The following is a 144,179-nucleotide window of genomic DNA, read 5'->3' as shown; positions in this document are numbered from 1 at the left end:
TGGGTTACCATTTCCTTCTTGAGGGGATCTTCCTGACCCAGGGATTGAACCTGCTTCTCCTGCTTTGCAGTTGAATTCTTTACTGCTGAGCCAACAGGGAAGCCTTTTTAGCAATGTACCAATAGCTTAATTTTTTTTATAGATGTTTTAAAGAACAGTTTTAGGTTCAGAGCTGTATTTAGCAGGAGGTAGAGAGATTTTCCATTCACCCCCGGCTCACACAGCAGAGTACTAATATTATCATGGGTTCTTAAAACTACTTGCTATAATTTTTGGACATGATGGATACTCTTTAAGGCATAGTGATGGCTTTTCTCCCAATGATACAGATTCCCAAGTTAGCGAGAACAAATAGTTTCCAATTTCAAGCTAATTGTGAATCCCAAATTCATTGCTTCTGGCAGGATGATATTAGTGCTTTCCTTTGAACCCATCCATTACAGTGCAGTGATGCTGACCAATAATCTTGACAGTTTTGACTTAGGGAATGGGATTAGGGCTTTATTCTGGGAGGATGTTGAAATGCAAAGTGCTGGGAAGAGGCCTTGCTACCTATGCTGCAGCAACGTTGCCTGCTTTTACATTCTGGCAATTTACTTGAAATTTGGAACTGTGATCCCACGCTTTTTTTTTCCATGGAATGATTTTCCCCACACTGGTTCTTTGTCATTTTTAGGCCTGGCTGACATGTTAATATTCCCTTAGAAAGCATTCTGTCCAGTCAGATTTCTTCTTGTCTCTTTTATTTTTCCACGCATACAATTACTTGCTTATCCTGTACATAATGTTACATATATATACATATACACAAAATTATATATGCTATATAAATACATGTTTTTCTATATATATTCATAGGCTTAGGTTATTTCCTTGTTTGATGCCTATCTTCTTCACTAAGTGTAAGCATCGTATATGCAACAATGATTTAATTTTGCATGGGTATATAGTCCCATGTCTCACAGTTATAGTTTATATCCATCTGGGATTAGTAAACAGTTTAATGAGCTGATATTTCTTCTCATTGTACAAACATTTAAGGTGAATTAAGTGAACTGTTAATTCCATGGGTCCACTATGTCTTATTTAATGACAGAGCCTGTGTCTCTGTCCCCCAATATTTATGTCAAATTGCAGCTCTGGAGGTTGAATTAGTGCAATATCAGAAAGAATTGAGGACAGGAGGAGAAGGGGGTGACAGAGGATGAGATGGTTGGATGGCATCACCAACTCAATGGACATGAGTTTGAGCAAACTCCGGAAAGCCATGGGGTCATAAAGTGTCAGACACGGCTTTGCAACTGATAAACAACAGCAAAGAGAATTACTGCAAATAGTGAACATACACTCACTATCTCCCTCAACAGACAGAGCTGGATCCCCTTAGACAGGTCAATCACGTGTTCCCTAGTTAGGTGAGATAACAAGATTTATAGCCCTCATAGGGTATTTGTCCTCTGAGAATTCCATGTCTACATAACTCCCTCCTGGTTCCCACATGACTCTAATTGTCCTCGTATTAGAATGTGCAGCCCAAGAATCTGAGTTACTTTGGCCATTTATTTTTCTTTTGATGTGTTAATAGTTGTCCAGTAGCAACAATGACGTAGCAACAATGACCTTCCCCCAAATTGTGATATTGCTAAGAGCAGTAACAATGTCCAGGGAAGAAAAGTCCTAAATAACACTGATAATGACTATGATTGTGATGACCACCCCTTACCAAGTATGAAGTATTGTAGGGATTTTCTTATCATAGCAGTAGTCCTCAGGCAAGATGTTGTTGGGACTGCCTTTTTATTATTTCTATTTTATAGATAAAGATACTGAAGCTCAAAGAGGTTAAGTGACTTATTTAGGAAGAGTGAGGACCAGACCCAGGAGTAGAACTCTTGTTCACTGCTTCCAAGGCTAAAACCGCTTTTTTCCCTCCAGTTTCTTTCTGCAGCTAGGGAACTTTAAACCTTTTGGTCAAACACTAAAGAAAAGCATCACAACAGAATGTTTACTTGCTTTAATTAGCTGAGTTTTTGATTTGAGGTCAACTCACGTATGAAGGTACTGGATTTGCATGTTGCATTGTTCAGGCAGTCAGGTAAGCCTACAAATCAACTGGATGAAAGTGCATAAATTTGCATAAATAGACATAGTCAAGAAAATGTATCAAGGAAGCCATTTATCCCTTGATTTATTCAGAGCTGGGGCTTAAGTTCTCTGAATATTTCTTTTATCTGTTTTATACAATTGAAAGTTTTTTGCCTAAACACTATACAGGTCCTATTAGAACTTCTATATATTTATGTTGTATGTTTTATATATTTATATCTATATATTTACAAAGTATATTTATCATGGGACACTGAGAAAAGCACAGGAAGACCTTGAGTCTCTGCTTGGCTAAGTATAAGCTTGCTTGACTTTGAACAAGTTATTTAAACTATTCCAATCTCAGTTTTCCCTTTTAGGGAACATGATCATAGTAGTCATCTTGACTAACAAGCTTTATCTTTATTTTTCCTCCAGGAGAATTGTACTAAAACCTAAGACTTCTCATGTGCAGGAGAAAGTGGGTGGGGAGTTTTATATTGATTCCTAGAACAAATTTTGTTTCCAGGATTTGAGAAATTTGTATCTACACTATTACTCAAGTGAGCAGTATTTAAGGAATCAACAGGATATCCTAGTCACCCTGCTCTGTATAAATGACTCTCATACCACTAACCTCAGGAGTGACCTTTGCCCAGAAATCTTCATGCTTCGGTCATGACCCTCGCCTGTTTAATTACCTTCCAACCGCTATTTTCACCTTGAGACCAGAGGACTCACCTTATTGTTACATTCATTGCTGTCACTCAGCACGAAGCTCAGGGTTGTCATATCAGCCCTCAACTCCTACGAAATCATGCCCACACATCTCTGTATCTCTCCTTTACTGATCCCAGCTCCACTCCTGCTCAACTTCTGATATCATTCCACTCTGGAATTTACAGTCAACTACCAGCATAACCCAATACACACTTAACTTTTCCTTCAAAGGTTCTCTACCTCCCTTGTGTAACCAAAAATCTCTCTGTGTCCTGGGACAGGTCAGCTATCTCAGGAGGCAGTAACCTCCTCTCCCATATTCCCTTTGCTACTAAATCTCTTTATTTTTTAGACCTTATGAGCAATCTAGTATTAGTCTGTCCAAACACTTTCTTTGATACTTTTAAGAACTTTTATTTATTTATTTATCTTTGGCTGTGCTGGGTCTTCGTTGCTGTGTGGGCTTTCTCCAGTTGTGGTGAGCAGGGGCTACTCCAGTTGCAGTTCAAGGGCTTCTCATTGAGGTGGTGTCTCTTGCTGCAGAGCATGTGCTCTAGGGGGCTCTGGCTTCAGTACTGTGGCATGTGGGCTCAGTATCGTGGCTCCTAGGTTCTAGAGCACAGGCTCAGCAGTTGGGGTACATGGGCTTAGTTGCTCAGCAACATGTGGGCTCTTTCTGGGTCAGGGATTAAACTCATGTCTCCTGCATTGACAGGCAGGTTTTTTTTTTTTTTTTTTTTTACCACTGACTCACCAGGGAAGCGCCTTTGGTGTTTTAATGTGTTGGATTTAATATTACATATGTATGCTGAGCCATCAGAAATTTCCAAGAGGTTTCATGGTGGTGGTTTAGCTGCTAAGTTGTGTCCGACTCTTGTGACACAATGGTTTGTAGCCCACCAGGTTCCTCTGTCCAAGGGATTTTCCAGGCAAGAATACAGGAGTTGGGTTGCCATTTCCTTCTCCAGGGAATTTTCCTAACCCAGAGATCAAACCCAAGTCTTTGGCATTGCAGGAGATCTCCTATATTGCAGGTGGATTCTTTACCAACTGAGCCACTAGAGAAGCCTGCTGCTGCTAAGTTGCTTCAGTTGTGTCTGACTCTGTGCGACCCCATAGATGGCAGCCCACCAGGCTCCGCCGTCCCTGGGATTCTCCAGTCAAGAACACTGAAGTGGGTTGCCATTTCCTTCTCCAATGCATGAAAGTGAAAAGTGAAAGGGAAGTCACTCAGTCGTGTCTGACTCTTTGCGACCCCATGGATTGCAGCCTACCAGGCTCCTCCATCCATGGGATTTTCCAGGCAAGAGTACTGGAGTGGGTTGCCATTGCCTTCTCCAGGGAAGCCTAAGAAAGTTAAAATTAATCTAATTTGAGACTTTTTCTCTCTAGGAGGAGAAGGGGATGACAGAGGATGAAATGGTTGGATGGCATCACCGACTCAATGGACATGAGCTTGAGCAAACTCTGGGAGTTGGTGGTGGACAGGGAAGCCTGGCGTGCTGCAGACCATGGGGTCACAAAGAGTCAGACACAACTGAGTGACTGAACTGAACTAAACTGAGGTATCTGGCCATCTCTTCTGAGCTCCAGACTGCTGTATCAGAGCTGTTGATGCAATACTTTTACTCGGATGGCCAAAAGGAATCTCAGACTTAGTGATGATTTCTTTTTCTCTTTGTCCCAAAGAGAAAAATCTGCTCCTTTCCCACCATTCTTTGTATCACTATTCAAAAACAGGAGTCAGGGCTGACCCCTCTCTCTACCATCAATATGCAGTGTATCAGTAAATCCAGTCAGCTCTATTTTTGAAATATATCCAAAATTGAACAGCTTTTTATTATCTCTCTCACTACGAGCTTGGTCTAAACAATCATCTTCTCTTACCTGGAATAATATAATAACCTATAATTTCTTTTGCAACTTTCATCTTTATCTTGCTAAATACAAGTACCTACAGACCTACCAGAGTGATTCTATTCAAAGAATTCAGATGAGGTCCCTTTGGGTTCAAATCCTATGATGCTTTCCAATCTCTTTCAGAATAAAAGTTAACTTAAATTAACTTAAAGAAGTGTGTGAAGTCTTCTTTGCTTCACACTGCTGTACTTCTCTCACCTTCCAACTGCAGCCTTATTGGTTTTCTTGCTGTTCCTGGAACAATCTTGGCATGTTTAAATCCCAGTGCCACGTATTTGCTGTTTCCTCTGCTTGGGTTATGGGCTTCCTTTGTGGCTCAGAGGGTAAAGAATCTGCCTGCAATGCAGGAGACCCGGTTTGATCCCTGGGTTGGGAAGATCCCTTGGAGAACGTCCCCACTCCAGGACTCTTGCCTGGAGAATTCCATGGACAGAGGAGCCTGACAGACTGCAGTCCTTGGGGTTGCAAAGAGAGGGACAGAACTGAGTGACTAACATTTTCATTTTCAGTGCCTGGGCTGTGCTCTTCCCCCACGTATACTCAAGGCCTGCTCCCCTACTCCGTTCAGGCATTTGCTAAAAACTCTCATTTTGGTGAATGAGTCTATCCCAGACCACCATATTTAAAATCATTTAGTAGAAGGAATTTGCAGGGAAAACGACATGAATGATGCTATCCGTCCCTTGATTTCACCCTTATTGGCAAGTCATATCTTAGGCCATCCACCTCTCCAGTACAGATAGATCAAACCCGCTGTTTGAATTATAATATCTAGCAACTGACAGAGTTTGAATTTGCGTTACCAACCTAGTTGGCTGCTGGGAAAAATTGATGGGATAATTGACAGCCAAGTGATGTTGCATGCCACCAGAAAAGAAGTTCATCAGTTCTGTACATGGTGATGCTGGAAGTTGCATCTTTTAATATGGCTATAACATGAATCCAGATCAGGAACATTTGAATGCAGAAGTTAAAAGCTGCATGAATTTAGTAAAAGTTAAAAACTGTTATTTTATAGATGTCTTTATTCCCTGGGCACGAATTTCTACTGTTTTCTACTATGGGGTAAATTATATACCCTATTTATTGTACAGTATAGTGAGAACATTTTAGGCTATATACAACACTGTTCTTGACACAATGGAAAGCCAAAAAAAGTAAGCTGAAGTAAAATTAATCCAATTTCATATGTATTTTACTAAGTTTAGTTTAGTTTAAAGAATAATTTTTGTTTTTGTTTTGGAAACTTTGAATTGGGAGCCAGAGCTGTTCTAGTTAGTAACCAATCTGATGAAATAGCATAAATTCTTTCTTTTCTTGCCTTTAACTTAATTCAGTCTTCTATAAAGTTAAGATGGAGAAGGAAATGGCAACCCACTCCAGTATTCTTGCCTGGAGAATCCCATGGACAGAGGAGCCTGGTCGGCTAATGTTCATGGGGTCACAGAGTTGGACACAGCTGAGTGACAAATGAAGTTAGGAGGTTGGGATGCATTACCTCCAAATCCTTTTAACTGGGATACTCTATGACCTTTAAATAACATAATTTAGCTGTTGTGGTCAGGCTTTAAATCTAAACACTCCTGGAAGCAAGTTATTTTAATACTGAAATAAAGCACAGAGTGATCATGATAATTGACTTCAATGGAGCCTTCCTTTCATTTATTATTTTCATTCTATTTTCCCATTGCTACAGAGCAGGCACACAATTCCCAGTTGATCTCCATGGAAAACACTACAGAGGTGACTGAGTTCCTCCTTGTGGGGTTATCCGATGACCCGCAAGTGCAGATCCTGCTCTTCATCACTTTCTCTCTCATCTACCTCCTCACCCTGGTTGGGAACCTGGGGATGACCGAGCTGATCCTGCTGGACTCTCGTCTCCACACGCCCATGTACTTCTTTCTCAGCCAACTCTCGCTGGTGGACTTTGGTTACTCCTCAGCTGTCACTCCCAAAGTGATGGCTGGATTCCTCACAGGAGACAAAACCATTTCCTACGAGGCTTGTGTCACCCAGTTCTTCTTCTTCGTAGCCTTTATCACCGTAGAAAGTTTCCTCTTGGCCGCAATGGCTTATGACCGCTATGCCGCCGTGTGCAAACCCCTGCACTACACCACGGCCATGACGACCAAAGCGTGCGCACGTCTGCTCATAGGCTGCTACTGCTGTGGCTTCCTGAATGCCTCCGTCCACACTGGGAACGTTTTCAGGCTCTCCTTCTGTAGGGCCAACGTGGTCAATCACTTCTTTTGTGACGCTCCTCCTCTGCTGGCTCTCTCATGCTCAGACAACTACGTCAGTGAGATGGTTATTTTCTTTGTGGTGGGTTTCAACGCTCTTTTTTCTGTCCTTGTCATCTTCATCTCCTACCTGTTTATATTTATCACCATTCTGAGGATGCGCTCTTCTGAAGGACGCCAGAAGGCCTTTTCCACCTGTGCTTCCCACCTCACTGCTGTCTCCATCTTCTACGGGACTGTCATCTTCATGTACTTACAGCCCAGCTCCAGCCACTCCATGAGCGCAGACAAAATGGCGTCCGTGTTCTATGCCATGGTCATCCCCATGCTGAATCCACTGGTCTACAGCCTGAGGAACAAGGAGGTCAAGAGTGCCTTTAAGACGGCTGTGGGGAAGGCAAAGTCTTCTATAGGATTCATACTTTAAAAACCTTGAATTTACAGTAAGGCACTGTCCATCCACTTTGGATTCATCTGAGAAAAATATGTAACTGTTTATTTCCAATTTTCTAATTTCTTATAGTAGTTTCGCCAACTGTTGATTAAGTCTACAAACCCAAAATCGTAAAAATAAAATCAGACCTAGGAGTAATAAGTTAAGAAAAATCACTCATGAACATGGAGTTCATGTTACAAAAATTCTTCTTAATAAGCATGTTCACCTACACTCTCACAAGAACATGTATATTCACATGCATATGTTAGCATATGCACACATGCATGTCATTCATGAGAAACTCATGAAACCCAAACAACTACAGATGGAAAAACTTAAGACAGACATGAGACAGATCTACCATTATAGTATGTGGAACTATATTTTGGTGTCTGAGAATATAGTGTTAATATAAATATTTTGACTTATGGAAATAGACTATGTTAGTATATATAATGTATATAAATATTACCTATTTAGTTTTTTAAAATTATATTTCACCTTGTCCTTTCACATATGAAAATGCAGCAGGTTTTATATTTGTTTTGTTGTTGTTGTTGTTGTTTTTCCCTAAATTCTATTTTATTTATTTATTTTTTTTCTTTCTTTCTTTTTTTTTTTTTTTTACTTTACAATATTGTACTGGTTTTGCCATACATTGACATGAATCTGCCACGGGTGTACATGTGTTCCCCATCCTGAATCCCCCTCCCACCTTCGTCCCTATACCATCCCTCTGGGTCATCCCAGTGCACCAGCCCCGAGCATCCTGTATCATGCATTGAACCTAGACTGGTGACATTTCACATAGGATAATACACATATTTCAATGCCATTCTCCCAAATCATCCCACCCTCGCCCTCTCCCACAGAGTCCAAAAGACTGTTCTATACATCTGTGTCTCTTTTGCTGTCTCGCATACAGGGTTATCATTACCATCTTTCTAAATTCCATATATATGCGTTAGTATACTGTACTGGTGTTTTTCTTTCTGGCTTACTTCACTCTGTATAACAGGCTCCAGTTTCATCCACCTTGTTAGAATTGATTCAAATGTATTCTTTTTAATGGCTGAGTAATACTCCATTGTGTATATGTACCACAGCGTTCTTATCCATTCATCTGCTGATGGACATCTAGGTTGCTTCCATGTCCTGGCTATTGTAAACAGAGCAGCGATGAACATTGGGGTACACGTGTCTCTTTCAATTCTGGTTTTCTCAGTGTGAAAGCCCAGAAGTGGGATTGCTGGGTTTTATGGCAGTTCTGTTTCCAATTTTTTAAGGAATCTCCACACTGTTCTCCATAGTGGCTGTACTAGTTTGCATTCTTACCAACAGTGTAAGAGGGTCCCCTTTTCTCCACACCCTCTCCAGCATTTATTGCTTATAGACTTTTGGATAGCAGCCATTCTGACTGGCGTGAAATGGTACCTCATTGTGGTTTTATATTTTAAAAAATTAACCTTTATGAAAATAGTTCCAAAGATCTGAGTATTGCTTTCTTATTGCCTTTTTGTTCTTGTTTTTAATAAAATTTCTTTTCTTTTTAATTTATATTTTTATTGAAGGATAATTGCTGTACAGAATTTTGTTGTTTTCTGTCAAACTCAACATGAATCAGCCATAGGTACACATATATCCCCTCCCTTTTGAACCTCCCTCCTATCTCCCTCCCCATTCCACCCCTCTAGGTTAATACAGAGCCCCTGTTTGAGTTTCCTGAGCCATACAGCAAATTCCCGTTGGCTATCTATTTTACATACGGTAATATAAGATTCCATGTTGCTCTTTCCATACATCTCACTCTCTCCTCCCCTCTCCCCATGTCCGTAAGTCTATTCTCTATGTCTGTTTCTCCATTGCTGCCCTGTAAATAAATTCCTCAGAACCATTTTCCTAGATTCCATATATGTGCATTGTAATGTGATGTTTACCTTTCTCTTTCTGACTCAATTCACTCTGTATAATAGGTTCTAGGTTCATCCACCTCATCAGAACTGACTCACGTGTGTTCCTTTTTATGGCTGAGTAATATTCCATTGTGTATATGTACCACAACATCTTTATCAATTCATGTATCGATGGACATCTAGGCTGCTTCCATATTCTAGCTGTTGTTAATAGTGCTGCAATGAACAATGGAATACATGTGTCGTTTTCAATCCTGGTTTCCTCAGGGTATATGCCTAGGAGTAGGATTGCTGGGTCATATGGTGGTGTTATTCCTAGTTTTTAAAGGAATCTCCATATCGTCTTCCATAATGGCGGTATCAGTTTACATTCCCACTAACAGTGCAAGAGTGTTCCCTTTTCTCCACACTTTCTCCAGCATTTATTGTTTGTAGACTTTTTGATGATGGCCATTCTGACTGATGTGAGGTGATATCTCTTTGTGGTTTTGATTTGCATTTCTCTAAAATGAGTGACGTTGAGCATTTTTTTCAAGTGTTTGTGAATCATCTGTATGTCTTCTTTGGAGAAATGTCTGTTTAGGTCTTTTCCCCACTTTTTGATTGGATTGTTTGTTTTTCTGGTATTGAGTTATATGAAGTGCTTGTATATTTTGGAAATAAATCCTTTGTTAGTTGTTTCATTAGCTGTCATTTTCTCCCATTCTGAGGGTTGTCTTTTCACCTTGCTTGTAGTTTCCTTTGCTGTGCAAGAGTTTTTAAATTTAATCACGTCCCACTTGTTTACTTTTGTTTTTATTTCCATTACTTTAAGAGGTGGGTCATAGAGGATCTTGCTTTGATTTATGTCATTGAGAGTTCTGCTTATGGTTTCCTCTAAGGATTTTATAGTTTCTGGTCTTTCACTTAAGTCTTTAATCCATTTTGAGTTTATCTTTGTGTATGTTGTTAGGAAGTGTTCTAATTTCATTCTTTTACATGTAGCTGTCCAGTTTTCCAGCACCATTTATTGAAGAGGCTATCTTTGCCCCATTGTATATTCCTGCCTCCTTTGTGAAAAATAAGGTACCCGTAGGTTGCATGGATTTATTTATGGACTTTCTATCTTGTTCCCTTGGTCTGTATTTCCGTTTTTGTGCCAGTACCATGTGGTCTTGATGACTGTAGCTTTGTAGTGTAATCTGAAGTCAGGAAGTTGATTCCTTCAGTTCCATTCTTCTTTCTCAAGACTGCTTTGGCTATTTGGTGTCTTTTATGTTTTCATATAAAATGTGACATTTTTTGTTCTAGTTCTGTGAAAGATGCCATTGGTAATTTGATAGGGATCACATTGAATCGGTAGGTTGCATTTGGTAGTATAGTCATTTTCACAATATTGATTCTTCCTACCCAGGAACATGGAATATCTCTCCATCTGTTTATGTCATCTTTGATTTCTTTCATCAGTGTCTTATAATTTTCTGTGTACAGTTCTTTTGTCTCCTTAGGTGAGTTTATTCCAAGATATTTAATTCTTTTTGTTACAATGGTGAATGGGATTGATTCCTTAATTTCTCTTTCTGATTTTTCATTGTTAGTATATAGAAATGCAGGTGATTTCTGTGCATTGATTCTGTATCCTGCAAGTTTGCTAAATTCACTGATTAGCTCTAGTAGTTTTCTGATACTATCTTTAGGGATTTCTATGTACAGTATCATGTCATCTGCAAACAGTGAGAGCTTTACTTCTTTTCCAATCTGGATTCCTTTTATTTATTTTTCTTCTCTGATTGCTGTAGCTAGAACTTTCAGAACTATGTTGAATAATAGTAGTGAAAGTGGACGCTCTTGTCTTGTTCCTGATCTTAGAGGGAATGCTTTCAGTTTTTCACCGTTAAGAATAATGTTTGCTGTAGGCTTATCATATATGGCGTTTACTATGTTGAGGTAGGTTCCTTCTATGCCCATTTTGGGGAAAGTTTTAGTCATAAATGGGTGCTGAATTTTGTCAAAGGCTTTTTCTGCATCTATTGAGATGATCACATGGTTTTTGTCTTTCAATTTGTTGATATGGTGTATCACATTGATTGATTTCTGTATATTGAAGAATCCTTGTATTCCTGGAATAAACCCAACTTGATCATGGTGTATGAGCTTTTTGATGTGTTGCTGAATTCTGTTTGCTAAAATTTTGTTGAGGATTTTTGCATCTATGTTCATAAATGATATTGGCCTGTAGTTTTCTTTTTTAGTGTTGTGTTTGTCTGGTTTTGGTATCAGGGTGGCCTCGTAGAATGCATTTGGAAGTGTTCCTTCCTCTGCAATTTTTTGAAAGAGTTTTAGAAGGATAGGCACTAGCTCTTCTATATATGTTTGATAGAATTCTCCTGTGAAGCCATCTGGTTCTGGGCTTCTGTTTTTTGGGGAGATTTTTGATCACAGCTTCAATTTCAGTGCTTGTAATTGGGTTGTTCATAATTTCTATTTCTTCCTGGTTCAGTCTTGGAAGATTTAACTTTTCTAAAAATCTGTCCATTTCTTCCAGGTTATCCATTTTATTGCCATAGAATTGTTCATAATAGTTTCACATAATCCTTTGTATTTCTGCATTGTCTGTTGTAACCACTCCTTTTTCATTTTTAATTTTGTTGATTTGATTCTTCTTTTTCTCTTGATGAGTCTAGCTAAAGGTTTGCCAATTTTGTTTACCTTCTCAAAGAACCAGCTTTTAGTTTATTAATCTTTACTATTATTTCTTTCATTTCTTTTTCACTTACTTCTGCTCTGACCTTTATGGTTTCTTTCCTTATATTAATTTTTTTTTTTTTGTTCTTGTTTTTCCAGTTGTTTTAGGTGTAATATTAGGCTGTCTATTCAATGTTTTTCTTGTTTCTTGAGGTCGGATTGTATTGCTATAAACTTCCCTCGTAGGACTGCTTTTGCTGCATCCCATAAATTTTGAGTTGTCATGTTTTCATTGTCATTTGTTTCTAGATATTTTTTTATTTCCCTTTTGATTTCTTCAGTAACCTGTTGGTTATTTAGAAGTGTGTTGCTTAATCTACATGTGTTTGTGTTTCTTACAGTTTTTTTTTTCCTTGTAATTGATATCTAGTCTCATAGCATTGTGGTTGGAGAAGATGCTTGATATGATTTCAATTTTCTTAAATTTACTGAGGCTTGATTTGTGACCCAAGATGTGGTCTATCCTGGAGAATGTTCCATGTGCACTTGAGAAGAAGGTATATTCTTCTGCATTTGGATGGAATGCCCTGAAGATATCAATGAGATCCATCTCATCTAATGTATTATTTAGGACTTGGGTTTCCTTATTAATTTCCTGTTTTGATGATCTGTCCATGGTGTGATTGGGGTGTTAAAGTCTCCTACTATTATTGTGCTACTGTTAATTTCTCCTTTTATGTCTGTTAGTGTTTGTCTTATGTATTGAAGTATTTCTGTGTTGGGTGCATAGATATTTACAATTGTTATATCTTCCTCTTGGATTGATCCCTTGATCATTATGCAATGTCCTTCCTTATCTCTAATAGTCTTTATTTTAAGGTCTATTTTGTCTGATATGAGGATTGCTACTCCAGTTTTCTTTTGCTTCCCATTTGCATGGAGTATATTTTTCCATGCTCTCACTTTCAGTCTATATGTGTCTTGAGGTCTGAAGCGGGTTTCTTGTAGACAGCATATATATGGGTCTTATTTTTGTATCCATCAACCAGTCTGTGACTTTTGGTTGGGGCATTTAATCCATTTGCATTTAAAGTAATTATTGATATATATATTCTTATTGCCATTTTTTTAATTGTTTGGGATTAATTTTGTAGATATTTTTTCTTCTCTTGTATTTCTTGACTATATAGGTCCTTTTAACATTTGTTGTGAAGCTGGTTTGGTGGTACTGAATTCTCTTAACTTTTGCTTGTCTGAAAATCTTTTTATTTCTCCATCAATTTTGAATGAGATCCTTGCCAGGTACAGTAATCTTGGTTGTAAATTTTTCCTTTTCAGTACTTTAAATATATACTGCCATTCCCTTTTGGCCTGCAGAGCTTCTGCTGAAAGATCAGCTGTTAAGCATATGGGGCTTCCCTTGTATGTTACTTGTTGCTTCTCCCTTGCTGCTTTCAATATTCTTTGTGTTTAGTCTTTGTTAGTTTGATTATGTGTGTGTCTTGGTGTGTTTCTCCTTGGATTTATCCTGCATGGGACTCTTTGTGCCTCTTGGACTTGATTGACTATTTCCTTTTCCATGTTGGGGAAATTTTCAACTATAATCTCTTCAAAAATTTTCTCATATCCTTTCTTTTTCTCTTCTACTTCTGGGACCCCTATAATTCGAACCTTGGTGTGTTTGATATTGTCCCAGATGTCTCTGAGACCATCCTCAGTTCTTTTCATTCTTTTTACTTTATTCTGCTCTTCAGAAGTTATTTCCACCATTTTATCTTCCAGCTCACTGATTCACTCTGCTTCAGATATTTTACTGTTGATTCCTTCTAGAGGACTTTTTAATGTCAGTAATTGTGTTGTTTGTCTCTGAATGTTTATTCTTTAATTCTTCTAGGTCTTTGTTAGTTGATTGTTGCATTTTCTCCATTTTGCTTTCAAGGTTTTTGACCATCTTTACTATCATTATTCTGAATTCTTTTTCAGGTAGTCTGCCTATTTCCTCTTCATTTATTTGGACTTCCGTGTTTCTAGTTTGTTCCTTCATTTGTGTAGCATTTCTCTGCCTTTTCTTATTTTTTTAACTTATTGTATTTGAGGTCTCCTTTTCCCATGCTTCAAGGCTGAATTCTGTCTTCCTTTTGGTTTCTGCCCTCTAAGGTTGGTCCACTGGTTTGTGTAAGCTTCTTATAGGGTGAGATTTGTGCTGAGTCCACGGGGTGGCAAAGAATCGGACACGACTGAGTGACTTCACTTTCACTTTGTTTATTTGTTTGTTTTTCCTCTGATGGGCAAGGCTCAGTGAGGTAGTACTCCTGCCTGCTGATGACTGGGTTTGTATTTTTGTTTTGTTTGTTGTTTAGATGAAGTGTCCTGCGCAGGCTGTTATTGGTGGTTGGGTGATGCTGGGTCTTGTATTCCAGTGGTTTCCTTTGTGTGAGTTCTCACTATTTGATACACCCTAGGGTTAGTTCTCTGGTAGTCTAGGGTCTTGGAGTCAGTGCTCCTACTCCGAAGGCTCAGGGCTTGATCTCGAGTTTTGCGTGGGTCTATATATTCTTTTCTGCTGGTCAGTTACTCCTGTCTGCTCTCAGCTGGCGTTCTGCATGCACTTCTGTGTCTGAAGGTGTATTCCTGATGTGTCTGTGGAGAGATGTATTCCACATCCACCTACTCCTCCGCCATCTTGTTCCTCTTAGAGCAGTTTTATTTTTGATAGAAATAAAACCTAAGAAATAAACAAATAAAGAAATAAAACCTAAGAAATAAACAAAAGCCTAGTCCATGTCACTGCAGGTCTCCCTATCAGCCAAGGCCTGGCTGCTGCAATACAGCCAGACTGTGTGTGCCTGCTCCCACAGCGCTGCGTGGGCAGGCCTAAAATTATATTTCTTTCCATGCTTTACATGTTTCCTCAATTAAAATTATCATGTAAAATATATTACTTTTAGATAATTTATTAAGATGGAAATTTAGTTAGGAAAATAAATGCCTGTGTAAAGCAATGTAATCTTGTAAGAAGAAAAAAAAGAATGATTAATATGATCAGATCAGATCAGATAGGAAGAGTTGAAGGCATACTTTAATGGACTTAAATATATAATGTTTGATTTAAAACTTTTAAGCACCAAGAATTACAAGGTGATGTGCTATGCGTAGTGGCTCAGTCATGTCCAACTCTTTGCAACCCCCTGGACTGCAGCCTGCCAGGTCCCTCTGTCCATGGGGATTCTCCAAGCAAGAATACTGGAATGCATTGCCATACCCTCCTCCAGGGAATCTTCCCAACCCAGGGATCAAACCCATGTCTCTCGCATTGCAGGTGGATTTTTAATCAACTGAGCCACCAGGGAAGCCCAAGAGTACTGCAGTGGGTAGCCTATCCCTTCTCCAGGGGATCTTCCCAACCCAGAAAATGAACTGGGGTCTCCTGCATTGTAGGTGGATTCTTGAAGCAATAACAGATTATATGTAATGTTATAAATATGTTAATAATTTTGTCATTAATATTTTAAGTCTCACTTGGCTAAAATATCTGAATCTATATATATTTCATTCTTTCCTCAGACTTGGGAACATTTTGGGCATCACTTCTTCAAATATTCTGTTTGCAGTTTCTCTCTTCTTTTAAGATCCCCCATTATACATATATTGGTACTCTTGATAGCATCCTGTTTGTCTCGGAGACTGTTTAATTTTCTTCATTACTTTTGAATTTTTGTTCCTCAGACTGGCTATCTTAAAACTCTTTAATTTTTTATTCTGTCAGCTTAAATTTGTTACTAATCAACTTTGGTAAATTTTATATTTCATTTATTTTCAACTTAAAATTTCTATTTGGTTTTTGAAATAATTTGTATATTTATATTGATGTTCTCTGTTTGGTGAGACATTGTTCTCACATTTTCCTTTGAATTTTCAGACTTCGTATCCTTTAGTTCTTTGACCAGATTTGTGTTATCTAATTTAAATTTTTTCTTGTTAGAGTAACATCTGGTTTTCCTCAGGGATAGCTTCTACTGTTAGGTTTTCTATCTCTTTATTGAGATTTCCATTTTGTTCACATGTTGTTTTCTTGACTTTTTGCACATCTTCCTTCAGTTCTTTGAGCATTTTAAAGACAGCTGTTTTAATGTTTTTGTTTAGTAATCTAAAATCAGGTCTTTTTCAGAGACAGTTTCTGTTTATTTTTTTCCCTTTGAATCAGACAGACTTTCTTGTTTGTTTGTTTGCCTAGTGATTTGTTGTTACTGTTTAAAACTAAGCAATTTAATCTACAATTCTGGACATAAGATTCTCTTCTTTCCCTAGGGTTTGATGCTTTCTGTTATTGCTTTTGTTACTTGTTTTTGCTTTTTTATTGTTGTAGGATGCCAACAATCAGCCTGGAATGTAAACTTAAAGTCTTTTCAGATCTTTTCTGAACTTTTCCTGGGTAATTGTGGTCACTTTCCAATGTCTCCATATATGTAGTCATTTTTGAATGTCCTAGATTTTAATTTAGGGCTCACAAAGAGGGGAAAAAGAGAAAAATAATGTGATCAAATGAAAAGAGCACTGTATTTTTAAATACAGCTCTTTGGTGGCTCAGATGGTAAAGAGTCCACCTGCAATGCAGAAGACCCAAGTTCAATCCCTAGAGTGAGAAGATCCCCAAGAGAAGAGAATGGCAACTCACTCCAGTATTCTTGCCTGGAGAATCCCATGGACAGAGGATCCTGGTGGGCTACAGTCCATGAGGTCACATAGAGTCGAACATGACTGAGTGACTAACACACACACATCTTTTTTAAATTTCCTGGAAATCACTTAAGCTGAAGGGGGTTGTCACTCAGTCGTGTCTGACTTTTTGCAACCCCGTGGACTACAGCATGCCAGTCTTCTCTGTTCTTCACCATCTCCTGGAGTTTACTCAAACTCATGTCCATCAAGTCAGTGATGTCATTCTACCATCTCATTTTCTGCCTTCCCTCTCCTCCTACCTTCAATCTTTCCCCATTGGCATCTTTTCCAATGAGTCAGTTCTTTGCATCAGGTGGCCAAAGTATTGGAGTTTCAGCTTCAGCATCAGTTCTTCCAATGAATATTCAGGGTTGATTTCCATTAAGATTGACTGGTTGGATCTCCTTGCAGTCCAAGGGACTCTCAAGAGTCTTCTCCAACACCACAGTTCAAAAGCATCAGTTCTTCAGTGCTCAGCCTTCTTTATGGTTCAGTTCTCACATCCATACATGACCACTGGAAGAACCATAGCCTTGACTAGATAGCTCTGTGTTAGCAAAGTGATGTCTCCACTTTTTAATATAATTTCTAGGTTGGTCATAACTTTTCTTCCAAGCAAGCATCTTTTAATTTCATGGCTGCAGTCACCATCTGCAGTGATTTTGGATCCCAAGAAAATAAAGTCTGTCATTGTTTCCATTGTTTCCCCATCTGTTTGCCTTGAAGTGATGGAACCGCATGCCATGATCTTAGTTTTTTGAATGTTGAGTTTTAAGCCAACTTTTTCACTCTTCTGTTTTAACTTCATCAAGAGGCTCTTTAGTTTCTCTTCTTTTTCTGCCATAAAGGTGGTGTTATCTGCATATGTGAGGTTACTGATATTTCTCCCAGCGATCTTTATTCCAGCTTGTGCTTAATCCAGCCAAGCATTTCTCGTGATGTACTCTGCACATAAGTTAAATAAGCACGGTAACAATATACAGCCTTGACGTACTCCTTTCCCAATTTGGAACCAGTCCATTGTTCTAATTGTTGCTTCTTGACCTGCATATAGATTTCTCAGAAGGCTGGTATGGTGGTCTGGAATTCCCATCTCTTGAAAAATTTTCGTTAGTTTGTTAGGATTCACAGAGTCAAAAGCTTTAGCATAGTCAATGAAGAAGAAGTAGATGTTTTTCTGGAATCCTCTTGCTTTTTCTGTGATCCAATGGATGTTGGCAATTTGATCTCTGGTTTGTCTGCTTTTTCTAAATCCATCTTGAACATCTGGGAGTTATCGGATCATGTACTGTTGAAGCCTAGCTTGGAGAATTTTGAGAATTGCTTTGCTAGTGTGTGAAATGAGTGCAATTGTGTGGTAGTTTGAACATTCTTTGGCATTGCCTTTCTTTGGGACTGAAATGAAAACTGACCTTTTCCAGTTCTGTGGCCACTGCTAAGTTTTCCAGATTTGCTGGCATACTGAGTGTAGCACTTTCACAGCATCATCTTTTAGGATTTTTAATAGCCCAGCTGGAATTCCATCACCTCCACTAGCCTTGTTCATAGTGATGCTTCCTAAGGCACACTTGGCTTTGCACTCGAAGATGTCTGGCTCTAGGTTACTGATCACACCATCATGGTTATCTGGGTCATTGAAATCTTTTCTGTATAGTTCTGTGTATTCTGGGCTTCACTGGTAGCTCAACTGGTAAAGAATCCACCTGCAATGCAGGAGTCCCTGGTTCAATTCCTGGGTCAGGAAGAGCTGCTGGAGAAGGGATAGGCTACCCACTCCAGTATTCTTGGATTTCCCTTGTGGCTCAGACAGTAAAGAATCTGCCTGCAATGAGGGAGACGTGGGTCCTATCCCTAGGTTGGAAAGATCCCCTGGGGAAGGGAACAGCTACTCACTCCAGTATTCTGGCCTGGAGAGTTCCATGGACTGTATAGTCATGGAGTCACAAAGAGTTGGACATGACTGAGCGACTTTCATTTCATTTCAGTTCCGTGTATTCTTGCTACCTCTTAATCTCTTTTGCTTCTGTTAGAGCCATACTATTTCTGTCCTTTATAGTGCTATCTTTGCATGAAATGTTCCCTTGGTATCTCTAATTTTCTTGAGGAGATCTCTATTGCAGCAAAAATGGCTGCCTATCTCTTTGCAACTTTGTGATTAGAAGCAACGATCAGAAAGCAGGGCACAAGTTCCCCATATTGGGAAGATGAGAGTCCTTTTTGCCACTCTGGCTGCTGAAAGCTGCTCTAGGAACACAAACACAGCTGTCTATAACACCACGAGGGGTGGGGAATGGGTTTCTAAGAGCTGAAATCAAGCAAAATTTATCATCGAAATCTTCCTCTGAAGGTTGCAAGTCTTCAGAGTCCAGAGTTCCCAAATGTTTACATTAGACAGATTCTGCCTGTGCAGTTGTTATTTAGATAAGCACCCATATCCCCGGTCTTTCTGCATTCTCTTCCTGCATTTTCCCAGAATCCTATCCTCTCTAACTCCTTCCTATAATAATACATGGGATTTCCTTAGGGTTTAGGATACAAAGAGATAATTCAGGATAACCTCTCAAATTAAAATTCTTAATAGTCATTCTACATAGTCATTTTTCTTGCCATATAAATTAGTATTCACAGATTCCAGTAATTAAGCCTTGGATCTTTAGGCAGGCTATTTTCAGCCTGCCACAATATTACATAGAAGCATTTGGTTCTATTTTTGATAATTTTATGTAATCTAAAATAGTTCTTAAATTAAAGGACCATTTAAAATAATAATTAGAAATGGTTCCAAGATGAGAAACATGCTGACAGATATGTCATGTTTATATTTATATGAACATTCAGAATAATTTCAGTCAATTATAACTTATATGCAGTGATTTTCTAATTAAAAATGTTTTTATTTTTTCTCTCCATTCTTATTGGACTCTGGCTCTTCTATTCTTTTGGAAAATTTAATGTGAACGTGTTGATTGTATAAAATGACTCAGTCAACTCATAAAAATTAAGTTAATGTGCTATACTTATGAATCTACACATAAAAGTGCTGGTGAAAAAGGCAATACTTTTATTTAAAATTTATCATTTTATTTTCAATTTTAGGACACATAACATTTATAAGTGCTATAACACTTATGAAATTCAACAAAAAATAAGTAGCATTAAAGTTAAATTGATGTTTTAATACTGCAATTAATTACTTGAATTATTTAAAGAAACCAGACACATTCCATCATATATGGCAAATTTCACATGCCCATATGCATGCATCCATGTGAGACACATACATGGACCTCGGTTCACGGGCTCACCTGTGCCTCTGTTCCACACGTATCTTTAGAGTGGCGTGTGGTAGAGGACATGCATATAGAATGAGTTATTTAGTCAAAAATCTCCTTGACAAAGCTTTTGACAAGTGGGACACAGATATGTTGTGCTTCATCTTAGCCATTTGCATTCAGGTTTTATTATTCTGGACATAAATTTTCCTTGAGAAGGATATCCCTTCAGGAATTTAATTCAGTGTGGCCTTTAAATGTGATTGCGTACATGGAGAAGACCTGAGAAAAATAAAACAAGGTTGACATGAATCCTATGACATAAAAAATCACAAACCTAGAGACAGTTTTGCCTCTAAAGAACCTTCTTGAAGGCACTCTTGACTTCCTTGTTCCTCAGGCTAGAGACCACAGAATTGATCTTGGGGATGACCCTACTGTAGAACACAGATGCCATTTGTCAGTGTCCATCGAATGGCTGGAGCTGGGCTCTAAGTACATGAAAATGAATGCCCCATAGAAGATGGAGACTGCAGTGAGGTGGGAGGCACAGGTGGATAAAGCCTTCTGGTACCTTGCAGAGGAGTGCATCTTTAGGATGGTGATAAATATGAATATGTAGGCTATGAAGATAACCAAGAGAACAAAAAAGATGTTGAAGCTGGCTACATAAACAGGAACCCTCTCCCTTACATGCCTGTCAGAACAAGACAGAGCCATGATGGCTGGAATAGCCCAGAAAGTGATGGACCACATTGGGTCTACAGATAGAGAGACAGAATGTATTCCCAACATGGATGGAGGCTTTCAGGAAGCCACAAACATAGCCCATGATCAGACGTGCACACACACGTGGTGTCATGGTGGTGGTATAATTTAGGGGCTTACACACTGCTGTGTAGTGAACACAGGCTACTGGGGTCAAAAAGTAATTCACCAGAGTGGCAAAGGCTGCAAAAAAGAACATCTGAGCAGCACAAGCATTATAGGAGATGACCTTGTAAACTGCAAAGAGGGCTTCCTTGATGGCTCAGACAGTAAAGAATCTGCCTGCAATGCAGGAGACCTGGGTCAAAACCTGGACTAGAAAGATCCTCTGGAGAAGGGAATGGCGACCCACTCCAGTATTCTTGCCTGGAGACTCCCATGGACAGAGGAGCCTGGCGGGCGACAGTCCCTGTGGTTGCAGAGCTGGACATGAGGACACATTGGGTCACTTCCATCCTGTTGTCCATTGATGTTCTTTGGGAATTGTGAGATGTCCTGTAGCAAGTGAAAGTAAGGACAAGAGTGTTAAGTGGAATAAAAATGCAGTGAAACTGAAATGTTTATATAAGTTCAGCTCAGTTCAGTCGCTCAGTCATGTATGACTCTTTGCAACCCCATGGACTGCAGCACGCCAGGCCTTCCTGTCCATCACCAACTCCCAGAGTTTACTCAAACTCATGTCCATTGAGTCAGTGATGCCATCCAGCCATCTCATCCTCTGTCATATATACCACATGCTTATTTCATTATAGCTAATACATATTTCATGCAGATGACACCACTCTTATGGCAGAAAGTGAAGAGGAACTAAAAAGCCTCTTGATGAAAGTGAAAGTGGAGAGTGAAAAAGTTGGGTTAAAGCTCAACATTCAGAAAACTAAGATCATGGCATCTGGTCCCATCACTTCATGGCAAGTAGATGGGGAAACAGTGGAAATAGTGTCAGACTTTATTTTTGGGGGCTCCAAAATCACTGCAGATGGTGACTGCAGCCATGAAATTCAAAGACGCTTACTCCTTGGAAGGAAAGTTATGACCAACCTAGATAGCATATTGAAAAGCAGAGATATTACTTTGCCAACAAAGGTCTGTCTAGTCAGGCTATGGTTTTTCCAGTGATCATGTACGGATGTGAGAGTTGGACTGTGAAGAAAGCTGAGCACCAAAGAATTGATGCTTTTGAACTGTGGTGTTGGAGAAAACTCTTGCAAGTCTCTTGGACTGCAAGGAGATCCAACTAGTCCATCCTAAAGGAGACCAGTCCTGGGTGTTCATTGCAAGGACTGATGCTGAAGCTGAAACTCCAATACTTTGGCCACCTCATGCGAAGGGTTGACTCATCGGAAAAGGCTCTGATGCTGAGAGGGATTAGGGGGAAGGAGCAGAAGGGGAAGACAGAGGATGAGATGGCTGGATGGCATTATCGACTCGATGAACATGAGTTTGGGTGAACTCTGGGAGTTAGTGATGGACAGGGAGGCCTGGTATCCTGCAATTCATGGGATCGCAAAGAGTTAGACACGACTGAGTGACTGAACTGAACTGAATACATATTTCAAGATTGTTGATATCAAATTACAAAATTTAATACATTAATTATCTAGATTTAAAAAATTATTAAATTGTAAACTTTCCCAAACCAACAGAGACCCTATCTCTCTAGTTTTAAAATTTTGTATATTTGCAAACTGAGATTTGGAAATTTTAATGATTTGTCCAAGATAACATATCTGGGATACTCTGTCTCTGCTAATTCAGTTTGTTCTATCTTAGTAAAAGCTTACACTATTACATTACTCAACTGCCACAATAGCTCTAGACACTTTGCATATATATCCATTCATGATTCATCTCAGCAATTTCTAGAGGTTGGTTAGTTTTTATTTTCATTTAAATAGTGAGGAACAAGATGGTGAGTAATTTATTCATATTTTGTTGTTGTCATTGTTGTTCAATTTTGCTAAGTTGTGTCCAACTCCTTGTGACCCCATGGACCACAGCATGCCAGGCTCCCCTGTCCTTCACTATCTCCTGGAATTTGTTCAGATTCATGCCCATTGAATCTGTGATATTATATAACATTCTCATCCTTTCCCACCCCCTTTTCCTTTTGCCTTCAATCTTTCCCAGAGTTAGTCTTTTCCAGTTAGTCAAATCTTCACACCAGGTAGTCAAAGTATTGGAGCTTCAACTTCAGCATCAGCCCTTCCAATGAATATTCGGGGTTGATTTCCTTTAGGACTGACTGATTTGATTCATATTTATGTAAGTATTGATGGCAAGCCAAGTTTCTGGTCCAAATAGAGTGATTGCTAAGCAAAATGGTCTTAATTGAATTTAAATCAAGTTGTTGTTCAGTCGTGTCCGACTCTTTGCAACCCCATGGACCACAGCTCACCCGGTTTCCCTGCCCTTCATCATCTTTCTGAGTTCACTCAGACTCATGTCCGTCAACTCGGTGATGTCATCCAACCATCTCATCCTCTGTCGTCCCCTTCTCCTCCTGCCTTCTGTCTTTCCCAGCGTCAAGGTCCTTTCCAATGAGTCAGCTCTTCACATCAGGTGGCCAAAGTATTAACTGTAAATAAGTAAATTTAACTGTAATTAAATTGAATTTAAATCAAATTAAATTTAACTTAGTTTAAAATTGCTCATTAGTTCCATTGGTTCAAATCCTGTGTTTGGAGTTCCCCAGTGTAGTTACTGAGACTTATATACATAGTGTAAGTGGTGGGACAACCCGAGCAGTAGGGACTTATACAGCTAGTGATTCTGTAGGGAAAGCATAACATCACATGTAGAGCTTGGACTCTGGGATGAGGTGCAGATCAGCCCTACTGTTTGCTGTCCAGAAATCATGAATCCTAACATAAGTCCCCTGAACCTAAAGTTTTCCATTTACAAAATAAAAATAGTAATGAGATCTAACTCAAGATGTTATCGAATAATTAAATGAGATATTGCGTTAAAAACCAATGAGTAAGCCTGTTATCATGGCCTGCTTAGTGTCAGCTATAATATTGTTAGGAGAGAATGATGGTTTCTGCATTGATTTGGCAGGGTGGGTGCAATATGTGGTGCTTTATGTGTGAGCTGTGAAATCTTGAAGCTTCTTCTTCAATTTGCCTTTTGTCGCACCATAAAGTCACTGTAAGTTTCACTCTGTTCCTGCTCCACTCATACAATTGCTTGGTTTGGTACTTTCATGTGGCTAGTTTTCTTAAAAAAAAAATATTTCTTGAAATACATATTTTAACTTGTGTTTAAAGAGTCTCCTTTTGCTGCTGCTGCTGCTGCTAAGTCGCTTCAGTTGTGTCTGACTCTGTGCAACCCCAGAGACAGCAGCCCACCAGGCTCCCCTGTCCCTGGGATTCTCCAGGCAAGAACACTGGAGTGGGTTGCCATTTCCTCCTCCAATGCAGGAAAGTGAAATCGATCAGTCGTGTCTGACTCTTAGTGACCTTATGGACTGCAGCCTACCAGGCTCCTCTGTCCATGGGATTTTCCAGGCAAGAGTACTGGAGTGGGTTGCCATTGCGTTCTCTGCTCCTTTCCTTAAACTCATTCTTTATTCAGTACAATAATCCCATATTTGCACCACAGATGGAAGGTGAATAATTATTTGTGGCTTGCCTTTACCCTGCAGGTCTGTTTTAGCGGCAAACCCCAAGTTGTTAAATATTTTATGTGAATCTGTTCTTGTGTAGGAACAATATTTTAATTCCTTTTATTTGAATCAGAACCCTCTGGACAGACAGCCATCCGATGCTGTCTCCTATTCTCTATCAGTTTCCACCTAAACCTTTGGCAACTGCACTTTACAAGCCTAGCCTGTGAAGGCTTTATGCTTGCCAAACTTAACGTACACATCATGTTATTATGTACTATGTTCTGAAACAAATGCTAAGAGCGTAAGACATAAAAGTGTGTTTGTGTGCAAGGTAGGTAGCATTCTTATTCTTATTTTACTGTTGGAGAATTGAGGATTTCTGAAGGAATGTGGTGCTCTACAAGTACACAGCTGATATGAGGATGATTCAAGATTTAAACCCATTTAAAACCTAATCAAAAGCCTATACTTTTATCCACATCACTGCCAACATGGATAGCTATGCTAGAAATATTAAAAATAAAATTCTGGGAAAATATTAAAACGAAATTTGGATCTTACTAACTTGCTTTGGTCTCTTCTGTAATTTAAAGAAGGGTCATATAACTCTCTTTTTTTTTTCTTTGCCTCTAATAAAAGACTCACATATAGTGAACAAGATGAAATTAGTACCTAATCAGAGCATCACCTAGACTATTTTTTTCAATAATGTTTTTAGAGGAACATCATGATAATGTTTCTAAGTATCACCTAACTTCCTACTGATATTTAATATTTAATATGCTGCTTCTTAAAAGAAAACTCCTCCGTGTTTAAAATTTTTTTTGAAATATCTGTTAACGTATCTGTGCTTAGTAAATCACTGGGTGTAGCTGCCACACTGCTTTTGCATGAATTACGGTTTTCCCTGAAAGTGTGTAATGCAGTAAAGAATCTGCCTGACAGTGCAGGAGATATGAGTTCAATCCCTGGGTTGGGAAGGTTCCCGGAGAAGGGAATGGCAGCCCACTCCAGTATTCTTGCCTGGAAAATCCCATGGACAGAGGAGCCTGGTGGGCTACAGTCTGTGAGGTTGCAAAGAATTGGATGCAATTAGTTACTAAACAATAGCAATTGAGTATAGAAGCTTATTTGGCTGCTTAAGCAGCAGCCAATCCTGAAGAGTTGTTTGGAATAAATAATTCAGCCATGGAATAATGCATAAATACTGTTCGAGAAGCTCTCTCAAGTGCTGTTCAAAGATTTCAAGGTCTCTAAGTCAGGGAATAATAGTGGAAACTATGTTAATATGGGTTCAAGTTCAGATTTCTCCATGCATTCTTTATGTGCTCTTGGAGAAATCATTTACCTCTTTATTTGTAAAATAAATGTAATAGAATTACTTTTCCCCCAAATCCACAGAATTGTGTTTATAAACAGCAAATAAAGAAATGTCTATAAAATAACTTGAGAGGAGGGTTTATAGTTTTAATATAATTAAATTATACAAAATATAAGTAAAGCTTATTATATTTACTCAATGTCATTTTTACCTTGGAGTATTTCCTCGGCTATGGCTGCAGAGTCATAGGAAATCCTAACAGCCAGAAGAGGACCTGTAGGTACAAACAACTATTGACATTTAGATGAACACAGAGTGATCACAGAGCCTAGGACCACAGTCTGGTCCCTCTAAAGGGAGGCCATCAAGAGTCGTGTTGGATTTCAGAAGCTAGTGCATGGGAACCAGGAGTGACTTACAGAGACGTGATGCCCGCAAGGGCTGTCTCCATGAGAACGTCCACAGTATTTCTTCCTACTTTTCTAGGAAGAAGTAATTAGACTATCTGTGGGGACCACATTGGATATTTTGAGTGTGTACATGTTTTTTTTGTTACTTTATATTATTTTCATTTTTAATTGGCACATAATTTTCAAACAGTAAGATGCATACTTTTTACTGTATAACTCTAAGAATCTGATCAAATGCAGAGTCAGGTAACCACTACCACAGTCACCCACTGTAAATTTCCCTGAGTTTCTTTGCAGTTAACCCAGTCACCAACCCATTGCCCCTCGTAGCCCATAATTTTTCCATATAATTTTGCCTTTGCGAATGTGTCCTTAACTAGAATCATGGAATAGGCAGTCCTTGTGATGTCTTCTGCTTAGAATAATTCAGTTTGAGGTGCACCTATATTGTTACTTGGTATCTATAGTAGAATATTTAAATTGCAGAGTACCATTCTGTAACGTACATTTTATGCAGTGGTTTTCTCGTCGTTGCTGTGGTTGTTGTTCCTTTCCTCATGTGAGGACCTTTGTGCTGTTTCTGATGCTTGGTGATTATAAAGAAAGCTGACCTAAAGATTGGCTAAATTTTTGTATGTGTGAACAAAGGCTTTGTTTTGGTGAATTCCCTCACTCATGGCTCACACTGTGGCGGAGCTAGGGGAAAGTTCTGGGTTCCCCAGGAAACCATCTAGACCTGCCACAGGATGAGCCCTGAGCGAGGGCATCTACTGAGTGATGGTGGAGGGAGGGAGACCATTGGTGGAGGGAGGGAGTGCCAGCTACAGACAGGAGGACAGCAGTATTTTCTGATGACATTTTTGAGTTAATTTTGCAGGAGATCAAGACTTGCCACTGCCCTGGGAGGGTCTCAACAAGGATGATATTCACCCTCAAGAGGGTAAAAGTCCTTCGGGGGTGAAAACATCAGACATTTTCATTGTTTGTGCCTTTCCAAACCTCAACCCTGTCTGACAAAATCTTATGTCATCGTGTTTGATTTCATGGGAGATTGTGAGAAGTGAGACTAAAGGATCTATAAAGGCTCCTTAAGGACGTGCCTGGGCAACAATGGGTAAAAGAACGAGAAGCCTTGCTCTAGACTAAATGGGCTTGAGCTTCCCTTCTCAGAGTATGTTCATTGTTTGGCAAAAATTATACCAGAGAGCTAGAGATAATGAGAGGATGTGAATAGATATGAGTAGCACAAGAGATGGATGGTCTTGGACACAAGGCTTATATTGCCTTCGTCTTTCTTGGCATAGTTCCCCTGTGGAACTCTGCCATCTTTTTCCAAGCTCTCTCACTGGCTGACACCCACATTAAGCCTATATGCTTATGCAGAGCTTCCCTCAGCTTCTGGACTCCAATAGCCTTCTCGTGGAATTTGATTCCTGACTTCCTGTGTGGCCACCAGGGGGACAGGTGAGGCAACTTGCAAGTTCGAGATTGTCAGGCCCCCATGGGATGGACGTTGGCTGATGGGAAGCAAGAGACGAAAAGGAACAGGGCACATAAGTATCCATTTCCTCTCTCCCTGGACTGATCCCAGCTAGGATTTCTCCTTCCAAGGAGTATGTTGATTGAATATATCTAAGGAGACCACTCTCCTGGTGAACAATCACCCTCGCAACAGTGTCTTTCATTGCACTGTGTTGCATCTAGCCTAGCCTCTGCATCCTCTACTGTCCTCCTCCTTAAACCCCTGGGATTTCATCTGCCCAATAAAATATCAGGATTTAAATTCTTCCTTCAGGCTTTAGAAATGAGAAGACCTGTGATGAGATAGAAGTTATCATAGTCCCTCTGGGCTGCTATAACAAAATAAATTGGGTGGCTTATAAACAACAGAAATTTATTGCTTACAGTCCTGGAGGCTAGAAGTCCAAGACCAAGACTCTAGCAATTCAGTGTCTGGTGAGAGTCTGCCTCCTGGTTTATGGACTGCCATTTTTTGATTATATCATCACAAAGTGGAAGGGCAAAGGGAGCTTTTTCAGACCTCATTTATAAGGATGCTAATCCCATTCCTGAGGGCTCTGTCCCCATGACCTAAATCAACTTCCAAGACTATACCTCCTAATGCCATCAGCTGGGGTCATGTTTCAGCATATTAATTTTCAGATCAGATCAGATCAGTCGCTCAGTCGTGTCCGACTCTTTGCGACCCCATGAATTACAGCACACCAGGCCTCCCTGTCCATCACCAACTCCCGGAGTTCACTCAGACTCATGTCCATCGAGTCAGTGATGCCATCCAGCCATCTCATCCTCTGTCGTCCCCTTCTCCTCTTGCCCTCAATCCCTCCCAGCATCAGAGTCTTTTCCAATGAGTCAACTCTTTGCATGAGGTGGCCAAAGTACTGGAGTTTCAGCTTTAGCATCATTCCTTCCAAAGAAATCCCAGGGCTGATCTCCTTTAGAATGAACTGGTTGGATCTCCTTGCAGTCCAAGGGACTCTCAAGAGTCTTCTCCAACACCACAGTTCAAAAGCATCAATTCTTCGGCACTCAGCCTTCTTCACAGTCCAACTCTCACATTCATACATGACCACTGGAAAAACCATAGCCTTGACTAGATGGACCTTTGTTGGCAAAGTAATGTCTCTACTTTTGAATATGCTATCTAGGTTGGTCATAACTTTCCTTCCAAGGAGTAAGCGTCTTTTAATTTCATGGCTGCAGTCACCATCTGCAGTGATTTTGGAGCCCAGAAAAATAAAGTCTGACACTGTTTCCACTGTTTCCCCATCTATTTCCCATGAAGTGATGGGACCGGATGCCATGATCTTTGTTTTCTGAATGTTGAGCTTTAAGTCAACTCTTTCACTCTCCACTTTCACCTTCATCAAGAGGCTTTTTAGTTCCTCTTCACTTTCTGCCATAAGGGTGGTGTCATCTGCATATCTGAGGTTATTGATATTTCTCCCGGCAATCTTGATTCCAGCTTGTGTTTCTTCCAGTCCAGCGTTTCTCATGATGTACTCTGCATATAAGTTAAATAAACAGGGTGACAATATACAGCCTTGACGTACTCCTTTTCCTATTTGGAACCAGTATGTCGTTCCATGTCCAAGGGGACACAAATATTCAGACCATAGCAGTAGTAGGAGAAGGAACTCAAAAATATGCCTCATGGTCAAGTTATAGAAATAAGGATTCTGGCTCCACACACATTTTTTTCCTAGTCATGACCAGGCAGATAGAATAATTTGCCTTTTTTTCTCCATTACTCAGTTATTTTAAATATTAGTCACAAATATCTATACAGTTAGTCCATAGGTTACACTGATTTCTGTTGAGGAGGAGATGACTGTTCTTGGTTTGGGTGAGAAGTAACCAAACTAGATTATGAAGCACGTGCAGTGATTAGAAGTAGTTGTCTTTCTAGCTATATGAGCTCCCCTGGTGGCTCAGATGGTAAAGAATCTGCCTGCAATGCAGGACACCCAGGTTCAATCCCTGGGTCAGGAAGATGTCCTGGAGAAGGGAATGGTAGTTCCCTACTCACGTACTCCAGTATTCTTGCCTGGAGAATTCCATGGATGGAGTAGCCTGGTGGGCTACAGTCCATGGGGTTGCAAAAAGTCGGACACAACTGAGCAATTTTCACTTTCACTGTATATGCAGCCTTCCGTTTTCCTGTCTATTTCAGGTCTATCTTTCCAGCCTTCCCAGTGTATCTGTGAACAACCGAATATCATTGCAATATGTTTCCTTTCAACATTAAAAACCCAGAGTTTATTTCTTTAGTTTGCAACTACGAGCCCCAAGGGCCAAATCACTGGGTCCCTAGATTCCCTTCCAACACTGACATTCATTCAAGTGGGAAGGAGACTGTAGCCTACCTGCTTCCACGAGACATGGCGTCTCTTTGGAGTCATAATCCCTAGTGCAGGAATTACAGTTGGCTCTTGAGGTGTTTACTGTTTTCCCTCTACTTGGCACTAGTGAGAAAGCAGAGAAGGAACTCTCAAAATTCTTACCATCTATCTCACTAGGAACATAAGACATGCAGCAAACAATTCACTTGCTACCAAAGGTAATAAGCGACTAAGTTACAAACCTGGAATCACAGGTGGGAAGAGGCATCTGAAGGCAAACAAACAAAAAAACCGAGCAGCCCGTCTATTCCCTGTATACCTCACTGAGCCTGGGGTGTGAAAACAACCATCTGTCCTGAGGAAAGCCTTCAGGGACACTGTCCCCAGGGATTTACAAGTAGCTGACTGTCCCATGTGAGCCCGGCACCGTGACTTTATCAGTTCTGTGCTTGGGGAAAGAGCCTGGTTCTGAGAAGTACATGAGACCTGCTCTCTGTCTCCCCACTGCAGCCCTGTCATCAACAAGCTATGCTGCTGGGTCTAGAGCCCAGCGACTTCCTGAGGTCCTAGCGTCTTTCAGAGGTGAGCCCGTTTAGACTGTAGCACCGCGGCTCTCAGCTAGTTAGGCAGGGGCCCCAGGGACTCGGGCGAGTTTTGCAGGACTTCTGGTGGCAGGACAGGAAAGGCAGGAAGGTGAGACTGTCACTCAAAATACACACTTGCTCATGCTAGTCGATCCCGAACCAGTCCAGGGCTTAACCCTCACAGGACCCTCGAAGGCTGCTCCGTGTCTGGCCCTGAGGTTAGATGTCTGGTCTGTGTCTGGCCTGCTTGTTTCTTTGTCTCTCTTTATTTTTGCCTTGGCACCTCCACTCTAAGCTTCTCTCTCTGTCTCTCTCTGAGTCTGTAAGCCATGCTTCATGGGGGCAAAGAGACCCCAGACCTCCTACTCCAGTCTTCACTGCCTTCAGTTTTCCAGAATCCTGGGGTTGAGAATTGATTTTCTTCTGACTCCTTCATGGAAAGAAAACCTACATGAAGACTTGGCTCTCTCTTTAATCTTTGAGGGATGAAGATTTTGGAGATAATAGAAGAGAGAGAAAAAATGAGAGGGAGACAATACTATGAGAGCAGAGGATGAGACCCGAACCTCTTGGCTCTCAAGCCAGTGTTCTTCCCAAGGAAAACCATACTCAGTCCAATACCCCTGCCCCGGGTAACACCTTGGGAGGTTCTCATCATTTTCTGATCACTTTTACTATTTAAAAATAAGTTTTACCTTAGAACTAAAGGCTCACTTCCAGGTGGCCGAAAGCCTGGCCCAATTAGAAACTTCAGTTTCACATCCTTCGCAGTCTGTGTCCTCCCTTCTGAGCTGAGTCTGCTCTGCAGTGTGGGGGTGTATCGAGCTGAGTCTGCTCTGCAGTGTGGGGGTGTATCGCAGGGAGCCGCAAGGAGAAGGCTGGCAGTGGAAAGGGACATCTTCTGTCTGCTGCCATGGGATACTAGGGGGCAGTGAGTTGCAGGTGGCAGGACTGCTCCACCGTAAGAACACTTGGGATTCTTCAGAGGCCTTTCAGGGACTGGTCCATGAAGCATTTCCTTGACAAAGGCGATGAGCTTTCTCCCTGATCTCTCTATGACTGCCCGTTTCCTAAGACAGCCCCTCCCTGATCCCTTATTCTATAACTTCCTCTTCCCCAAAAGGCTTCTTCCTGGTTGGAGTCCCAACAAGGAAGCTTGAGCTCAACGACCTCCTGCAGCCACCACTTGGCCTGTGGGCAACTCGAGCTGTGTCCCCTGTGAGGATGCAGGACGGTCCTGCCGTATCAGTAGTGAGCTGATGCACTGTGCCTCCCATCTTCCGACAGAGAGGAAAACACAAGACTTTAGGCTCTTACGTGTCCCCTAAACTTTCTCCATTCACCTAACATCTAACCATAAATGAAGTAATTGTCTGGTCTCCCTTTCTTGTACACCTTCTCCGAGAACAGTTCTTTTGGGATTGTCCCTTGAATTTGAGTGGGAAGAAGAACCCACATATAGTGTATTCTCACGAGCACACCTAACACTCAGTTGGCTACTCCCAAACTCTTCACTTTAATGACTCTTCAAAAGGATGCAGGTGAGTGGTGGGGAAGGTCTTGGGACCGGTTAGTTCATTTTTAAGTAATTCCTTCAGAGCTATCTCACATCTTTAGAGAATGGAACATACCTCATATATTGTCCTCAGTTCAGGGCTTGTCACTAATTTGGAGCCAACTGTAAAAATCACATTCAGAACCATGTTAGAGCTTAAAACATACTCATCGAGAAGTATCTATCATGTCCCTGTCTTTTCTTTCTAAGGCATTTCCTGAGTCTCTGCACAGCTGAAATAGTTCCCTTATTAAGTAACCTTTTTCCACCCTTCATTCCCCTTCAGGCTTCCCCGTGACCCCAGTTGAATAGTACCACATTGGGTTTCCTTGTGGGGGTGAAGACTTTGCGGTCCTTTCTCCAGATCAGCAGAAATATGCATCTAGGAAACCAAACGAGCGTCTCCGAATTCCTCCTCCTGGGACTCTCCACCCAACCTGAGCAGCAGGAGCTCCTCTTTGCGCTTTTCCTGGCTATGTACCTGGCCACCGTGGTGGGGAACGGGCTCATCATTCTGGCCATCGGCTTGGACTCTTACCTTCACACCCCCATGTACCTCTTCCTCGCCAACCTAGCCTTTGCTGATATTTCCTCCATTTCCACCTCAGTCCCCAAAATGCTGATGAATATTCAGACCAAGAGTCCATCCATCTCCTATGAGAGCTGCGTCACACAGATGTATTTTTCTATTGTCTTTGTTGTCATTGACAACTTCCTCTTGGGGGTCATGGCCTGTGACCGCTTTGTGGCTATCTGCCACCCTCTGAACTACACGGCCATCATGGGACCCAGGCTCTGCCTTTGGCTGACCGCCATCCCCTGGGTCCTCAGTAATGCTATCGCCCTGACACACACCCTTCTGCTCCTTCGACTGGTCTTCTGTGATGGCAATGCTCTCCCGCACTTCTTCTGTGACCTGGCCCCGCTGCTCAGGCTGTCCTGCTCAGACACGACGGCCAATGAGCTCGTGCTCTTTGTCGTGGGCTCGTGGGTCGTCACCCTGCCCTTCGCCCTCACCCTCATCTCCTATGTCTGCGTCGTCAGGGCTGTCCTGAGACTCTCACCCAAAGAGGGGCGGTGGAAAGCCTTCTCCACCTGTGGCTCTCACCTGACAGTCGTGTTCCTCTTCTACGGGACCATCGCAGGGGTCTACTTCTTCCCTTCATCCTCTGACCCTGACAACAGAGACAAGATTGGGGCGGTGCTGTTCACTGTGGTGATCCCCATGATGAACCCCTTCATCTACAGCCTGAGGAACAAGGACATGAAAGGGGCCCTGAGGAGACTCCTCCATGGGAGAAGGGCTCTCTCTGTGATGCCCTGAGCATCTGAATTCCTTTGTCCCCATTGCAGAATGGATGATTCTGCTCAGAGTTCATGGCATAGATGCGATGGTTTAACTTTTAGTGGACTTTCAGAAATCTGCTTCCTATTCCAGTCACTGCGGGGCTGGGGCTTTTCCACACAGCACTGGTCTTGGAAACAAAGTGCCTGATGCCCATGGTGACTCACAACAGTAACATACATACTGATTATAATCTATGCAACTAGAGAATTCTGTGAAAATTGTTCATGACTTAGACAGTAAGACGTGCATGTAGTACCTATAGTTTAGCTAGTGCATTTTTGAGGACAGTTGTTACCAATTCCTTCAAACTACATTACTAAAAAGCAGGTGTAAAATCCACCTGCTTTTCTATAGGTTACCAAACATCCTCTTAACATCCTTCCTCGAGTACCTCAATATCCACCTTATCCCATAGCTCCAACAGGAACTGTCACTTGACCTCTGCTTTCTTTATTCCACGTGGATCAACATGAGACCTAGATTTTTCCTCAAGGGGCTTCGGATCTGGCCCAAGTCTGCTGCTAACTCTGTGTGACGAGACATATTACTAACCTGCAATGTAACTGCTGCTGCTGCTAAGTCGCTTCAGTCGTGTCCAACTCTGTGTGACCCCATAGACGGCAGCCCACCAGGCTCCCCCGTCCCTGGGATTCTCCGGGCAAGAACACTGGAGTGGGTTGCCATTTCCTTCTCCAGTGCATGAAAGTGAAAAGTGAAAGTGAAAGTGAATTAACTCAGTTGTGTCCGACTCTTAGCCCACCAGGCTCCTCCATCCATGGGATTTTCCAGGCAAGAGTACTGGAGTTGCAATGTAACAAGGGATCTAATAACAGCAAATAAGGTTTTATAATGGTGTGCATCATTAAAATCCACTTATGTAAAACAGAATATGCAGAAGGAGATGCTTGGGAGGAGTCAGCAAAATATTAACAGTGGCCATGGCAGGTTATGTTTTCCAAGAATGGACGCAGCAACATTTCCGTCCCACATGCTTTTGAAGGACTTGCCACTTCCTCATCAAGAGGTGGAGTCTGAGGCCCTTCCCCTGAACCTGGAGGACTGTGGGGGTGGCTTTGACCAACAGAGGATCCCAGAGTGGTGCTGCATGATCCCTGAGGCTCTTAGAAAACCCTGTACACTTTCCTGTAGCACTGTCTCAAGAATGCACTCTGGGGCCTGAATTAGCATGGAAGTAGTCCCTCTACTCTGAGGTCGCCCTGCTGGAGAGACCACAGAGAGTCAGAGAGAGACGCACAAGGTATCCCGGGTGTTTCAGCCAACAAGCCTCTGAGTCTCCTGCCAGGCACCCGCCACAGGAGGGAGTGAGACTGTGGCTGATATCCTAGCCTCAACACTGATGGCAAAAATGTCACGTTTCACAGCTCTAAGTGAAAATTGCCTGGTTGTCTTCAGTCAATTCCTAGAACTCTGAGACACAACAATCAAATGACTACTATTATTTTAAGCCCCTTACATTTGGGGTTTGTTATACAGCAGCATGTAACCAAAATGGTGGTTTTGTTTCATGGGTAAAGTGATTAATACTATATCTATTAATACTATGATATTAATAATATCATTTTAACATTTTACAGTGACTATCACTCTAGGAAGAAATAGAGCACTTTTTAAATTTAATTTTAAGGAATAAAGGCTGTCTTGCGTACTAAACCATCATGCCAGAATCTTCTAGGTTGCATAAACATCAGTTAGGCAGAGATATAAGTTTCTCTCTTTATTGTGATTCCATTAAGCCCATATTTGATGGAATAAGAACAGTGATGATCAGATCTTGCTCATTTGGTTTGAATTGTGCCTCATCCCTGTGGACCTGTCCTGGACCTCTGTTACTTCTGTCTTATAGATCCTACAGAAGGTGTATTCATTCTAAGATATCGCTCCATCTGCAGTGAGTAATGGGGAAGTTGGCTGGTTAGAAATAGATTTAAGTGCAGGTTGGGAGTTTTTTGAGAAATTAAATTAAGATCAAGTTTAGGACACAAAAGACAACTAATTAAGAAGATAAGGAATCACAAACTTTTATGAAAACCTTGACAATTTTTACAGAAGAAAGACATAAATCTGTACTTAAATTCTTATATTTCCCTGAATCATTCCTCTGTCATTTTCAGGGAACATCTATTATAAACCTTCTATTCACCAGGCTCTAAGTCTGGCCCTGGGACTAAAAGAATGAATAATTCACAGTCTCTGTCTTTAATGCACTCACAAACTAAAGAGAGAAACTGAAAAAAAAATTAAGGATTTTTAAGACTTGAGAAGCAAAGATGGCATTTAATCAATAATTCATCTCATTAGATTTAGAAAACATAAATATTTTGTGCAAGAGACAGACAACCAAATTTTATAACATTCTTGTTCTTTTGTGTTCACTATCCCTGAGAAAACCAAATTTAATCTTTCTGAATAAATTAATAGAAAACCTTGCCATCTAAGTGTAAGTAACACAATTGCAAGAGAAATATCTGGGGGAAAAAAATCGATACATTGAGTAGAAATGATTTGTAAAACTTAATGCATAAAGTGTCAGGAAATATTTGTTATTTCTTCACCAAACAAATGTTTTTTGAGTACATAGTGAGTCAAAGGGAAATGGCAGCAGCGTTGCTTTCCTGGCTGTTGCTTCGTTGTACATGAGCTAGATGATGGGCTCACAGTGCTGGCTTTCATACGCAGGGACAGGAAGGCCTGTGACAGGAAAAGTGAGGTCAGGCGACAGACAGTGTCACAGGTGGAAACAGCTATTTTAAGTAAGGAAGTTCAGGGGTTGAGGAAGGCTTGTTTCAGGTATTTGAGCTGAGAATTGAATAAAATTAGGGAGTGGCCATGACAAGATCTGGAAAAACACATTCCAAGAAAAGGGAAGAGCAGATCCTTTAATAAATAAATAAAGATCCTGATATGAGACCACGTCTGATATATTGAAGGGATTGTGAGTGCGTAGGACTAGGGGGAAGGGGAGGTAAGTATAGTCCTGGAGGCAGTTGGTGCCCAACCTGGTTGAATTTTGGAGGTCATGACAAAGAGTCTGAATTTTATTCAGATACCTCAAGCACTTAAAGCCATGAGATGAGATGAAACTACCCAAGGAGTGGCCTCAGAGGGAGAGTAGGGCCTATGACTAAGTCCTGGATGCCTCTGATATTCAGAAATAAGGAGCCAGCAAAGGAGGCTGAGGACAGCAGCCCAGGAGGCAGGAGACAGAACAGAGTCGGGAAGATGGAGGAAGGAAGTGAGAGCTCTTCCAAAGAAAGGGGGGATCAACTGTTTCAAATACCACAGGGGCCACTATCACTCCCGAAACCACACATCCTCATCTGCCCTCTTCAGTCCATGCTGCCCTCATCCTTAGCCATCTCCCCACCACATCTACATCCTCAGGGTTGAATTCAGATTGGGAACGCCCCTTCAGAACATATTTCTCAGAAGATGGAAACATCTCAGATTTCTCATTTGCCTCTGTCTTCCTTCCATGGCTTATGTCTCTCTCTGTAGTCTCTTTTTAACAGACGAATTTAGATGACTCAGAACGACAAATCCCATTTAAAACTGGCCTATGGCTCTAGGCAATACCCTTGGTGACCATTTTTAACCAGCCAAGAATACTCAGGAACATCCTCTGCTTTCTTTGACAATAAAAGTATTAGTACACTGCAATAAGTATGGTTTCTCTCAGAGAAAATTAACACTATTTACATTTCAAAAGCAATCCATTTGATTTACCACATTAATAAGCAAAAAATTAAACTGTTTGATCATTCTAGTGGATGCAGAAATTGATTTTGGACAAAACCTAGTATTCATCCCTGATTTCAGGGGGAAAAAAACAACAACTCTTAACGAACTAAGAATCAGAAGGAACTCCCTTAACCTGGTAAAAAGTCATCTGTGCATAATGAAAGCCGAGAGACTGAAGATTTCCCTAAGGTCAAGAACAGGAAAGGGATTTTCATTCTCATCACTTCTCTTCGATACTTTATTAGAAGTGAATAAGTCAGCCAGAGAAAGACAAATATTATCTGATCTCACTTATAAGTAGAATCTAAAAAACTCAAACTCACGGAAATAGATATTTGTGGCTTCCAGAGGCAAGGGATAGAGGGTGGGGGCACTGGAGGTGAGGATGAAGGGTGGGGGAACTGGGGTGGGGGTGGTCAAAAGGCACAGGCTTCCAGTTGTAAGACAAATAAGTCCTGGGATGTAATGCGCAACATGTTGACTACAGTTAGCGATACTGTTCTGTATATTTGAAAGTTGCTAGTAGACTACATCTTACACATTCTCATCACAAGGAAAAACTTTTGTAACTATGTCAGGTGATGGATGTTAAGTAATTGTAGCAATCATTTCACTATATACACACATATCAAATCATTTTGTACACTTTAAATTGTTGTCATGTGTCAGTTACATCTCGATAAAACTATAAAAATTAAGTAAATAAATAAAAATATTAACTAAGACATGTAAGACAAAATAATATCCCAGAGGCTCAGAAAGAAGTACCCAAGGAGAACTCATGGTAGCAAACTTGGATTAAGTTCAGTTCAGTCACTGAGTCATTTATGACTCTTTCGACCCCCATGGACTACAGCATGTGAGGCTTCCCTGTCCATCACCAACTCCTGGAGCTTGCTCAAACTCATGTCCATCGAGTCTGTGATGCCATCCAATCATCTCATCCTCTGTCATCCCCTTCTCCTCCTTCTTTCATTCTTTCCCAGCATCAGGGTCTTTTCCAAGGAGTCAATTCTTCACATCAGGTGGGCAAATTTGGAATAAAAAACAAATAAACCTGGTATTGATGGTTCAAGCCAGTACAATAAGGCAAGAAAAAGAAAACAAAGGCTGATTTGTGAATCCCAATCTCTTGGCCACCAGTGTGATTTTTCTCAACATTTTTTCTTAGACACATCCAAGCAACACTTTTCTAAAATTTTTATGTCCTCAAAATGAAAGTTTCTAGAGTTCAAAAGATACTATCCATTTAATCTAGGAGCTTCATTTTCTCACATACAACTACGAATATGTGAGTTGCATGTGCTGCACACGTTACAAAGTGCCAGCACATCAGGGCTGCAAAATACGTGGTGTTGACGGCTTCCTGTCTCTACAGATTGAACTTTTATCTTTTCTTTACTACGTAAAAGGAAAAAGAAAAATGGAATAGCAGTAAATGTCAGATTGAGTGATTATATAGGTTAGGTAGGAGATCATAGCAAGAGATTGTGTTTATGACAATGAAGCACTCAGGCATGGAGCCCCACTCTAACATGTCCTTGCCAACCTTGGGACAATCACTCAACTACTGTTTACAGGTAGATGAGGCACTCAAGTCCCAGGTGCCTCATCTGCCTGTAAACAGGGATAATAGTAGAACATGCCTCACAGAGTTCTGGAGAGTGTCAAATGAGATAAGTCCTATAGCAAATACCAAGCATGAGCTTCCGTGGTGGCTCAGTGGTAAAGAATCTGCCTGTGAGTGCAGGAGATGTGGGTTCAATCCCTGGGTCAGGAGGACCCCTTGGAGAAGAAAGTGGCAACCCACTCTAGTATTCTTGCCTGGAAAGCCCCATAGACAGAGGAACCTGGGGGCTAAACAGTCCCTGGGGAGCAAAAGGTCAGACGTGACCTAGCGACCAAACAGCAACAACGAGAAACGGCAAATGTCACAATTCCTGGAAGGCAAAGACTGCCTAACGAATACGCTGTCTATCTAAATCTATCCATCTATCTGCCTGTGTCTCTACCTAATCCTCATCATCATTAATATTATTCTTATTATTCAAAATCCACAGACACATGGCAAAACCAATACAATATTGTAAAGTTAAAAAATAAAATAAAATTTAAAAAAATCCACAGACACAATAAGAAAAATGATGACAACATAAATGATAAACTTTGGAAAATTTCTTTGGATCAAGACAGTAGTTGTATCTGTAGATAGATGTTTGGTTTTCCAGATATTTTTGCTTCATGTGTCAAATATTTGTTGTGACAGGCAATGCCAATTTATTACAAAATTTGAAGTCATTATCAAGTGATTTTAGGGTGCCTTCTCTCTCTTGAAGTTTATAGAGTTTTTATGGCTTACTTCCACCAACACAACTTGAAATTTAATGAATTGTTAATGCTAAACAAAATGACTTTTAATTTAAGATTCAAAGTTTTATTTCCAGTTACATTACTAGATTAAGCTAGAGCTCACAGGGAGCTTCCGTTCAAGTTGAGGGATATAGATGAACAGGTGAACAAATAAAAAAACTGAGTGTTGATGGCAACTATGAAGAATGAAGCAGGCTGAGGAAGAAGCCTTGGAGTGAGGCGACTATTTTATAAAGTAGTCCAGGGAAGGCCTACATGACTTCCCTAAACAGATACCATCTAACACGCGATCTGAAATGACTTGAGAAGTATTCCAGGCAGAGAAAAGGGCAAATACAAAGCTTCTGAGCCAGGGGCATGCATGGCACTGTCAAGGAAAGCAAGAAATCAGTGTGAGTAAAGGGGGTGAGTGGGTAGGAGGGTGATAAGACAAGGTAACAGCTCAACTTAGGTATTATGGTGAAATCAGCCACTTCAAAGCATTTCTGAAAAAAAGAAAAGATGGAAGAAAATAGCCTTAATAATATCACTGCACTATTTTTTAACATAATGTAGAGAGATGGTAGTCTTAAAATTAATGTAAAAAAAGTCTTAATATTCTTTCCAATTTTAGTCTAACGTGACTATTTATCTTTTGGAAATTGTCATTTCTCTTACCAAAACCCTCAGTAACAACTCAAACTTTAACTTCTAAGATGATGTTATTATTTAATCTTATTAAAATGTGTCAAAACCCACATTTACTTCATTAAAATATTTTATTCAAAATGATTATCATATTTCTGCATTTTGAACGCTTGGACCTGTTCCAAAACTAAAGAAATAAACAAAATTTGACAAAATTTTATGTTCAAGTCCCTACATGGCTGTGAACATTGAGTTATGACATAGAGTAGGTCTAAGAGAGATGAAATAACTTCTGTGCATTTCACACCATTAAAAGGTTAAACCTAGAGAACACTTTGCCTTCTCAATAACCTTCTTGAAAGCATTCTTGACTTCTCTGTTCCTTAGGCTGTAGACCACAGGGTTCAGCATGGGGATGAGTATTGTATAGAACACAGATGCAATTTTGTCTCTGTCCATGGAGTGGCTGGAGCTGGGCTGTAAGTACATGAAGATGACGGTCCCATAAAATATGGAGACTGCAACAAGGTGGGAAGCACAGGTGGATAAAGCCTTCTGGTATCCTTCCCTGACTGCAACTTCAAAATGGTGATAAATATGAGCAAGTAGGAAATCAGAATAACAAGAAGTGCGAAAAAGATATTAAAGCTCGAAATAAGAAAAAGAATCAGCTCATTAATGCCTTTATCTGAACAAGTCAGGGACATGACTGCTGGAATATCACAGAAAAAGTGATGGATGACATTGGACGTACAAAAAGAGAGGCAGAATGTGTCCCCAGCATCGAGAGCAGCAGTCAGAAGACCAAAGATATGAGAGCCTATGGCCAGACGTGCACACACACTTGTGGTCATGGTGGTGGTATAATGCAGGGGTTTGCACACTGCTGCGTAGCGGTCATAAGCCATTGAGGCCAACAGGTAATTTTCCACAGTGGCAAAGGCTACAAAAAAGAACATCTGAGCAGCACATGCACGGTAGGACATGGTCTTGTCTCCTATAAGGAGCCCAGCCATCACCTTTGGGGTGATGGTGGTGGAGTAACAAAAGTCCACCAGAGACAGGTTACTGAGGAAAAAGTACATAGGGATGTGGAGACGAGAGTCGAGCAGGATCAACGTGGTCATCCCCAGGTTCCCAATCAGAGTGAGGAGGTAAACGAAGGTGAAGGCTATGAAGAGAGGGACCTGCAGCTGCGGGTCATCTGTGAGTCCGAGCAGGATGAAATCAGCTCTCTCTGTATTATTTTCCATGAATGTGATTTGAGAGTCACAAGATGCTCTGTGGCAAAGAGAAATAATGGGACACATGGATGAACAAATAGCAGTTGCACGGAAGCTGAAATGCACAGTATTATTTTATTAGAACAATCAGGTTTTCATCAGTATTTACCATTTTTGTAACATGGGCATGACAGCGCAGTGTAGTGATATCTTATTTGTACAGTAGCAGACATTTGAAGAGGAAGGGTCTTTATGGATCGCCTTCTCAAGTTCTTGTTTTTGTATGTGAGTAAACTGGGTTGCAGCTAGAACTAAAGTTTTCTAAGTTCATATGCCGACAGTGAATCCATCTCCTAAATCAGTTATTTTGAGTCTTCTAATAGTTTACACTTCTCTAGTGCTCACTTATTTGATGCTTTATGTGTACATATTCATTTAATTCTCTTATCAGTTCTATGATTGATTATTTATTTTTCTCATTGGTGCATGTGGCAAGTTGACAACAAAGAGACGGAATAATTTACTCAAGGTTATCCAGATATTACACTATTAATGAATGAAGCCAAGCTTTAGACCCTGAGTGGTTCTCAACCTAAATGCCATTAAAAAATTTGAATTGCCATTTTGTCTTTGAAATTTTTGTTGCCAAGAAAGGCAAGACTACATTTTTTTTCCTTCCAGATTGAGTTGTTGTAGTGTATTCTTGGTTATCAAAATACACATAGCTTTGGGACTTTGAAATGGTAAATATTCATGATGTGTGAAACAGCATGATACATAACTGTATGGTCTTAATTACATAAAAATGGATGCTTAGTTGTGAAGATACACAAATGAGACCTAGAAGGACACGTCACGGTAAACTGCTTGTGATTATGAATGACTTCGTTTTTTGCTTCTTGTGCTTTTTGGTTTCCTATTATGCACATGTTAACTTTTAAGAAATAAATGTTATTTTAAAAACCTTAAAAAAAATTTGAATTGATTTTCCCTTCATTCAGTTTACATTTAGTTATCTTTATTGTCCTGAATTTAATGCATAGAGTCGTATGGTTGATTTACACACAAATAAATGCACAGTAGATAAGCCCATTTAGATGTGGGCTAAATGCAGCATTAGAGGTATCTGCAACAAACAAAGCCAGGTCTGAAGAGAAGATACAGCATTGGGCAGGGAAGCTTTACTCTGAGAAAACATGTGTTAGACAGAGCAGACCTACCATTTACTGCCTAGGAGACACTGGTCCTAACTTATCCCTGCATCTCATTTTATCTGTCAGAAAATGAAGGTGGTGTTGAGACCTACCTTAATGGATTATTGTAAAAGTGAAAAGAACTCATGCATGAAAACAGCACCATGTGGGTCTGAAACACTTCTGATGAGTGCTAGCTATAATATTATGGATTAGCGTAGATCAGTGGGTCTCTAGGTTGGTTTAGGAAATTCAGGTGACAGACGCAGATGGGTGGGCTTTGAACTCCGATAACCTTCATCTCGGAGAAGGCAATGGCACCCCACTCCAGCACTCTTGCCTGGAAAATCCCATGGACGGAGGAGCCTGGTAGGCTGCAGTCCATGGGGTCACTAAGAGTCGGACAGGACCGAGCGACTTCACTTTCACTTTTCCCTTTCATGCATTGGAGAAGGAAATGGCAACCCACTCCAGTGTTCTTGCCTGGAGACTCCCAGGGACTGGGGAGCCTGGTGGGCAGCCGTCTACGGGGTCACACAGAGTCGGACACGACTGAAGTGACTTAGCAGCAGCAGCAGCAGCAACCTTAATCTTTAATATGCCTTTTCCTACATACTGTCCACTCGGATACTTTGCTTCACCCTGTATTTCTCAGTCTGTCCTCTTGGCTGGGTCAATCATTTTGGGTGAGAACTCAGGCATCTTCAGAGCCTCTTTTTGTTCATGTCTTTCTTGAGATCCACAGTTTGGCTTGTGTTGAAAGTGCCCTCCTAGCTTAGACTCAGTCTTGCTGTCATTCCTAACAACAGTTAGCTGGAAAACAGGTACTGAGGTGTGGAGGGTTGAAAAGTCATAGTGTGGAGGGTGATACTAACCTGCGTATCTATTTGTGAGCAAGCATAAATCTTTGCATTCTAAAAGGAGATTGGAGAAAGGAACACATTCTTGGTAACCACCATTCTCTACCATTTTCCTTTCAGCCCTGAAAAACATTACTTTACTTGTCTGCCCCTTAAATTATTTGTGTTTGTCAAAACCTCACCCACACAGTAAGATAAGATGTATAGATATAGACGTAGATCTCCATATCTACACACACATATAAACCGCTGTGTTCTGTGATGGCCAACAGGTCTCCTGAAGTTAGCGAACAGCTTAAATTTACTACTTACTTGTAGTTTGTCTCATAGATGGAGAGATAGATATACAGATAACAGATGGTACTGATAATAGATGATAGATAAATAAATAGAAATTAGCAGAGAGATGCAGACTACATGCACACACACACACACTCACACACACACACAATCTAATTGCAGTTAAAATGTGGCTTCTTGAAATTTTACAAATAGTATGAGCTATCCAAGATACAAACTCAAGTCAACTGATCCCAATGCCTGTACACTTAATCACTGCATTGACAGATTTTTTTCTACATAAGCAAGTAGTGAAAGGATGAGATTGTGGGGAAATGATACTGAAAATGCAGTAAGAATCTTGGTACTTTCATGACGTACCAAAAACTTTCTGGTTTTTAAAGAAGTGCCATCGCACCCTGTTTGGCTATCTGTCCCTTCAGTGACAAGTTAACATGTGATAAACAAAAAGAATTTGCAACCCACTCAGTCAGCTGATCATCTACTGTAGGTCTTTGCATGAGTGCTTGCTCAGTGGCTTCAGTTGTGTCTGACTCTTTGAGAGCCTATGGACTGTAGCCCGTCAGGCTCCTCTGTCCATGGGATTTTCCAGGCAAGTATACTGCAGTGGGTTGTCATGACCTTCTCCAGGGGATCTTCCCCAGTCAGGGGTGGAAACCACATCTCCTGAGTCTCCTGTATAGCAGGAGGCTTATTTATGGCACAGCCACTCGTAGGTCTGTCCACTTAAGGAAAGCAGCCTGGAGGAGGGCATGGCAACCTCTGCCAATATTCTTGCCTGGAGAATCCCCACGGACAGAGGTACCTGGTGGGCTACAATCCATGAGGTCGCAAAGAGTCGGATACAACTGAGTGACTAAGCCCAGTACAGCACAAGGAAAGCAGCATGGAATTTAATAAATATTAATATTCTCTGCTGGTTAAAATGCTATGCATTTAAATTCTACACTTTTACCAGTGTTTCAGAAAAGGTGCTCAAACAACCAGATACGAGGTCAAAGACTCAGAACATGTAGGTTTTCCACTGCTTCTGCATCAGTTGCATTTTTCATTAGAAGCATATATTGAATATAGACCCTTACCTTGCTGTTGAAAAGAAGGAAAAGACAATACTGAAATGTAGATCTGAAATCAGAAATTCAACCTTAGAAGAATGTATAAATAATACAGGAGAAAGTCTTTTTTATGTAATGGTCAAAAAATTCCAAGTTCCTTGAAGCTGAAGAGATGAAGGAAAGATCATTATCCCTGAGCTAGAAGCCTGGATTTAAGGATTACATCTACTGCGGATTTTTCTGGGTACTCAAAAGTATTTACTGTCTGTGGATCTTAATTTTATTTGTGATATAGAGATAATAAAATTCTCTCCCCTATACACTTTGGAACTTTTTTTTCCTGTAACAGATGAAAGTAAATTTTATAAAATATCTTAAGAAGGGTTTAACTTTTTCAACATGAATAAATTTAACTTTTATCTTACAGTGTTTTCCTTGCCTGTGGTTTCAGACTCACTGCAAATATTCAGTTTGGGAAGAAGCTGGTATATACTAAAAGTATAAACATTCATTTCAATCAGTGATGACCAAGTGGGATCTGCCTACAGTCTGGTCCTTTTAAGACAATGTCAAGTGGAGTCAAGATGGGATTTCAGAGACTAATGAATGAGAAAAAGAAGAAAACTGTACAGGCACGCGTCTCTCAGGAGAATAGGGCACCTGTGAGGGCCCAGCTGTGTGCAATCCCTTCTCCTCACCCCACTTGATATAAAGAAGAAACAATTAAACTTTGTGCAGGGACATAATTTGATATGTTGAATAGCACATGCATGTATTTGCAATCTTGGTATCTTTTCTTCTCCCACTTAAAAAATTAAGATCAAGAGTACAAAAATTACATTTAGTTTGATTTTTGATACTTGAAATATATTTCTAAAAATTAATTTCTTTCTTATCTGTCACATTTTTATTATGTTTGTGTCCTTTCCATTCTTTTATGTGCTACAACTAAATGTTAGGCTACTAGAAATGTTAAGAAGTTGATAAATATTATCTGTGTTTTCCCAAGTTTACCAAGGGCAGACAAATAGGATGCGTGTCAGAGAGAGAATATATTGTGCCTTAATTCTGATAAGTCAATGGGAAAGTTAGATCTGTAGTCAGATGGACTTCTTTTCTCCTCCAAATCACCCTCCTGGAGGTTCTCTGATGGTACTCCTCTTGGCTCCCATTGTTGCTGTACAGACCAGTGCACTGGATTGAAAATGTTTCAAAGGAAATTCTAGAAGTTTCCAAACAGCTAAATGAATTTGTCAGATGACAGCAACTATTTACATTGCATTTGCATTGTATTAGATATTTTAAATAATCTAAATATGATTTAAAGTAAATGAAAGAATGTACACGTGCAAATGCTACACTGTTTTACATAAGGGACTTGAGTCTCTGTGTATTTTGGTATCTGAGTGATCCTTAGAACCAATCCCCTGTTGAGATGTAAGGATGATTGTGTTTCATTTTTGGGGTGCTAATATAAAAAATCTTGCACTTTAAATTTAAAATTCCACTTGCTCATTGCCAGTACGTAGAAAAGTGATAACATTTTGCATCTCAACCTTGCATCTTATAGCCTTGCTAATCATTTATTAGTCCCGAGAGCTTTTTGTCTATTCTTTCTGATTTTCTACATAAATGATCACATTATCTGTGAACAAAGACAGTTTCTATTTCTTCCTTCCCAATCTCTCTCCCTTTTATATCACTTTCTTACCATATTACATTAGCTAGGACTTCCAGTACAGTGCTAAAAGAAATGGTATAAAAGGGCATTCCTGATCCTAGTGAGAAATCTATTTTCTCACCATTAGGTACAATGCTAGCTACAGACATTTTGTAGGTAGTCTTTATCAAGTTGAGTTGGCTAAACTTTTTTATTTTGTTGTTGTTAAGTTGCTCTGTCATGTCCGACTTTATGTGCGTGGACTGCAGTACACCAGGCCTCCCTGTTCTTCACTATCTCCTGGAGTTTGCTCAAACTCAAGTCTATTAGGTCGATGATGCCATCCAACCATCTCATCCTCTGTCACCCCCTTCTCCTCCTGCCTTTAATCTTTCCCAGCATCAGGGGCTTCTCCAATGAGTCGACTCTTCCTATCAGGTGGCCAAAGTATTCTGTTCTTATTTACTGAGACTTTTTCATCATGAGCGGATATTGGATTTTGTCAAAAGCTTTTTATCTATTGATATGATAATGCACTTTAAGCTTCTTTATTTGATGGATTACATTAATTGATTTTCAAATGATAGACAATCTTGCATGCCTGTGATAAATCCCAGGTGGCTATGATGTATAACTCTTTTTACCCATTGACTTTGATCTGTTGATATCTTTTGAGGATTTTTACATCTATGTTTATGAAAGATATTGGTCTTTTTTGGTTGTAATACTTTTGTTTGGTTTTGTTATTAGGTTATTGTTGGATTCATAGAATGAGTTAAGAAACATTCCCTCTGCTTCTACCCTCTGAAAAAGATTGCAAAGGATTGGTATAATTTTTTTTAAATGTTTGGTAGAATTCAAGAAACTGGACTGAAAATTTATGTTCTGAAAAATTGTTAATTGCTAGTTCAACTTCTTTAATACATATAGGCCTATTGAGATTGTCTATGTCTTCTTGTGTGATTTTGGCAAACTGTGGCTTTCAAGGAATTAATCAGTTTCATCTAGGTAACTGAATCTGTATGCACAGAGTTCTTCCTACTATTCTTTTATTATCATTCTAATGCCCATAGAATCTGAAATGATATCCCAGCTTTCATTTCTGATGTGAATAATTTGTGTCCTCTTTCTTTGTGTTTTAGTAAGTCTGGTTTGATGCTTATTGATTTTATCAATCTTTTCTAAGAAATAGCTTTTAGTTTCTCTTATTGACTTCTCTTCTCTTGATTTTCTCTTACTGACTTCCTGTTTTCACTTTCATTGATTTCTACTCTGAAAGTGTTAGTCACTCGGTCATGTCTGACTCTTTGTGGCCCCATAGACTGTAGCACACCAGGATCCTCTGCCCATGGGATTCTCCAGGCAAGAATACTGGAGTGTGTTGCCACTTCTTTCTCCAGGGGATCTTCCTGACCCAGGGATTGAAGCTGGGTCTCCTGCATTGCAGGCAGATTCTTTACCATCTGAGCCACCAGATTTCTGCTCTAATTCTTATTATTTATTTTTGTCTAATTACTTCGGATTTAATTTGTTCTTCTTTTCTTGTTTCTTAAGGTGGAAGCTTAGATTATGCATTTTAAATCTTTCTTTTATTTCCCAGTATATACACTCAATGCTGTAAATCTCCTTCTAAATACTACTTCTTCTGTATCCCACAAATTCTGATAAGCTGTGTTATCAGTTTCATTTAGCCCAAAATATCTTAAAATCTCTCTTGAGATTTATTCTTTGATCCATTTTTTAAAAGTATTTCTTTAATCTCTGCATATTTTATTAATGTGTATTTTATTTTGAAGATTTCTTGGTTTCCTTTTCATATTGTGTGTTGCTAAATGATAACCACTTATTTTTCTTTCATTTATTTCCAGCTCTCAAATGATGTTAGAATACATGCAAAATTGTCTAAATTGTATAAAATCCATAATCTTAATTGTCCTTTAAAATATGCAGTTCAAATTAAATAATTTTTCTGAGAGTCACTTTTCTCATCCAAACAATCAGAATAATAACATTTTCCCCACTTAAATTAGATGAGTGGAGTAAATTAAGCCATAGTAGTATAGAAATCTACTATTCCTCATAGTACTGCTGTTATTATTAGTACTATTAATGCTCTTAGAACTAACATAGCAGACAATGGATTGCTGGGAGCCAGCGTGAGGAGCTCTGCCCGTGGCAAAGGTCATGAGGAAGGAGGCTCGGCATACGCAAAGGCGGGATCGAGCCTCAGGAGTTCCCCTGGAAATTCTCGAGCATCTACCCCCAAAACCAGAGTCTGCCTACTTTCTGCTTTGTGCTCTCACCTACACCTCTGACTTTACGGGGGGGGGGGGCTGTGCCCCACTACCTCTCTCTGAAAAAAGAGTTAGCTTACAGCTCCAGTTAATAATTCCTGGGTGTGACAGTGTTTCAACCTACAAACTCCTTTGGAAGTCCTCTAGCCTGCCTGAATAGGTTCTTCCAGCCACATGTGATTGCTCAGAGCCTCCCAACTGTGAGAGGCATGAGATGTTCTAAACTGTCTAAATACAGATTCCTTTGATCAGTTAAAAGATTGATTAGAAATTGTATTGGTGAAGGGTTTTTCACTTGTTGGGCCGATGTTTGCTGCTAAGTTTCCATATCCCTTACCTGCTATGTCCCTGGCAGTGAATTGATTAATATAATTGGTGTAAGTAGTAGCTTTAATGTTTGTAACCTTGGACCCTTGAGTGAATTCTTTTTCTTGTTATAGCCCACCACACCTTTGCCCTATAGGAATGCAACTTTATCTAATGCTTTTGGAGGCTGGCGCCTGACTAATCACCTTTAGAGAAAAATAAGTTTTCTGAAGAAAGGATCTTAAAATGTTAACAGGCCTCCGGGCCAGAAGATGATGCAAATCACCTAAACTTTTGCATATGATAAGTTTGCTGGAAGAAAGCCTGGCTTACTGCATGACTCTACCCCTTCCCCCATTATCCTCTATGCATAACTTAAGGTATAAAAACTACTTTGGAAAATAAAGTGCGGGCCTTGTTCACCGAAACTTGGTCTCCCCATGTCATTCTTTCTCTCACCTTCTGGCTGAATTATTCAGCCTCTTTTCTCCACTAAATTTTCTCACTGAGCTATCCTTATTCTATTAGTCTTTATATCTTTAATTAACGTTTAATTAAGCAGTTGTTTCCTGATCTTCGCCAACGCCGTCCCCGCTTCGAATTCCCTGGATCCACTGGGGCTGGACCCCGGCAATGGATTGTATTGATAAAAGTATAAAGTAATAAAAATGCTATAAATATAAAATTTGATAATATTATAGTACTAACAAAGTATAAGTCACAATCAAAAACTCATTTAAAGATTGAATGAGGGAATGAGAGAGAGAAGAGGGAGAGAGACAAAAGAGAGATAAAGTGAGAAAATATGGTAACTTAGAAGAATTAGAAGGAACAATTTGTCTGATTATAAGTGTAGTATAATCATTTAGGAGAAGATACCCAGAGACTATTTACCCAAGGGTACTGCATGGACTTTAGTAATTTTCCTGGATTATACAGATAAGTGTGACCAATTAGCAACTTAGATGGAGTTGGTTTTGGGAATATTATTTGCCAGTCCTTGAATCCTAGTTTCATTCCTGTTAAAAGTCCTGTCCATATAATATCCAGTATACTTATTTACCAAAGCTATAAATATTAAATTTAAGCTTACATAGAAAACTTCTAATACAATGACAGATAACAAGAAAAATTGTCATCATAAGTTTCCTTCCTTTGCCTTTCATTCTCCTCCAGCTATCTCTGCACATATGTCAAAATTTAGAACAATTGTTCACTTTATAGTAAAAATGTATATGTATAGAGCTTCTCCATCTTTGGCTGCACAGAATATAATCTATCTGATTTTGGTATTGACCATCTGGTGATGTCCATGTGTAGAGTCTTCTCTTGTGTTGTTGGAAGAGGTTGTTTGGTATGACCAGTACGTTCTCTTGGCAAAACTCTATTAAGCCTTTGCCATGCTTCATTCTATATTCCAAGGCAAAATTTGCCTGTTTTTCCAGGTATTTCTTGACTTCCTACTTTTGCATTCCAGGAACTATTTCAAATTCTAAAAGATAATGCTGTGAAAGTGCTGCACTCAATATGCGAGCAAATTTGGAAAACTCAACAGTGGCCACAGGACTGGAAAAGGTCAGTTTTCATTCCAATTCCAAAAAAAGGTAATGCCAAAGAATGCTCAAACTATGGCACAATTGCACTCATCTCATATGCTAGCAAAGTAATGCTCAAAATTCTCCAAGCCAGGCATTAATAGTATGTGAACTGTGAACTTCCAGATGTCCAAACTGGATTTGGAAAAGGCAGAGGAACCAGAGATCAAATTGCCAAAATCTGCTGGATTATCGAAAAAGCGAGAGAGTTCCAGAAAAACATCTACTTCTGCTTTATTGACTATGCCAAAGTTTTTGACTGTGTGGATCACAACAAACTATGGAAAATTCTTAAAGAGATGGGAATACCAGACCACCTGGCCTGCCTCTTGAGAAATCTGTATGAAGGTCAGGATGCAACAGTTAGAACCAGACATGGAACAATGGACTCATTCTATGGGTTTGTTAAAACCCATAGAACTATGCTTAGCATAGAGTGAAATTTAATCTATACAAATTTAAAAGCATTGGCCAGGAGCACAGGAGAATCACAGGAGTGAACACAGATTGTTAAAAAAATTAATTGTACTACAAGTGACTTAGCCTCATTGAAGAGAAGGGAAAAAATAAGCTAATGTTGGAAAACAGTGTGCTCATAGGGAGTTGCAAGGGAAAAAATGAAAAAAAGATCTATAAAATACTGTTCTTTAATTACTCAAGTTGTTCCTCAAGAGAGTATAGATCAGCAATTTTTGAACTGCGTTTCTTTTAAATTGGAGTCACACGAGTAAATTAATGAATGGAAATTGTTGGGAGTCAAATTCCTCACTGTCAGAGATGGAAGTTACAGATAAGAAAGGGGATGAAATAGATTAGAGTCAGAGATATCAGTAAGCACTCATGTTTAATTGATGTGGGTATGATGGATAGGTAGAGAAATAAGTGTAAGTATGAGTATGTACTTTGGCCTCCTGATGCAAAGAAATGACTCATTGAAAAAGACCCTGATGCTGGGAAAGATTGAAGGCAGGAGGAGAAGGGGATGTGAGAGGATGAGATGGTTGGGTGGCATCACCAACTCAATAGACATGAGTTTGAGCGAGCCCCAGGAGTTGGCGATGAGCAGGGAAGTGTGGCATGATGCAGTCCATGGGGTTGCAAGGCATCAGACACAACTGAGCGACTGAACTGAACTGATGAATACATACAAGCCATGTGTGTGTACACTTCCTACCTCTGCAGAAAGAGGGTCTAGAATTGAAACTCTAATACAAGAAGCATATTCAGCATCAAAATCTTGTGTTTAAGGGACTTCTCTGCTGGTCCAGTGGTTAAGAATCTGCCTTACAATGCAGGGGATGTGGGTTTGATCCATGGTCAGGGACCTAAATCCCAAATGCCACAGGACAACTAAACCCACATGCCACAACTACCGATCCCGTGCACCACAACCAAAGATCCAGAGACTGCAACTAAGACCCACAACTAAGCCAAATAAGTAAGTAAATATTTCAAAAAAAATCTCGGGTTTAAAATGCTTTTCATTTTCTCCATTTTTCTTACACTCTGGCTACATTATCCTTTGAAAATTGTAAAAATGAGCATGTTGGTTCTATCAAATGACTCAGTCAAGATGGAAATATTAATGTATTTAAGATGCTTTATTTATCTCTTGATAATATGTGCTCCCCCAAATGGTATACTTGTATTTAATAGTACAACATTTTATTTTCAAATTTAACGTTTAAATTAAATGCTGATAAGAGTTTAGCATTTAACCAAAGAAATAGAAATCTATTATACATGTATGTATATTCTAATACATGAATTAAATATTTTAGTTAAAAACGCATGCAGGATAAATGAATAAACCAATGTCCTTAATAAGGTTTTAAATTAGTCAGAGACAAGACATCTTAGCCATTCTTATTTAGGTATTATATTTCTGGATCTAGTGTTTCTTTTTTTTTTTCAGGACAAGAGACCTTTTATTGGTCAGGATATCATTTTACATTGTTGAAATCATAATCCTAGGGACAATTTTGCCTCTACAACAAGCTTCATAAATGCACTCTTGACCTCCCTGTTTCTCAGGCTGTAGACCACAGGGTTCAGCAATGGAATGATCATAGCATAGAACACAGAGGCCGTTTTGTCCGTGTCCATGGAGTGACTGGAGCTGGGCTGTGAGTACATGAAGATAATCGTTCCACAGTAGATGGATACGGCAGTGAAGTGGGAAGCACAGGTGGACAAAGCCTTCTGGTGCCCTGCAGATGACGGCATCTTTAGGATGGTGATAAATATGAATATACAGGATATCAAGGTAACCAGGAGAGCAAAAAGACATTGATGCTCACTACATAAACTAGAACCGGTTCACTAACATGTCTATCAGAACGAGAGAGAAGCATGACGGCTGGAACATCACAGTGACGGGCCACACTGAACGTATAGAAGGAGAGACTGAAGGTGTCTCCAGCGGGTGTCTCCAGAAGGTGTCTCCAGAGCCTCCAGTAGGCTCCAGAGTCTACAGCCGTTAATCTTGTAAATACCTCCTAGAATGGCAAGCCCCGGGCAGGGGATGTGTTAATTTCTTCCTTCTTGCCATCCACAGGTGGACAGGGTTCTCAACAAAGGCACCTCAGTTTGAGTCTGGCAGAGGGGCAGGGTTCTCTGAGGCAGGCCTTGATGTGCGATTATACTAACAAAAGCAACAAAGACAAGTCAAAGAAACAGTTTCATCAGGGAGTCAGAATCAGTTCTTCCCCTCAACACTATTTTGGTGGCAAGCACCATGTTGTAAAATACTTCATTAGAATCTCTTCTGCTGCAGGGACAGTATTTTAAATACTTTACTTTGAATTGGACGCCTTTGAAAGGACATCTATCTTATGCTAACTATTAACAAAGGTATGACCTAAATCAAATCCCTTATGATTATACGTGGAAGTGACAAATAGACTCAAGGGATTAGATTTGATAGAGTGCCTGAAGAACTATGGACAGAGGTTTGTGACATTGTACAGGAGACAGGGATTAAGACCATCCCCACAGAAAAGAAATGCAAAAAAGCAAAATGGCTGTCTGAGGAGGCCTTACAAATAGTTGAGAAAAGAGAAGCAAAAGGCAAAAAAGAAAAGGAAAGATATACCCACTTGAATGCAGAGTTTCAAAGAACAACAAGGAGAGATAAGAAAGCTGTCCTCAGCGATCAGTGCAAAGAAATACAATAGAATGGGAAAGGTTAGAGATCTCTTCAAGAAAATTAGAGATACCAAGGGAACATTTCATGCAGAGATGGGCTCAATAAAGGACAGAAATGGTATGGACCTAACAGAAGCAGAAGATAATACGAAAAGGTATTATACAGAATATACAAGAATATACAGAAGAACTATACAAAAAACATCTTCATGACCCAGATAATCATGATGGTGTGATCACTCACCTAGAGCCAGACATCCCAGAATGTGAAGTCAAGTGGGCCTTAGGAATAATCACTATGAACAAAGCAAGTGGAGATAATGGAATTCCAGTCGAGCCACTTCAAATCCTACAAGATGATGCTGTGAAAGTGCTGCACTCAATATACCAGCAAATCTGGAAAACTCAGCAGTGACCACAGGACTGGAAAAGGTCAGTTTTCATTTCAACCCCAAAGAAAGGCAATGCCAAAGAATGTTCAAACTACCACACAATTGCACTCATCTCACATGTTAGTAATGCTCAAAATTCTCAAAACCAGGCTTCAACAGTACATGAACTGTGAATTTCCAGATGTTCAAGCTGGATTTAGAAAAGGCAGAGGAACCAGAGATCAAATTGCCAACATTCGTTGGATCATGGAAAAAGCAAGAGAGTTCCAGAAAAGCATCTATTTCTGCTTTATTGACTATGCCAAAGCCTTTGACTGTGTGGATCACCACAAACTGTGGAAAATTCTGAAAGAGATGGGAATACCAGACCACCTTACCTAACTCCTGAGAAATCTGTATGCAGGTCAAGAAGCAACAGTTAGAACTAGACATGGAACAACAGACTGTTTTCAAATAGGGAAACAAGTACATCAAGGCTGTATATTGTCACCCTGCTTATTTAACATACACGCAGAGTACATCATGAGAAACGCTGGGCTGGATGAAGCACAAACTGGAATCAAGATTGCCGGGAGAAACATCAATAGCCTCAGGTATTCAGATGACACCACCCTTACAGCAGAAAGCAAAGGAGAACTAAAAAGCCTCCTGTTGAAAGTAAAAGAGGAGAGTGAAAAAGTTGGCTTAAAGCTCAGCATTCAGAAAACTAAGATCATGGCATCTGGTCCCATCACTTCATGGCAAATAGATGGGGAAACAATGGAAACAGTGAGTGACTTTATTTTTGGGGCCTCCAAAATCACTGCAGATGGTGACTGTAGCCATGAAGTTAAAAGACGTTTGCTCCTTGGAAGTAAAGCTATGACCAACCTAGATAGCATATTAAAAAGCAGACACATTACTTTGCCAACAAGGTCCATCTAGTCAAAGCTATGGGTTTTCCAGTAGTCATGCGAGAGTTGGATGTGAGAGTTGCACTATAAAGAAAGCTGAGCGCCGAAGAATTGATGCTTTTGAACTGTGGTGTTGGAGAAGACTCTTGAGAGTCCCTTGGACAGCAAGGAGATCCAACCAGTCCATCCTAAAGAAATCAATCCTGAATATTCACTGGAAGGACTGATGTTGAAGCTGAAACTCCAATACTTTGGCCACCTGACGCAAAGAACTGACTCATTGGAAAAGACCCTGATGCTGGGCAAGATTGAAGGTGGGAGGAGAAGGGGACAACAGAGGATGAGATGGCTGGATGGCATCACCGACTCAATGGACATGAGTCTGAGTAAGCTCTGGGAGTTGGTGATGGACAAGGACGTGTGGCGTGCTGCAGTCCATGGGGTCATAAAGAGTCAGACAGGACTGAGCAACTGAACTGAATTGAACATTTTCGTCCTAAAACTTTTGCAACTTCATTTTACAAGCCTGTACCTTGAAGATATTATGTTTACCAGCCCAAACACACATGACCACTTTTAGCATATACTATGTTCTGCTACCAACCAGTTCTTTATAGATAAACGAGTGGTGTGTGTGTGTGTGTGTGTGTGTGTGTAAGGTAAGTAGCATTATGATTTCTACTTTACCATTAGGAAATTAAAGACTTAAGAAGTTATGTGTTGCTCTAAAATTGCACAGCTAGTATGAGAGTCAAGATTCAAGAGTTAAATCCACTTTTGGTCAAATTAAAAGTCTATGCATTTAGCCATTCACTGCTTACATGTCTACACATTCTAGTAATAATAAGCATGAAATTATGAAGAAAAGGTCAAAATGCAGTTTGGATTTTGTTAATTCCTGTTAGACACTTTCATGTTGCTATTGTCTCAGTGGACTCCGGGAGTTGGTGATGGACAGGGAGGCCTGGCGTGCTGTGATTCATGGGGTCGCAAAGAGTCAGACACGACTGAGTGACTGATCTGATCTGATTGTTGTTTAGTCGCTAAGATGTATTCAAGTCTTTATGCCCTCCAGGCTCCTCTGTCCATGGGATTTCAGGCAAGAACACTGAAGTGGGCTGCCATTTCCTTCTCCAGGGATCTTCCTGACCCAGAGATTGAACCCACTTCTCCTGCATTGGCAGGTAGCTTCTTTTTAAAAAAATTAAGATTAAAATTATTTTTTATTGAAGGATAATTGCTTTACAGAATTTTGTTGTTTTCTGTCAAACCTCAACGTGAATCAGCCATAGGTATACATGTATCCCCTCCCTTTTGAACCTCCCTCCCATCTCCCTCCCCACCCCACCCCTCTAGGTTGACACCGAGCCCCTGTTAGAGTTTCCTGAGCCATACAGCAAATTCCCGTTGGCTATCTGTTTTACATATGGTAATGTAAGTTTCCATGTTACTCTCTCCATGCATCTCACCCTCTCCTCCCTCTCCCCACATCCATACATCTGTTCTCTATGTCTCCTTCTCCCATTTCTCCCACTGTTCATTGCAGCACTATTTACAATAGCTAGAGCATGAAAGCAACCTAGATGCTCATTGACAGATGAATGGATAAAGAAGTTGTGGATATATACACAATGGAATATTACTCAGCCATAAGAGGAACACATCTGAGTCAGCTCTAATGAGGTGGATGAGCCTAGGACCTATTATACACGGTGAAGTGAGTCAGAAAGAGAAAGATAAATAACGCGTTCTAACACATATATAAGGAATCTAGAAAAGTGGTACTGAAGAATTCATTTGGCAGGGGGCCTGTTTACAATGAGCCACCAGGGAAGCCCAGGTACTGTTACAGTTCAAGTGTAACCAGGAAGGGTTAATTTTGATTTTACACTGGATCTGCTTCTGTGACTTTAACCCCTATTTTGCTACTTTTGTTATTACAGACATGCACAATGGCCTGCCCCAGAGAGAAATCCTGATCCGGCCGCCCGTGAAGGGTGCCACACTCTTGAGGCCTTCGTGTCCCAAGGTGCGGTGACCGTGCCCCTCACGTGCTGCTAACTGTCTTGGCCCCAGAATTCACTTTGGGAGGCCAGAATCACAGATAGGTGTGGCATCCTTGTTAGCCGATATGGCAGGCGATGTTCCATTTCACGCCAGCGATGAAATGACTTAAGGAAGTGAAGTGAACGCGTCCCCCTACCTGAGGCTTGCCAGTCTAGGAGATATTTGCAGGAATTAAACGGTCTTTTTACTTTGTTTCCTCACCTCCCCTTTGCCCCCCAAATCTCTGATCCGTAAAAGAACCTGGCCCCCAAGCCCCCGACAAGATGACTACTTTGAGACACTAGCTTGCGGTCTTCTCCACCAGCCAGCTTCCAAATAAGGTCCCTTCCTGGTCCCAGCACCTCATCTCAGATTCACTGACTTTTCTCGCGGCAAGCCAAGCAAGCTTGGACTCAGTAACGTGCGGATTTTTTTACCTCTGCTTTTTTTGTTCATTTGTTAGTATTGATTTGTTTCTTACCTCTATTGAGCAGCCAATATTTGATGAACAAGATGAAATTACCATTAAATCAATCAGAGAATCTACCTAGGTTTTTTTTCTGTTCATGTCTTTTGGAAAGCAGGATGGGGTTTCCTGGGTATCAGTAAACTCTACTGATGGAAGTTTGACGTTTGCATCCCAGTCTTACCTCGATATCAGCTGTAGAATGATGCAGAAATACTGTCAGAGGAGCTCTCCTTCCAATAATGGTCTTATGATTCCAAAGTCTCTAAGGCAGGAAAATGGAAGAAAGAATATTAACATAGTTTAATTCCTGAACTTCCTATGCATTCTTTCTGTCTCCTTATCTCCTGGTCCTTTGAACAATAAACTTCGTAAGATTACCTCTGTCATATAATTCACAGAATTGTTTCTGTAAATAACAAATCCCAATAAGAGATTATCCTTTAAGCGCCAGTCAATTTCATTTTTATTTGGGGGTGTTTCCCTGACTATGGGTACAGGTACATATAAAATTCTGGGGTAAAGCTTCTGTGTACTGACAAGTATGAATAGTCAGATGAATAAATGATGGCTGTATGGGTTCAGCATGCAGAGCCGTCCCTCTAAAATGAGGTCACATTGATACCGGGATTTCAAAGGCTGATGCTGGGGGACATGGAGGGTGTTATAGAGACGCAGAGCTCTCCAGGAATTTCCCTTGTGGGCACATCTACAGTTTCTCACCCTACTTTCCCAGGAAAGGCGCAATTAAACTGTCTGTGGGGACCATTCTGATTATTTCCTTTGTACACACATATTTTTTACTACTCATTTTTTTCTTGTTATTTTGGTCAATTTATTATGAACATATAACTTACATACAGTAATATCCAAAATTTTAGTGTACAGTTCTAAGACTTTTGTCAAATTTACTGTCAAAGAACCACTATCACCTGAATAAATTCCTATAAACTTCTTTGGATAAACACATTTTCCTATCCAGTGCCCCTGACAATCAGAATTTTGCCTTTGCAACAATGTCCTTCACTGCAATCCCGGAATACATACTCTGAGTTGGTAATCTTTCACTTAGCATTTGAGAGTCACTCTTGTTATTACGTGTGTCATAACGGAAGCTTTATTGCAGAATCATACTCTGCACAATGGACATTACAGGTTCATCCTGCTTCGTAGCTGAGGAACATTTGTATTGGTTCAAGGGTCTGGTGATTACAAATAAAACTGATATAAACATTTGCCTAAGATATTTGAACACAAGCATTCACATCATTTGGATAAATATCTAGGAGATGGGTTGCTTGATGATAGGGTGACTATGTGTTTATTTAAATGAAATGTTGCCAAGATATTTTCTGAAGTGTTCTACTATTTCAATTTCTTACCAGCAATGCATTAAAATTATTTTACATTTTTACCATCATTTGGTATTTGTTTTTAAATTTAAATTTATGTCTTATGTCATTTTTCCAAGGTATAATAATATCATTTACCATATTCACTCTGCTGTATATCATGGTCTCATGGCTCCTGTGTTTTACCACTGGAAGTTTGTGCCTCTCATTCCCTTCACCTCTTTTGCAGCCTTACCCCACCCCACGGGCAGCCATCAGTTATTTCTCTATGAGTTTGTTTTCATTTTGTGCTGTTTGTGTTTTAGATTCTCATAATGGTCAGAATGACCACCTTCAAAAAATCTGGAGAGGATGGGGAGAAAACGGGATCCTCCTACACTGTCAGTGGGAATGTAAATTCGTACACCACAGACAGCAGTATGGAGGTTCCTCAGAAAGCTAAACTTAGAACCAGCACATGATCCAGCAATCCCACTCCTGGGCACATTTCAGAGAAAACAATAGTTCAAAAAGATACATGCACTCCAGTGTTCACTGAGATAGTATTTACAGCAGCCAGGACATGGCGACAACCTAAATGTCCATTGACAGATGAGTGGATAAAGAAGATGTGGTAGGTATATACAGAGGAATATTTCTCAGTCATCAAAAAAGAATGAAATGATGTCATCTGCAGCAACATGGCTGGAGCTAGAGACTGTCGTACGAAGTGAAGTAAGTCAAACAGAGAAAGACATGTGTGGAATCTTATTCCACTCACATGTGGGATCTTAAGAAATGATGATACCAATGAACTTATTTACAACACAGACCCACAAACTTTGAAAACAAACTTACGTTATCAGAATGTAAAGGTGAAGTGGTGGAACAAATTAGGGGCTTGGGATTAACACCCACACACTACTATGCATGGGGCTTCCCAGGCGGTGCTGGAAGTAAGGGACCTGCCCGCCAGTGCAGGAGACGCAGGAGACGCAGGTTCCATCCCTGGGTGGGGAAGGGCCCCTGGAGGGCATGGCAACTGCTCCAGTATTCTTGCCTGGAGAATCATGTGGACAGAGGAACCTGGAGGGTTACAGTCCACGGGGCCGCAGAGAGTCAGACACGACTGAAACAGCTTAGTATGAACGCACTAATATATGTGAAGCAGATAATCAACCAGGACCTACTGTGTAGCCCTGCAATTCTACTCAATATTCTGTAATAAATTATACAGGAAAACAACCTGAAAAAGAATGTGTATACACTGAATCACTTTTCTGTACACCAAAAGCTAACGCAATATTGTTAAATCAACTATGTGTGTGTTCAGTCACTCAGTCGTATTCAACTCTTTGCACATCCATGGACTGTAGCCTGCCAGGCTTCTCTGTCCATGGAATTTTCCAGGCAAGAATACTGGAGTGGGTTGTCATTTCCTCCTCCAGGGGATCTTCCTTGGATCGAACCCATGTCTCCTGAACCTCCTGCATTGGCAGGCAGATTCTTTATCACGAGCTTCACATTCCAATATAAAATAAAAATTTAAAAAGAGCAGTTTTAGGAAAATGAAAATACTCTTCATGGTATTATAATGATGCATTCAGTTCATTATACATTTGTCCAAACCATTAGCATGTAGAATACCATTAGGGTGAGCTATGGATTTGGGTTGATTATTTTATCTTGTTGAAAATTGTAGTGTGAATGTGTTGTGATTCAGTCAGGAAGAAATATTAATTCAAGATGTTTATATATCTTTTAATAAAATGTGCCAAAAGAGTACATAGTTTCATTTAAAATAATGATTTTTCTCCTATTCAGAATCACAGAACAGTTATTCAACAAAAGAAATAACTACAAATAGACATAATTCTATATTTAATGTCAAATAACTGCTAAAAGTACTTTTATTAAAAACTAGCCACAGTCCATTTTTTCATTTAAGAGAAGTTTTACTGGAGTATGGTTGATACAATATTTTGTTAGTTTCTGTTATACAGAAAAGTGGATCAGTTATGCATATGCATATGTCCACTTTTTGTAGATTCTTTTCCTATGTAGGTCATTACAGAATGTTAAGTAGAGCTCCTGTGCTGCACAGTAAGCTCTTACTAGCTCTCTATTTTACATAGAGTAGTGTGCATATGTCAGTTCCAATTGACCAGTTTATCCCTTTCTTCCCCATTCCCTCCTAGTAACCATGAGTTTGCTTTTAAAGTCTGAGAACCTGTTTCTTCTTCGTAAATAAGTCCATTTTACCACTTTTTTTCCAATTCCACATACAAGGGATATCACATACCTGTCTTTCTCTGCCTGACTTACTTCGCTCAGCATGACAGTCTCTAGGCCCATCTATGTTGCTGCAAAGGGCATTATTTTGTTCTTCTCGTGCCAGCCACGTTTCATTTACCTGTGACAAATTTCTCTTTCCAGTGTGTCTCTGCCCACATGAGACACATACCTGCACCTTTGTTTATGGGCTTGACTATACCCCTGTTTTAGCATTTATGTTTGCACTGACAGGTAGTCAACCAAATGTAAGTGAAACAGTGAGTAAATCAAATAGCATCAATACGTTTTGACAAGTGGGTCTTAACATTTCTAAAGCTTGCCATTAGCCATTCTCATTCAGGTTTTAGATTTTAAATGTTTCATTTTTTACTGGATGACAGATTTTTAAAGATAAAGATGTCACCTCAAATGTGTAAACTTTTTCAAGTCCACAGACTTGAAAAGCAACAAGTTACATGGGGAAAGTCTGAGAGGAGTTAAGTGAGGTTACTGTGCATACTACAATGTTAAAAGTCCCAACCCTATAGATATATCTGTCTTCTCCACTACCTTCTTGAATGCACTCTTGACCTCCTTGTTCCTCAGGCTGTAGACCACAGGATTCAGCATGGGGATGACCATGGCATAAAACACAGATGCCACTTTGTCTGTGTCCATGGAGTGCCTGGAGCTGGGCTGTAAGTACATGAAGATAACGGTCCCATAGAAGATGGAGACGGCAGTGAAGTGGGAAGCGCAGGTGGACAGCGCCTTTTGGTGACTTTGAGCTGAGTGCATCTTCAAGATGTTTACAAATATGAACAGGTAGGAAATCAGTATAACCAGAAGAGCAAAAGAGACATTAAAGCTCGACATAAAAACAAGAACTACTTCACTAACGTGTTTTTCAGAGCAAGAGAGAGCCAGGACAGCTGGAACATCACAGAAGAAATGATGGACCGTGTTGGACTTACAGAAAGTAAGACTGAATATGTCTCCAACATGGAAGCAGGCATTTAGAAACCCACAGATGTAGGAGCCTATGGCAAGATGTGCACACACACTTGTCGTCATAGTTGTGGTATAATGCAGAGGTCTGCACACGGCTGCATAGCGATCATAGGCCATTGAAGCCAAAAGGTAATTTTCCACAGTAGCAAAGGCGACGAAGAAGAACATCTGAGCAGCACATGCATTGTAGGAGATGAACTTGTCTCCTATAAGTAACCCAGCCACGGCTTTCGGAGTGACAGCCGAGGAGTAGCCAAAGTCCACCAGAGACAGGTTACTGAGGAAAAAGTACATAGGAGTGTGCAGATGAGAGTCCAGGAGAATCAGTGTGATCATTCCCAGGTTTCCGACCAGAGTGACGAGGTAAATGAGAGTGAGCATGATACAGAGGAGGCTCCGCAGCTCGGGGGCACTGGATAGTCCGAGGAGGATGAACCCAGTCACTTCCGTGCTGTTTGCCATTAGTGCTATTTGGGAACCTTGAGATGTCCTGGAGCAATGAGAAATAAAGGGAAAAGTGACCCTCAAAATAATAAATTGTAATGAAATGGAAGTGCCCAATTAGCTTGTACATTATGTCATTAATAACTTGTACTTCAAAATTATCTTGATTCCATGCTAAGAGCTTTACATTTAAGTTTGTGCATGTGGCCACTAGTGGTAAAGAACCCGCCTACCCATGCAGGAGACATAAGAGGTGTGGGTTTGATCCCTAGGTCGGGAAGATCCCCTGGAGTAGGAAATGGCAACCCATTCCAGTGTTCTTGCCTGGAGGGCAAGAAGCCTGGCGGGCTACAGTCTGTAGGCTTGCAAAGAGTCGAACACAACTGAAGCAATTTAGCATGCACACAAGTGTGTGTATGTGTGTGTATATGTATGTGTGTGTGTATATATATGTGTATGTACGGTGGGTAGTGTTATCACGTTTATTTTACCGTTGCAAGAATTAGAGATTTGAGAAGTTATGTGATATTCTACAATTTCATTGTACGAAGAAATTTCGGGATTCAAGATTGAAATCCAGTTTCAATATAATAAAAAATATGTGTGCGTTTATATACTCCATTGTCAGCATATTTAAAGGTGCCTGTAATAATAAGGATGAGGTTATGGGGAAAAGGTTACACTGCAGTTTGACCTTGCTAGGGATGCTTTTGTTTTAAACCTCCAATGGGAGACCAGCTGAAATTAACACCTACACAATCAAAGTATCATTTATCTTATTTTTTTAACTTCTCTTTATTCAGGGCTTCCGTGGTAGCTCAGTTGGTAAAGAATACACCTGCAATGCAGGAGACCCCTGTTTGACTCCTGGGTTGGGAAAATCCCCTGGAGAAGGGACAGGCTACCCACTCCAGTATTCTGGCCTGGAGAATTCCATGGACTGTATAGTCCATCGGGTCACAAAGAGTTGGACACAACTGAGTGACTTTCAATTTCACTTATTCAGGAAGCAGCAGGATTCATAATTATCACCAAATCCCTTACTAACCAAAGTTTTGACATTTATACTCCAGGTTCTACTTACTATTATAAAAATAATCAAAGCGTCTTCTCCTGTACTCTAATAATTCATCATATGCATAGTCTCCTCAAGGCTTTTACATGGATTGTACTTTTTACTAAAAATCCCTGGGTTAGGAACATCCCTTGGAAAAGGAGATGGCAACCACTTGAAAAATTCCTTGGACAGAGGAGCCTGGCAGGTTATAGTCCATGGCGTTGCAAAGCGTCAAACATGACTGAGAGACTGAGCACACACACGTTGATATACACGGAATACAGTAGCTTACCTTGATCCTTGACAAGAAGAGACAATCAATTTTGAATAGTGAGTGTGAAGTGAGAAATTCAGCCATAAAATAGTTCATCAGTAATGAAAGAGGGTAGTGGTCAAAAGGTTCTGAATTCTCTAAAGCAGAGAAATACGGAGGAAAAAGACTAACAAAGACAGAGGAGCCTGGGTTCAAATTTCAAATCCATGATCGATTCTTATTGTGCCTTGGAAGGAGTCATTTAGCCTCTCCTTATTTGTAGGATAAACATAATAAAATAACTTCTCTTACATAATTTACAGATCTAGTCACTGTAAATAGCAAATAAGAGAAGGTTGTCATAATTTTTACATAGAGGTAGTTTTCTTGGCCATGGTTGTAGGCTCATAGCAAATCCTCAGGTAGTAGGGAGACCTGTGTGCAATGACGATGATTAACATTCGGGTGAGTATACGATGATCAAGGAGCTTGGCATGCAGTCAGGCCCCTCTAAAACGATGTCGCGTGGAGTGTTGGTATTTCAGACGTGGGTGCAAGGGAACCAGGAGTGAATTATAGAGACATGGAGCTCTCGGGGATGCCCCCATGGGACCATCTACAGCTCCTCACCCCACCTTCCCAGGGAAGAAGCAATTGAACACCCTGTGGGGACCTTATTGCATATGAGTGTGCATGCATATTTTGTATTACTTGTTCCTTCCTCTTGAGTTTTTCTAAATACAAAATTCACAAATATTAAAATATACTGTTTTTGTATGTAGTTTTTAAAATTTGGCCTAATGTATATAGTTATGTGTTACTGCAATCAAGATATAAAACCATTCTATCATGTAGACAAACCTGTGGTTCTTTCTGATCCACTCCTTCTCCTACCTGTGGCCCCTAGAAACCTCACAAATGCCTTGTGTACAAACTTTGCCTTTGCAAGGATATCCTTAATTAGAATTCTAGCATATCTGGTCTTTGAGTCTTGTTTCTTTCACTTACTATAATGCAATTAACATCCATCAGTGCTGTTAACTTGACTATCAGTGGAATTTTTTGAATAGTATTCCATTTTCATCAGCTCCTTGTTGGTGCGTGTATGCATGCTAAGTTGCTTCACTCATGTCTGACTTTTTGCAACCCTACAGATTGTAGCTTGCCAGGCTCCTCTGTCCATGGAATTTTCCAGGCAAGAATACTGAAAGGGATTACTATTTCTTATTCCAGGGGATGTTTCCAACCCCGGGGTCAAATTCTTGCAACTCTTGTGTTGGCAGTCGGGTTCTTTACCAGTAGTGCCAGAGACATTACATTGGTTCTAGTGTTTAGGGATTACAAATAAAGAGAAATAAAAAATAGATTAAGACAAATAAAAATGAAAATGCTACATATCAAATATTGAATAGTTAACAAAAACAGTGTTCATAGAGATCCTTACAGCTGTGAGTGTTTATTTCAGGAATGAGTAAAGATCTCAAGGGAAAAGAAGTGCTCACTAAAACCAAAATTTAAAGAAAGCAGGAAATAGTACAGATTCGAGTAGAGATAAGGAAAACAGACAATAAAAATATGTAATCTGCAATAGAAGCCATATGAAACTAATAAACCCGTACCCAGTTTTCTCCATATCCTGTATTACTTATTTACTAAAATGTAAAAAATAACTGTTGCGTGTATTTGAGTGCAACATGATGTTTCGATGTACATGTACACAGTGAAATGATTGTTGCTGTCAATGTAATCGACATAAACATTTTTTCACACAGTTACTTGGTTTTCTATGTGTGTATTTCAGAGCATTATTCACAATAGCCAAGCTAAGGAAACAATCTAAGTGTCTCTGAAGGATACATGGATAAAGAAATTGTGGGACGACCCAGAGGGATGGTACGGGGAGGGAGGAGGGAGGAGGGTTCAGGATAGGGAACACATGTATACCTGTGGCGGATTCATGTTGATATATGGCAAAACCAATACAATATTGTAAAGTTAAAAAATAAAAAATAAAGCAAAAAATGTATATATATATATAAAAAGAAATTGTGGCATATATACATGCAATGGAGTAATATCCAGCCTTAAAAAAGGAGATATTGCCTTTTGCAACAGCATAAATAAACCTGGAGGACATTATACTAAGTGAAATAAGTCAGAACTAGAAAGAACATGGCTGCCTGATCTCACTTATGTGTGGATCTAAGAAAACTAAATACAAAGAAACAGGTAGTAGAATGGTGGCTCTTTCTGTTGCAATGTTAGCCTTTTCACTTTTTATGGTGAAATGAAAATATCTCCTGCCATATCAATAAGCAAGAAATGTCACAGCCATCAGCGATTTCTGGCCTCCAAATATGAATGAGGGCTCCCCAAGCTGGGATCCCCCAGATGCCTCCACCCCTCAGGGTGATTGCTGAGGACCTGGGGAAGGCAAGAAGCAGCCATCTGCACATCCACCACCCCTTAGGGGGAGCCAGGAAACAGGAGTGGCCCCAGAGAGCAGAGGTGCATATGAAAGGAAAGAATTCACAGAGCCCAGAGGCTTGCATCTTTCTGTGCATAGAATGCTAAATTCCTTAACTTGATACCTGATCTTTGATGTTCAGGCTGCCTGCTCCCTTTGTTGCAAACTTATATATAGCCTGACTTCCTCTCCTGCCTCCTTGGAGCAGTTTTCTCAGAGCTACTGAGATGCTGTCTCCCTGGCTCGGAGGCCTAAACATTCCCACCAAATAAAATAGCTCTTTACTTTCAGGTTGTGACTATATTATATTCTTTGAAATAAGTCACTAAGTCGAGCTTACTGAACTGCAGGTGTTGTGGAACTAAGCTCCACCTCCTAGAGGGGGCAATGTTCTAACAAGAGTTCTGTTAGTGAGATTTGTCTCTTCTTCCTGATTTATTAATTACTTAGTCATGTATTTTTTTAGTGTGTTCTCATACATTTATGCCTTGGGTTGTAATCCAATCCCAGGTTATTTTTTTGCTCTAATTATTCCCGTTTTCACCATGTGAAACTTTTTCAGTTGGATCCTTTGTCTCCCTGACATAGCACGAGCCTTCTGTTCTTTGAACATTTCTCTACTTGGTGGCACTACAGAATGCTCTAGGCATAATGCTCTTGTTTTTCCTCTTCCCCCAAACCAGAATCAATACTTAAAAACTTGGCGGCTTAAAAGAACAGAAAGTTATTCTCTCACAGTTCCAAATGCTGGGCATCCAAAGTCAGTTTCACCGTGCCAAATTAGTGGTGATCGCTTTGGAGGCTGTAGGATCGGATCCGTTATTGCTTGTTCCACTTCTGCTAATTGCACCACTCCGATCTCTGTCTCCATAGCTACACCGCCTTCCCCTCCTCTGTGAGCCAATCTCTCTCTGACTTCTTACAGGGATACAGGTGATTTCCTTTAGGGCCCACATGTATAATCCAGGACAGTTGCTCAGTCTGAAACCCTTAACATAACCACAGCTGCACAGTTCCCAGCCTATACAAGTTCACACGGGAACATTCTACATGATCTTCAAAAACTGGCTATAACTCAAAAATAGCTCAACATTAAATAAGTTTCAACAGAGAAACATCATAATAAAGACAGATGTGAACCTTATGATATACTTCACTGCCTACACGTAGCAGCATGATCGTCTTCCTACGTTCCAGTAGGATCTTACCAATGCTGAGATGGTGAAGTCTACAATCAGATAGAGACAGAAAAAGGAGCCACTGGTGCATGTTCCCTTTGAAGTTTTAGTATAGAATCGAGTTCCCTGAGGATCAAATTAAATGCATAATGATATAGAATGTATGTTATGTTTATTACTGACAGGTATTTTTATATTAATATTATGAAGCATTTCAGTTAGAAGTATAATCAGTATGTATGAAGTAATTTTCCAAATTAACTGAGTAAACTTTTATATGATCTTATTAATGTATTTTTATGATTTACCAAATAGAATTCATTTGGTGCTTACTTGCCGTTGTACAAGGCATTGTTGTAGCCACGCGTTCTCGGAAACAAACTCACTCAGAAGGACAATGCAGATAGTGGAGTGCAGTTTATTACACAGGCGGGCCCAAGGCAGTCTCCTCTTAGCCAAGGACTCCGACCAGTTTTTGTGAAAACCTTATATACCCTAAGTGTACGGTGCCCAAACTCACCTCCCCAAATTCCCTGACAATCAAAGTTAACCCGTGATTCATATGCCTTAAGCCTAGGTAGTTAACCGTGGACAATTATCAATAGGCCTGTGGTCATACCCTAATGAGCTTAATAGAATGTATGATTCTATTTGGTTACACAAATATTTAGGGTATTCTTTTAGGCCAGGGAGAGTCTAGGTACGAGCCCTGGGGCTCTTCCTTCAGGGGCCTGGTTTTCCAGTTGGTTTGTCATTTCCATAGATACTTGGCATAGAGCTCAAAGTCCACAGTCCAACCCAAGATGGAGTCCTACTTTCAAGATACAGCCTGTTCTGTTTCCTCCTTCAACAGGATGAGGAGTATGTGTGCATAGGGAGGAGAGAGTGACTACTTTTAACAATGATCAGGGAAGCTCTCCATGTTAGGATAACACTTAAAGACACCCTGAGTGAACTAAGTGGAGATTCCATTCAGAAGGAACCTCAGGCACAAAAGCAATGAAACAGAAGCATGTGTAGACTTGTCAGGAAACAGCAGGAGGATCACAGAATGAATGGAGTGGGGAAGCAGACATTGGGAGTGACAAGAGATGACCTAATTCAGCCAAAGTATGAACATTAACCATTCCACAGCATTTGTAGGCAGAAAAATGTACTGACTGGGCTTCGCTGGTGGCTCAGTGGTAAAGAATCCACCTGCCGATGCAGGAGACGCGGGCTTGATCCCTGGGTTGGAAAGATCCCCTGGAGAAGGAAGTGACAACCCACTCCAGTATTTTTGCCTGGGAAATCCTGTGGGCAGAGGAGCCTAGTAGGCTACCTGGCATGCTACAGTCCATGGGATCACAAAGAGTCAGACACATCTTTGCTACTGAACAACAACTCTCAGGACATTTTTAAACATTGTGAAAATGTGTGGTGAATATCACAGATGAAAAATTCTTCATCTGTGAAGAACTGAACATGCTTTTATTTTCCTCCATTTTTCTTCTAGGGTTTTCATCCTTTCATAAAACCAAATGTTTGGTTTTTGGTCCTTCAAAATGACTCAGTCAAGACAGAAATATAGCTCCATTTAAATGTGATATTTATGTGTCTTTCAATAATATGTTGGAGAAGGAAATGGCAACCCACACCAGTATTCTTGCTTAGAGAATCCTGTTGACAGAGGAGCCTGGTGGGCTGCTGTCCATAGGGTCACACAGAGTTGGACACGACTGAAGCAACTTAGCATGCATGCATGCCTTGGAGAAGGAAATGGCAACCCACTCCAGTGTTCTTGCCTGGAGAATCCCAGGGACAGAGGAGCCTGGTGGGCTGCTGTCTATGGGGTCGCACAGAGTCGGACATGACTGAAGGGACTTAGCAGCAGCAGCAGCAGCAGCAATAATGTATGCCAATAAGGCACATACTTTCATTTAGAGTTACAAAATATTTCTCTAATTAAGACACGTAGAAGAGATATTCAGCTAAATAAATAAATTAAACATAAGGTTACAGTCATCCTAACTTATTTTATTAAAAGCTACCTACGCTGTATCACTGACGTCTACACCACTGCCATGTATGTGACCACATGTCTCATGCCCACATAGAGCACACGTATGTGTTTCTCATCATAGCCTTGCTTGTATCACTGATTTACATGTACATTTGCACTGACATGTGGTAGAGAAAAAGCCTGTGTAACAAGTGAATAAATCAAATCCATGACTAAGGTTTGTGAGAAGCAAGGCCCAAAACATCTTATTCTTTCCCCGAGCTATACTATTTCAAGTATTACATTTCCAGACATATTTTATTATCCCTAAACAACATATTTTTGAAGTGGTAAGGCTATAACTTTAGGAATTAAATGCATTGTATGGCTAAAAAGAGAGAATAGAATGACCTGAGACAAATGAAACTACATTATTTTGTATAATACATTAAAATGCAAATCCTAGAGAGAATTTTGCCTTCCCCCAAACCTTCTTGAATGCACTTTTCACCTCTTTGTTCCTCAGGCTGTAGACTATAGGGTTCAGCATGGGGATGACCATAGCATAGAACACGGAGGCCACTTTGTCTGTGTCCATGGAGTGATTGGAGCTGGGTTCTAAGTACATGAAGATGATTGTTCCATAGAAGATGCTGACGGCTGAGAGGTGACTAGCGCAGGTGGACAAAGCTTTTTGGTATCCCTTAGCTGAGTGCATCTTCAAGACAGTGATAAATATGAGAAGGTAGGAAATAAATATTACCAGAAGAGCAAAAAAGACATTAAAGCCTGAAATTAAAACGAGAACCACCTCTCTAACATGTTTATCAGAGCAAGAGAGAGCCATGACAGCTGGAATATCACAGAAAAAGTGATGGACCAGCTTGGACTCACACAGAGAAAGACTGAACGTGCCCCCAACGTGGATGGAGGCATTCACGAATCCACAGACGGAGGAGCCTATGGCCAGACGGGCACACACACTCTTCTTCATGGTGATGGTGTAATGTAGGGGTTCACACACTGCAGCGTGGCGATCACAGGCCATTGCAGCTAAGAGGAAATTTTCCACACTGGCAAAGGCTGCGAAAAAGAATATCTGAGTAGCACAGGCATTGTATGAGATGACCTTGTCTGCTCTAAGAAACCCAGCCATCACTTTCGGTGTGACAGCTGAGGAGTAGCCAAAGTCCGCCAAAGACAGATTAATGATGAGAAAGTACATTGGGGCGTGGAGACAGGAGTCCAACAGGATCAGTGTGATCATCCCCAGGTTTCCCAAAACACTGATGAGGTAAATGAGGGTGAACACAATAAAGAGGGGGATCTGAAGTTCTGGAGCATTGGTTAGACCCACCAGGATGAAGTCCGTCACCTCTGTGCCATTCTCCATGGGAATTTTCTAAATTCTCTGTAGTAATGAGAAAGCAAAGAGCATCTGGTAAACAGCAAAGAGTTTGCCCTGGAATTATATAAACACCCTGTTATTTTATCACTTTATGATGGCAATAAATTATTCTTCACAATTCTCTGATCTAGAGCATAGGTTTGAAGCAAAAAACCTAGCAAATATGTTATAGTTACATACTGATTTATCTTACAGCTACATACTTTGCATTTTTGGGCTCCAAAGTCACTGTAGATGGTGACTGTGGCCATGAAATTAAAAGACACTTGCTCTTTGGAAGAAAAGTTATGACCAACATAGACAGCATATTAAAAAGTAGAGACATTACTTTGCCAACTAAGGTTTGTCTAGTCAAAGCTATGGTTCCAGCAGTCATGTATGGATGTGAGAGTTGGATTATAAAGAAAGCTGAGTGCTGAAGAATTGATGCTTTTGAACCATGGTGTTGGAGAAGACTCTTGAGAGTCCCTTGGACAGCAAGGAGATCCAACAAGTCAATCCTAAAGGAAATCAGTCCTGAATATTCGTTGGAAAGACTGATGCTGAAGCTGAAACTCCAATACTTTGCCCACCTAATGCAAAGAACTGACTCATCTGAAAAAACCCTGATGTTGGGCAAGATTGAAGGCTGGGTGGAGAAGGAGATGACAGAGAATGAGATGATTGGCTGACATCACTGACTCCATGGAGATGAGTTTGAGTAAGCTCCAGGAGTTGGTGATGGACAGAGAGGCCTGGGGTCCTGCAGTCCGTGGTCGCAAAGAATCAGACATGACTAAGTGACTGAAATGAACTGAACTGAACTGATAGTTACATCCTGTTGAAGCTGCAAGATCCATACAGAGTACATGCATTGCACAACTTCCCACTTGTGCAGATGAGCAAACTAAGGGCAGAAAGAGGTTATAATCTGTCTAATCACATATTTACATAAACTTATCTCCCAAGTCCGATAACTTGAATCTGTTAACAATTTACATTTATATAGTGCTCATTCTCAGTACACATTTACATTTAATATGTTGGGTTTCCCTAGTGGCTCAGATGGAAAAGTATCTGCTTATAATGCAGGAGACCTGGGTTCAATCCCTAGGTCAGGAAGATTACCTGGAGACAGAAATGGCAACTCACTCCAATATTCTTGCCTGAAGAATCCTGTGGGCAGAGGATCCTGGAGGGCTACAGTCCATGGGGTTGATGTTAAAAACTACTTAATCCTCTTAACAGTCATACAAACAGTTAAGTGTTTTGTGGACCTTTACACATGACAGAGTGAAGCTTTGAATCAAAGGCAGAGCTTGGACTCTGGAAAAAAGTACATATATATTAAAAAAGCAGCCCCACCGTTTACTATTTGGGAGACATTATCCATAAAATAACTTCTTAGAGCCTTTCTTTCTCTATATACAAAATGAAAAGTCTAATAGGACATTTAAAGTTGGATTATTATAATAGTTAAATGAGAGAATACATTTTTAAAAAACCACAAACGGATGTGCACCGCAATCCTAGTGATTTACTGTGTGTTCTCATTATGATAAAACGGCAGTCTCCATCTTGGTTTAGGAAATGTGGGTGGTGGCATGTAGGGTGTCAACATGTGGGTGAAGTTGACCTATGAGATTTGATCTATGAAATTCTAATTTGAACAATTAGAATCACACACTAAAAGCTATGAGTTTTGGGCTTCCCTGGTGGCTCAGATGGTAAAGAATCCGCCTGCAACGCAGGAGACCTGGGTTCTATCCCTGGGTTTCGAAGATCCCCTGGAAAAGGGAATGGTTACCCACTCCAGGATTCTTGCCTGGAGAATCCCACAGACAGAGGAGCCTGTAGGCTGCAGTTAATGGAGTGGCCAAGAGTTGGGCATGACTGAAGTGACTAAGCACACCACAAAAACTGTGGCTATTAAGTGTTTGTTGTTGCTAGTGGTAAAGAATTCGCCTGCCAGTGCAGGAGACACAAGAGAAAGGGTTCAATCCCTGGGTCGGGAAGGTCCCCTGGAGAAGGGACTGGCAACTCTCCCCAGTATTCTTGCCTGGGAAATCCCATGGACAGAGGAGCCTGTGGGGCTACATTGAATGGGGTCGCAAAGAGCTGGACATGACTGAGCAACTGAGTGCACATATATTTTAATTAGAAAATGGAGAAAGAAAAAGAAATAACAAGCGATATGATAATGTGTGAACCATCAACATATCCAGCTAGATCACACAGGTAATTCAATTCTTTCTTCCCTAAGAAAGAGATGAGAGCTATAGATGCCCTCATGGGGAATATCCCCAAAGAGCTCCATGTATCTATAACTCCTTCATGATTCCTACGAGCTAGTCTCTGAAATCCCCATCTGACTCAGTATGACATCATTTTAGCTGAGATCCCTTGGCTGTCATCTATTCCTCTGATTGTTAGCAGTTGTAAGTACATGCAGGCGTTCTCCTCCCGAACCCCCAACCTGAGGATTTGCTGTGATGCTGCAATCATGTCCAGAGAAAACATCCTGGTGCTCTGTGTTAACCTAGCGGGGTGGGATGGGGTGGGAGGTGGGAGGTGGGAGGTTTAAGGGGGAGGGGACGTATGTATGCCCGTGGCTGGTTCACGCTGATTACGGCAGAAACTAACACAACATTGTAAGGCAATTATCCTTCAATTAAAAAAAATAATTTTTAAAATATATATTGATTGACTTTAAAATGATAGCACTTCAGCAAGGCACTTTATAGAACTTCCTTCATTTGCTAATCATAGGCCCAATTCTGTGAAATATATGGAAGAGGTCATTTTATTATTTCTTTTTCAAATAAGCAGAAGACAGTGACTCTGCCAAGAGCAAAGAATTAGTGAAGTGTTCAGGACTTTCTCCCAAGTTTCTAACTGCTGGGTTCTTTCCTCCATCTTTACTTGTCTTAGAGGTCTTAGAATCTTTTGACCAGTGCCTGATAGAGAACATCCATCTCTCGCTATATACATGCATTATTCCATGGTTAAATGCTGACTCTAGACTCACTATTTGGGACTGACTGTTTTTTCCAGCAGTAAGGTAAGACTTTATGTTTCATATAAATTTTTGGTGAGTGTAATTAATGCAAAAATCTGTGGGGCAACTTTAGCTACTATGAACTATTTGAGCATAGAAATAGATATTTTGACAATTTTCTTCCCTAAAACAGTAAGTTGAGACTGCAGTTTAAATGTCAAAACTTCCATCAATAGGAAATTTAGTGACACAAGGAATATCCATTATACTGCCTTCCTAAAAAAAAAAAATTAGCAAAAAAATGTAAGTGATGCTGTAAGTCTTACTTCATTTTATTTACTATTTCTTGTCCTTTTATTGGAAGCTAAAAAAGAAACTTAAATAAAAAACACTAAAACACCAGAACAGAGTGAAATAATTCTTCTTTAGACCACAGAAATGTTATAATTGAATTAGCAAGATCAATATTCCATTGTAATCTTTCCCCAATAACCTCATCCTCATGATTATTACTAGCACATTTATAAAGGCCAATAGAGAGGGGGCTAAAAAATAAGGCTTTTGATTTGATCACAGCTGAGTTTGAATTTTGAATCTTTAACTTTCCTCATACTAACTATGTAATTGTAGAGCTTCATGTAATTCTCAAATCCTCAGTTCTCTTAATGGTAGAATAGGAATAATAATACCTACCTTACAACATGACTGAGGACTAAATGAAAAGAGGTATGTATTTGTATATATACATATAAACACATGAATAAATAAATTAAATATATATCTGACAATTAGAAGTACAATGGTAGAGAAGAATAATAGATGGGCCTGTTAAAGGACTAAATTCAAGTAAGAAATATTTAAGGCACTCTTCCTACACCAGAACATGTTGATATAAAAATTTCAAACATGGGGCTCACCACCAAACCAGACCTGTTGGCAGGCTGAAGACTGCCAACAAACTAGGAAATTTTCAACCCTTGACCTCTGTGGTTCAACTATGAGAAGACAGTAATAAGAGAAAGGATGAGTTTCTAAAAAGAGGCTCTGGGAATTCCCTGGCAGTCCAGTGGTTAGGACTCCAGGCTGTCACTGCCGAGGGCCTGGTTAATCCCTGGTTGGAGAACTAAGATCCCACAAGCCACATGCAATGGAGGAAATAAAAATAAAAAAGAGACCCTTTCAACCCAAGCTAAAACATGGATTTTAAAGGAGCAACCTGAGCAAAAGAATCACTCGCATGGAATGACCAGAAGAGCCTCTCTGTACAGCGGGACAGCCTGGGAAAGCCTGGAGGACACAGGAAAATGTCAGTGGGCCAAAGGCGAGAGGAAGCCACAGCACTACAGCGCTCACCCCCGCCTGGACCTCGCACCTCACCACCCACGCTTCTCAAGCAATCATGGAGGTGACCAGTTCATCTTAATACTAACACTACATCTGATGTGATCAGACTGTACTCAATACCCAGCATTCTACTCATCGTTTTTAATATGTTTATCTCCTTTAATTCTCATAATAATACCTTGTTAAGTCTCATTACACAGGGACTTCCCCGGTGGCTCAGCTGGTAAAGAATCCGCCTGCAATACAGGAGACCCAGGTTCAATCCCTGGGTTGGGAAGATCCCCTGGAGAAGGGAATGGCAACCCACTCTAGTATTCTTACCTGGAGAATTCCATGGGCAGAGGAGCCTGGCGGGCTGCAGTCCATGGGTTGCAGAGTCGGATGACTGAGCAACTAACACTTTTTTAGTTTCATTACGATTGTCACTTTGTAAATGAAAAAGATCACTTCAGGGGAGTTAGGTCAGGCTCAGTGATTCCCAGGTAGTGGGAGGCAAGCTGTGTGCACCGCATCTCAGAGCCCAGGCTTCTTGCTGGATGCTGCACCCCACCTCGCTGAACTGTCTCTGCAGGTCGTACAGCCCCTCCCGCCCCAGTTATCCCACCACGGGCACTGGGCATGTGTCTCTCAGTTACTTCACTGTAAAACTGCAAAGGCTGGGTTAGAACACTGGAGACAGAGTAATTGTAAACTGAATTAAGTTCAACTTGATTTTAAACTCAGTTAAGACAGTGGACTTACACTGGCAGTGGAATCTCTTACAATTCCAGTGAATCACTCACACTTCCAGTGGAATCACGCACACTTCCAGTGAATCACTCACACTTCCAGTGGAATCACTCTGAAAGTGAAAGTCGCTCAGTCGTGTCCTACTCTCTGCGACCCCATGGACTGTAGCCCTCCAGGCTCCTCGGTCCATGGGATTCTCCCAGTAAGAATACTGGAGTGGGTAGTCATTCTCTTCTCCAGGGGATCTTCCTGACAGAGGTATCGAACCCAGGTCTCCTGCATTGCAGGCAGATTCCTTACCATCTGAGCCACGCCGGAAGCTGGGTACAGACATTGTTCTGGCAGTCATAATTTTATAAACTTAAATACAATACTCAGCCTCTGTGCTTCATGAATTAAATGGGGATAACAATCAATCTCATGGGGTTGTTGAGAGAAATAAAAGAAAATACGTGTCAAGTGTTCAGAGCAGTTTGGGGAAATTGAGCAATTTAGACCTAAGTATTTACTAGGCTGAGAAAAACTTAATTAACAGATATATTTATTCAAGATGGCTCATCTTAGTCAGGACATAATATTTTCTACATCTCAGTTCACGAACTTACAAAATTTAAAAGTTGGAAAATGGTCCATGAAGACCCCTCAGCTTCAACAGTGTGAAACTCTACAGATACTTTGTGGCTTAAATTTTGTTTAGTCTGTACTTCAGATGTGGAGAAGTTCAAATTATCCCATTAACGAAATATTTGTATATGTGTATATATGCACATATGTGCCCACAATGCTGAATTAATTTCACTTTCAATCTCCCATTTGTTTATCACTGTGCTCCTTTCTTTTTCTTTGCCATAGGACCTCCTGTGATTCAAAAACTGCATCCATGAGGAATAATACAGGAGTGCCTGAATTCATCCTGCTGGGACTCACCAGTGCCCCCGGACTGCAGGTCCCCCTCTTTATAATATTCCTGCTCATTTATCTTGTCAATGTGGTTGGGACTGATCCTGCTGATTCTCTTGGAGTCTCGTCTCCACATTCCCATGTACTTTTCCCCTACAAATCTGTCTCTGGTGGACTTTTGCTACTCCACAGCTGTCACTCCCAAGGTGATGGCTGGGCTCCTTGTAGGAGACCAGGTCATCTCCTACAATGTATGCACTGCTCAGAGGTTCTTTTTTGCAGCATTTGCCACTGTGGAAAGTTACCTGTTGGCCTCAATGGCCTATGACTGCTACACAGCAGTGTGCAACCCCCTACGTTATAACACCACCATGACAGCAAGTGTGTGTACTTGTATGGCTATGGGTCCCTACTTCTGTGGTTTCCTGAATGCCTCCGTCCACACGGGAGACATTTTCCGGCTCTACTTCTGTAGGGCCAATGTGCTCCACCACTTTTTGTGCGATATTCCAGCAGTCATGGCTCTTTCTTGCTCTGATAAACATATCAGTGAGCTGATTCTCCATGTGGTGGCAAGTTTCGGTATTGAGTTTGCCCTCCTGGTTATCTTGATTTCCTATTTGTTCATATTTACCACCATCTTGAAGATGCACTCGGCTGAGGGATATCAGAAGGCTTTATCCACCTGCGTGTCTCACCTCACCACAGTCTCCATCTTCTATGGGACAGGCATCTTTATGTACTCTCAGCCCAGCTCCAGTCATCCCATGGACACAGACAAAATTGCGTCTGTGTGCTATACCATGGTCATCCCCATGCTCAGCCCCTTGGTCTATAAACAAGGAGGTCAAAAACGCTTTCAAGAAGGTGGTTAAGAAGGCATAATTTTCGAAGCTACACCTTTGAAAGTTGTAGGATCCAAATGACTTAGTTTCTTTCCCCTCAGACTGTCATCATGCAGTAATTCACATTTTAAGGCTTGTACTGCACCTAAATTACTACGGTAACACCATTCCTTTTTTGAAAATCTATCGTCTAGAAAAACAAAAAAATTAAGTTCAAATATGTGATAGTTGATTGAGGATGGCCAGAGGGGACCTTAAGAATATTAAAATCCTGCTTGTAGTGAATTTTGTTAATTATATTTGATTTATTCGCATGTTGATATTATCTTTATCATGTGGCAATGGTGCTGCTGCTGAGTCGCTTCAGTCGTGTCCGACTCTGTGCGACCCCAGAGATGACAGCCCACCAGGCTCCCCCGTCCCTGGGACTCTCCAGGCAAGGACACTGGAGTGGGTTGCCATTTCCTTCTCCGATGCATGAAAGTGAAAAGTAAAGGTGAAGTCGCTCAGTCGCGTCCGACTCTGTGCGACCCCATGGACTGCAGCCCACCAGGCTCCTCCGTCCATGGGATTTTCCAGGCAAGAGTGCTGCAGTGGCAACGCTAGCATATATGAAAACACGGCACGCAGAAACCCACTACCAGAAGCATATGTAAGAATCTCGTAAGTGCGCATACACACAGGAGTGAGAAATTTGTTAAAGGAGTTGGAGTATCGCCAGCTTTTAAATAAAAATTTAAAATAATCAATATATGTTCATGTCTGACATTGTTTATCTAGCTGAGAAACTGTTTCCAGAGTCCAGAATGAGGAAAATTGTGACATGGATTTTTAATAAAAATATATGATTTTATTGGATGATTTATTCAGCACCACATATATGTAACATTTTACAGAAATCAAAATCTCTGTCTTTAGTGTGTCATCTGGTACAAAGAGTAAGGTCACAGGATAATCTTGAGAAGCAAGAAGCCCACAGTACAAGAAAAGGTGATCAGTCAATAATAACGGAACTTTCCAGTTGTCCCGTATATGACTACAGTCTCTAACATTTTGAAAAAAAAAATGCACTGATAATCATGTCATCCATTTTCCTCCCTGGAAAGACTATACAATGGCTAAAGCCGCTCACTCATAAACCCTCCGGTTTTAGATGAGCCACGTGGTGCCCTCCCTGTTCCCGGCTTCTTTCACGCCGCGTTCCTCGCTGTTCCTGGACAATCTCAGCGTGCTTCTTCCCCGGGGTCTTTGTACTCGCTGTTTGTAATGACCAAAGGCTCCCGCTCTTCCTTCAGGCTTGCTTCATTGTTACCATGTCATAGTTAGCCCGGCCCCGTGGACAGTGTTCCCTTCTTACATTCCTTGCTTTATTTTTCTTTGCTCTGGTCACTGCCCAAACCCTATTTATTTCTTTTCTTAAGGCTTTTTACAATTAATGATTTGACTGTGCCAGGTCTTAGCTGAGGCATGTGAGATCCTCACGGTGGCATGTAGGATCTGTTAATAGTTCGGACCCAGGCCCCCTGCAATGGGAGCATGGAGTTTTAGCCACTGCACCACCAGGAAAGAACTTTATTTCCTTCTTGATTCAGTTATTTACCTTTCTCCTCAAAACACACAGTACACAAGAGGAGTGACCTTGTCTTCTTTACGGAACAACTTCATGCACAGTACATGAATAATGACCGGATTCATACTAATAGTTCAATAAACGTTTGTTTAAAGAATTCAATTTGGTGTCCAGAAGTCAATATATCTGAATCACTGATAATTATAGTTCACTACTCTTTAGAGAATTCTTCAGATAATAATTTTAGAGCATTTCAGGAGATACAGCTTTTTTATCTATATTCTCACTCACTGTTTGTACTTTTGGACAAATTAATTTTTTTGGAAACCAACAGTATTAAATGATTAATATCAAATCATCTAAATTTTTCATTAGTGATTTTTCATTAAGGGGAAAATAACACATGAAATGAATTTTATTTAGTAAATCAAAAAGGCAAACTATGAGACTATAAGTTTCCTACCTGATACAATTTGCAAAATTTCTTCATAAATAATTATTCATTTAACTCGAATGATTCTAAGACTTACATAATTCTCACCCAGTTTCCTCTATTTTTAACATTTTATCATATTTGTCAAAACTAAGAAACGAATATTGACATGTTACTATTATCTAAAACTTCAATAATTTATTCAGATTATTACTGATATTTTCAATTATGTCATTTTGCTCTCACAAATCTAATCAAGGACACAACATTGCATATATTAGTTATCTCTCTTTATTCTCCTCTGATTTGTGACAGTTTCTCAGTCTTTCCTTATTTTTCTTTAACTTAATATCCTTAAGGAGTACTGGACCAGTGTTTTGTTGAAAGTCTTTCAACATATGTTTGCTGATTTTTTGGTCACAGTTATACAGAATGTATAAGTTTGAGAAAGGATAAGTGGCCTTTGTATCACATCCTATCAGATAATGCATTTTACCAACAAGACTTGTCACTGGGGGATGTTAACCTCGACCACCTGCTCAAGATACTTTTGCAGGTTCTTCAATGTAGTGCTAACTCTTCTCCTTTCAATCTGTACTCCAGAGAGAAGTCATTAAGTTCAGCCCACCTTTAAGGTAGAAGGGAATATACTCTACCTTCTAATGGAAGTCTAAATATATAGCTTAGAATTTTTCTATATAAGGAAGAATTATTTATTTGTTTGTTATTTATATCAGCATGGAGTCATGTATATTTGTTTTATACTTTGGGTTACACTTTGGTACCATGGTTATTGCATTGTTCAAATTGCTCCATCTTTGGCTACTGGGAGCACTTTCAGTTTTACTCCTGTTTCCTTCTAATATGCCCCAACCCTTTTGTCTTTTGGGTTCCTCCTTATTTTCTGGAACTGCAAGGTATTCCAGGTTCATTCTGTATTATCCTTGTCCCAATCCTATCATCAGCTAGTTCTCCAAAGAACCATGCTGCTGAGTCGCTTCAGTCGTGTCCGACTCTATGCGACCCCAGAGATGGCAGCCCACCAGGCTCCCCCGTCCCTGGGATTCTCCAGGCAAGAACACTGGAGTGGGTTGCCATTTCCTTCTCCAATGCATGAAAGTGAAAAGTGAAAGTGAAGTCGCTCAGTCGTGTCCGACTCCAGCGACCCCATTGACTGCAGCCCACCAGGCTCCTCCATCCATGGGACTTCCTTTTATTCAGTTCAGTTCAGTTGCTCAGTCATGTCTGACTCTTTGAGACCCCATGGACTGCAGCACGCCAGGCCTCCCTGTCCATCACCAACTCCCGGAGTTTACTCAAACTCGTGTCCATCAAGTTAGTGATGCCATCCAACCATCTCATCCTCTGTCCCCTTCTCCTCCTCTTCTCTCCTTCCTTTTATTAGATAATGATATTTAGTATTGAGTGGTATGTTGGGTATAGTTATTGCTACTGGGCATCACTTATTACTGGCCCTCTAAGCAGAGAAACCTGGAGTATAGATATATAGATATAGATATAGATATATAGAGACCAATAGATATCTATATTTATATAGATATAGATAGTTCCATGAAAGGAAAAGTGAAAGTGAAAGTGTTAGTTGTTCAGTCGTGTCTGACTCTTTGAAACGCCATGGACTGTAGCCCACCAGGTTCCTCTGTCCATGGAATTCTCCAGGCAAGAATACTGGAGCCAGGTAGCCATTCCCTTCTCCAGGGGATCTTTCTGACCCAGGAATTGACCCCAGGTCTCCTGCACTGCAGGTAGTTTCTTTTACCGTCTGAACCATCAGGAAGATAGTCTCATTGTTTTGACAAAAGCATAGTCAAGTATCTATCATCCCAGTACTATATAGACTAGTTCTATCACTCTAAATATTTCCTTATGTGTCTCTTTTGCAGAAAACAGCTCTTCCTTTTCCCAACCCACCAACAATGAACAATTTGGAAAGGAAATTAATAGCTGTACAGTTGAGCTTTGAGCAACATGGGTTTAAACTGAATGGGTCCACTCATATGTTGATTATTTTTCACTAAATATGTATAAGAGTAGTACACAATCTATGGTTGTTTGAATCTGCAGATGTAGAATCACAATTTGTTTTAAACTTATATATGATTTTTTAACTGTGCAGAGGGCCTATGCCTCTAATGTTGAGGAGTGTTTGAGGCTCAACTGATTTACAATAGCATCAAAAGGAATTAAATACTTAAGGATAAGCTTAATCAAAGAATTGAAAGACTTGGATGTACACTGAAAATTACAAAGCATTGTTTAAAAAAACCAAAGATGATACAAAAAAACAAAAGATAGTCTATATTCATTGATCAGAAGACTTAATATTGTTAAAACAGCCATACTACCTGAATTGAAAGAGACACACGTACCCCAATGTTCATCACAGCACTGTTTATAATAGCCAGGACATGGAAGCAACCTAGATGTCCATCAGCAGATGAATGGATAAGAAAGCTGTGGTACATATACACAATGGAGTATTACTCAGCCATTAAAAAGAATACATTTGAATCAGTTCTAATGAGGTGGGTGAAACTGGAGCCTATTATACAGAGTGATCAGATCAGATCAGATGAGTCGCTCAGTTGTGTCCGACTCTTTGCGACCCCATGAATCGCAGCACGCCAGGCCTAGCCAGAAATAAAAGCACCAATACAGTATACTAATGCATATATATGGAATTTAGAAAGATGGTAACGATAACCCTGTATGCGAGACAGCAAAAGAGACACAGATGTATAGAACGGTCTTTTGGAGTCTGTGGGAGAGGGTGAGGGTGGGGTGATTTGGGAGAATGGCATTGAAACATGTATATCATATGTGAAATGAATCGCCAGTCCAGGTTCCGATGCATGATACAGGATGCTTGGGGCTGGTGAACTGGGATGACCCAGAGGGATGATATGGGGAGGGAGATGGGAGGTGGGTTCAGGATGGGGAACACATGTACACCCATGGTGGATTCATGTTGATGTATGGCAAAACCAATACAATATTGTAAAGTAATTAGCCTCCAATTAAAATAAATTTATATTAAAAAAATAAAAAATAAACAGCCATACTACCTCAAGCAGTCTACAAATTCAATGCAATCCCTACCACTGAGCCGAAACTACCCAAATACATTCATGTTGCTACAGCTTATGGTAAATTCTTGCCAATGGAATGTATTCAGTAATAATGTGTACAGCATCTACATCACTTTCTTGAAAAGAAATTATTTTTCCTCTAGTTTACCTATTTCTCCTTTCCTCTAGATATAATAATTATAATGAAGACAGACTTTCAAGACTCTAGGCAATGGTGGAAAGAGACAATGTGGAATGAACTTGGTCCCAGGATATCCGAGACACACAAGTTGTCTAGATAATTCATTTTCACCATGCTGCATTAGCTACCACTATTTGAGAAATAAATAGTTCTAGTTTAAAATCGACTGTATTTTGTCTCTCTTTGTTACAGAAGTTTAACCTAATTGTGATAAATAAATTATGGGTAGAAATTCTTTGCAGTTCTTTTCCTCAAGAGACAGAGTCTTTTTCTTCATGTTTGGATCTTGACCATCCTTTTGACATGCATTGATTAGTATAACATGGTCAAAAAAAAATGTCATGAGTTGGGAGTCTGGACTTTAAGAAGATTTTTAGTTTTGCTATCACACTGTGAGAATGTTAGCCTGAAAATATTATGAGAGAAAGCTTTTCCAGCCTCTGGAGGATCAAAGACCATGTGTAGAAGAGATAGAGAGTAGCCAGAGTCAGCATCCAGATATATAAGGACATCTTTAAACTTTCAGCCCAGCTAACCATGCAGAAAATAGGCATCCTCATGAGTCCATGTGAAAGCAGAAAAATAAACGTCCTGCCAACCATAGAACTAAGAGAAATAATAAGCAGTTGTTTTAAGCTTCCCTGGTGGCTTAAGTGGTAAAAAATCTGTCTGCAATACAGGAGACTTGGATTCAATCTCTGGGTCAGGATGATCCCCTGGAGAAGGGAATGGCAACCCACTGCAATACTCTTGCCTGGAGAATCCCATGGACAGAGGAGCCTGGCAGGATACAGTCTTTGTGGTCACAAAGAGTTGGACACGTCTGAACAATGAACACTTTCACTTTAACTACTACTTTAGCCACTAAGTTTCTTGGGAGTTTATCACAAAATAATAGATAATGGATTAGCAATACATATTGTATAATCTCTTTAATTAAATCTGTGTACTGAACAGAAGCTTCATCTTCTCAATGGCTCTCCTGAAAGCATTACTAACCTCTTTATTCCTTAGACTATAGACGAGAGGGTTCAACATGGGTACGATTATTGTATAGAACACAGATGCCATCTGGTCGGTGTCCATAGAATGATTAGAACTTGGTTGTAAGTACATGAAGATCACAGTTCCATAGAAGATGGTGACAGCAGTGAGGTGAGAAGAACAGGTGGAAAAGGCTTTCTTCTGTCCCTCTGCTGAGCGCATTCTCAGGATGGCAAAGAATATAAACAGATAGGAGCTCACAATTACCATCAGGGCAAAAAAGACATTGAAAGCTGCTAGAATAAAGAGAACCATCTCATTTACGTAGATATCAGAGCAGGAAAGAGCCAGGATTGGAGGAATATCACAGAAGAAGTGATGGACCACATTGGAACGGCAGAAGGAGAGGCAGAAAGCGAATCCAGTGTGGATGGCAGACTCAGCAAAGCCCCAGACGTAGCAGGCCGTGACCGTCTGAGCGCACACACAGGGGGTCACAGTGCTGGCGTAATGTAGAGGCTTACACACGGCGGCATGCCGGTCACAGGCCATGACAGCCAGGAGCAGACAGTCTACACTGGCAAAGGCCACAAAGAAGAACATCTGAGCAACACACCCCCCGTAGGAGATGACCTTATCTCCGGTGAGAAGCCCAGCCATCACCTTGGGAGTCACAGCTGAGGAGTAAACACAATCCACCAGAGAGAGGTTGCTGAGGAGAAAATACATGGGGGTGTGGAGATGAGAGTCCAGCAGGATCAACATGATCATCCCAAGATTTCCAGTGAGAGTGATGAGATATATGAACGTGAATATTATAAACAGGGGGACTTGCAACTCTGGGGCATCCGTCAGTCCCAAGAGTCTGAACTCATTCACCTCAGTGCTGTTCTCCATGAAGGGCATTTTGAAATGATGTTTCACCTGTCAGAACAAGGGAAGCAAAATGGATGAATTATTGATGCATGGAAAATGACTCATGCACATTCCGTCACCTGAATGATTCAAGCACGCCTTGACACCACTGTCAGTATAGCTCAGTTCAGTTCATTTGCTCAGTCGTGTCCAACTCTTTGTGACCCCACGGACTTCAGCACACAAGGCCTCCCCATCCATCACCAACTCCCAGAGCTTACTCAAACTCATGTCCATTGACTTGGTGATGCCATCCAACCATCTCATCCTGTCATCCCCTTCTCCTCCTGCCTTCAATCTTTCCCAGCATCAGGGTCTTTTCCAATGAGTCAGTTCTTTGCATCAGGTGGCCAAAGTACTGGAGTTTCAGCTTCAGCATCAGTCCTTCCAATGAATATTCAGGACTGATTTCCTTTAGGATGGATTGGTTGGATCTCCTTGCAGTCCAGGGGACTCTCAAGAGTCTTCTCCAACACCACAGCTCAAAAGCATCAATTCTTCATCACTTAGCTTTCTTTATAGTACAACTCTCACATCCACACATGACCACTGGAGAAACCATAGCCTTGACTAGACGGACCTTTGTTGGCAAAGTAATGTCTCTGCTTTTGAATATGCTGCCTAGGTTGGTCATAGCTTTTCTTCCAAGGAGCAAGCATCTTTTAATTTCATGGCTGCAGTCACCATCTGCAGTGGTTTTGGAGCCCAAAAAAATAAAGTCTGTGACTATTTCCATTGCTTCTCCATCTATTTGTCATGAAGTGATGGGACCAGATGCCATGATCTTCGTTTTCTGAATGTTGAGTTTTAAGCCAACTTTTTTCACTCTCCGCTTTCACTTTCATCAAGAGGCTCTTTAGTTCTTTGCTTTTGGCCATAAGAGTGGCATCATATGCATATCTGAGGTTGTTGATATTTCTCCCAGCACTCTTGATTCCAGCTTATGCTTCATCCAGCCCAGCATTTCGTATGATGTACTGTGCATATAAGTTAAATAAGCAGGGTGACAATATACAGCCTGACGTATTCCTTTCCTGATTTGAAACCAGTCTGTTGTTCCATGTCCAGTTCTAACAATACTGCATAGGATCCCGGAATGTCAGGTCCATGAATCAAGGTGAATTGGCAGCAGTCAAGCAGGAGACGGCAAGACTTAACATCGACATTTTAGGAATCAGTGAATTAAATGGGCTGGGATGGGTGCATTTAACCTAGATGACCATTGTATCTATCAATATAAGGTTCCCAATAACCCTGAGACTGGCAGCTTCTCACCTGCATCTTGCCATCTGTAAAGGCATGCACTGTATTCATTAGTTCCTGACCCCACCCAGCTATTCCAAACAACCACTTCATTATGTACAAAATACCTATTGCTTGGGCTTCCCTGATGTCTCAGCAGGTAAAGAACCTGCCTGCAGTGCAGAAGATGCAGGTTCGATCCCTGGGAAGGAAAGATGACTTGGAGGAGGAAATGGCAGCCCAGTCCCGCATTTTTGCCTGGAGAATCCCATGGACAGAGGAGCCTGATGGGCTACAGTCCCTGGGGTCACAAAGAGTCGGATGTGACTGAGCACATACATACTGCTAATGTCTATTGCTTATTTTTATACCGGTTGAAAGTTGTGCTTCCTCTGCAGATTACTTTTTCTGAAGACTTTTTTTGATGTGGACCAGTTTTGAAATCTTTATTGAATTTGTTACAATATTGCTTCTGTTTCACATATAGGTTATTTTGGCTCTGAGGCATGTGGGGTCTTAGCTTCCTGACCAGGGATCAAACCCACACCCCCTGCACTGGAAGGCAAAATCTGAAGTCCCTATTTATACTTTTATCACTGTCATTCCTAAGCAAGACATCACTCCTATTCATTGAGCACTTACCATATGCCAAGTAGTCTGAGAAGAATAAATATTTCATTTGATCTTCTCAGCTCTCCTATTAGATTATCACCTGAGAAAAAAGTGATATATCACTGTCTTTCTGGAGGTGAACAGTGTGAAGAATGAGATTATCATCCAAGCAACTATGATCTATCTGAGGTCTAAGAAATGGAGAGTCAATTGCATGTTAAATGCAGATTTTCGACTGTGCTGAGGGTCACTGCCCCTAAATCTCATGTTGTTCAAGAGTCAGTCTTAGTGAAATATGTTTAGATCGCAAGATGAATCCAGGATGGTTTAACCTGATGGCTGTCAGAGACGGGGGAGTGGAGGGTGGGTGACGGGGGTGAAAGAGTCAGATGAGACAAATTTCAGTTACAAAATAAATCATGGGAATATAATGTACATTATAGGCAATAATGCTACACTGCATATTTGAAAAAGTTGTATCTATGCATGGTGACAGCTGTTATCAAGACTTACTCTAATGATCATTTTACTATATATACAAATATCAAACCACTGTGTTGTGTGCCTGAAACTAATAGATAGAAGATAGAAAAGCACAGGAAGTGAAGGTACATTTCAGATAAAAATACGCTAGGGCTCCATGAAAGTTTTATTTCTACTGTACGCATTAGGTGGGTAGATGTGCTGAGCGACAATGTAAATCATATTTTTTTTCATGTAGATTTCTTATTCAAAAAGCCTAAATCTTTTGATCTCGGGCTTCCTAAAATCCCGTGCAAAGTTACACCCGAGACTGCTTTAGTAACACAGGACCATGTACTTCATAGTGGTTCCATGGAGTTCATTTAGTGACTTATTCGTGTCTTCATTTGTCCACTCAGTGCCTTGGTAAACATTTACTGAGTACCCACCATTTTCTGAGTGCCGCCCTAAATACAGGGATTGTGCTCAGAAAAATATCATCTTCTATTACTTGAGAAAAGTCATTTATTAGTTAATGAAAGTTGTTGAAACATCTGGACTCTAGCTTGGGAACATGAGAGCACTAAAACTCAGGATTTTAAACTCCAAAGAAATTCACGGGGACACACTGCCTTTGTAACTTTACACAGCACATCTTGTAAGACCACAGTCTAAACTAGGCCATAGAACTGATCTAGAAATTTACCTTACTTTTCAAGGAAAGTGGCACAACTTCCCTTGTGACCTTCAAATTGTTAGTCCCACTCAAAGAGAAAGTATCCTATTGAAGCTTTTTCTACATGTCTCATCACAAAGACTGAAGTTCTCCAGAGGCAGGGAGATATAAGGAAAATGTAATTTTTAAGTGAGGATGATAAAATACTTTCAAATGTGTCACACAGGGATGTTACTGTGAGGACAAATAGGAGAACATCCTTGCACGCACTCTGTAAAGGGCTGAGCAATGTCAAGAAAGGATTATCGTACTCACCATGGACATTTTAGCTTGGGGTTTTATCCCTGATTGTTGTTACAGTCTCAGAGTAATATGCCTGGGAAATAAGTCCACTTAGTAAAATGGACAAACTATTACCTTAAGATTTATAGAAGAATGCCAAAGGGCCTCTGACAAACAGACTGGTCCATCTAAAACAATGTCACAGTCATTGCGATGTTACAGGCCAGTGAATGGAAACCAGATGGATTTATGCGTACATGAAGTTATCAGGGGATCACGTACCCAGGAGGGAAGCCACCATCTCTCATTCCACCTGGAGAAGAAGCAATTAAACTGTCTGTAGAGACCTACCTTAGTTTGTGAAGGCACAACATGATATATCTACATCACTTGACGTTATTTCTTTTGATAGTGCAGATATCTTTAGAAGAGATTTGTCACTAACTTTCCTGATAGAATCAGACAGAATCATGAGAGGAGTAATGAAAACTATGCTAGGGCATTAATTCCATTATCTCACAGCGATATGACTTCCTAAATTCACAACAAAACTGTTACAGGCGACATAACCCTTCTGCACGTCAGTCCCTCATTTATAAAAAGGAGGTGATGATAGTGCTTACTTCTTATGGATGTTATGAGGAACGTATTCGTTGATGCTCATAAAGTTCTTCGAACAGCCTGGTACATGGTAAACTCATCAAATACTATAAAACACAAAGTCTTAATATTCTTTGTAAAAGAGCCTCCATTTCTGAAAGTGTGATTTTCTCTGAAATAAATCATTTATCCCTTGTGGTGGTGGTGTTCAGCCACTAAGTCACGTCCGACTCTGATCCCGTGGACGGCAGCACGACCGTCTTCTCTGCTCTTCACTATGTCTCAGTGTTTGCTCAAGTTCATGTCCATCGAGTCACTGATGCCATCCAACCATCTCATCCTCTGTCGTCCCCTTCTCCTCCTGCCCTCAATCTTTCACAGCATCAGGGTCTTTTCCAATGAGATGGCTCTTCACATCAGGTGGCCAAAGTACTGGAGCTTCAGCTTTGGCATCAGTCCTTTCAATAAATATTCAGGGTTGATTTCCTTCAGGATTGACTGGTTTGATCTCCTTGCAGTCCAAGGAGACTTAAAAGTCACCGTGAGTTAATTTCAAAGACCTTAACATATAGTTGTGGGATTGGGGATGCATGTGAATAAGTAACAAACCAAGAAATAAGACAGAGGAGGGTCAAAACACGAACTTTCTTAAGGTGTCAAAAATCGCAAAGCAAGGATTCATCAGTAGCATGTTTGCTGTTTTTCCTCCAGTTATGGACAAGGCTGAACAATTCTGGGACTCCACCAAAACAAAAATTCAAATATATTTCTATGTGGAAACTGTAACATGACCACTAGGAGCTTCCACTTTTCTGGAAGTTCTTTACTTCACGTGTCTGACTCTTTGCAACCGCATGGATTGCAGCACGCCAGGCCTCCCTGTCCATCACCAACTCGCAGAGTTTACCCAAACTCACGTCCATCGAGTCAGTGATGCCATCCAGCCATCTCATCCTCTGTCGTCCCCTTCTCCTCCTGCTCCCAATCCCTCCCAGCATCAGGGTCTTTTCCAATGAGTCCACTCTTCGCATCAAGTGGCCAAACTATTAGAGTTTCAGCTTCAGCATCAGTCCTTCCAATGAATATTCAGGACTGATCTCCTTTAGGATGGACTGGTTGGATCTCCTTCCAGTCCAAGGGACTCTCAAGAGTCTTCTCCAACACGACAGTTCAAAAGCATCAATTCTTCAGTGCTCAGCTTTCTTTATAGTCAAACTCTCACTTCCACACATGACTACTGGAAAAACCATGGCTTTGACTAGATACACCTTTGTTGGTAAAGTAATGTCTCTGCTTTTTAATATGCTATCTAGGAGGTGATGGAATTCCAGTTGAGCTATTCCAAATCTTGAAAGATGATGCTGTGAAAGTGCTGCACTCAATATGCCAGCAAATTTGGAAAACTCAGCAGTGGCCACAGGACTGGAAAAGGTCAGTTTTCATTCCAATCCCAATGAAAGGCAATGCCAAACAATGCTCAAACTACCACACAATTGCACGCATCTCACATGCTAGTAAAGTAATGCTCAAAATTCTCCAAGCCAGGCTTCAGCAATATGTGAACCGTGAACTTCCAGATGTTCAAGCTGTATTAGAAAAGACAGAGGAACCAGAGATCAAATTGCCAACATTTGCTGGATCATGGAAAAAGCAAGAGAGTTCCAGAAAAGCATCTATTTCTGCTTTATTGACTATGCCAAAGCCTTTGACTGTGTGGATCACAATAAACTGTGGAAAATTCTGAAAGAGATGGGAATACCAGACCACCTGATCTGCCTCTTGAGAAACCTATATTCAGGTCAGGAAGCAACAGTTAGAACCAGACATAGAAAAACAGACTGGTTCCAAACAGGAAAAGGAATACGTTAAGGCTATATATTGTCACCCTGCTTATTTAACTTATACGCAGAGTACATCATGAGAAACACAGGGCTGGACAAAGAACAAGCTGGAATCAAGATTGTGGGGAGAAATATCAATAACCTCAGATATGCAGATGACATCACCCTTGTGGCAGAAAGTGAAGAGGAACTAAAAAGCCTCTTGATGAAAGTGAAAGAGGAGAGTGAAAAAGTTGGCTTAAAGCTCAACATTCAGAAAACTAAGATCATGGCATCTGGTCCCATCACTTCATGGGAAATAGATGGGGAAACAGTGGAAACAGTGTCAGATTTTATTTTTTTGGGCTCCAGAATCACTGCAGATGGTGATTGCAGCCATGAAATTAAAAGACGCTTACTCCTTGGAAGGAAAGTTGTGACCAACCTAGATAGTATATTGAAAAGCAGAGATATTACTTTGCCAACAAAGGTCCATCTAGTCAAGGCTATGGTTTTTCCAGTAGTCATGTATGAATGTGAGAGTTGGACTATGAAGAAAGCTGAGCACTGAAGAATTGATGCTTTTGAACTGTGGTGTTGGAGAAGACTCTTGAGAGTCCCTTGGACTGGAAGGAGATCCAACCAGTCCATCCTAAAGGAGATGAGTCCTGGGTGTTCATTGGAAGGACTGATGGTGAAGCTGAAACTCCAATACTTTGGCCACCTAATGAGAAGAGTTGACTCATTGGAAAAGACCCTGATGCTGGGAGGGATTGGGGGCAGGAGGAGAAGGGGACAACAGAGGATGAGATGGCTGGATGGCATCACTGACTCGATGGACATGAGTTTGAGTGAACTCTGGGAGTTGACGATAGACAGGGAGGCCTGGCGTGCTGCGATTCATGGGGTTGCAAAGAGTCGGACATGACTGAGCGACTGAACTGAACTGAGGTTTGTCATAACTTTTCTTGCAAGGAGCAAGCATCTTTTAATTTCACGGCTGCAGCCAGTATCTGCAGTGATTTTGGAGCCCAAAAGAAATAAAGTCTGTCACTGTTTTCACTGTTTCCCCATCTATTTCCCATGAAGTGATGGGACCAGATGCCATGATCTTAGTTTTCTGAATGTTGAGCTTTAAGCCAACTTTTTCACTCTCTTCTTTCACTTTCATTGAGAGGCTCTTTAGTTCTTATTTGCTTTCTGCCATAAGGGTGGTATCATCTGCATATCCGAGGTTATTGATATTTCTCCCAACAGTCTTGATTCCAGCTGTGCTTCCTCCAGCCCAGTGTTTCTCATAATATACTCTGCATATAAGTTAAATAAACAGGATGACAATATACAGGGTTGATGTACTCCTTTTCCTGTTTGGAACCAGTCTGTTGTTCCATGTCCAGTTCTAACTGTTGCTTCCTGACCTGTATACAAATTTCTCTGGACACAGGTCAAGTGCTCTGGTTTTACCACCTCCTGAAGAATTTTTCAGTTTGTTATGGTCCACACAGTCAAAGATTTTGGCATAATCAATAAAGCAGAAATAGATGTTTTTCTGGAACTTTCTTGCTTTTGCTATGATCCAACAGATGTTAACAATTTTATCTCTGGTTCCTCTGCCTTTTCTAAAACCAGCTTGTATATCTGGAAATTCACAGTTCACGTGCTGTTGAAGCCTGGCTTGGAGAATTTTGAGCATTACTTTACTAGCGTGTGAGATGAGTACAATTGTGTGGTAGTTTGATCATTCTTTGGCATTGGCTTTCTTTGGGATTGGAATGAAAACTGACCTTTTCCAGTCCTGTGGCCACTGCTGAGTTTTCCAAATTTGCTGGCATATTGAGTGCAGCACTTTCACAGCATCATCCTTTAGGATTTGAAATAGCTCAACTGGAATTCCATCACCTCCACTAGTTTTTTTCTTAGTGATGCTTCCTAAGGCCTGCTTTACTTTGCATTCCAGGATGTTGGCTCTAAGTGAGTGATCACACCATCATGGTTATCTGGGTCATGAATATCATTTTTGTATAGTTCTTCTGTGTGTTCTTGCCACCTCTTCTTAATATCTTCTGCTTCTGTTAGGTCCATACCATTTTTGTTCTTCCAGAAATGGACATTCTTTACCCTAACTTTTCCTATTTTTGATAATTCCCCAGTATGTGAAACTTGGTGGAAATCTATACAACAGCATGTTCAAGGGTCTCCTAGAGAACCTCTAGAGAGACATGGTTTCAAGCCCTGATTCTGTCCAAACTGCCCTGGACCTCAGGCAAATTATTTAGTGTCTGTAAGCCTCCATTTCCTACATAAAATGGGAATAATAGTACCTATTCATGGAGTTGTTGTGAGGATTAAATAAGTTAAGACATGTAAAGCACAGAGAACAGCATCAATATTCTAAGAAACTATATAAATGAGAGCTATTATTATTGTCATTGGGCTTCCCTGGTGGCTCAGAGGGTAAAGTGTCTGCCTGTGATGTGGAAGACCCAGGTTTGATCCCTGGGTCTGGAAGATCCCCTGGAGAAGGAAATGGCAACCCACTCCAGTATTCTTGCCTGGAGAATCCCATGGACGGAGGAGCCTGATAGGCTACAGTCCATGGGGTCGCAAAGAGTCAGACATGACTGGGCGACTACACTTACACTTATTATTGTCATTATACTTACCGTGCTCACTGCTCAGCCAGCAACAGAAGTACTCATCTCAGTCAAGGGGATGCCACAGGTAACATACGGAGGTTGGGAGAGTCAGAATTTGTTGATATCAGGTGCTGTGGCATTTGACATTAGCAAAGGGCCCTCAGCTGGGATTATGACAGCCTAAGGTAGAAGTGATGGGTGTGTCAGAGGAACTGTCTTAAGAAAACTATGTCAGGGGTTTAATCTTTCCTGTGTTAGAAAACACTGCCTTCTGGTTTCCTTTCTTTAACACTGATTTCCTGAACTTAATTAGCCATCATTCTTCTTGGTTTTGTGAGTACTTCATTATTCTTCCAATAAACTCCTTTCTGTTACGTTGGCCAGAGTTGATTTCTGCTCTGTCCATCCACGATCGTGTCTCAGCAACCACATCTACGTGATGGGTGGGGCTGGTGACGCCGGAGGAAACTCCATCAGAAGGGGCAGAGTGCTGCCACCGAGGTCGCTCAGTTTCCCAAGGGGTTGGGGGTCAGGTTCCCAAGCTGTCCTGGGGTCACAACCAGGCTTCTTAACACAACGCCAAATATCGGAGAAGTTTGTGGACTTTAGGTCTTAAATACAGGAGGAAAAGACATGCTTCTTTGTCTCTACTTACTCACATTACCTTGGCCTAGACACACATTACCCTTGATGTTGGATCAACTTTGTCCCAGCAAAAGCATTCCAACTCAGCTGGGGAAGAAAATAAAGATAAAAGCCATGAGTTAAAAGCACATGGAGATCTAGTCTCAGGTTTCCTAATTCAACAATATTTAAATACAAGTTTTAATAAGTTTTTTAATTGCAAGTGACCAAAAAAAAAAAAAAAAGTATAGAAAGTACCCTAATGCTAACACCAGAAAAATACATTAAAATCAAAGAAAGTTACAGACCAGTATTTCTCATGAACATAAATGCAGAAGTCCTCAACAAAATATTACCAAACTAAATCCAGCAAAGTATAAAAAGAATTATACACAACAACTAAATGGGATTTATTCCATGTATGCCAGGCTGATGCAACATTTAAATATCAGTCACTGTAATCTGGCAAATTAATATGCTTATAAAGAAAATAACATGATCATATCAACTGCTGCAGAAAAAATTATTTGATAAAATCCAATTTCATGATAAAAACCCTTAGAAAGCCAGGAATAGAGAGGGGAAGTCACACATAAGTAAGTGGAGAAGGCTGAAAGAACTAGCAGGATGAATGTATTATTTAGCTTACTGTAGATATGCTGCTAAACCGCTTCAGTTGTGTCCTACTTTTAGTGACCCCATGGACTGCAGCCTACCAGGCTCCTCCATCCATGGGATTTTCCAGGCAAGAGTACTGGAGTGTGTTGCCATTGCCTTCTCCTACTGTAGACATAGATAGATTGATATAGAAAGAAACACACCTTTGGATGTATATATTTGTTTTGTTATTAAGTCTCTACATCAAGTCTGACTCTTTTGTGACTCCATGGACTGTAGTCCACCAGGCTTCTTCTGTCCATGGAATGTCCCAGGCAAGAATACTGGAGTGGGTTGCTATTTCTTTTTCAGGGGATCTTCTTGACCCTGGTATTGAACCCACACTCCTGCATTGTAGGTGGATTCTTTACCACTGAGCCACCAGGGGAGTCCAAATGTTTTAGTGTACATATATATTTACTAGTTTTATCTTCTAAGAGTGCCTAGAAGTGGCACCTCAGTAACAATGAGCCTTCCTGGCTCCTGGATCCTATTTTCCAAATATCTTCCTCAATAGATTAAAGCAGAGCTCTTTGAAGAAATAATTTATTAATTCTGGGACTGAGCAGGTTAAATACAAGATGATCCTGAGTGTCTTGTAACTCTCAAATATAAATAAGTGTTCAAATATAAAAGGATAGGGGACATGTCAAAAGGAAACAAGAAAAAAAAATTAAAGAGTTTCCAGTGACCAAACTTGGAACAATTTAAGCAAAATAAATAAATCAATATAATATTGGATTACAATACAAAGTGCAGAGTAAGTATGTGTTCCTATGGTTACATAAACAAATAATTGAATAAATAAATAAGTGGTGGAGAAGAGATCATTTTTTCCCTCATAAGCATTCTAAATAATTTATTGGTATATTCTCCTCCACTGCAGGAGGTCAACCTTAGTCCTCCATAGCCTGGAGGATCAAATAGACTTAGTGAGTTGCTTACAAAAAAGAAAAAAATAGAAAAGGGAGAAATTTTCTTGACACTGGACAACATAGAAAAGCTATCCTGGGCCAGTGACTGAAGTTAATATCACAGCATCAAGTCATGTTGTTTACATGTAACCCCTTGTATAAGAAGATGAAAATGGGGTCTTATTCTTCACATAAACCCCAACCTTCATCTAACGATGATAAAAAAAATTCAAACAAATGCAAGTTAGGAGACTTTACAAAACATCTAGTTAGTATTCCCCCAAACTTTAGGAATATGAAAAATGAGGAAAGACTGAGAAACTGTCATAGACAAGAAGGAATGAAGGAACCGTGAGATGTCCACTCAATGTTGTTCCTGAGTTGTCTCCTAGAAGAGAAAAAAAATTGGTTGGAAAAAATTGCAAAATCCAGGTAAAATCTGAAGTTTAAATAGTAGTAATGCCAATGTTGATGTCCAGGTTTGACAAAGGTCCCTGGTGGCTCAGCCAGTGAAGAGGCTGCCTGCAATGCGGGAGGCCTGGGTTCGATCTCTGGGTTGGGAAGACACCCTGGAGAAGGGAAGGGCTATCCACTCCAGTGTGCTGACCTGGAGAAACACAGAGAGTAGGAGACGACTGACAGAGTTTCCCTCTCACACGTGGTAAAGAGAGTCCCAGGAGGGGAAACCGGGTCAGGGAATGGGTATATGGGAATTGTCAGTAATACCTCTGTAAACTGTTTTGAAAATTTTAGAGTACTCTAAAATTTTAAAAATATTTAAAATAATAATAACAAAATGATTCTAGCAAGAGAAACATTCCTCGTCGCATAGACTTTAGGGCTAGAGGGAATGTCTCTAGTATCCCATCAACACACGCTGGTGAGATAAACTTATGCTTGTCCCGCTAGAATCAGCATGACTGCATTAAGGCATTAAAGCACAGTCTTATAAACCTTGAGATGCTGAATGCTTCTAATTGCATAGAGATAGAGAAGGCAAAGGAACAAATACCATTGTGTAGCATTATTACAGATCACTGGAAGGCAAAAATCAAGTGATAATTATATTTCATACTAGTTTACTGAATATAGGTTATATTTACATTCAATATGGGTGTTTGCAATCCCATGGACTGTAACTTATCAGGCTCCTCCGTCCATGGGATTTTCCAGGCAAGAGTGCTGGGGTGGATTGCCATTTCCTTCTCCAGGGGATCTTCCCTACCCAGGCATTGAACCCGTGTCTCCCACATTGCAGGCAGATGCTTTACCATCTGAGCCACCAGGGAAGCCCTTAGAGTTATTAGAGTTAATTATACATTCAGCATATGAAGTAATTTTCCAAATTGAATCAAATATTAAAAACTTTTAATAGTTTCTTATCTTTGTGTTTTTTGTGACTTACTATATAGAATCTATCTGATGTTACTCACCACTTAATGAGACATAATTCCAAAGGAAAAAATGTTTAAGATGGTTTCAGATGATCTATCAGATGCTGTGGATTCCAAAAGTTCATTGTGTAACTGAAAGTGGGTTCTGACTGTTCACCACTCAAAAGTCATTAAAGGCAAGGTTGGTGGAAAGGAAAATTTGCTTCATTTTGGATGATGGCAACTGGCGGGAAGGGCAGACTCCTGTCCAAAGGCCAGCTCTGTCCCCAACCCCAACAATCAGAGGGCAAGAGCTTTCATAGGCTGAGAGGGGGAGCTACATGTAGACACAACACAGTCATCTTGAAACTGGTCTTCAGTGGTCTGACCAGTGTCCTTTTGATTGTTTTAATGACAATGAAGCTTCAGTTCCAGGGTCATTTTGTTCCCATGGTTTTTTTTTGGCCAATTCTTGGAATTGTGGCAGCTTATGTCGTGACTACAGTCTGGTCATTACGTATCATCATGTCTCCACCTGGTGGGGGTTTCAGTATCTGTGGCCCAGAATATTATCTACAGCCCTTGAGAAGGAACTAAAGGGCCTAGACTTTGCTTACTTACTAAACTGTTATTATTTGGTCTCCCTTGACTACTTCCCTTTGTTTCTGCGTTTCCTCACTTCTCTGCCCCACCAGTTTTCTTCTACTCTAGTCATTTTATGTCTTTGAAAATTATCATGTGAAGATGCTATTTCTCCAAAATGACTGAGTCAAGATGAAAATATTATTATAATCCATTAAATGCTATGCTTAGGTAGCTTTCCATAAAATGTGCCAATAAAATGATACCTTCATTTGAAAAATGGCAAAACTCTTCCTCTACATTGGACAATTTTTCAATTAAATAAATAAAGGTTCAACATAAATTTATGTTCCAATACCCTAATTGATTTTGATTTTACTAAGGGGAATACACTGTAATATAATCATCAGCAGTTCAAAGATTTAACATATGATGCAAAAAAGACTCAATTTATTTGTACTTTTGATAATTGTTTACTGAGAATCTACTATGAAACACATAACCATTAAATACAGAGAATCACATGATGAGAAAAAGAGATAAAGTCACTGTTCTTAGGAACTTACATTCTAACAGGGAGAAATAGTTAACAAACCAGAGGGCAAATAAATATACATGAGTGAGTGTTGATAAGGATTATAAAGAAAAATACAGGGTTAAGAGTTGGTGTGTAAGGGGATGAGAGAGTGTTTTATAAAGATAGTCAGGGAAGTCTCTGGGTTAGGATAACATTTAAGGACATTCACTCGGAGCAGCAAATTCAAAGGCTCTGATGCAGAAACATGTGAAGTTGTCAAGAAATAGCAAGGGAATTGGTGTGAATGGAGCCGGGAGAAGACTCGGAGAGCAAAAAATGTGACCTAACTCAACTAAAGTATGAACAAATGAGACACATCAACCATTTCAAAGCATTTGCAGACAGAAAATGCACAATGTTATCAATACTCTCTGCATTTTTAAAAAATATCATTAAACTTTGTGGTCATATATAAATAATGGAAAATGCTTTTATTTTCCTTTATTTTTCTTATATTCAAGTTCGTTTATCCTTTTGAAAATTGTAATGTGAACATTTGGTTTTACAAAATGACTCAGCCAAGACAGAAATATAACTTCATTTTTGATAATGTCTTTCAATATTTATGTGTCATTTCAATAAAACTTTTTTTTTTTAACCAATGAAGGCCTTAAAACAGATATTCATTTTAGGATTAAATAACCCACTTTTTTTTTTAACAAGGAAAAAAAACCAATTAAGGCTCAGTAAAATGAGGTAAACAGATATTCCATTAAAGAAATAAAGAAGATTAGACATGAAAGAAAAATTTGCAGATTATTTCTAAGGATCTCATTCAAATTAAATTATCTTAAATCATCTCCAACAAATATAAACAATAAAGTAAATGGCAATGGGATCATACTTATCAATAAATTTAAACATAAAGGGCAAAGACAAAGACTGGCTGAATGGATACAAAAACATATGCCCAAAACAGGGCATACAGACATATGCTGGAAAAAGATTTTCTGTTCATCAGAACTTTGACTGGTCCTACTGATTCCAAGAAGAAGACATAACAATTATAAATATATTTGCGGGAGCACTGCCATGTAAGGCAAAATGCTAACAAGTATGAAAGGAGAAATAAAGAAATAAAAAATGCCCTTTAAATTATCTTAAATTATTGCATTATAAACCAAGGGTGAATAGGTCAAAAACCATTAGAAATATTTTTAAGAAGCAGGACTCAAAATGTCTGTGTAGCAAGTGAATAGGTCAAAAACCATTAGAAATATTTTTAAGAAGCAGGACTCAAAATATTTAGTTCAAGTATCACATACACTTTATTTTTTATTATACAACAGATTTCTGAGTGGTAAGAATATAACTTTAGCAATTAAATGTACTTCAAGTCTAAAAATGTGAATGGAAAGACTTAAGAGGAACAAAACTAGATTATTGTACATCATGCAGCATTAAAATCCTAGAGAGAATTTTGCCTTCCCCCAAACCTTCTTGAATGCACTTTTCACCTCTTTGTTCCTCAGGCTGTAGACTATAGGGTTCAGCATGGGGATGACCATAGCATAGAACACAGAGGCCACTTTGTCTGTGTCCATGGAGTGATTGGAGCTGGGTTGCAAGTACATGAAGATGATTGTCCCATAGAAGATGCTGACGGCTGAAAGGTGACTAGCGCAGGTGGACAAAGCTTTTTGGTATCCTTTAGCCGAGTGCATCTTCAAGACAGTGATAAATATGAGAAGGTAGGAAATAAATATTACCAGAAGAGCAAAAAAGACATTAAAGCCTGAAATTAAAATGAGAACCACCTCTCTAACATGTTTATCAGAGCAAGAGAGAGCCATGACAGCTGGAATATCACAGAAAAAGTGATGGACCAGCTTGGACTCACACAGAGAAAGACTGAACGTGCCCCCAACGTGGATGGAGGCATTCACGAATCCACAGACGGAGGAGCCTATGGCCAGATGGGCACACACACTCTTCTTCATGGTGATGGTGTAATGTAGGGGTTCACACACTGCAGCGTGGCGATCATAGGCCATTGCAGCTAAGAGGAAATTTTCCACACTGGCAAAGGCTGCGAAAAAGAATATCTGAGTAGCACAGGCATTGTATGAGATGACCTTGTCTGCTCTAAGAAACCCAGCCATCACTTTCGGTGTGACAGCTGAGGAGTAGCCAAAGTCCACCAAAGACAGATTAATGATGAGAAAGTACATTGGGGTGTGGAGACAGGAGTCCAACAGGATCAGTGTGATCATCCCCAGGTTTCCCAAAACACTGATGAGGTAAATGAGGGTGAACACAATAAAGAGGGGGATCTGAAGTTCTGGAGCATTGGTTAGACCCACCAGGATGAAGTCCGTCACCTCTGTGCCATTCTCCATGGGAATTTTCTAAATTCTCTGTAGTAATGAGAAAGCAAAGAACATCTGGTAAACAGCAAAGAGTTTGCCCTGGAATTATATAAACACCCTGTTATTTTATCATTTTATGATGGCAATAAATTATTCTTCTTGATTCTCTGATCTAAAGCATAGTTTTGGTCTTCCCTGGTGGTCTAGTGGTTAAGAAGCTGCCTGCTGATGGAGGGGGCATGGGTTGGATTCCTCATCCAGGAGAGTCCCACATGCTGTGGAGCAACCAAGCCCATGCACCACAACTGTTGAAACCCACACACTCTAGAGCGCAAACTCCACAACAAGAGAAATCACGGCAATGAAAAGCCAGTGTGCCACCACTAGAAAGTACCCCACCCACCACAACTATAGAAAGCCCATGAGCAGCAACAAAGACTCAAAACAGTCCAAAAAGTGGGGGAAAAAATAAAGCATAGGGTGGAATAAAAAACTTAGCAAATGAATTATCTAACAGTTACATGCTGTTGAAGCTGAAAGAGCCATGCAGATTACATTGTCAATTTCCCACTTGTGCAAATGAACAAACTGAGGTGCAGAAAGAGATTATTATCAGTCTTATATCACACAATACTTTGACAACCTGGTGTGAAGAAGGTCATTTGGAAAGACCCTGATGCTGGGAAAGATTGAAGGCGGGAGGAGAAGTGGATGACAGAGGATGAGGTGGTTGGATGGCATCACAGACTCAATGGACGTGAGTTTGAGTAAACTCCAGGAGTTGGTGATGGACAGGGAGGCCTGGCGTGCTGTGGTCCATAGGGTCACAAAGAGTTGGACATGACGGAGCAACTGAACTGAACTGACTGATTACACATTTGCCATAAACACATCTTCCAAAACAAATCACTTGAATCTATCAACAGATTAAGTTTATACAGTGCTCACTCCAAGTACACATTTAAGTTTAACATGCTTAAATATGCTTAATCCTCTCAACAAACCTACAAAAGGTTAAGTGTTTTGAGCAAGTTTATCTGAGTATCAACTGACAGAGTCAAGCTTTGGACTCAGGCAGAGTGATTTCCAGGACGCATGCTCCTAACTGAAATTTAATTGAATTTATTTTAAACTAAAGCTTATATTTATTCATTGCATATCGTAGAGGCATACATAGCCAAAGGAGCAATTCTTAAAAGAAAGTGTGCCATGGAATGTTGAGCTTGGGTTCTGAAAAGAGGTACATATGTGTTCAAAAGCAGCCCTATAATTTAAAACCTAGGAGACATTGTTCATGAAATAACATCTTTGAGCCTCATTGTCTCTATAAAATGAGATGGTAATTAGATCAACAATTATTATAACAGTTAAATGAGGTAATATATTTTTTAAAAGCACAACTAGAGTGTTGCTATGAAAGTGAAAGAGAGTGAAAATGAAAGTCACTCAGTTCTGTCTGATTCTTTGCAACCCCATGGTCCATGGAATTCTCCAGGCCAGAGTAGTGCAGTGGGCAGTCAACAAAAGAGTCTGAAATGCAGTACTTGGATGCAATCTCAAAAATGACAGAATGATCTCTGTTTGTTTCCAAGGCAAACCATTCAATGTCACAGTAATCCAAGTCTATGCTCCAACCAGTAATGCTGAAGAAGCTGAAGCTGAATGGTTCTATTAAGACCTACAAGATCTTCTAGAACTAACACTCAAAAAAGATGTCCTTTTCAATATATGGGACTGGAATGCAAAAGTAGGATGTCAAGAGATACCTGGGATGACAGGCGAATTTGGCCTTGGAATACAGAATGAAGCAGGGCAAAGGCTAACATAGTTCTGCCAAGAGAATGCCCTGGTCATAGCAAATACCCTCTTCTAACAACGCAAGAGACGACTCTACACATGGACATCTCAGGATGGTCAATACTGAGATCAGATTGATTATATCTTTGCAGCCAAAGATGGAGAAGCTCTATACAGTCAGCAAAAACAAGACCAGGAGCTGACTGTGGCTCAGGCCATGAACTCCTTATTGCCAAATTCATACTTAAATTGAAGAAAGTAGGGAAAACCACTAGACCATTCAGGTACAACCTAAATCAAATCCCTTATGATTATACAGTGGAAGTGAGAAATAGATTTAAGGGACTAGATCTGATAGACAGAGTGCCTGAAGAACTATGGATGGAGGTTCATGACACTGTACAGGAGGCAGTGATCAAGACCATCCCCAAGAAGAAGAAGTGCAAAAAGGTAAAATGGCTGTCTGAGGAGGCCTCACAAATAGCTGAGAAAAGAAGAGAAGCTAAAGGCAAAGGAAAGATATATCCATTTTAATGCAGAGTTCCAAAGAATAGCAAGGAGAGATAAGAAAGCCTTCCTAAGTGACAAGTGTACAGAAATGGAGGAAAGCAACAGAATGGGAAAGACTAGAGATCTCTTCAAGAGAACTAGAGATACCAAGGGAACATTTCATGCAAAGATGGGCTCAATAAAGGACAGAAATGGTATGGACCTAACAGAAGCAGAAGATATTAAGAAGAGGTGGCAAGAATACACAGAAGAACTGTACAAAAATGATCTTCACAACCCAGATAATCATGATGGTGTGATCACTCACCTAGAGCCAGACATCCTGGAATGTGAAGTCAAGTGGGCCTTAGGAAGCATCACTATGAACAAAGCTAGTGGAAGTGATGGAATTCTAGTTGAGCTATTTAAAATCCTAAAGGATAATGCTGTGAAAGTACTGCACTCAATATGCCAGCAAATTTGGAAAACTCAGCAGTGGCCACAGGACTGGAAAAAGTCAGTTTTCAATCCAATTCCAAAGAAAGGCAATGCCAAAGAATGCTCAAACTACTGCACAGTCGCACTCATCTCACACACTAGTAAAGTAATGCTCAAAATTCTCCAAGCCAGGGTTCAGCAATATGTGAACTGTGAACTTCCAGATGTTCAAACTGTATTAGAAAAGACAGAGGAACCAGAGATCAAATTGCCAACATTCATTGGCTCATGGAAAAAGCAAGAGAGTTCCAGAAAAACATCTACTTATGCTTCACAGACTATGCCAAAGTCTTTGACTGTGTGGATCACAACAAACTGTGGAAAATTCTGAAAGAGATGGGAATACCAGACCACCTGACCTGCCTCTTGAGAAACCTGTATGCAGGTCAGGAAGCAACAGTTAGAACTGGACATGGAACAACAGACTGGTTCCAAATTGGGAGAGGAGTACATCAAGGCTGTGTGTTGTCACCCTGCTTATTTAACTTATATGTTAGGCAAAATGCTGGGCTGGATGAAGCAGAAGCTGAAATCAAGATTGCCAGGAGAAATATCAATAACCTCAAATATGAAGATGACACCACACTTATGGCAGAAAGTGAAGAAGAACTAAAGAGCCTCTTGATGAAAGTGAAAGAAAAGAGTGAAAAATTTGGCTTAAAGCATCCGGTCCCATCACTCATGGCAAATAAATGGGGAAATAATTGAAACAATGAGAGACTTTATAGTTCTGGGCTCCAAAATCACTGCAGATGGTGACTGCAGCCTTGAAATTAAAAGATGCTTGCTCCTTGGAAGAAAAGCTATAACCAGCCTAGACAACATATTAAAAAGCAGAGGCATTACTTTGCCAACAAAGGTCTGTCTAGTCAGAGCTATGGTTTTTCCAGTAGTCACGTATGGATGTGTGGACTATAAAGAAAGCTGAGCACTGAGGAACTGATGCTTTTGAATTGTGGAATTGGAGAAGACTCTTGAAAGTCCCTTGGACTACAAGGAGATTCAGTGAGTTAATCCTGAAGAAAATCAGTCCTGAATATTCATTGCAAGGACTGATGCTGAAGCTGAAACTCCAATATTTGGCCACCTGATTCAAAAAACTCACTCACGGGAAAAGACTCTGATGCTGAGAAAGATTGAGGGTAGGAGGAGAAGGGGACGACAGAGTATGTGATGGTTGGATGGCATCACCGAACCAATGGACATGAGTTTGAGTAAGCTCCGGGAGTTGGTGATGGACAAGGGAGACTATTTGTGCTGCAATCCATGGGGTTGCAAAGAGTTGGACAGGACTGAGTTACTGAACTGAACTGAGCTGTTCATTTCTCCAGGGGATTTTCCCAACCCAGAGATTGCATAGCAAATCCTGATAAATTGTTATGTTATCATTACTGAAGACGGTAGGTATTGCAAGAGGGCATCAGAGGGCAAACACACTGAAACCATACTCACAAAAAACTAGTCAATCTAATCACACTAGGACCACAGCCTTGTCTAACTCAATAAAATAAGCCATGCTCTTGGGGCAAACCAAGATGGGTGAGTCATGGTGGAGAGATCTGACAGAATGTGGTCCACTGGAGAAGGGAATGGCAAACCACTTCAGTATTCTTGCCTTGAGAACCCCATGGACAATATGAAAAGGCAAAATGATAGGATACTGAAAGAGAAACTCCCCAGGTCAGTAGGTGCCCAATAGGCTACTGGAAATCAGTGGAGAAATAACTCCAGAAAGAATGAAGGGATGGAGCCAAAGCAAAAACAATACCCAGCTGTGGATGTGACTAGTGATAGAAGCAAGGTCCGATGCTGTAAAGAGCAATATTGCATAGGAACCTGGAATGTCAGGTTCATGAATCAAGGCAAATTAGAAGTGGTCAAACAAGAGATGGCAAGAGTGAATGTCGACATTCTAGGAATCAGCAAACTGAAATGGACTGGAATGGGTGAATTTAACTCAGATGACCATTATATCTACTACTGCGGGCAGGAATCCCTCAGAAGAAATGGAGTGGCCATCATGGTCAACAAAAGAATCTGAAATGCAGTACTTGGATGCAATCTCAAAAACGACAGAATGATCTCTGTTCGTTTCCAAGGCAAATCATTCAATATTACAGTAATCCAAGTCTATGCCCCAACCAGTAACGCTGAAGAAGCTGAAGTTGAACAGTTCTATGAAGACCTACAAGACCTTTTAGAACTAACACCCAAAAAAGATGTCCTTTTCATTATAGGGGACTGGAATGCAAAAGTAGGAAGTCAAGAAACACCTGGAGTAACAGGCAAATTTGGCCTTGGAATACGGAATGAAGCAGGGCAAAGACTAATAGAGTTTTGCCAAGAAAATGCTCTGGTCATAACACCCTCTTCCAACAACACAAGAGAAGACTCCATACATGGACATCACCAGATGGTCAACACCAAAATCAGATTGATTATATTCTTTGCAGCCAAAGATGGAGAAGCTCTATACAGTCAGCAAAAACAAGACCAGGAGCAGCCTGTGCCTCAGGCCATGAACTCCTTATTGCCAAATTCAGACTGAAATTGAAGAAAGTAGGGAAAACCACTAGGCCATTCAGGTATGACCTAAATCAAATCCATTATGATTATACAGTGGAAGTGAGAAATAGTTTTAAGGGCCTAGACCTGATAGATAGAGTGCCTGATGAACTATGGAATGAGGTTCGTGACACTGTACAGGAAACAGGGATCAAGACCATCCCCATGGAAAAGAAATGCAAAAAAGCAAAATGGCTGTCTTGGGGAGGCCTTACAAATAGCTGTGAAAAGAAGAGAAGTGAAAAGCAAAGGAGAAAAGGAAAGATATAAAAATCTGAATGCAGAGTTCCAAAGAATAGCAAGAAGAGATAAGAAAGCCTTCTTCAGGGATCAATGCAAAGAAATAGAGGAAAACAACAGAATGGAAAAGACTAGGGATCTCTTCAAGAAAATAAGAGATACCAAAGGAACATTTCATGCAAAGATGGGCTCAATAAAGGACAGAAATGGTATGGACCTAACAGAAGCAGAAGATATTAAGAAGAGATGGCAAGAATACACAGAACTGTACCAAAAAGATCTTCACAACCCAGATAATCATGATGGTGTGATCACTCACCTAGAGCCAGACATCCTGGAATGTGAAGTCAAGTGGGCCTTAGAAAGCATCACTACGAACAAAGCTAGTGGAGGTGATAGAATTCCAGTTGAGCTGTTCCAAATCCTGAAAGATGATGCTGTGAAAGTGCTGCATTCAATATGCCAGCAAATTTGGAAAACTCAGCAGTGGCCACAGGACTGGAAAAGGTCAGTTTTCATTCCAATCCCAAAGAAAGGCAATGCCAAAGAATGATCAAACTACCGCAGAATTGCACTCATCTCACACGCTAGTAAAGTAATGCTCAAAATTCTCCAAGCCAGGCTTCAGCAATATGTGAACTGTGAACTTCCTGATGTTCAAGCTGGTTTTAGAAAAGGCAGAGGAACCAGAGATCAAATTGCCAACATCCACTGGATCATGGAAAAAGCAAGACAGTTCCAGAAAAGTATCTATTTCTGCTTTATTGACTATGCCAAAGCCTTTGACTGTGTGGATCACAATAAAGTGTGGAAAATTCTGAAAGAGATGGGAATACCAGACTACCTGACCTGCCTCTTGAGACACCTGTATGCAGGTCAGGAAGCAACAGTTGGAAGTGGACATGGAACAACAGACTGGTTCCAAATAGGAAAAGGAGTATGTCAAGGCTGTATATTGTCACCCTGTTTATTTAACTTATATGCAGAGTACATCATGAGTAACGCTGGACTGGAAGAAACACAAGCTGGAATCAAGATTGCTGGGAGAAATATCAATAACCTCAGATATACAGATGACACCACCTTTATGACAGAAAGTGAAGAGGAACTAAAAAGCCTCTTAATGAAAGTGAAACTGGAGAGTGAAAAAGTTGGCTTAAAACTCAACATTCAGAAAACGAAGATCATAGCATCTGGTCCCATCACTTCACGGGAAATAGATGAGGAAACAGTGGAAACAGTGTCAGACTTTATTTTTCTGGGCTCCAAAATCACTGCAGATGGTGACTGCAGCCATGAAATTAAAAGACACTTACTCCTTGGAAGGAAAGTTATGACCAACCTAGATAGCATATTCAAAAGCAAAGACATTACTTTGCCAACAAAGTTTCGTCTAGTCAAGGCTATGGTTTTTCCTGTGGTCATGTATGGATGTGAGAGTTGGACTGTGAGAAGGCTGAGCACCAAAGAATTGATGCTTTTGAACTGTGGTGTTGGAGAAGACTCTTGAGAGTCCCTTGGACTGCATGGAGATCCAACCAGTCTGTTCTGAAGGACATCAGCCCTGGGATTTCTTTGGAAGGAATGATGCTAAAGCTGAAACGCCAGTACTTTGGCCACCTCATGCGAAGAGTTGACTCATTGGAAAAGACTCTGATGCTGGAAGGGATCGGGGGCAGGAGGAGAAGGGGACGGCAGAGGATGAGATGGCTGGATGGCATCACTGACTTGATGGACGTGAGTCTGAGTGAACTCTGGGAGTTGGTGATGGACAGGGAGGCCTAGCGTGCTGCGATTCATGGGGTCGCAGAGTCAGACATGACTGAGTGTCTAATCTGATCTGATCTTGGTTTAGGAAAGGCGGATGGTGATTTTCAGGGTTTCAAGATATGGGTGAGTTTGAAGTCTGGGAGACCTATTTCTTCATGTGCCTTTTCCTCACACATGAGTTCATTTAGTCTTTCCTGTGCCCTGCAGGATTTCTTACTCTATCCCAGACATTTTAGGGCTTACCTGGTGGTGTGTTGGTAAAGAATCCACCTGTCAATGCAGAAAGTGCTGGTTCGATCTCTGGATGGGGAAAATCCCTTGGAGTAAGCAGTGGCAAGCCACTCCAGCATTCTTGGCTGGAAAATCCCATGGACAGAGGAGTCCACGGGGTTGCAAAAGATTTCAGCACAACTTAGTTACTTAACAACCGCAGACATTTTATATGAAAATTCAGGGATGTTCAGCCTACCTTGCTTAATTTTCCTTCTGATCCATCTTTGAAGGAGTTTTCTTCTATAAAACTCATTTTTACCCACTTCACTCGCATTCACTAGCTGGGTCACAGAAATACAGGATTGATAAATGTTGGACCAGGAGTTTAATTCTAGTCTGCACCTCTGCTCTGGGGCAAGGTCCATGGTTGTACTTTTTAGTTGAGATTTGGAATATTGGAAGAATGTTCATTCTCTGGCAGCGTTTGTCTCTAAAATCTTCCTCTGTCCATACTGCTATTTAAGTTTCCATTCCTAGTCTCTAAAGGGTTTGAGCTTATCAATTTCTGAAAAACATGGTGAAATAACCTATAACAATTTATAGCATACGCTAGGTCCTATGATCTCTAATAAGAGAAGTATATATTTAGATATAGATATGTCTCAATCTTCATAGTAAATGTTAACTCTTTTATGAATGTTTTAGAGATACTAAAAATGAGAATTTGAGAAGGTATTTCCTAAATTGCATATCTAATACAGCATAAATTTAAGATTTAAAGGAATATATGGTTCATTTTACAACCTTTGCTTCTAAATGACTGCTCCGTCAAATTTTCTGAAAAGGGTAAGATTGTGAGGTAAAGGATAGTAAATAGCATACAGATCTAAAAAGATCTCATGAGGACTCTTCTGGAATCTAAACAACTGTTAATTCAAACACTGTAAGCTTCCACCACAATGACATGAGAAGAGAGAAAACAATGAAATTGCCACCTACTCAGTCGGAGCATCTCCTGCTGTTTTTGCCCGTCCCCTTTAGGAACATAATGTAGAGCTTCATGAGCATAACTGAACTTCCAACTAGTGGAATTATTTTGTAATGTGACTCTATCCCAGTTTTTTCAGGAAAATGTTTATGACATTCCAATTTGAGCTCAAATAGCTCACAGTATCAGCTTCCTGACTGCTTTTTACATGTATTACACTTGCTCAAAACGTGGATGGAATATAGAAGCTTACCTGTCTCTTGAAAATAGGCTGCAAATCCTGAATTTTCAGTCTGATCTAAAGCTCTTCAAGGGTAGAATTTAAAAATTCTGTGGAAGAAGCTCTCTGTGTGATGCTAACCAAAGGGTGTCCTTATAATTGTCACTTACCTTAGAACAAACTTTTGTGAAATAGATATAATATGATTGACACATCAGCATAATTCAGTGACTTGTGGCCACGAAGAGCTAAGGACAGAAGGTCTATAGTATGGCTCAGTAAATCACTGTCATTTTGACTACATTCCATATGATGTTTATCTTGGGGTTTCCCCTGTCAGTGGTTGCAGACTCACAGGAAATCCTGTTTTGAGGAAGGCCTTTATGTGTACTAGCAACTATTCACATTCTGATGAGTAAATAAATGGCCAGAGAGGTTCCGTATGTAGTCTGTTCCTTCTAAAATGATGTCAAGGAAAACTGTTTTGGGATTTTGGAAGCTAATTAATGGGAGCCAGGAGGGAATGTTAGGGACCTTGAGCTCGTCTCAGGACAAGCCCCCATGAGATAGCCAAAGGCGCTCATTCCACTTACTCTAGAAAGAAGCAATTAAACTGCCTCGAGAATGAGCTTGGCTTCCTGAGCCAGGAGCACGCAGATATATTTACATTATTTTCTTGTCATTTCTTTCTTTTTTTCAGTTTAACTGTAATTTATTTGCAGCTTCATATTTTAGTGTACAGTTCTGAGAGTTTGGACAAATGTGTGTGATCATGTAACCACCAACACAATCAAAATTAAAAACAGGCTTGTCTGCCCTCAAATTTCCCTGCTGTTTCTCAGGGAAGCTCTCCTGCCACTCCCAGATACTGGGACCTGAATTTGTCATATGACTGTTCCTTTGTAAGAAACATCATACAAGTGAAATCATATAGCATGTAGCTTTTGGAGTCTGGCTACTCTCATCTGGGATAACATATAATACATTCATCCTTTTGTGGCTCATATCAGTAGACTGGTATTTTTTATTTATCAAGTACTATTCTATTATACGGAATATAGCCAGGCTGTTTTTTTTAGTTTTATTGATTACAGTTACATCTGCCATAAACATTTGCATATAGTTTTGTGTTTGAACACTGGTTTGCATTTTGCTTGAGTAAATACCTTTAAGTGGAATTGTTGGCTGATGGGGTAAGTTTATGTCTCACTTTATAAGACTGCCAACTTTATAAACAAGTAACATACCACTTGCATTCCCACCGGTAAAGTATCCCAATTCCTTCATGCCATTGCCAGTCCTTGGTACTGTCTACACCAGGGTTGAGTGTTCCTGACAGAACGAAGCAGCTGAGTGAAGGTACTAGGCCGTGAGGAAGTTATGTTGCTTACAGAACTTAGGGAAGTCGACTGGTTCCACAGTAGCAATTGCTGGAACCATAGGTGCCTGAAGCCGTGATATTGTTCAGGAGAAGTAAGGGAAAAATGAAAGTTTTTAATGATATCTAGAAAATGATACAAAGGCTTTAAGAAGTTCTGACATTTCCCTGGGTATTGAGAAGGTTATGGTCATGTTCAAGATTATGGAAAGAACAATTGGTGGTTTAGTCGCTAAGTCTTGTCTGACTTTTGTGACTCCATGGACTGTAGCCTGCCAGGCTCCTCTGTCCATGGGATTCTCCACGCAAGAATACTGGAGTGAGTTGCCATTTCCTTCTCCAAGGGATCTTCCCGACTGAGGTATCAAACCTGGGTCTCCTGTACTGCAGGCAGATTCTTTACCAACTGAGCTATGAGGAAAGAACAGAGCAGATGCCAATTACTTATTCCAGCTGACCTTGAGGACCTGCACAAACAGAAAGCAAAACCCAAAGCAAGATCTGTCAACTGTCTAAATTTCGGATATGGTCCCCAATCCACACATTCAGACCCTCTCATCAAAATGTGTATAGGGAAAACTCTGACTATTGGTTGGCCAACACAACAGCTGCAACCCCAGAGAAGACAGGCTTATAAATAAAAATGAGATTTTAAAAGACTGGGCAGAGACTTTAGTGGCTCTACAGCACAGGGAAACAGACCCTAAAATTAGTACAGTCAGGTCACTAAACAAACAAAAGCAAATATCAAACAATTACAGTTTAGTTCAGTTCAGTCACTCAGTCGTCTCTGACTCTCTGCGACCCCATGAATCACAGCACGCCAGGCCACCCTGTCCATCACCAACTCCCGGAGTTCATCCAAACTCACGTCCATCAAGTCGGTGATGCCATCCACCCATCTCATCGTCTGTCGTTCCCTTCTCCTCCTGCCCCCAATCCTTCCCAGCATCAGGGTCTTTTCCAATGAGTCAACTCTTTGCATGAGGTGACCAAAGTACTGGAGTTTCAGCTTTAGCATCAGTCCTTTCAAAGAACACCCAGGACTGATCTCCTTTAGAATGGACTGGTTGGATCTCCTTGCAGTCCAAGGGACTCTCAAGAGTCTTCTCCAACACCACAGTTCAAAAGCATCAATTCTTCAGTGCTCAGCCTTCTTCACAGTCCAACTCTCACATCCATACATGACCACAGGAAAAACCATAGCCTTGACTAGACAGACCTTTGTTGGAAAAGTAATGTCTCTGCTTTTGAATATGCTATCTATGTTGGTCATAATTTTCCTTCCAAGGAGTAAGCGTCTTTTAATTTCATGGCTGCAGTCACCATCTGCAGTGATTTTGGAGCCCCAAAAAATAAAGCCTGACACTGTTTCCACTGTTTCTCCATCTATTTCCCATGAAGTGATGGGACCAGATACCATGATCTTTGTTTTCTGAATGTTGAGTTTTAAGCCAACTTTTTCACTGTCCTCTTTCACTTTCATCAAGAGGCTTTTTAGTTCCTCTTCACTTTTTGCCATAATGGTGGTGTCATCTGCATATCTGAAGTTATTGATATTTCTCCCAGCAATCTTAATTCTAGCTTGTGCTTCTTCCAGCCCAGCGTTTCTCATGACATACTCTGCATATAAGTTAAATAAGCATGGTGACAATATACAGCCTTGACGTACTCCTTTTCCTATTTGGAACCAGTCTGTTGTTCCATGTCCAGTTCTAACTGTTGCTTCACAGAGCTAGTCAGAATTCAGTTTCTACACTATATTGTCTAAAGCATCCATTTATTTAACACACACACACACACACAATGTGAATCATGAAAATTTGGAGGAAAATATGAAAAAGTAGTCAACAGAAACTCTCTGAGGATGTCCACACACTTTCAAAGAACTGAGGGAAACAACAGGTAAAGAATTGAAGGAAAACACAGGTGGCACATTGGTAAAGAACCTGCCTGCTACTGCAGGAGACATAAGAGAGGCAGGCTCGAGCCCTGAGATGAGAAGATCCCCTGGAAGAGGAAATGGCAACCCACTCCAGCATTCTTGCCTGGAGAATCCCATGGACAGAGGAGCCTGTCAGGTTACAGTTCATAGGGTCGCAAAGAGTCGGGCAGGAATGAAGCAACAGTTCACACAAACACGCGTGATTACAGTGACTCATGTAATAGAGACTGGGAGTCTCTGGTGGCTCAGTGGTAAAGAATCTGCCGGCCAGTGAAGGAGATGGAGGAGATGTGGGTTTGATGCCTGGGTCAGGAAGATCCCCTGGAGAAGAAAATGGCAACCCATTCCAGTATTCTTGCCTGGAAAGTCCCATGGAGAGAGAAGCCTGGAGGGCTATAGCCCATGGGGGTCGCAAAGAGCTGGACTTGACTTAGCAACTAAACAACAACATCTAATAGAGAATATCAACAAAGATATTAAAGTTATAAAAAAGAAGCAGTTAGAAATTCTGGAGTTATAATTTTAACTTTATTAAAGTTCAAAATGTTTCTATATTAAGAAACATCATTTATAAAATAAAAAGATTAAACCACAAATTTGGAGAGAAAGTTTGCAAACCAAATATCTAATTAAAAAGATAATTTTGAGAATATAGAAATCTTATAACTCAGTAATGGGAAGACAAATGTCTCAATTGAAGATGGGGAAAATTTGAAAATACATTTTATAGAAAAACATGTATTAGTACCTAACATCCACATGAAGAGATAATGATCATAAATCATAAAAATTAAAATGACAATGAGATACCATATCAGATACACTGGGATGGCTATAACTGAATAAACAGATTATAACAGATATTTTTGGACATGTGGTAAAAAGCAAATCTCCATATATTACTAGTAGTCTTTAAGTTTTGGATAAGTGGGTGCTGAAGAATTGGTCCAAACTCTTCTATTACTGATAGGTCAGTTGGTAGAGAATCTGCCTGCAGTGCAGGAGACCCCAATTCAATTCCTGGGTCAGGAAGATCTGCTGGAGAAGGGATAGGCTAACCATGTCAGCATTTTTGGGCTTCCCTGGTGGCACAGCTGGTAAAGAATCTGCCTGCAATGCAGGAGACCTGGCTTGGATCCCTGGGTTGGGAAGATCCCCTAGAGAAGGGAAAGGCTACCCACTCCAGTATTCTGGCCTGGAGAATCCCATGGCCTGTATAGTCCATGGGGTCACAGAGTTGGACACGACTGAGACACTTTTTCACTTTCACTTTCTTTCACTTCTGTTAGAGTAAATTCCCCTGAAGTACCTTTACATGAGGAGACAAAAAACTGCTAGAAGGGGGAACTCTGTTTCAAGACACTTGCCCTCACAAGACGTCACTTGTTAAAGGTAATAGGGTGAAACACTAGAGGGCTGGACTAGGCAATTCTGAATTTTGAGGAGACAAACTCAGTAGAGTTCCAATCAAAATTCCTGCAAAGTCAGTCAGAAAGAGAAAAGCAAATATTGTGTACTAGCACATATATAGGAAATCTGGAAAAATGGTACTGAAGAACCTATTTGCAGGGCAGGAACAGAGACGCAGACACAGAGAACAGACTGTGGGCACAGCGGGGAAGGAGAGGGTGGGGCAGATCGAGAGAGCAGCATTGGAACGTGCACATCACCATAAACAAAACAGGCAGCTGGCGGGGCGGCACTGTGTAGCTGTCTGCCGTAAGGAGAGGGTGGGGGATTGGTGAAGTAGGTGAAAGCGATTAAAAGGCACCATCTCCAATTATACTAGTTAATAGTGCTACAAAAACTTTAAATTGAGAGAGATGGTAACTAACCTCATTGCGGTGATCATCTTTAATGCGTATAAGTCACAGTGTTATACACCTGAAACTCATGTACCATTGTATGTCAATTCTGCGCCCAACTTTTAGGAAGGCGGAAGGAGTTCACCACTGGTAGATCTGCCTGATAGGAAATGCTAAAGGCAGTCCTTCAAGTTGAAATGAGAAGACATTAGACAGCAATACAAAAGCATATGAAAATAGAAAACTCACCAATAAAGGCAAATATATAGAATTTTGCAATATGGTAATTGAAGTATGTAAATCACTTTGAATTCTAGCATAGAATATAAAAGGTAAACAGATAAAAATAACTATAACTGTAATTTTGTATTACCAGATACCAAATATGAAAAGATACAATTTGTGATATGAGTAACGAAAAGAGAAAGAGAGGTATATAGGAGCAGAGTTTTGTAAGTGGTGGAAGTTAAATTGTTACCAGTCAAAAAGACAGTTGTAACTAAGAGATGTTTTGTGTAAGCCCCAAGGTAATCCCAAAGACAGTACCAGCAGAAGACGCACCACAGAAAATGAGAAAGGGATCAGTCTATCACTACAAAAAGTCAGCGACGCACAAAGCAAGGTATCAAGAGAATAAAAGAGGGGGAAATGGCTACAAGACAGCAAAAGACAGCAAAATGAAAATAACTAGTCCCTCTGTGATGGCTAATTATATGTATCAACTAGAGTAGGTCAGGGAATGCCCGATATGTTATTAACCACTGTCTTTGCGTGTGACTGTGCGGGTGTTCATAGACGAGACCAGCATTTCAATCAGCGACATGAGTGAAGCAGATGACCCTCTCCGATGTGAGTGATGACCATCCAATCCATTGTGGGCCTGAATAAAACAAAATGGTAGCAAGTTGAATTCACTTTCTACTTGACTGCTTGAGCTTAAGACATTGATAGTCTGCTCTTGGCATTAAAAAGCTCAGGGTTTTTGTTAAGGTGATAGAACTCTTCTGTATTGTAATTGTGGCAGTGGTACCTGACCAGATAAAACTTAACCAAACTCTTAGAATAATACACTAAAAGCTGTGGATGTTGATGGTTTGTACATTATACTTTGAGGAAAAAGTGGAAAAAAAAATGAAGAACAAGCAGTGAATGTGAAAACACGTGTACACTCTCAATATATCCAGCAGAATCCCACAAGCTATTTAATTCTGTCTTCCCTAAAAACATGGGATGAGAGCTACAGATGCTCTCATGGGGGAAAGCCGCAGAGAATTCTGTGTTTCTATGGCTCCCTTCTGACTCCCATGAGCCAGCTTCTGAAATCCCAACATAAATCTACATGACATCACTGACTGTGCTGAGCCCCTTGGCCATCGTTTAGCAAACACAGGCATCCCTGTCTGACCTCAAACCTGAGGATTTGCTATAGTGGCCAGAGAAAACGTCTCAGAGTAAAATTATATTGATCAGCTTTAAAGTGATAACCTCTCAGCAAGGTGTTTCATGGAGCTTCCCTCATCTGCTAGTTGCAAGCACAAGTCTGTACAAAATATATGAAAAGAGGTAATATTATTAATTGTTTTTCAAACAAGGAGAAGAAAAGTGACTTCTCCAAGAGCATAGTCAGAATTAGTGGTGAATTCGGGACTTTTATGCAGGTTTCTAACTCCATGTTGGGTGCCTTCCTCCATCTTTACTTGTCTTCGAGGTCTTGGAATCTTTGGACCGGTATCTGATAAAGAACGTCTCAACAGTGGTGGTTTAGTCACTAACTCGTGTCCAACTCTTGCAAAGCTATGAACTGTAGCCCGCCAGGCTCTTCTGTCCATGGGATTTTTCCAGGCAAGAGTACTGGAGTGGGTTGCTATTTCCTTCTCCAGGGGATCTTCTGGACCCAGGAACTGAACCCAGGGTGTCCTGCATCACAGGCGGATTCTTTACCAACTGAGCTACAAGGGATATGCGCTTTATTCCATGACTAAATATCTGATTGCATTATCACTCTTCGGATTGACTCTCTTCTTTTCCAGCAGCAAGGTAAGCTTCTATGTTTCATATACATTTTTAGTGAGAAGTATAATTCATGTAAGATCTATGGGGCAGCTATATGTACTATGAATTATCTGAGCACAGAAAGAGATGGCCTCAACATTTTTTTTCTAAAACGGTGAGTTGAGGCTGAAGTTTGAATGTCAAAATTTCCATTAACGGGAGTTTAGAGATATGTACGGAATAAAGTCATGTTGTTCTCCTATAAAAGAATAGCAAAAAAAAAAAAAATTAATTATAAATGGCCCTGTTACTAAGTCCTAATCTCATGTTAGTTACTATCCTATGTCCTCTCATTGGAGGCAAGAAAGAAAACCACAAGAGAGTGAAATAACGCTTCTTCAAACCACAGAAGTGTTCTGATCAAGTTAGCGAGATCTCTACTCTATTGTAATCTTCCCCCATAATCTCATCCTTGTGATTACTCTCACATTTGCAAATGCAGCTAGTGAGGTGGCGGAAAGCACAGGCTTCTGATTTGGTCACGGCCGGGTTTGAATCTTGAATCCTGAATCTTTTTCATACTAACTATGTAATTCTGCAGCTTTACATAGCTGCTCAAGTCCTCAGTGTTCTTACTGGTAAAATGGGTATTATAACATGGTCCACCTTACAGCATCACTGAGGATTAAAAGGAAAGGTGGGCTTCCCTGGTGGCTCAGACAGTAAAGAATTTCCCTGGGTTGGGGAGATTCCCTGGGGAAGGGAAAGGCTACCCACTCCAGTACTCTTGCCTGGAGAATTCCACGGACAGAAGAGCTTGGCAAGCTATAGTCCATGTGGTTGCAAACAGTTGGACACAACTGAGCAACTTCCACTCACTCACTCACTCACTCACTCAGAGGAATGAGTGTGTATTATTTATATACATGTGTATATACATATAAACACACGAGTAACTATATGTGTATACATATGCATAAACATAGATTCATATGCTCTTAATGGGGGCTTCCCCAGCGGCTCAGCTGCTAAAGAACCCACCTGTCAATGCAGGAGATGTAAGACAAGTGGGTATGATCCCTGGGTGGGGAAGATCCCCTGGAGAAGGAAATGGCAACCCACTCCAGTATTCTTGTGTGAAAAATCCCAAGGACAGAGGAGCGTGGTGGGGAGTCCATGGGGTCGCAAAGAGCTGGACATGACTGAGTGCACACGCACACAACACAGCACATACATGCTCTCTGTAGCGAGCCAATGAGGTGAGATGCGGGTAACGAGAGAAAGAACGAGCTTAAAGAAAGAGACTCAACTCATGCTAAAATAAAGACTTTAAGAAAGAAAATAGACAAACGAATGGTTCATGTGGAGTGGCTGGAACAGCCATTGATGGTAGCAAAGACCCGGTAGACGGGGAGACATTGGAAGACACAAAAGTTTTGGTGGACAGAGTGTGAGATAAAGGAAGAGAGAGGCTGCAAGACTTCAAAACTCATCCACACCTGAATCCCTGATTTCACCTGCCTTTCTCAAACATGTAGCCTCTCATTCCATCCTAATGATAATGTCACAACTAATGATTATCAGGAGATGCTAGGCACTCAGCATTTGACTTTTTTTTTTTTTTTTTTGATACATTATTTCATCTAATTCTCATAATACTACCTTGAGGTATTATTCTTCTGTACATGGAGAAAACCAGGATCAAGTAGTTAGGTTACAACCAAAGACTCCTGGGTAGCAAATGGTATGACTTACATGCATCTCTTCCCAGAACCCAAGCTTCATACCCAATTCTCTGTCTTCCCCTCAGGACGGCCTCTGAGGGCAAGTGCTCTAGTTATCCTGCTGTATCTATTGCACACACGTGTCTCAGCCACTTAATGGGGAAGCCCAAACACTGAGTTTGGGCCAATGGAGACAATGAGTAATCGTAAATTGAGTAAAACTCAATTTTATTTATTTACTTATTGGAGGAGAGTTTAATTTATTTCTTTTAAAAATTTTATTGAAGTACAGTTGATTTACACTGCGTGTTTCACTTCTGTTGTACAGTAAAGTGACTCAGTTATACATACACATTCTTTTTCATGTTCTTTCCCACCATGGTTTACCACAAGCTATGGAATACAGTTCTCCGTGTTTTACAGTAGACCTGATTGTTTATCTATCCTGTATACCATACTTTGCATCTGTTAATCCCAAAGTCTCAGACCAGGGGGCCAAAGAACAACTCTTCATGGGTACAAAACTTGACTTCGACGGTAATCATTTTGTGAATTTAAATACAATACTCAACCCCTATACTTCAAAAGTTAAAAGAGGGTAACAACTAGTCAGTCTTACGAGCTTATTGAGAAAAGCAAATTGATACCCAGGTGAAGTGTACAGGGCAGCTCCAGGCACAACAGCAGCACAGAAATGTAAGCATTTACGAGGCTCAGGGAACTGAAATGACATGTATTCACTCTAGACATGCCATCTTGATCAAGACTTTATATTTTCATATTTCAGTTTACAAGTTTATAAAATTTAGACAGTAGGAGATGAACCATAAAGATCCTTCAGTTTCAACAATGTATAACTCTATAATTTATTAATATGCAGCAAAACTTGTTGCCAAAGCCATATTTTATATGAATAATATTGAGGCTGTAATTACTGCTATAATGCAATAATGCACATCTACCTATCTACCAATCATCCAGTTACCGATCTGTTTCAATTTCTCTCCATTCAATTTCTCTGTTCCTTTATTTCTCATTGCTCCAGGGCGTCTTGTGATTCCCAAACCACACCCATGGAGAACAAAACAGGAGTGACTGAGTTCGTCCTGCTGGGACTCGCCAGTGCCCCCGGACTGCAGGTCCCCTTATTCATCGTGTTTACTCTCATCCACCTCCTCAGCGTGGTTGGAACCCTGGGGATGGTTGTTTTGATTCTCATGGACTCTCGTCTTCACGTTCCCATGTACCTTTTCCTTAGTAATCTGTCTTTAGTGGACTTTTGTATTCTACAGCTGTCACTCCCAAGGTCACGGCTGAGCTGCTTGTGGGAGACCAGGTCACCTTCTACAATGCGTGTGCTGCTCAGATGTTCTTTTTCGTAGCCCTGGCCACCGTGGAAAATTTCCTCTTGCCCTCAATGCCTTATGATCACTATGCAGCCGTGTGCAAACCCCTGCTCTACACGACCGCCATGACAACCCGTGTGCGTGCTGGGCTGGCTGCAGGCTCCCACATCTACAGCTTCCTGAGTGCCTCTGTTCACAGCAGGGACACATTCAGTCTCTCTTTCTGTAGGTCCAATCCAGTGCATCCTTTTTCTGTGATGTTCCAGCAGTCGTGGCTCTCTCTTGCTCTGATAGACATGTTAGTGAGCTAGTTCTCGTCTTTGTGGCAAGCTTCAATATCTTTTTTTGCCCTCTTGGTTATCTTGATTTCCTACCTGTTCATATTTGTCACCATCCTGAAGATGCACTCAGCTGAGGGATATCAGAAGGCTTTATCCACCTGTGCTTCTCACCTCACCACAGTCTCCATCTTCTATGGGACCGCCATCTTTATGTACTCCCAGCCCAGCTCCAGTCATTCCATGGACACACACAAAACCGCATCTGTGTTCTATACGATGGTTATCCCCATGCTGAACCCCCTGGTCTATAGTTTAAGAAACAAGGAGGTTAAAAGTGCTTTCAAGAAGGCAGTGGAAAAAGCAAACTTGTCTCTAGGCTTCACCTTTTAAAGCTGTAATATTCCAAATAACCTAGTTTCATTCCTCTCCTGTTTTAACCATGAAATTATCACATTTTAGGGCCCACACCACTCTTAAATTACTGAGATACTGTTACCATTTCTCCTTCAAAAGTCCATCATCAAGAAAAGATAAAATGTCCAACTAAGTAATATCTGAATGAGGATGTCCACAGGGGTCTTTGAGTATTTGGTGCCCTGCTTGTAATAAACTTTATTAATTATATTTGATTCATTCATATGCTCTTATTTTCTCTACCACATAACAACACAAGCATATCAGTAAAACACTGGACACACAAAACCATGAATAAATGCAAGAAGCTCTGAAGACTTTGGTAAATTTCCTTAGATAAGAAAATGTGGTTAGAATGGTCTTTTTTCCCCAAGAACTTGTGGGTTTTTTTTTCTCCTGGTTGTGTTTTAGAAGCTGATTGAGAATTGACAGATATTAGTGAAATTAAATTGTGCTGTAGACACTTCATGGTCTTTCTTGCCACAGTGTCCTTCCACTTCTTTCAAGCAGCATCCAGATTGTCTTTGGGGAATCTCTTTATGTTAGTTGGTATAAATACTACTATTTTTGCTGTTATACAAGCAAAGTCCAAAATTACAGTGGCTTATCTTAACCACAGAGATTTTTCTTGCTCATCTATTGTTCAGTTAGTTGTTCTACAGAAGCTCAGTAGAACAGTAATCCAAGTTCTTTCTGTTTTGTGGCTCACATGATCTTTGCTCCTATTCTGTAAATCTAAAACATATCCTAAAAGCATTTATTATTTACAGTAACTAGCACATGGAAGCAACCTAGATGTCCATTGACAGATAAATGGATAAGGAAGTTGTGGTACATATACACACTGGAATGTTGCTAAGCTATAAAAAGGAGCACATTTGAGTCAGTTCTAATGGGATGGATGAACCTAGAGCCTATTATATGGAGTGAAGTGAGTCGGAAAGACAAGCACTGTATATTAACACATACATATGGAATCTAGAAAGTTGGTACCGATGATCCTGCGTGCAGAGCAGTGGAGGAGACACAGACACAGAGAGCAGACTTTGGGGCACAGTGGGGGGAGGAGAGGGTGGGCGGTTTGAGAGGACAGCACTGGCACACACAATGTCACGTGTGAGACAGACAGCCAGTGGGACGCTGCTGCTGGTCTGTTACAGCCTAGAGGGCTGGGAGGGGGAGGAGTGGGAGAGAAGTACAAGAGGGAGGGGGCCTGTGTACACCTATGCCATTTCACATGGTGCTGTACGAAGAAACATCACAATATTATAATCACCCTACGATTAAAAATAAAATATTAAAATTTTAAAAAGTAGCTTTTAAATGGCCCCAGTAGAAGACACATCACTATCATCATAAACTTAGAGCCAGAAGAGAATATATTAGGATTACAACATCCGTCCACACTGCTGTCCATCTCAGTACATCCAAACACAGTCTTGCAAATACTGGGAGTACGGAAGCCTCCAAGTATGTAGACGCAGAGAAAGGAATATCAGTGCAAGTTCCTATGGGCATCTTTATTACAGAATTGAGTTCCCCAAGGATCAAAGTAAAACACATAAATATTATTCTACTCGGATACTTAATATAGGTTATGTTTACTGTTGATAAGTACAATTATGTTTACATTATCTATGGAGGCTTAGAGTCACTGGAATGAACTGCATTACCATAACCAACTCAGATATTAAGCATTAAAATAGTTTGATACGTTTTGTCTTTTCAGTTCAGTTCATTTCAGTTCAGTTGCTCAGTCGTCTCTGACTCTTTGTGACCCCATGGACTGCAGCACGCCAGGCCTCCCTGTCCATCACCAACTTTCAGAGTTTACTCAAACTCATGTCCAGTGAGTCGGTGATGCCATCCAACCATCTCATCCTCTGTCGTCGCCTTCTCCTCCTGCCCTCAATCTCTCCCAGCATCAGGATCTTTCCAAATAAGTCAGCTCTTTGTCTTTTATGACTCACTAGATAGAATCTGTTTGATGTGTTGTCAGTGAGATATCTGGAGAAGGAAATGGCAACCCACTCCAGTGTTCTTGCCTGGAGAATCCCAGGGACAGGGGAGCCTGGTGGGCTGCCATCTATGGGGTCACACAGAGTCGGACACGACTGAAGTGACTTAGCAACAATGAGATTTCATTTCTAAGGAATGATGACAAAGTTTCCAGATAATCATTGTGTCTGTCAGTGGGAATCAAAAGCACTGAGTGACAATGTAGAAAATATTTCAGTCAAACAAAACACCAGTCATGCCTCTTAAAATGCTAATTTTACATAGAAGATTTATTTTATGAATGAATTATAAATATCCTGATTCAGATATTTAATATACTCATCCTGATGGGTGAAGCTGAAATAAAAGCTTCATCCATCCATTCATTCACACATTCATTCATTTAAAAATGTTTATTTAACTCTCCTATGATCCAGAAATTGATTTAGGTACCAAGGACTAGGGGCTTCCCTGGTGACTCAGATGAGAAAGAATCTGCCTGCAATGCAAGAGACCGAGATTTGATTCCCGGGTCAGGAAGATCCCATGAAGGGAATGGCTATCAACTCCAGTATTCTTGCCTGGAAAATTCCATGGACAGAGGAGTCTGGAGGGCTACAAAGAGTTGGACATGACTGAGCAACTAATGCTTTGACTCACTTTTACCGAGGAGTTATGAACAAAACAGATGAAGCTATTTCTCATATGGAATTTATGTTTTAGTTTGAATATATACATAAGTACAAGATGGATTTAGAAAAGGCAGAGGAGCCAAAGATCAAATTGCCAACATTCGTTGGATCATAGAAAAAGCAAGAGAACTCCAGAAAAACATCTACTTCTACTTCACTGACTACGTAAAAGCCTTTGACTGTGCTCAGTTTAGTTCAGTTGGTCAGTCGTGTCCGACTCTTTGCGACCCCATGAACCGCAGCACACCAGGCCTCCCTGTCCACCACCAACTCCGGGAGTTTACCCAAACTCATTTCCATTTTGACTGTGTGGATCACAACAAACTGTGGAACATTCTAAAACAGATGGGAATACCAGACCACCTTACCTGTCTCCTGAGAAATCTGTATGCAGGTCAAGAAGCGACAGTTAGAAGCGGACATGGAGCAATGGACTCATTCCAAATAGGAAAGGAGTCCGTCAAGGCTGTATACTGTCACCCTGCTTATGTAACTTCTATGCAGAGGACATCATGCAAAACGCTGGGCTGGATGGAGCACAGGTTGGAATCAAGATTGTTGAGAGAAATATCAGTAACCTCAGATGTGCAGATGACACCACCCTTATGGCAGAAAGTGCAGAGGGACTAAAGAGCCTCTTGATGAAAGTGAAAGAGGAGAGTGAAAAAGCTGGCTTGAAACTCAGCATTCAAAACACTAAGATCATGGCATCTGGTGCCATCACTCCATGGCAAATAGATGGGGAAAAGGGAAACAGCATGTTATACAGTAGGGCCTTGCTGTTTATCCATTTCGTATGTGATAGTTTTCATCTGTTCATCCCAAACTCCCGATCCAGCTCTCCTTCGTCTCCCTTCCCCTTGGCAACCACCAGTCTGTTCTTTGTGTCTTGCAAGACAGTTTGTTTTGTAGATAAGTTCATTTGTATCATATTTTAGATTCCACACGTAAGTGATATCACAGGTGTTTGTCATTCTGACTTACTTTATCTGATATGATAATCTCCAGGTCCCTCCCTGTTGGTACAAATACCATTCTTATTTTTATAGCTGAGTAGTATTCCATCATATAAATGTACCACATATTCTTTATCCACTCATCTGTCAGTGGAAATCGAGGTTATTTCCATATCTTAGCTATTGCAAATAGTGCTGACATGAACATAAGGGTGCATGTATGTTTTTGAATTATAGTTTTGTCCTGATATATTCTCAGGAGTGGAATTATTGGATCATATGGTACCCCAATCGATCATTTAAGTCTTTTCTTTTTCAAAAACTAGCCATATGTGATTTATTTATTTAACAAATTTCCTGCTCCAGTCTGTATGTGCATACATGGGACAAAGAAACACAGTTCTAACCCTAGGCTTGTGTATGTTCCTGTTTTTGCATGTCCATTTGCATCAACATGATAATAATAGGTTTCCACTAGGAATCTAACATCATACGATGGGGGCATATCTCCTCAGGAAGATAAGCTCAGTGTGGGCCTTAACATGTGAGTCACTGAGCAAAGGATACCTTAGAGATGACGAAAGGATACCTTAGAGATGACGCTAACTTTTCTGGATCCTACATCATTAAAGAGCTAATCCTAGAGACAATTTTGATTTCTCAACAACCTTCTTGAATGCACTTTTGACCTCCCTGTTCCTCAGGTTATAGACCACAGGGTTTAGCATAGGTATGACCATAGCATATAACACAGAGGCCATTTTATCTGTATCCATGGCATGACTGGAGGAGGGCTGTAAGTACATGAATATGACTGTCCCATAAAAAATGGAGATAGCAGTGAGGTGAGAAGCACAGGTAGACAAAGCCTTCTGATGTCCCTCAGCTGAGTGCATCGTCAGAATGGTGATAAATATGAGCAGGTAGGAAATACAGATAATCATGAGAGTAAAACCCACATGGAAGGTATTAATATAAACAAGAATCAACTCACTGATGTGCTTATCAGAGCAAGAAAGAATAATGACTTCTGGAATATCACAGAAGAAGCGATGGACCACACTGGACCTGTAGAAAGACAGACTGAAGTTATCTCCAACGTTTACAGAGGCATTCGGAACACCACATGCGTAAGAGCCTATGACAAGGCAAGCACACCTATTTTTTGTCATGGTGGTGGCACAATGCAGAGGTTTGCACACTGCTGCATATCGGTCATAAGCCATTGATGCCAAGAGGTAACTTTCCCCAGTGCCAAAGACCATAAAAAAGAACAGCTGAGCAGCACATGCATTGTAAGAAATGACCTTATTTCCTGTAAGGAATCCTGCTGTCATATTGGGTGTGACTGTTGAGGAGTAACCAAAGTCCACCAGAGAGAGGTTACTCAGGAAAAAGTACATAGGAGTGTGAAGGTGAGGGTCCAGCAGAATCAGCATGATCATCCCCAGATTTCCAGCTAAAGTGATAAGGTAAGTGAGGGTAAACATCATGAAGAGTGGGACCTGTAGTCCTGGGCATCAGCAAGTCCTAGAAGGATGAACGCAGTCACTTCTGTTTTGTTGTCCATGGTGTCTTTTAGGAATCGCAGGATGCCCTGCAACAATGAGAAGTAGAGGAGCAGAGGAATGGAAAGGACAGGGCACAGTGGGACTGGATGCATAAATGCGCTGTGAACTATTTCAATTACAGCATAATTTGTTCCACAGCTCTAAAGCATACACATAAGAAAATTAGCAAAAAAAAAAGTAAAAATTGAAGGGTTTCATGGATCAGTCACCCCATTTACTAATTTTGTATATGAGAAACTGAGGTAAAGAAAGGGTTATGACGACCTTGTCTAAGGTCATCATACTATTCATACTTTGGCTACCAGATGCAAAGAACTGACTCCTTTGAAAAGACCCTGAGGCTGGGAAAGATTGAAGGCGGGAGGAGAAGGGGACGACAGAGGATGAGATGGCTGGATGGCATCACTGACTCAATGGACATGAGTTTGAGTAAACTCCGGGAGTTGGTGATGGACAGGGAGGCCTGGCATGCTGTAGTCCACGGGGTCGCAAAGAGTCAGACACAACTGAGTGACTGAACTGAACTGAACTGAAGGTCATCACATATCTGGAATGACTCCATCTTCCAAATCATATCTACTGAGAATAGAAACAGCTTACCCTTCTACAGTGCTCACTTTCAGGAATATACATATATACATATACATATATATATATGTCACAGCTGGTCCCCATTATCTGTAGCAGTTAGGTTCTATAAAATAACAGTGAGCAGCGAATTCATGAATGCTTCTTTGCTCCCAGCAAAAATAGTTTCCTGCAAGACTCTGGCCACATTTTCATCAGTCATTCAATCCAAAATATTTTTTATGTATGTTTCTCTTTAAAGAGATCTTATTTAATATATACTGTGGATTCATTAACATTGATCTCACAGCCAACAGCATTATATGTCATATACTTATTTTCTCCTTAAGGCACATCACAGTCTTCTTTTAGCAGTACACTCAGGAAAATTTAATTTTCTTAATTAAAAAATCACACAACAGGAAGCATAAAAATGTGAAAACTGACACTGCAAAGCCTGCATGAAAGCACTTGTACAGTATCCGTGGCGTGGAAGCACCCAGGTGTCCATCAAGAGATGGATGGGTAAAGAAATTATAGTCCCAACCCCTGGGCCACCAGGAAATTCTCTGGGAGATACTTTGTTGCTACTTGCCTGTTTGAGGATTATTCAAAGTGGCAAACAAAATCAAAATCACAAGGTACCACCTCACACTGGTCAGAGTGGCTATCATCAAAAAGTCTACAAATAACAAATGCTAGAGAAGATGTCGAAAAAACAGAACCTTCTTACACTGTTGGTGGGAACGTACATTGGTGCAGCCACTATGGAGAAAAGCATGGTGGTGCCTTAAAAAGCTAAAAATAGAGTTGCCATGTGATCCAGAAATCCCACTCCTGGCATATATCAGGGCAAAAGTATAGTTCAAAAAGACACATGCACCCCGTGTTCATGGGCTTCCCTGGCAGTTCAGATGGTGAAGAGTCTGTCTGCAATGCAGGAGATCTGGGTTCGGTCCCTGGCTTGGGGAGATCCCCTGGAGAAGGGGAAGAAAACTGGCTACCCACTCCAGTGTTCCGGCCTGGAGAGGTCCATGGACCGAGGAGCCTGGCAGGTTGCAGCCCATGGGGTCACAAAGGGTCGGACATGACTGAGTGACTTTCACTACATTCATAGCAGTACCATTGACAATAGCCCAGACACGGAAACAGCCTACATGTCTACTGACAGCTGAGTGGACAAAGATGTGAGACACAAGCACACACACACACACACACACACACACACAAAAGAGAACAGTACTCAGCCACAAAAAGAATGAAATAATGCCATTTGCAACTATATGGATGGAACCAGAGACCATCATATGATGTGAAGTAAAACAGAGAAAGACATATCGTATGGTATCATCTACATGTGGAATCTAAATATGACAGAAACGAATCTATCCATGAAACAGAGACAGACGCACTGACACAGACTTGCAGTTGCCTAGGGGGACAGGGGTGGGAAGGGCTGGATTGGGAGCTCGGGACTAGCAGATGCAAGCTATTATACACAGAATGAATAAACAACATGGTCCTCCTGTGTAGCACAGGGAGCTATATTCAGTCCTGTAATAAACCACAATGGAAAATAATATGAAAAAGAATGTATAACTGAATCACTCTGCTGTATACCAGAAACTAACACAACTTCAATAACAAAAATAAAGTGGCAAACAAACAAACAAAAAGAAATTGTAGTACATATATAAAATGGACTATTTTATATATATTTATATTTATATTCTTGAGAGTCTCTTGGACTGCAAGGAAATCAAACTAGCAGCCCTAAAGGAAATCAACTCTGAATACTCACTGGAAGAACTGATGCTGAAGCTGAAGCTCCAGTACTTTGGCCACCTGATGCGAAGAGCCAGTTCATTTGAAAAGACCCTGAGGCTTGGAAAAATTGAAGGGAAAAGGAAAAGAAGGCAGCAAAGGATCAGATGGTTGGTTAGCACCACCGATTCAATGACAATGGACTTGGGCAAACTCCGGGAAATGGTGAGGGCCGGGGGGCCGGGCATGTTGCAGTCCATGGGGTTGCAGAGTCAGACACAACTTAGTGACTGAAAAGAACAGCACATATACATGAAATCTAGAAAAATGGTACAGATGAGCTGTACCGTTACTGGGCAGGAATGGAGTCACAGTCACGGACACGGAGAACAGACTTGTGGACACCGGGGAAAGGAGAGGGTGAGATGAGCTGAGAGAGGAGCACTGAAGCAGAGACATTGCCGTGTGTAAGAGAGACAGCCAGGGGAGGTGCTGTATAACACAAGGAGTTCAACCCCACCTAAAGGGGTGGGGTGAGGTTGGCGGTGGGAGGGAGGGAGGCTCAAGAAGGAGGGGACATATGTATATACTTACGGCTGATAGACTTCCCTGGTGGCTCAGACGGTAAAAGCATCTGCCTACAATGCAGGAGACCTGGGTTCGATCCCTGGGTCGGGAAGATCCCTTGGAGAAGGCAGTGGCACCCCACTCCACTACTCTTGCCTGGAAAATCCCATGGACGGAGGAGCCTGGTAGGCTACAGTCCATGGGGTCACAAAGAGTCGCATACAACTGAGCGACTTCACTACACTATGACTAATTCGTGCTGTCGTACGGAAGAAACCAATGCAACATTGCAAAGCAATTACCCTTTAATTAAATCTCAAAAAAAGAACAATACGGAAATGGAAATAAGAAGGTAGAACAATTGCCTTGTTCAACCTCTGCCGGAAATGTGAATGTCAAGCAACTCAGATTTTTTACCACTCTGCACATGTCCCTAAATGGTCACAAAAGCTCTGCAAATATTTATTTTAGGATTAAGATAAATTTTAACTATAAGAAAATCTGTAAATAGGAAATCTGTGAATCTGAAGATTGACTGTATGTACATATATTCATTTCATCCTCTCAACAATGCTATGAGGTTCATAGTCATTAGTCATTACCATCACTGATTTTATGGGATAACTTAGGCTCCAAAAGATTGCTTAATTTGATTTACATGAGTAGTAACTGGCAGAGCCAAGCTTTATGCTTGGATAGACTAGTTCCTAGTTCTCATGATATTAACTGAAATTTGAACTGAAGTGAACTAATTCAACTTACGTCTTTCACCGAGTCCACTGGGCCACACTCAATATTAGTTACTAGGAATACTGAAAGCACTAATGTACTGTCTCTGGGTTTGGGACTTACAATGGAGTAACAGAGACATATGCACATGCAGCACAGTGACTGCAACAGCAAATGTATCCAACCAGAAACAACAGCACAGAAGGAAAATAGTGCCCTGAGTGTAAGAACTCAAGATCTGGGACGAGCTGAATAGCATTCTGAAAGTACCCTACCATTTACTATCGGGAGACACTGTACTAACTTAAGTTTTCTGAGCCTCACATTTCTCATCATTAAAAACAAAGATGTACTGTGAATGGGGCCATAGTTAAAGTTAATAAAATAATGCCTGAGAAGCAATAAGCATAAGCCTGATGAGTGCTAGCTCTAATAATATATCAGGATGAAAGCATGGTTTCTACCTTGGTTTGGAAAAAGTAGGATGCAATAGTCAAGTCTTCAGGTTGTGGATTATTTTTGAAGTGTGATAGCCTCTCTTCTTAACTAGTCTTTCCTCATACAGGTGACACTGGTTAAGAATCTACTTGCCAATGCAGGAGGCTCAAGAGACCTGGGTTCAATCCCTGGGTCGGGAAGATTCCCTGGAGTAGGAAATGGACTGTAGCCCACCAGGCTCCTCTTTCCTGCCTGGAAAATTCCGTAGACAGAGGAGCCTGGTGGGCTACAGTCCATGAAATCTCAAAAAGCTGGACACAACTGAGCTATTGAGCACGCACACACACGGTATCCACTCAGATCTTCTGACCCCTCCAGCCGGCCTCACTGTGTCTTCCCTGCCCGTCATTGGCTGTAGTGGCCATTTGCTCAAGTTATTCTTTGAGATCCATATTTTACCTTGGGTTGAAAGAGTCGTCTGCTTCAACTTACTCCCATGGCCATCACCTATAATCTGCATCACAAAAATCTAGGGTTGAAATTGTATTTGATTAGCTTTCAGATCTGCTTTTGAGGTGATCTTCACGTTCTAAATTTTTTCATTTGGACCTGAAGCTTATGTCACAGCTTCCGTTTATTAGTAACCACTCTTTTTTACCATCTTCCCCTTCACAATTTTCATGCCCAGAGCATAAAGACAATTGTATTTGTTCACCCTAAACTAATATAAATAACTTTTTAGCATATTCTTTGTTCTATAATCTCTAATAAGAGCTTTTTATATATGCAACTGTGCATATATTTCATTTTATCCTCATGACTTAAGTTAGGTAGCATAATATTTACACAATGCTTATGATATTTATTAAGGTAATTTATGAGTTGACAGGAATAACTTTTAAGTTACATTTTTCTACAACTTTATCCTACAGTGTTATAAGGTATGGATTATTATTACCCACATTTTGGTGTTATGGAAACTGAGGATTTGAGAGGCTACATTACTTCAAAAAATTCCACACCTAATAAGAAATAAATTCAAGAGTCACACCCAGGTGAGAGAGATTTTAAAGCTTATGCCCTTAGCCACCACTCTTTTGACTTTTCGGGATGTGCTAGGGGCTTCCCAGGTGGCTCAGTGGTAAAGAATCTGCCTCCAATGCAGGAGACACGAATTCACTCCCTGGGTTGGGAAGATCTCCTGGAGACGGAAATGGCAATGCATTCCAATATTCTTGCCTGAGAAATCCCGTGAAGAGAGGAACCCTGTGGGGGTTCCATGGACCCCTGTCCATGGGGTCACGAAAGAGTTGGACATGACTGAGCATCTAACAACAACACGGTGTGCTGGTAATAACGTGAGTGACATTAAGGGGGAAAGGAGGCTGAAATAAAGGCTTCATAATTCATGGAGATCCTCTGCTGGTCCAAAGAAGTGTCATTTCACCCCGTTCTATTTAACTTCTATAACAAGCCTAGAGTTAGTAAACAGAATGAAGCTACCACATCAGAGCACAGTCTGTTTCACGTGCTCTGTTCTGTTTTTGTTGCTGTCTGTTGCTCTTATCCTCTTAGGAACACTGCCTGCGTGGCGTTTCCTGAGTATCACAAACTCCCCACTGATGTAGATTTTGATATTTCATAACCAGTTCCTCCTCACAGTTTGAGGAAAATATTGAAAACATCCAATATTCTGTGACAATATCACATAGTAGACCCAGCCTCCTTACTGTTTTTGCATGGATTTCACTTCTCACTAAAACCATATAGGAAAACATAGAAGCTTACCCTGCTCCTTGACAAAACGGGAAAGGCAACCAGCAGAAACTCAGCCAGGGTGGAATGTATAAGCCTATCAGAAAAGCTCTCTCGGGTACTGGCAAAAAGATTTTAAGGTCTCTGAAGAGTGAATAAGTGGAAGAAAAATCATTTACATGGAACTAGGAAACCTGGGTTCAAGCCCTATATCTTGAATGTATTATTTATGATACCTTGGAAGAGTCATTTACCTCTTTCAAGCTCTGTTTTCTTATTTATGAAACAAAATAATAAACTTACCTGTCCCACACATCTCACAGAAATCTGTCTGTGAGTAGCAAATGAAAAATGATGTACAAAACACTCGGGCAAAGGGGTTATCATTTTAGCCTCAATAAGTATAATCCTGATTTTGGAGTGTTTTCTTTGACTGTGGCTGCAGGTTCTAAGCAAATCCTGTTTGGAGGAAAACTGACATGTGTGCTAGAAACTATTACCATTCAGGTGAATAAGAAAAGGAACAACGGGGCTGTGTGCACAGACTGGCCCTCTATTGTGATGTTTAAAGTAGTAACTTTGGAGATTCCAAAGGCTACTGAACGGGAACTTAGAGAAGTCATAGGGACACAGAACAGTCAGGGGAATAGGCCCCTTATGAGAACATCCACAGCTCTTCATCTCGCTTGTTTAGTAGAAAAGCAATTAAACGGTCTGTGGGGAGTGTGAGCGCCTGTTGAGTAAGTGCACCGATTCATTTGTACTACTTGGCCTTAGAAAAATCATTGGTTGAGGATGCATAATTTACATAAAGTTATAGCCACACTTTTTAATGTATAGCTCTAACAGCTTGTGCAAAAGGGTGTGGCCATACAGCCACCACCCCATGATGATACAGAACAGTTCTATCAACTCACCTAATCTCCCATGCCAGCCACCACCCCATCATGATACAGAACAGTTCTATCAACTCACCTAATCTCCCATGCCAGCCACCACCCCATCATGACACAGAACAGTTCTGTCAACTCACCTAATCTCCCATGCCAGCCACCACCCCATCATGACACAGAACAGTTCTATCAACTCACCTAATCTCCCATGCTTCTTGATGCTTGACCCTTCTACCGCCTAGCAACCACGAACCTGTTTGCAGCCCTTACAGTCCTGACTTTGTAGGAACGTCATTAAAAAATGAATCAAACCATAGGTTGGCTTTTGAGGGTGGCTTCTTTCTCTTAGCATAATGAATTTGCAATTTATGGATTTGTGTAGTTCTTCTGCAGTCGGTTCCTGTTGATTGCTGAGAGGTAATCTGTGTACTCAGCACAGACTGTTTATCCATTTCACAGCTGAAAAAAAATTGGGTTGTTTCCAGTTTTTAGCTATTACAAATAAAGTGTTGATAAACATTCACATACAGACTTTTATGTGAGCATATGTTTATATTTCACTTGGATGGATTCTTAGGAATGAGATTTCTGGGTTATATGATATAGTCAACCTGTCTTCCAAGACGGTATACTATTCTGCTTTCCTGCCAGCAATGTATGAGAGTTCTGATTGCTCCATATCTTTGGCAGTATTTGATATTTACAAGGTTTTTAAATTAGTTACTCCAGTAGGTTTCTAGTGTATCTCTCTCTCTTTTTTTTAGTTTGCATTTCTCTGATGACTGATTATGTTCAACATCTTTTTGTGTGCTCATTTGCCATCCCTATTATCCTTTTTTGTGAAGTGTCTGTTAAAATCTTTTGCTCATTTTACTGTGCTTGTTTTATTATGATAGCAATGTGAGAATACTTTATGTATTCCAAAATGCAAGTCCTTTACTGATAAGGACTCATATGTGATTTGTAAACACTTTCCCCTGGTTCGTAACATACCTTTTAGAGTTTTTAACAAATATTCCAACTATATCAGTGGAAAATACATACTATACTTTCTATTTAAAATTGCCTTTGCAAAAATTGTCAAATGGCCACTAACTGTATCAATATTGCTGTATTTCTCAAATCTCTGTCGAGCTCCAGTAACGTTTACTCGAATGCAGCTATCCTTTGTCCAATATTGCACTACTCGACTATTGTAGTTTAAGGGTGGATCTGGAAAGGAGGACTGTGAGTGCTTCGACTTTGCTGCTCTTTGAAATTATCTTGGTTATTCTAATTTATTTGGTTTTCCATATAAATATTCCAATGTGCTTCCCAAATTTTACAAAAATTCTTTCTTCGATTTGGGAACACAGATATCTTAAAATTATTTAGTCTTCCAATCCATGAATGTACTGAATTTCTCCATTTATCATATCTGATTTATATTTTTGTTGTTGTTTAATCACTAAGTCATGTCTAACTCTTTTGCAACCCTAGGGACTGTAGCCCACCACTTTCCTCTGTCCATGGGATTCTCCAGGCAAGAATTCTGGAGTGGGTTGCCATTTCCTTTTCCAGGGGATCTTCCTGACTGAGGGATCGAACCTGCATCTCCTGCATAGGCAGGCAGGTTCTTTACCACTGAGCCACCAGGGAAGCCTCAAAATTTTATAGTTTTCAACACATCTTACACATATCTTGCAAGGCTTATACCTAAGGACTTTATGTCATTGGTACTGTTGCAAATGGTACTGCTTTAAAATTACAATTTGTATATCATATGTGAAACAGATTGCCAGTCCAGGTTCGATGCATGAGACAGGGTGCTCGGGGCCGGTGCACTGGGATAACCCTGAGGGATGGGATGGGGAGGGAGGTGGGAGGGGGCTTCAGGAAGGGGAATACATGCACACCCATGGCTGATTCGTGTCAATGTATGGCCAAAACCACTACAATATTGTAAAGTAATTAGCCTCCAATTAAAATAAGTAAATTAAAAATAAAATACAGGAAAAAACAAACAAAAAATAAATAAAATTACAATTTCCAATCATTTATTGACATTATATAGAATTATGATGGATTTTTGAATATTGACCTATCTTCTTGATAACTTACTAAACTCATTAGTTCTATAGTTTTGTTATTTTCTTTGTGATTTTATAAGCAGAAAGTCATATAGTCTCTGAATTGTGGGAATTTTATTTATTCCTTTCCAACCAATGTGTTCTTTTTTCTTTTTTTCTTGCTTTGCTGTATTAATGTCTATCATGATGGATAGAAGTGGTAAGTGGAGATATCCTTGCCTATTTCTAATCTTGGGGAAAAAGCATTCAGTCTTTCATCATAAAGTGTGAAGCCAGCTATGCTTCATAGCTGTTTTTTTATCATGTTTATGAAGTTTCCCACTACTCATACCTTTTGGAGAGTTTTCATTGTTAATAAACGATGAGTTTTGTCTAAGGCTTTTTCTGCATCTATTGAGATGACTGTATGGTTTAGTCTAGTGCTACCATATGATTTCATTCATATGTGGAATATAGAACAAACAAACATGTAACATGGAGAGATCTAGAGGTTGTCAGACTAACGAAGTCAAACAAAGACAAATATCATATGATATTGCTTTTACGTGGAATCTAAGAGGGGTCATATAAACGGACTTATCTACAAAACAGAAATAGTTACAATGAAAAAAATAAACTATGGTTACCAGGGTTAAGGAGGAAGAGGGATAAATTGGAAGATTGGAACTGACATATACATACTACTATATTTAGATAACTAGATAACTAATAAGTACCTACTGTATAGCACAGGAAACTCTGCTCAGTACTCTGTCATGGCTTATATTGGAAAAGAATCTGAAACAAAGTGCACATATGTATAAATGATTGACTTTGCTGTACACCTGAAACTAACACATTGTAAATCAACTATCAGTTCCGCTCAGTTCAGTTGCTCAGTCGTGTCCAACTCTTTGCGACCCCATGAATCGCAGCACGCCAGGCCTCCCTGTCCATCACCAACTCCCGGAGTTCACTCAGACTCATGTCCAATGAGTCAGTGATGCCATCCAGCCATCTCATCCTCTGCCGTCCCCTCATCCTCCTGCCCCCAATCCCTCCCAGCATCAGAGTCTTTTCCAGTGAGTCAACTCTTCACATCAGGTGGCCAAAGTACTGGAGTTTCAGCTTCAGCATCATTCCTTCCAAAGAAATCCCAGGGCTGATCTCCTTCAGAATGGACTGGTTGGATCTCCTTGCAGTCCAAGGGACTCTCAAGAGTCTTCTCCAACACCACAGTTCAAAAGCATCAATTCTTCGGTGCTCAGCCTTCTTCACAGTCCAACTCTCACATCCATACATGACCACAGGAAAAACCATAGCCTTGATTAGACAGACCTTCGTTGGCAAAGTAATGTCTCTGCTTTTGAATATGCTATCTAGGTTGGTCATAACTTTCCTTCCAAGGAGTAAGCATCTTTTAATTTCATGGCTGCAGTCACTATCTGTAGTGATTTTGGAGCCCAGAAAAATAAAGTCTGACACTGTTTCCACTGTTTCCCCATCTATTTTCCATGAAGTAATGGGACCAGATGCCATGATCTTCATTTTCTGAATGTTGAGCTTTCACTTTCATCAAGAGGCTTTTGAGTTCCTCTTTACTTTCTGCCATAAGGGTGGTGTCATCTGCATATCTCAGGTTATTGATATTTCTCCTGGGAATCTTGATTCCACTTGTGCTTCTTCCAGTCCAGTGTTTCTTATGATGTACTCTGCATTAAATTAAATAAGCAGGGTGACAATATACAGCCTTGACGAACTCCTTTTCCTATTTGGAACCAGTCTGTTGTTCCATGTCCAGTTCTAACTGCTGCTTCCTGACCTGCATACAGATTTCTCAAGAGGCAGGTCAGGTAGTCTGGTATTCCCATCTCTTTCAGAATTTTCCACAGTTTATTGTGATCCACACAGTCAAAGGCTTTGGCATAGTCAATAAAGCAGAAATAGATGTTTTTCTGGAACTCTCTTGATTTTTCCATGATCCAGGGGATGTTGGCAATTTGATCTCTGGTTCCTCTGCCTTTTCTAAAACCAGCTTGAACACAGGAAGTTCACGGTTCACATATTGCTGAAGCCTGGCTTGGAGAATTTTGAGCATTACTTTACTAGCATGTGAGATGAGTGCAATTGTGCGGTAGTTTGAGCATTCTTTGGCATTGCCTTTCTTTGGGATTGGAATGAAAACTGACCTTTTCCAGTCCTGTGGCCACTGCTGAGTTTTCCAAATTTGCTGGCATATTGAGTGTAGCACTTTCACAGCATCATCTTTCAGGATTTGAAATAGCTCAACTGGAATTCCATCACCTCCAGTATACATTTAAAAAAGAAGCAGACAATTAATGAACACAGCAAACCAAACAGAAACAAACACACAGATACAGAGAACAGAGTAGTTGTACTAGAGAGGAAGAGGCAGTTGGGAGGACAAAACTGGTAAAGGTAATCAATATAATGAATAAATGGAAACTAAATTTTTGGTGGTGAGGCTGCTGTAGTGTCTACAGAATTAGAAATATGTACAGTAAATGTGAACCTTACATAATGTTATAAACCAATGTAACCTCAATAGAAATTAATTAAAAGAGAACAAAAAACATACAAATAAAAAATTCCACAACATCTTAATATAGGATATTATTTTGAAGTCCCACTTGCAATTAACTTGAAATCCCACTTGGTCATGACTTTTTAAGCATTTTATATATTATTAGATTTGATCACACACAATGATGAAAAGGATAGTTGTACATAAAAGAATAAATCAATGTAATATATCACATTAATAGAATGAAAGACAAGATTCCTATGATTATCTCAGCAGATGTGGAAAAAGCATTTGACAAAATTCAACAGCTTTTCATGATAAAAGCTCTCCATGAATTAGGTATGAAAGGAATGTACTAAAAAACACTATACATGACAAACCCACAGCTGTATCATACTCTGCAGTGAAGAATTGAAAGTTTTTCTCTAAGATCAGGAAATAGACAAGGTGCCCTCTCTAACCACTTCAGTATAGTGATAGAAGTCCAGCCAGACTTTTTATGTGGACCATGCAGTTGTGGATGCTCTGGACCTTAGCACTTCCATTTGATCATTTCTTATAAGTTTTCGTTCCTTTATCAAAATCATCAGCCTGATGGCTATGTTTTTCCAATTTTTCCACCAGAATCTTTAACATATTAATCATATTTATTGGTTGGCCAACATATTTGTCAGGGTTTCTTTATGATGCTGCAGAAAAACTCAAATGAACTTTTTGGCCAACCCAATATTTCGTATGGCCTCTCAGATAGTTTCAGTATTTCTGTCACATCAGCATTTGATTCAGTCAGTTGCTTTGTCACTCAGAAATGTATTGCCTCTTTGTATTTCTTGCAATTTTGTTTTGGAAGCCACGCATTGTGGATGAAGCAATAAAGCTGGTGGTAGACTTTATGCCTGAAGATAGGTCTACTTTTTGTTCTTGTTGTTTGGCTAAAATATTAGTGTAGACAGCTGAGTCAATCTAGTTACAGATGAGTCAAACTGAATTTGGATCTTGTTTCTATAGTTACTGTCAGTGAATCACACATGAAGAGACTTCATACAGCCTGGCCACGTTTTAGGATGGAGGCTGGTTTACAAGATGTTTCTCAATATCTGTTACCATCTCAGTTTTAAACCTTTCCTTTGCACTTGAGCCTTAGACAGGACCTCCACGATCTTGCCCCGCTCCTAGCAGTAGATCGTGTTTCCTTACTGCTCAAAGTTGCTTAGCCCACTTGCAAAAAGCACAGTCCTTTCACTGTTTTGATATGGCTTTCATCTTACACAGAAATCTCCTTGATCTCAGAGGTGGGGCCCTTCTCAGTGATCCTGACTTACCCTGGGTACAGTAGACCTCTAGCAGTTTTATCCCAGGACATAAATAAATAAATCAAATATATAAAGTATAAAATTCACTAAAGTGTATGAATAGCAGATTTAAGCTGGCAGAAGAAAAAAAAAAACAGTGAACCTTAGGATATGTCAGTTGAGAATATACAGTCCTAGGAACAGAGATAAAAAAGAATAAAAAATAGTCTCAGAGAACAGTGGGATACTCCAAAAGAACCAACATACTCATAATGCAATTCCCAAAAGGAGAGAGAGAAAGGGACAGGAAATTTTGAAGAAATAATAGCAAAAACATGCCAAATCTGACACAAACAATGGACATATATATAAATCAAAATTGTTAACATTTTGAGACTCAAAATATTAATGCCTTTGGACAGTAACAATTCATAGCATTTATATGCAGAGAAGTTATTAATACTACTGTAATTCTTGGTGCTCAAAATTTTTAAATTAAATATTATACTTTTATTTAAGTAAATTAAACTTGCTTTTATGATCCTTTTCTTTTTCCTATATTTCTGCACATTTTCTCTATTTAAAATGTCATATAAAAATTATTTTTAGGTATGACATATGAAAATTTATTTAGGAAAATAAATGCCTGTATAAAGACATGCAGTTTTATTAAAAATAGGAATAAACAAACTCAATAATTTATACTCAAAACGCATTGGAAGCACTTTCATAAATGTTATTTAAAAAAAAATAGTAACCTATTTCTTTTTCAATGTAAAAAAGATCAACTGAAATACAATTTTCAAAAAGCCAAACATATATATCTTATTTACATTAAGTCAAATATTTATACTAAGTATGTGTTCCCAGACACCAAAATAATTGTTTTAAATTCTATTATAATAATAGACCCATCTCAGTTCAGTTCAGTTCATTTGCTCAGTCGTGTCCAACTCTTTGTTACCCCATGAATCGAACCACACCAGGCCTCCCTATCCATCACCAACTCCCAGAGTTCACTCAAACTCACGTCCATAGAGTGGGTGATGCCATCCAGCCATCTCATCCTCTGTCGTCCCCTTCTCCTCCTGCCCCCAATCCATCCCAGCATCAGAGTCTTTTCCAATGAGTCAACTCTTCACATGAGGTGGCCAAAGTACTGGAGTTTCAGCTTTAGCATCATTCCTTCCAAAGAACACCCAGGACTGATCTCCTTTAGGATGGACTGGTTGGATCTCCTTGCAGTCCAGGGAACTCTCAAGAGTCTTCTCCAACACCACAGTTCAAAAACATCAATTCTTCGGTTCTCAGCTTTCTTCGCAGTTCAACTCTCACATCCATACATGATTACTGGAATAACCATAGCCTTGACTAGATGGACCTTTGTTGGCAAAGTAATGTCTCTTCTTTTGAATATACTATCTAGGTTGGCCATAACTTTTCTTCCAAGGAGTAAGCATCTTTTAATTTCATGGCTGCAATCACCATCTGCAGTGATTTTGGAGCCCCAAAAAATAAAATCTGACACAGTTTCCACTGTTTCCCCATCTATTTCCCATGAAGTGATGGGACTGGATGCCATGATCTTTGTTTTCTGAATGTTGAGCTTTAAGCCAACTTTTTCATTCTCCTCTTTCACTTTCATCAAGAGGCTTTTTAGTTCCTCTTCACTGTCTGCCATAAGGGTGGTGTCATCTGCATATCTCAGGTTATTGATATTTCTCCTGGGAATCTTGATTCCAGCTTGTGCTTCTTCCAGCCCAGCGTTTCTCATGATGTACTCTGCATATAAGTCAAATAAGCAGGGTGACAATATACAGCCTTGAAGTACTCCTTTTCCTATTTGGAACCAGTCTGTTGATTCATGTCCACTTCTAACTGTTGCTTCCTGACCTGCATATAGGTTTCTCAAGAGGCAGGTCAGGTGGTCTGGTATTCCCATCTCTTTCAGAATTTTCCACAGTTTATTGTGATCCACACAGTCAAAGGCTTTGGCATAGTCAATAAAGCAGAAATAGATGTTTTTCTGGAACTCTCTTGCTTTTTCGATGATCCAGCGGATGTTGGCAATTTGATCTCTGGTTCCTCTGCCTTTTCTAAAACCAGCTTGAACATCTGGAAGTTCACGGTTCACATATTGCTGAAGCCTGGCTTGGAGAATTTTGAGCATTACTTTATGTCTTAACTAATTTCTCTTCTGTAGATGTGTGGGTTTCATGAGTTTCTCATGAGTGATGTACATGTGTGCCTATGCTAATACATACATGTAAATGTATATGTTCATGTGAGAGTGTGGGTAAGTAGGCTTACTAGGTAGAATATTTAAAATAAAAATTCCATGTTCCTGGTAACCTATTCTTCCTTGTTATCATATTTTTGGAGATTTTAATTTGTGAAGTTAATCAACAGCTGGAGAAATTGCCGTAAGAATTTAGAAATGTGTGGGGTAGACAGGAAAATATTTTCCCTAGATAGTTGAAGGTGGATAAAGTTGCCTCCACTTTGGGAGGCAATGGCAATGGCAGTGGGAGAAGGCAATGGCACCCCACTCCAGTACTTTTGCCTGGAAAATCCCATGGACGGCGGAGCCTGGTGGGCTGCAGTCCGTGGGGTTGCTAAGAGTCGGACACGACTGAGCGACTTCCCTTTCACTTTTCATTTTCATGCATTGAAGAAGGAAATGGCAACCCACTCCAGTGTTCTTGCCTGGAGAATCCCAGGGACGGGGGAGCCTGGTGGGCTTCCGTCTATGGGATCGCACAGAGTCAGACACGACTGAAGCAACTTAGCAGCAGCAGCAGCAGCAAAGTTGCCTTATTATAGATTTAATGTAATTAAAATACAAATCCTATAGAAGACTTTGCCTTCCCCACAGCCGTCTTAAAGGCACTCTTGACCTCCTTGTTCCTCAGGCTGTAGACCAGTGGATTCAGCATGGGGATGACCATGGCATAGAACACGGACGCCATTTTGTCTGCGCTCATGGAGTGGCTGGAGCTGGGCTGTAAGTACATGAAGATGACAGTCCCGTAGAAGATGGAGACAGCAGTGAGGTGGGAAGCACAGGTGGAAAAGGCCTTCTGGCGTCCTTCAGAAGAGCGCATCCTCAGAATGGTGATAAATAGAAACAGGTAGGAGATGAAGATGACCAGAATAGAAAAGAAGTCATTGAAACCCACCACAAAGAAAATAACCATCTCACTGACGTAGTTGTCTGAGCATGAGAGAGCCAGCAGAGGAGGAGCGTCACAAAAGAAGTGATTGACCACGTTGGCCCTACAGAAGGAGAGCCTGAAAACGTTCCCAGTGTGGACGGAGGCATTCAGGAAGCCACAGCAGTAGCAGCCTATGAGCAGACGTGCGCACGCTTTGGTCGTCATGGCCGTGGTGTAGTGCAGGGGTTTGCACACGGCGGCATAGCGGTCATAAGCCATTGCGGCCAAGAGGAAACTTTCTACTGTGATAAAGGCTACGAAGAAGAAGAACTGGGTGACACAAGCCTCGTAGGAAATGGTTTTGTCTCCTGTGAGGAATCCAGCCATCACTTTGGGAGTGACAGCTGAGGAGTAACTAAAGTCCACCAGCGAGAGTTGGCTGAGAAAGAAGTACATGGGCGTGTGGAGACGAGAGTCCAGCAGGATCAGCTCGGTCATCCCCAGGTTCCCAATCAGGGTGAGGAGGTAGATGAGAGAGAAAGTGATGAAGAGCAGGGTCTGCACTTGCGGGTCATCGGATAACCCCACAAGGAGGAACTCAGTCACCTCTGTAGTGTTTTCCATGGAGATCAACTGGGAATTGTGTGGCTGCTCTGTAGCAATGGGAAAATATAATCAGGATGATAAATAGAGGAAAGACTCTACTGAAACCAGTCAGCGTGTTTACTCGTGCCTTATTTCAGTATTGCAATAACTTGTTCCCAGGAGTTTTTAGATTTAAAGCATGGCCATGACAACCAAATGCAATTTTGATTTATTAATAAGCCATAGAATAGTCCAGGTAAAAGGACTTGGAGATAACACATCCAATCTCCTAAGTTCATAGAAAAGTGAATTCAGATAAAAATAAAAGAAAGGATTTAAGCAATTTTATCAGATTAGTTGCTAACCAGAGCAGCTCAGACAGCCAAGTCAAAGTTTACAAAATAATCACAAATTATTTTTGTATTAAACTACAATAGTTTAATAAAATTAATGTGAAACTGAATTAACTTTACTTCAACTGACATTGTCTTTTTTGTTGCATCAGAACATCTGAATATGGTAACGAAAGACAGTTAAATAAGACATGTCCTAAAGCCACAATGAGTTATCACCTCACACCTGTCAAAACAGCTATCATCAAAAATTCTACAAATAACAAATGCTGGATAGGATTTGGGAAAAGTGAATCTTCATACTCTGTTGGTGGGAATATATGGTGGCAGCCATTATGGACAACAGTAGAGAGGTTCCTCAAAAAACTAAAAACACAATTGCCATATGATACAACAATCCCACTTCTGAGCATATATCTGAAGAACAAAATAATTAGAAAAGACACATGCACGCCAGTATTCAGAAGCACTATTTACAATAGTCAAGACATGGAAGCAACCCGAGTGCCCATCAACAAATGAATAGTTAAAGAAGATATGGTAAATATCCATCAGTATGATGGAATATTACTCAGCCATAAAGAGGAGTGACATTCTGCCGTTTGCAGCAACACAGATGGACCCAGATAATACGCTTAGTGAAAGAATACAGAGAAAGACAAATCCTATGATGTATTTGTGAACGTGAATTTGTGTATATGAGTACAAATGACATCACTTGTATGTGGACTCTAAAAAAATAACACAAATGAACGTATACAACTAAAAAACAGCAACAACAGACTCATAGACTGAAAAAACAAAAGTGCTTACCAAAGGGGAAGCAAAGGAGAGAGGGGTATGGGTTAAGAGATATAAACTGCTACAGCTGTGGGATTAGTCCAAATGACTAATATTATTACATTACTTGAAAGACAGAGCAGATTAAAGAAGCTTAATTTGTTCAAAGTTCAACAAGTTTATACTTAGCAGACACTCAAGATATTTTTGTGTTTTCCTCTTAGTCACACAATAAGCATCCATGTTTTAATAGGATCTATATATTGTTTAGATGTACAATTCCCAATTACATGAAACAGAAAAATCTTCAAAACATCAAGCCCATCAAACTGAATAAATGAGAGACCTGTTCCTTTCTCTAAAGAGATTTTTCTGATTACCTCCATCCATGCAAATTTATGCAGACACTAGATTTCATCTAGTAGATTTAAAGGTTTATCTTATTCCTGGAACAATTCAACATGCAAGTCTAGCACCTTCATATGTGAGTGGATCTTAAATCAGAGATTCAATCAATGAAAAAAAAAGTAAACACCCTATTGTAATGTTGTTCTTCAGTGTTTGGCCAGAATGCATAAAATTCTCCAGAGATAGGAAGAAACTGAAGGGAAAAAATGCTATTGGAATCAGTTTCCTGAAATTCTACTCTTTGATCTGCTGGTCACTCTTCTTGGATAAGAACTCTTTGAACTTCAATATCTTCATCTATAAGATGGAAATAATAGAAAGTTACACCCTCACTTAAGACTCTTGCTATGATAAGAAAATAAAGTCCAAAAATACCTCATACTTGGTAAAGGTGACCATCACAATCACAGTCATCATGACAATTATTTTGGGTTGTTTTCCCTGGACATTGTTGAATGTTCTTAGCAATATCACAGTTTGGGGGAAGGTCATTGTTGCTACTAGATGATTATTAACAGATGAAAAAAAAATAAATGGTCAAAATAACTCTGACTTTTCAACTGCACTCTGCTCTGATGACAGTTGGAGTCATGTGGAAACCAGAAGGGAGTTATGTAGTCGTGGAACTCTCAGGGGACAAACCCCCTGTGATGGCTACAAACCTTATTATCTCACCTAACCAGGGAACATGTGATTGAAGTGTCTGTGGGGATCCAGCTCTGCTTGCTGAGGGAGACCATGAGTGGATTTATACAATTTGCAGGAATTGTTTTTGCTGATGCACAAAATCATCCATGGCATGATCTCTGGGGCTGCAATTTGACATAAATACTGGGGGATGGGGTAATACTTTGTAATTAAAAAAGTGAAGTGGACTCCAGGAATTAGCTCTTCACTTTGTTGTTCAGTCGCTCAGTCATGTCCAACTCTTTGCGATCCCATGGACTGCAGCATCCATCCCAGGCTTCCCTGCCCTTCCCTGTCTCCCTGAGTTTACTCAAACTCTGTCCATTGAATCAGTGATGCCATCCAACCATCTCTTC

General features: G+C 40.4%; 9 protein-coding genes and 3 pseudogenes across 9 annotated transcripts; 4 read left to right on the top strand and 8 right to left on the bottom strand.

Annotated features, from left to right (window-relative positions):
• Positions 1-6,450: 6,450 nt before the first annotated feature.
• On the top strand, positions 6,451-7,395 carry LOC106700501 (olfactory receptor 5B12). The gene has a single exon (XM_014482595.2). It carries the CDS (start codon positions 6,451-6,453, stop codon positions 7,393-7,395), a length of 945 nt encoding a protein of 314 aa, XP_014338081.2.
• A 12,932-nt stretch (positions 7,396-20,327) lies between these two features.
• LOC102266527 (olfactory receptor 5B3-like) lies at positions 20,328-31,426 on the bottom strand (annotated as a pseudogene).
• Positions 31,427-32,459: 1,033 nt separating this feature from the next.
• Positions 32,460-33,407, top strand: LOC102266813 (olfactory receptor 1S1). Its single transcript, XM_005908838.2, has one exon. The coding sequence runs from the start codon at positions 32,460-32,462 to the stop codon at positions 33,405-33,407; it is 948 nt and encodes a 315-aa protein (XP_005908900.2).
• A 7,089-nt stretch (positions 33,408-40,496) lies between these two features.
• Positions 40,497-41,443, bottom strand: LOC106701496 (olfactory receptor 5B3). Its single transcript, XM_014482596.2, is given in 2 exon segments — positions 40,497-40,756; positions 40,759-41,443. Coding segments are annotated over 2 exon segments (942 nt in total). The 5' UTR covers positions 41,441-41,443.
• Positions 41,444-59,768: 18,325 nt separating this feature from the next.
• LOC102267092 (olfactory receptor 5B2) lies at positions 59,769-62,695 on the bottom strand. Its single transcript, XM_014482597.2, has 2 exons — positions 61,793-62,695; positions 59,769-59,801 (listed from the first exon to the last, which is right to left on the bottom strand). The coding sequence occupies exons 1-2, from the start codon at positions 62,693-62,695 to the stop codon at positions 59,769-59,771; spliced, it is 936 nt and encodes a 311-aa protein (XP_014338083.2).
• A 7,366-nt stretch (positions 62,696-70,061) lies between these two features.
• On the bottom strand, positions 70,062-71,006 carry LOC102267363 (olfactory receptor 5B2). Its single transcript, XM_014482598.2, has one exon. It carries the CDS (start codon positions 71,004-71,006, stop codon positions 70,062-70,064), a length of 945 nt encoding a protein of 314 aa, XP_014338084.2.
• A 6,051-nt stretch (positions 71,007-77,057) lies between these two features.
• LOC102265098 (olfactory receptor 5B2-like) lies at positions 77,058-77,846 on the top strand. The gene has a single exon (XM_014482600.2). The coding sequence runs from the start codon at positions 77,058-77,060 to the stop codon at positions 77,844-77,846; it is 789 nt and encodes a 262-aa protein (XP_014338086.2).
• Positions 77,847-84,046: 6,200 nt separating this feature from the next.
• Positions 84,047-85,000, bottom strand: LOC106701497 (olfactory receptor 5B2). Its single transcript, XM_014482599.2, has one exon. It carries the CDS (start codon positions 84,998-85,000, stop codon positions 84,047-84,049), a length of 954 nt encoding a protein of 317 aa, XP_014338085.2.
• Positions 85,001-99,466: 14,466 nt separating this feature from the next.
• Positions 99,467-100,405, bottom strand: LOC102277578 (olfactory receptor 5B2). Its single transcript, XM_005911502.2, has one exon. It carries the CDS (start codon positions 100,403-100,405, stop codon positions 99,467-99,469), a length of 939 nt encoding a protein of 312 aa, XP_005911564.2.
• An 18,667-nt stretch (positions 100,406-119,072) lies between these two features.
• On the top strand, positions 119,073-120,016 carry LOC102277288 (olfactory receptor 5B3-like; annotated as a pseudogene).
• Positions 120,017-124,312: 4,296 nt separating this feature from the next.
• Positions 124,313-125,256, bottom strand: LOC102272044 (olfactory receptor 5B2-like; annotated as a pseudogene).
• A 15,433-nt stretch (positions 125,257-140,689) lies between these two features.
• On the bottom strand, positions 140,690-141,634 carry LOC102271758 (olfactory receptor 5B12). The gene has a single exon (XM_005907378.2). It carries the CDS (start codon positions 141,632-141,634, stop codon positions 140,690-140,692), a length of 945 nt encoding a protein of 314 aa, XP_005907440.2.
• Between the last annotated feature and the right edge of the window lie 2,545 nt (positions 141,635-144,179).

The sequence above is a fragment of the Bos mutus genome, chromosome 15, assembly GCF_027580195.1.
Source record: "Bos mutus isolate GX-2022 chromosome 15, NWIPB_WYAK_1.1, whole genome shotgun sequence".
Taxonomy (NCBI): Eukaryota; Metazoa; Chordata; class Mammalia; order Artiodactyla; family Bovidae; genus Bos; species Bos mutus.
The sequence above is the reverse complement of the archived record's forward strand: the minus strand, read 5'-3'. Positions and strand labels throughout refer to the sequence as shown.

Bases quoted from the DNA above. Each gene is read 5' to 3' on its own strand.
- LOC106700501 (XM_014482595.2), top strand. From the start codon at position 6,451: ATGGAAAACACTACAGAGGTGACTGAGTTCCTCCTTGTGGGGTTATCC.
- LOC102266813 (XM_005908838.2), top strand. From the start codon at position 32,460: ATGCATCTAGGAAACCAAACGAGCGTCTCCGAATTCCTCCTCCTGGGA.
- LOC102267092 (XM_014482597.2), bottom strand. From the start codon at position 62,695: ATGGCAAACAGCACGGAAGTGACTGGGTTCATCCTCCTCGGACTATCC. The intron at 59,802-61,792 runs GTAGTGGAGAAG...TGATAACGTAAG, and splicing joins TCAAGAGTGCATTCAAGAAG to TTTGTTTTCAAAGTTTGTGG.
- LOC102267363 (XM_014482598.2), bottom strand. From the start codon at position 71,006: ATGGAGAATGGCACAGAGGTGACGGACTTCATCCTGGTGGGTCTAACC.
- LOC102265098 (XM_014482600.2), top strand. From the start codon at position 77,058: ATGTGGTTGGGACTGATCCTGCTGATTCTCTTGGAGTCTCGTCTCCAC.
- LOC106701497 (XM_014482599.2), bottom strand. From the start codon at position 85,000: ATGCCCTTCATGGAGAACAGCACTGAGGTGAATGAGTTCAGACTCTTG.
- LOC102277578 (XM_005911502.2), bottom strand. From the start codon at position 100,405: ATGGAGAATGGCACAGAGGTGACGGACTTCATCCTGGTGGGTCTAACC.
- LOC102271758 (XM_005907378.2), bottom strand. From the start codon at position 141,634: ATGGAAAACACTACAGAGGTGACTGAGTTCCTCCTTGTGGGGTTATCC.